This window comes from Clarias gariepinus, chromosome 23 (assembly GCF_024256425.1).
Source record: "Clarias gariepinus isolate MV-2021 ecotype Netherlands chromosome 23, CGAR_prim_01v2, whole genome shotgun sequence".
Taxonomy (NCBI): domain Eukaryota; kingdom Metazoa; phylum Chordata; class Actinopteri; order Siluriformes; family Clariidae; genus Clarias; species Clarias gariepinus.
The window spans coordinates 23,269,375-23,413,553 of NC_071122.1; the positions used below are offsets into that span (position 1 = coordinate 23,269,375).

The 144,179-nt window shown below is 40.9% G+C and overlaps 7 protein-coding genes across 18 annotated transcripts in view; 5 read left to right on the forward strand and 2 right to left on the reverse strand.

Moving 5' to 3' along the window:
* Positions 1–621, forward strand: part of rrp9 (ribosomal RNA processing 9, U3 small nucleolar RNA binding protein) — an 8,214-nt gene extending 7,593 nt beyond the window's left edge. For both annotated transcript variants that reach the window (XM_053483821.1, XM_053483822.1), the window contains exon 15: positions 383–621. In XM_053483821.1, the coding sequence (XP_053339796.1) occupies positions 383–476 (94 nt within the window). In that variant the 3' untranslated portion in view covers positions 477–621. The remainder of the gene's footprint in view (positions 1–382) is intronic.
* A 2,882-nt stretch (positions 622–3,503) lies between these two features.
* On the reverse strand, positions 3,504–34,205 carry grm2b (glutamate receptor, metabotropic 2b). The gene is made up of 6 exons (XM_053483820.1): positions 33,823–34,205; positions 27,041–27,652; positions 13,153–13,990; positions 10,111–11,174; positions 4,838–5,018; positions 3,504–4,425 (listed from the first exon to the last, which is right to left on the reverse strand). Exons 2-6 carry the CDS (start codon positions 27,539–27,541, stop codon positions 4,352–4,354), a joined length of 2,658 nt encoding a protein of 885 aa, XP_053339795.1. The 5' UTR covers positions 27,542–27,652; positions 33,823–34,205; the 3' UTR covers positions 3,504–4,351.
* An 11,740-nt stretch (positions 34,206–45,945) lies between these two features.
* LOC128511144 (testis-expressed protein 264) lies at positions 45,946–105,547 on the reverse strand. 2 transcript variants are annotated; one of them, XM_053483825.1, is made up of 5 exons: positions 105,489–105,547; positions 104,984–105,250; positions 97,818–98,039; positions 51,704–51,875; positions 45,946–47,298 (listed from the first exon to the last, which is right to left on the reverse strand). In XM_053483825.1, the coding sequence occupies exons 2-5, from the start codon at positions 105,242–105,244 to the stop codon at positions 47,150–47,152; spliced, it is 804 nt and encodes a 267-aa protein (XP_053339800.1). In that variant the 5' UTR covers positions 105,245–105,250; positions 105,489–105,547; the 3' UTR covers positions 45,946–47,149. The 2 variants fall into 2 exon arrangements, with proteins under 2 accessions (XP_053339800.1, XP_053339798.1); XM_053483823.1 differs by lacking the exon at positions 105,489–105,547 and adding an exon at positions 105,360–105,481.
* A 1,960-nt stretch (positions 105,548–107,507) lies between these two features.
* gpx1a (glutathione peroxidase 1a) lies at positions 107,508–108,822 on the forward strand. The gene is made up of 2 exons (XM_053484615.1): positions 107,508–107,760; positions 108,162–108,822. Exons 1-2 carry the CDS (start codon positions 107,545–107,547, stop codon positions 108,510–108,512), a joined length of 567 nt encoding a protein of 188 aa, XP_053340590.1. The 5' UTR covers positions 107,508–107,544; the 3' UTR covers positions 108,513–108,822.
* Positions 108,823–111,770: 2,948 nt separating this feature from the next.
* Positions 111,771–115,188, forward strand: brk1 (BRICK1 subunit of SCAR/WAVE actin nucleating complex). Its single transcript, XM_053483560.1, has 3 exons — positions 111,771–111,943; positions 113,947–114,029; positions 114,257–115,188. The coding sequence occupies exons 1-3, from the start codon at positions 111,826–111,828 to the stop codon at positions 114,281–114,283; spliced, it is 228 nt and encodes a 75-aa protein (XP_053339535.1). The 5' UTR covers positions 111,771–111,825; the 3' UTR covers positions 114,284–115,188.
* A 1,631-nt stretch (positions 115,189–116,819) lies between these two features.
* On the forward strand, positions 116,820–119,220 carry setmar (SET domain and mariner transposase fusion gene). The gene is made up of 2 exons (XM_053484397.1): positions 116,820–117,062; positions 118,317–119,220. Exons 1-2 carry the CDS (start codon positions 116,976–116,978, stop codon positions 119,070–119,072), a joined length of 843 nt encoding a protein of 280 aa, XP_053340372.1. The 5' UTR covers positions 116,820–116,975; the 3' UTR covers positions 119,073–119,220.
* An 18,419-nt stretch (positions 119,221–137,639) lies between these two features.
* Positions 137,640–144,179, forward strand: part of itpr1b (inositol 1,4,5-trisphosphate receptor, type 1b) — a 125,215-nt gene continuing 118,675 nt past the window's right edge. For all 10 annotated transcript variants that reach the window (XM_053483584.1, XM_053483587.1, XM_053483586.1 and 7 more), the window contains exons 1-3: positions 137,640–137,820; positions 140,199–140,310; positions 142,507–142,577. In XM_053483584.1, coding sequence (XP_053339559.1) covers positions 140,219–140,310; positions 142,507–142,577 — 163 coding nt within the window. In that variant the 5' untranslated portion in view covers positions 137,640–137,820; positions 140,199–140,218. The remainder of the gene's footprint in view (positions 137,821–140,198; positions 140,311–142,506; positions 142,578–144,179) is intronic.

Genomic DNA, 144,179 nt, shown 5'->3' on the forward strand with positions numbered 1-144,179 from the left:
GGAGAAGTGGGAACTAGGAAGAGTTTTTAAATACATGAATTCTAACAGAACGCCAACTCGTAAATCCCACTCGGATATTCTAAATAAAAGAGCGCTGGTTTCCTGTGAGCGATGTTTCGAGGTCTTGCTAAATACAGGACAAGTTGTATGATTTATTTTTACTACACATTTTTTTAAATTTATATTTCTAATAATCACACAGACACCTATAATATCTTGAGCTTAATACAAGCCTCCAGTTATTACAAAACCTTCCCAGTTATTGTGGTGACATTTAATGTCTTGGTCTTAAATTGTTGTGATTAATGCAGTCTCAGAGCACTGAAGGTGTTTTCACCAGATGGTGTGTGTGTGTGTGTGTGTGTGTGTGTGTGTTCTTTAGGCTGGGCCGATGGTGGAGGATAAAGGAGGCTAAGAACGGACTTTACATCATTCCTCTCAAAAGACAGAACAAAGAGACGACGATTGAGCAATAACGTGATCTCTCACACACACACTGAGGACTGGACTAGAGTTTTGTTGACTTGAGTTTTGTTCTGGATTAATTTTTTGTTCTCTTCTTTATTATTCATCATGTTATATTTCGCAGAAACCTTAAAATAAATTTCCGTTTAAGTTTGACTCGTTGTTATTATGGACCTGTTGGATTCTGGATGGTGATTGGTCAGAAGATGGTCTGATATATCTGTGCTTGTATAAAGTTAACGTAGGTTTGTATCGATGTTCTTCGTCCAATACATTATGGTTTCTATAGCAACTGCTCATTCCATGACTTCTAGGGAAACTGATCATAAAATTGTTCTGCAAGAAGGAGGAATAGGTCATTTCAAGTTGTCCAGCTCAGTTGAAGAGTGATGAAGTCCGGGTTAGGGAACTTCTGACTTCCGCGCTCACACAGGAGCTCCAGGGGTTCGACTCTCTGACCCGTCCTGGTTTATTCACCTACAGTTTAGCAGCAATTATTGAAAATGTCATGAAGCCATTTAACTTCCAATAAAAAAAAAGGTTTTTGTTTATATTCATTTAACCCTGAACACATTCAGCTTTAAGAGAACATTTGGAATCGTCCACAAGTCGTGTGTTAATCAAGAAGCTGCATGGTTCAGTTCCCCTGAAGATTATTACCAAGAAGGAAAGTAAATTCTTTCATTTTTCTTTCCCATTATTAATACAATTAACATTATTGAGTGACTTACCTACAGCAGTGTTACTCAAACTATATAATTATATAGGATATAAGTATGTAATTAAAAAGATGTATTTTAAGCAATTACTTTGAATATCCTTAAACTCCTCATGACATTAGCATGGATGCTAATGTTCTTAAAAAAAACCCCTATATTTTAACGTTAATTCAGAGTAAAATCAGCATTTCACATCAGCAAAGTCTTTAATATGAGATATTAAGCAGCCTCATGCACCAATTATCATTTTCATGGTTTAATTGGGTTTTATTTATCAACTGTTTAATTTTTTTATATTAAATTTTTTTGACAAGAATTAAGCCAAAATCTTTAGTTTGTGCTCAAGAAAACATCACTTAAGTGCCTTGTGAAAGAAATTAGTTTAATATGATGCAATGCAGAATTTAATTGACTTTTAGTTTTTTGTTAACTCCATTTATATAAGACGGCTGCGTTTCACATGAGAACTTGTTCCTAACTGAAATACTTACACTTTCTAGTCTTGACAGGTTAATTCCTATAGAAAAGTTCACTCGACACCATCCCTTGAAGTTTACACACGAGTTACAGGCATTTCTCACATTTCACAAATTATGATCCCAGGCTGATAGATCATAGGAAATCCCTAGGTGATTGTCCAAGGATTCACCAGTTCGGCCCCCCAGTTGGGACGTGACCCAACACTAAGATGTAACATAGATTACACTGGTGGTGTGCTCTCGATTCCTTAAAGCTGCGACAAAACAGACAACTTTGTCATTACAAAAAAAAGTTTATTTACATATATTACAAGAATCGCAACAACAGGTTCACCAAAGTTCACATTTAAACACAATTTTTTTGTATCGTTATAGCTACTTTCAAATACTTTTATTCAAATCTCATACACTAAAGATTTAGTCAAGTTCAAAAGGAAATACTGACTCTAGGGATTTGTTCTTGCATCGCCACTAAGCTAGTGCATGGAAAGAAAACATGGGACGGTTCATTAACGGCACGTGAAAAGAACAACGCAAAGTCTAAGAGCTAAAGAGCTGCTGAAGTAAAACATGGCGGAAACTCTGGCGCTCGTCCTCCCAGAGCTCGGCTTCAAGTCAGGTTCACAAATGCAGTCCTTTTCTGGAAAAGAGATCTAACACCTACCTGCATGTTCGAACCACGGACGGTGGTGTGAAAAAGTAAATACACCCCCTGAAAAGTTGTTTATTTACTTTATCGTTGCACATACAGTACAACCCCTGAACCTCAGTGCTATCGATGAAATACACTGAACTAATCTAACAGCAAACACTGAGAATAATTATATATATATTTATATATTTATGAGAATAATTCTATTTATATGATTTAAATTTTATATATATATATATATATATATATATATATATATGTCTATATAGTTTTGCAATAATTTGGCTAAGTTCCGTAGATCTATGAACATTATACAATCCTAAGAACAACTTTTCAGGGTTGTACCTACAGCAGTACGCTGGAACGCGTGTCTCGTTGCTATCGCTGACGAATAATACTGTTAATACCTGATAATCTTCGTTCAGTGAAGTTCAGATTTTATAAATAGGTAAAGTTAAATATCTACTGTTAACATTCCATAAACTCCAAAGTGCACTGTAAAGCATTCATTTCTCTAACACGCTTCATACAACTTTATTTCTAAATGCAAATCTTAACACCTTGCCCTTGCTGACTTCCCCTCACCGGTTCAAATGTATCATTATCTTAAGTCGAATCACCTTTTAGGAGGACTGAAGGTTCATATGTATTTCGAGCAAACAACAAGAGTTGAGGTTATTTTTTTTTACAAATCTTGTACTGATGACGTGAGAGTCAAACCGTTCTGTAAATTTTTCTCCAGCACATCGCGAAGACTCTTAATAAAGGTTGAGGTCAGGATTCTGATGTCCAGTTCATGTGTGAAAAAGATTCCTCACGCTCCCAGAACCACTCTTTCCCAACCTGAGTGCTATGAGATGATGTGATAACCTGGTGATTCACTACATTCAGGTGGTCAGCTGACTTCATTTTATTGCCCCATAACAATAAAATGTTATTGCAGGTCTAGACTCAGCAATATCGTTACTGAGTCTAGACCTGAGCGACTGATCAACCCCAGATCATAACACTGTCTCCAGACGCTTGTACAGTGAACACTATGCATGATGGGAGCATCTCTTCATGCGCTTCCCTTCTTACCCCCTGACACGCCCATCACCATCAGTTTCTCTGGATAAGGGGGTCTGCTAAGTGCCAAAATGTAAATGCTTAGTCCCAATCCTATGAGTTCTCATCTCACCATACCTTCACCATTAAATATTGGTCAGATTTCTACTGGACATTTTTTTTTTACAGTGTAACTACACCTAGCGTTTACGTGATGTCTGATCGCACTCATTCATGATTTTTTTTTTCTGATCACATTTCTACATTTCTTTCTTGAATTTAAAATAATATATTGGACAGTTTTCAACTCAGCTCCGGTCATTTCAACTTAATCTCCTTAGTTGTTTTCTTTGCTTGATGTAGGTCTGCATCACGGGACATGGGACATGGCTGTTTAAGAACGGAGACACTTCATCAGTTAGAGTTTTTGCAGCTGAAGTGCCGTAATTATACAACTGAATTAAAAAAATGGCTATTTAAATGCCAGCGGAGATATTTTCGGGCCAGGCGGAGGTGTTATTTAATGTAACTGGAAGTTAAAACTGAAAATATACACATAAGAAATTGGAATAATTTTGCAGCTACTGACCGGTGAGGGCATGTCGACAAAGTCGTGTTAAACACACTTCCCAACTTTCTGTTTTATAATTTTTACAGTTCATGTCCATACTAAATCAATTCCCAGCTTCAAACGTTCACAGGTTAGTTGCCACTGAAGCTTTGTACCTTACAAATATAACATCATCTGGCAACAAAACTACTCACTAGTTCATACTGGCACGTCGTTTCCAGTCACATTTACAGGATTTGTATTATAATTATTGAACTCTTGTATAGTCAAGTATTTGTGTAATAGAATGTCAGTGCTTGAAATGGATGACTGAAGCACCCTTGGTGGAAGAGGCATCGATAAAAGATTTATTCATGACATCACTGGAGATGGTGTAGTCGTACGTAGTCGTGCGCGGCCGCGAGCTTCGCCCGTTCCTTCACAACGACGACGTCGTAGAGTCGACTACCTCTCGCCCGTTGCACACGGTGGGAACTACCGTCGCGGCTGAGGCTGTGGACGAAACGTCGAATGTTTCATGGTCAGTTCTAGTGAGACACATTTCAACTTTTAACCTTTCGCGCACAGAAACATGATGCAATCTCGGTGTAACCGTGTTGATCGCTCAAGCATGTAAAGGTCTTTGGCATGGGTTTTTTTTTTTTTCCCAAAAGCCTGAATTCCACTCGGACATGATCCGCAGAAAGGCATTTGACTTACTATACAGGGGGAATGTAGTATCCGTGCTGTTACACTATGGGGTTATTCTTAAGCATGCAGTTCTATGATGTAGCTTGTTTTTTTTTTCTAACCGTAAAGGAATACACCAGCATCTTTAAACTTCATCGATGGCAAGATATTTGTCGTTAAAACGTGCCAGAGTATTCCTTTAACCCTGTTAAGCACGAAGCAGGTGTTTGACTACCGTGTGAGTAGGTGGAGCTGGGTGCCGTAGCGGCCACGGCGAACCGGTTGTCCTTGGCCCTCAGCGTCGTCACGTTCTTCTGCGGCTGAAACAGTATGATGTGTATCTTGGGGGCGAAGAGGCAGCCGAGGACCACCGAGCCGCTCAGGCTCACTGAGATGCACATGGTGGTGGTCTGGACCTGCAGAGAGATACGGCCTCGTAAAACATTCATACATGCTGAAGATAGTGGTGGCAGTCTTCTAGCACCTTGCTATAATTTAAAAGAATTATTTATTTCTGTTCCAGCTAAACGCCTCTCATCACTTTTTGATATTTCGATCACTTTTTATTCATTTCTTACCAGCGCATTTCACATAATTATCAGCTGCACAGGACGCCCATGTCTCTGCACGAACCTCTAGGGTGCTCGCTTCTTATCCACCTTTGCCTGAAACTCTTTATTTTAAAATCCGTTATTTAAAAAAAAAAACATTAGTTCTAATTAACATCAGAAAATGCAAATAATTGTTCATTTGAATCTTCATTTTTATTCATCAGTGCCTCGTTGTACTGTAGAATAAATATTTGCCTCCAGATGTTTAGATGACGCCTCTCATTTTTTAAATCAGCCTTTTTAATACATCTCTAACTCCCACGTGGTGTGTTTAAACACCTTATTAGCTCTATAATGAAAGTTTGTTCAATGACTCCTTGCAGCGATAAGAGTAAACACGCCTTTAGACACCAGGAGCGGAATTTCTCCTGTTCCATCTCACCACCACGTCTCTAGTCTCTCCTGAAATCAGAGCTTCTTAGCTCAAACGATTGTGCCTCCGGGTGAACTTTTTAGCATGCACGCTCTCTCTGTAAGCTGATAAAACCTTGAAGGAAGCCCTAATGTTCTCCAAAAGCTTAGCATATCACTCAGAAGTCAAATTTACACACTGCTGTGCTTTCGTAGCATCGTCTAACATCCGCCGTGTCAGATTGTACAGTGATAATTATACAGTAAGATCCTTTAAAGATGGAAACAGGAAACAGCAACGTTCAGAAAACAGGTTCGCATGGACACAAATGTGCTGCAAAGTCATCTCGAGGTAATAAGGCCTTTTGTTTTCTGTTCATTAGCGCTATGTTTCACGCTATTCATTCATTAGGCATTGGCCTACTTATCAAGTAGGTTCAAACCTGAGCACCACCAGGTTGCTGCTGCTGTTGGGCCCTTGTGCGAGGCCCTCAACTGCTCCGATGCTAACGTCTGGGAAATCCTGTAAATGTTTCAGCATCACCGCCAGAGTATTTGTAGCTAAGCCTTTAATTCCATGCCATCCTACAGGTTGCTTTCAGACGAGCAATCTCACGACTTCTAAAAGCTTAACTCACAAGCGAAGAATTATTTTATGATGTTTTTTTTTCTTCTTTTTTTTTAAAAAGTTGTAAAGATGTACGTGTTTTATCGCAGCAAATGTTAGGGAAAATGTTAGGCATTGGGGTTGTCAGTCCTGCAGTAACACTTTCAGGTTGAATTCTCATCGATTTAAAACGTCTCCCAGAGCACCAGCTCAGAATTTCATTCGTGTGTTTTTTTTATTTTTATCTTTTTAAATCTTTGTCTGAAAACTTTTGTTGTTACCGCAGCCTCCACTGACACCAGCGTGCGACAGAGGAGAGCTCGTTTGGGATCGAATTGCACTACTCCGCGGTAAGCCGGAAAAAGCTGGACAAAATACCAAAGTGAGCCTTGACAGAGGCCACGCCGCTGTGGGAAGGAGAAGCGAGAGTGAGGAAAATACGAATCTCTTTGTTGCGCCGCACTTTGCTCCCGCCTGCGAGGCCGAGGGTGCCGTGCTGAATCCCATCGCCCCGAGCCTCTCTTTTATGCCAGAATACATTAAAACTAATTCTTCGCTAAACTGTTTTCATACTGAGATGAAGCTTCTCATTAGTTATGATTCTACATTTTAAACATGGCCAAAGGCTTTATGAATACATTTTTAGACTGTTGTAAACATCTGCGTCGTCTTGATACCATAGATCGGGTCTGAAACCTGACACCATCTAAAGTTTAAAACTTTGCATTAGTGGATTTTTTGTTGCTTAAAACCTATTAAGTTAAAAGTCACAGTCAGTACAAAAGCCGAAAGCAATGTTTTCTACTAATATTCACATCTAGGAATAAAAAGAAAGCAGGCTGTTTGTGAAATGCCAAGTGAACCCTGAAAACTTTTACTGATTAGCTAGAATTATTAGTACAAGAAGGCGCTGCATGATAACCCGTGTAACACTGGATGCTAACGTAAACCCCCTTCACGTTGGAAAAAAAAACAAAAGTTTTCGCATCACGACTAGCTTTTATATGAAATAAATAAACATTTAACCTTACTTAACCTTAATTAATGATTCCCCTGTACACCGGCTTCCTTAAAGCACAAACTAAGAGTGGTTCCTTTTTTTTCTTGCTACCGTCCTTGATAACATTCTTGGGACATTTTTATGTCTTCACAAAATCTTGCACAAAACACAAAAAAATCTATGTAAAAAATATGTAAACTTGCTTTGTCTGGCTTTCCACTGATGCAAACAATTTTAGAACGAGGGTTCGCGAATGTACGCACAACTTAGCTGGTGTTCGGTTCGAGCTCAGTTTGCTCGTTTTCTTGCAAAATGTCAGTTCCTAAGATGGAAATCCGTATGCCAAGGTACCCCTGTATTTATTTGCTTTTTATTCTAACTTCCCGTCACGTGTAGTGTAGCTCGAACAGAATGCTAGTAAGGTTGTAGGTTAGCTAGATTAAAAAACACATTTCTGAAACCTTCTGCAGATTGGCAGGTAACGTAACTTTTCCAAGACAGCCAGCTGCTTCCTTTCCTAACAGTTAAAAACAACCAATACTTGTGCTGGAGCCAATATTTTTGAAATGCTTCTTTTTTTTTTTACTTTTATTCTGAAATGATGGCCTTCAGCGAGGTAGCATATATCATCCGTCACGTCAAATCAGGGATGAAGAGTTTTACTGAGCACCCTGTAAAACCCCACGCAGTTCTTCTGAGGACTTTGACTGTCGCACCTGTTGCTTTTTGCCGTTAAAAACCCGGCAGCTTTCTTTTTGTTTCTTTCTAAAAAAGTGGTCACTTATAAAACGTGCTGCTTTCTTTCCTGGTCTACAAATATTTTTCTGTAACTTTTAATTATGTGGTGGAATACTGATGTTTAAAAATCATAAATGTTTTTGTGCTAACTTAAAAAATTAAAAAAATTTTACTCTATGAGAATGTTTGTGGAAGCACAGTCTTAGTGGTTAGCGCTATCACCTTGTACCAAATGTTTGTGTAAATGTTGACCGGAGATCCTACTTCGGGTGGAAAAATGGGAATAATTACAACTGTCACCACAGGCTAAACACTCCCTAGTTGGGCTACAGAGGTTCTTAGATGCATGGATGGAAAATTCACACACTATGGTCAATTCGGGAACATCAATTAGCCTAATCTGCATGCGGGAGGTAAACCCATGTAGTACGGGGAAAACGTGCAAACTCCATGCATGGGAATCGAACCTGGAACAAGGCCACAGTGCCAACCACTATACCACCGTGCCGCAGAATGTATACACCTAACTATTAATTAACACACATAGTATATATATATGTATATATATATATATATATATATATATATATATATTGTGGTAAAGAGTCAGAAGGATATGTATTCATGCATAAATGACACATTTCACGTACTATTGGCCAGAGTGCAAAACTAACCTATGTGTCTAAGCATGGGTCACATATACAGTAGGAAGGGTGAGGTTGGTTGTGTATAGTGAGCACATGGTTGACTAATAAATAAAAATTGTTTGCATGAACAAGATGGATGTTTACCCACTTAGTTAGCTGTTATTTTCCAGAAAACGTGACATCAGTCATTATTTTTGCTATGAAGCTTTTAGGAAATTTTGACTCATAATTATTTGTTTAATTGTTTGCACGTTTTTGTACATTAACAATTTATTAAGACATTCCATCTACCTTGCAATCTTTCTCAATATCTAACACATCATTCCTTCCTTTTATTGTCATCACCTCAACTGGATCTGCTATATGTACACTTTGCAATTCTTCTCTTGATCTTTACACCGATGAGGAAACGTTGGCTTTCTTGCTGGCACGGTGATCTTTTATGACAGCCGTTTCCATCGGCAGGCCCGGCACTGCGGCTCAGACAGCCTTCGGCCATTCTCGATGGCTGTGTTTACCGCGGAGCTAACTGACTTCTGACATCTCGCACCACACAGCAAAACGAGTCCGCTAATAAAGTGCGACGGGCCGCCCACTGTCTCCCGGGGGGGAATCGTAATACACCCGAATGTTACGTGCTCACGCCTCTATGAGACGTGTATTTGTGTTGGTTGATTATAATAATAAATAAACAAATCTGTCACTTAATGCCCTGTTCATTGTGGCATTTCTGAGCAGTTTGTATAATAACCACGATATCTTAAATGGCTAATGGCTAGTGCATAAAAAAATTTAAAAGGCATCAGTGTTTCGCCCATCCTTTAGAAGATGTGCTTTTTTAATACTTGAACACACAGTTTGTGGTTTTATGGAAAAACTTTAACAGGACAATAAATTACTGGCCAGGTAGTTAATGGTGGAGTAAATGATTTGTGAACTAGTACAGGGTCCAGCGTTACCACTGACTCCCAGCTCCAGGGTCCTGGGTTCGAGTAGAAACTCAGGTTGCTGTCTGTATGTTTTTCCCTGTGACTGTTTGAGTTTTCCTCAGGTTCTCTGGCTTCCTGACAATAATATGGCATTTGGTGGATTGGCTATGATTTATGAATTATTTGCTCCTTGGTGTAATTGAGTGTGTGAGGGTGACCGTGTATGTGTGTGTATATGGTGCTCCGTGATGGACTACAAGCTCCCATTCAATGTGACTCTGACTAGGATAAAATTTTCTAAGATGAATGAATATGAATCTGAAAAGCTTCCGACCATTACCTAAAGCCATTTTCATTTCATCAGCTCTAAGAAAAACTTTCTCGAAAGACTCACTCAGCGAGACTCCAAGCTGTCGCTGGTTCCGCTGTTAAACCTGTAAAACTGAGAATATTACCAAGAGCTCTAAAGCTCTCTGAAATTAAATGATTGTTCTGGAGTGATAAATATCTTGTCTAATATATTCTGTCTCTCTGTGAGAACATCAGTTTGAAAGAGTAAAAGTAAAAAGTGCAAAACAGTAAAAAAAAAAAAGTAATTTATTGATAAGACAAAATTCTCACTTACCCTGTAGTCACTTGCGGTGACATAGAAGATGGGCTGAAAGGCCAGCCAGATGATGCATGTGGTGTACATGGTGAACCCGATGAACTTGGCCTCGTTGAAGTTCTCAGGGCACTTCCTGGTCTTGAAGGCATAAAACGTGCACAGGACGATGAGGATGCAGTTGTAGGTCAGTGAAACCAGCATGCTGGAATCTGGACTGTTGCACTTCAGAGTCACCATGTCACGCCTCTCGGGACTCCATTCCTTCCTGACACCCGGTGCCTCCACCAGGAGCCACACCAATGCCACCAAGAGCTGGGCAGAGATTAGCACACCACAGATGGCCACTTGTGAGGCGGGGCTGATGAATCGAGGCCTCTGGGCGCCGTCTCGTACTCCACCAAAGATCCTCGCAATCCGATTGGTCTTGGTAAGCAAGGCAGAGTAGCAAACGGCAAACGAGGTGCCGAGGCCAAGACGTCGCAGGGCACAGACAACTGTGGACGGCTTGGCAATGTAGATGAAGGTCATGGCATAGCACAAGAGAACCCCCAAGAGGAGGATGTAGGACAGCTCACGGCCGCTAGCCTTCACCACTGGAGTGTCGTTGTTTCGTAGAAAAACTCCAGCCACAGCCAGGGTACACATCATCCCCAGACAGGCGATGGTCACGGGTCCTACAGCCCAGGCATCTGACCAGTGGATGTATTCTTCTGGAAGCTCGTAGCAGCCAGTCAGGTTGGCCAAAGGCCACTCCCCGAAGCCGCAGTCCTCACAGGTGAACTCATCTAGAAGATACTGATGGGCTTGGCAGGGGATGCAGATCCAGCAGCAAACATCCCCGGGTTGCATGCTCTTGGCCTCGTTCGGGTGGCATGGATCACTGCACTGGGAAGTGGGGACCGCTCCTCCAGTCCAGTGTAAAATACTGGTGTTAAGTACCAAACTTTGGGCCCAGTACCCCACCTTCCTGTAGGCATACCTTCCGTTTTCTTGCTGAAAATGGAAAATGTTGTAGCGGCCCAAGCTGTCGCCCAAAGAGGTGAAGCGCACCACATTCTCTGTGTCAGCGGGTCTAAACGGAGCTAGTTAAAAATGGTGGAGAGAAAGCAAAATAAATATGGGTGAAGTTTGGTGAAAAGATAATATTAAAAATAAAACAGTTTGACTTAGAGACCACCTCCTTCATTAGTACACATACTAAACACAAAATGGTCTTTAGCAAAGATTTGAAAAATGCTAAGGTTTTAAGCAAAGGTGGCAGAATTAACAAATTCAATATGCTGAATTAAAGTCTAGTAGCGATTAATAATGACAAGATTTTACATCAGTCAAACGAACGGTGGATAGCATTGTTAGTCTCATTTCTTCCATAGCTTAGCTAGCTAGTCTACCATTAGCTGCTTAGCTGCTACCATTGCTACGATAGTATACTGCAATTAGTCTATGCAATTAAACATGACCATATTGCAAGCATACAGAATAGAATATGGTTAAAGGATGTGCAAAACATTGTAAATATAGGCTTATTTTAAAACAACAACAACATTATTGGTGTGAACCACAAAAAAAAAAAAAAAAACGTGCAAAAGTTCACAACCCTTAGTATGTTAGACCGCTTCTAATCTTACCTTAACAAGTGTGCCCGTTTAAAGAATGCACAGGCCAGAGATAGTGTGGGCAGGATCCGTTGCTCAGATTACCCTCAATCACTTTCATGTGCTAACAAACCTGCATTGCATAATGACCTGCCAATCACTTTCTCTAAACTTGGACTGGTGGAATTTTGTTTTGTCCTTCCCCATGGGGTGTGGATCAGCCGTAATTTCGTGTGAGTATCAGCATAAACGCTTATGTTTAGATTGGAAAACCAATGCACTTATGTGTGATCGTGAGCGGAAAAGTACATAGTCTTCGATTTTAATGTGGTGAGTAAAAGAACTATTTTTCCAGCAAAAAAGTTGCAAGTAGAAGTAAAAGGATTTTAAATAAAGTATAGTCTCACAATAAAAATACTTAAGTACTTTATTACTTGCAACCTTTGCCCATGGGCTTCACTGCTGACAATGAGTAGACCACCTCTGATGTTTAATGTAATTTACATTTGTAATGTAATACTGAGGAAAAATGTAAATACTCAAGTAAAGTACAGATCCCTCCATCCATTCATCTAGGAACATATTTAGTCCAGCATAGGGAGGCCAATGGTGACCATTGTATTTATTCCCATTTTCTGACTGTGGTAGGACCTCCGGTCAATATTCACATGCACGTTCACACAACTACAGGCAATTTGGGAACGCGAATGAGCCTAAACTGCATGTCTTTGGACTGTGGGAGGAAACCGGAGTACCAGGAGGAAACCCACCAAGCACGGGGAGAAGATGCAAACTCCATGCACACAGCCCCAAGGCGGGAATCAACCCCGTACCCTGGAGGTGCAAGGCGACAGTGCTAACCAGTAAGTCACAAAAAACTACTTAAGTACAGAAACAGACAAGTAGTTGGACTTTATTACTTGCCACTTCTCCCCATGTGCTTTAGTGCCGACTGCCTCTGATGTTTTGCCTTCTGTTCCTTAAGTGTGTTTTTTAGTGATTAAAAACGATAAAATATTGAAACACTAACTGTGGCTGAATGAACATTTTCTTCTTTTAAGCTCTACACAGATTTAAAGTCCTGTCTATGTCCTGTCTCTTTTTTAATCCTCGTTTCTCTCTGTGCCGCTCGGCTGACTAGAGCTGCGGTAACCTAATCATTGCCGCTTTTAATTACATAGTTCAGTAACATCCTTTTCATCAGCAATAAAAACACCATTCAACACAGAGCATTCATCTGAGTGATGCCTGAACATTCATTGAAGTAGCGCTCCTCTGTTTATAAAGGGAATACTTCACCGGTAAACACTGCCGATAATAAATGAAAGACAGTAGGTGCCAATTAGCATTATGCAAAGCCAATCATGCTAATTGCCCCCCCTAGCTTTCAGCAATCACTTTTCATTTTCAAGTATTCTTTTCTGGAGCTTCTGTAAACATTGCCATTGTCAGTGGTGTAACTCACCATCAAACTTGGTCTTGAGGATGAACTCACGGTAGAACCTTTTGCCGTTGCCAGGCTTCATGGCATCGCACACTCGTGTGGTGTTGGGGCAGACAGCCTGCCGCATGTTATGCAGTGCGTGTGCCATTGCGTAGACGGCGTTCACGACGAACATGATCTTTGACTCCTGCTTGAATGAGCCATCCCTCAGGCTGTGTCTGGCGCAGCCTGGTTCATGCAGCCGACACCCAAACTTGTGCTCCCAGAATTCCCTGAACCAGGGGTTGCGTGTGTTGAGCTCTGGCGTGAGTTTGGTAAAGTAGTCCTCAAACTCGCGGATGGCGTAGGAGGAGAGCTCGATGGTGAAGGCGCCGTTCGCCGCTTTCTCACTGCCTTGCACCACACTCTCCTGTGCCCCCCAGCCATCACTTGCCACCCAGATAAAGGTAACGTTCATGCGTGCTGCTGCAACCAGAAGCTCTCTGGCGTCCTCGCTGCGCGTGAACAGGATCACCACTTTGGCATTGGCCTTCTGCTGCAGTGAGCGAATCACGGTCTCGTAGTTGCCCCGGTTCATGGACCGGCTGACTTTCACTGAAGTGGCGATGCAGATCTGGCGCACGCGCGCTTCCTGCTGGAAAGCATCAATACCTGTCTCACCATAGTCACCCTCTGAGGCCACTGTTGATACGTAGGTCCAGTTAAAGTAGCGCAGGATCTCAGCTATGGCTTTTGCCTGGTAGAAGTCTGGTGGGACAGTTCGAGCAAAGTAGTCATAGCGGGATTTGTCGCTCAGCTTCGCACTAGTGGAGGCATAGCTGATCTGAGGGATCTGGAAGAGGCGCAGCAGGTTGGCCACCTGGAGACATTTGGGGAAAAATAAAGACCTACTTAAAACTGTATTAACACATTATTCATGTTAGTGTTTGGTGCAACTAACCAGTAAGAGAAGCTCACATTATTGAGCAGAGGAGAGATCTTTTATACAGACAATACAAGCTGGCAGAAATGATCCTATGACTTGAGGCTACCTGAAGATTAATGTTGCGTATGGAGTATACCGTGTAATCCGACACACTTAGACCTTTTAGCTTTTTACAGTTTTTGTGTCATAAAAAGACACGTGTCAACCAACAACAAAGAGTGTGGACATCAGCAGGTCCCTGGACGACTCAGCAGATTTACAGACCTAGTGATAGACTCCTCCCAATGTACAGCGCCTCCACACAAATCAATTTAGATAGCCATGGGCTCTCTGCAAAGCTTGTTGACATGCAATCAGCCACAATCCATGCCTGTCCATGTCCTCACACTCCATGAAAAGATTGCCTCTGGCTAAATATCTACTCGGCATGGAGAGGGATTTGGATCCTACATTGCCTCCATCATTATCTAACTCATTCGGGTCAATCATTTCTGCTTGTCTAACCATGGGCAGAACTCGGCCAGGTTTCATTCTGAAGGATCGAGATAACGGATGCAACCAAAAACTACTGATAAGAAATATTGTTATATTTATCCCAAGGCATGATCGGGTTAAATTTTGATGATGGAATCTAACTCATAACTTATATGGTTCTCTATAATGGTTGCCTGCAGGCGTAGAGGGAGAATAAAGCTAAAGATAAAAAAAAAAAAAATCATATGGATATTTCTAAGGACAGAAAGAAAAAGTTATTAATTTTGCATCCGGTTGTTGCATTTCTTTCTCAACTTTTTTAAAGCCGAAGTTTGCTCATGAACTTTGAGGCGAACATTCAGGTGGATATTACATCTACATTCTTATTTCCCAGAGCATCAGAGCAATCATTGGAGGAACCCGGGGAAGCCGCTCACTCTGCAAATTGAAGTGACAATTAGGCCCGTGGGGAGCGCTGGCTAATCACAGAAAGCCAGCGTCCAGGAGGATTCACATATAGCGTAAGGCTGCTCACATTAAAAGACCATTAGTCAGAGGCTTCTTGGGCCAATTGTTCTGCTTTAGGAATTTTTTTTTCCTGTCGTATTTTAATGACTTACAATTACATGGACATCACGATGTGACCCCAGGTCACACCTCCCTCCGAGACACTCCGTACGTTGGGTTCACGAGCTCATGACGCTGGCAGTGCTCAGCAGACGAAATCTGATAACAATTCTCTTAAGGGGCTGCAGGCAATTTTCTCTCTCCTGACTTAAATTCCAATTTTGAGACCCACCTAGGGCAAATCTATTCCAATTCAGTCCCCAGACACATACAGCTGTTGTTATTGTATCTGTCTCTGCATGCATGTGGCTAAGGGATATGCATCGTAATGCTACTGCCTGGTTGGGCTCATGTTAAACAATGAGAACGATTTTATCCTTTCGGATTGTTTAAAAAGGTTTACTCAAGCGTTCTTTGCCAAGAAGACAAATTTCCTGGTTTTTAGTTTAATAAAAAAAATCTTGCAGCGTTCTATAAAAATCTGTTAAGAATAAATTTTGGGTTCGTCGATTATCGAATGTAAGAAAAATAATCACTTTGATCTAAAAAACTTTTTGCCAGATAATGCTACTGTACAGTACAAACAGAAATTATATAACTGATATAAACTGCCTGGCCAATAAAATAAATAAATAAAAATAAAGTCACCATTTCAGAAGGGTCCAAATTACTGGGCTAAAGAAAAACAACTAATGAAATTTGAAATGACTGGAACTGGGTTAAGAACGCTTAACATATCAAACCCTGGACAAATACCGACCCTGAACCGTCAACTTTGTGGAAGAAATGCGGCCAAAATAAAACATCATGAATCGTGGACATCACTTAAATGTTTGGTGAAGTTGCTTCATCAAAGCCTAAGATGGCTGAATTAAATCTTAGTAAGTATAAGTAATAAGGAAGCTGACAGATGAGTCTTCAAAAGCAATCAGTATATTTCTGGGATGGTCACTGTGGCACTTCTTGATTTTATGCTGTATATTTTATGTCTCTAATTGTGTGAGTGTCTTATGCCTGCTAAAGCAGCTCTTCAAATTTCGTTGCCATCTTCACAACACAATGACAATAAAGGCTAATCATTATTATTCATATTCTAGTCATTATTATCTCACTAGATGGATTTCTGTCATTGTCAGGGATTCATATTAGTCAGAAAAGTAAAGGGTTCCCAAGTTTCTACACTTTTTAGACTTGGAAATCTTTTTGTATCTGTTATATCTACAGTCTGTATTTCATTCCAAAGTAGTTATCCTCCATTCCATTAAAAATGATCCCATTGATGTGTTTTATTTTCCCCATGGCATTGTTCTACACAACTTCGTTTGGCACTTTACACAAAGTGTGGATATGTGTATAGTAATGTATACAGATGAAATCGTGCAGAAGCCAAAGTTTCCATGTAGAACGGTACAATAAAGCCTTTTCTTTTAAGAAATGGGTCCACACATACTGTAGGCACGGCTGCACAGCAGGAAACAGACATGGAAGCCTCACAGCTTCACAGCTTTGATCCCGAGCTCGGCTTACTCTCTATGTGAAGTTTTACAAGTTCTCGGCACTGTCTATAAACATGACGGTGGACTGGAATGTATAAGACCTGCAACTGTGCCTTGTTCTCTCTGTGTCCCTGCGAGAGTTTCATATCCGTCATGACCCTAAGGAGGATAAAGGACCATAAAGGGGTACACTTTTATTTAACGGTGCAGCCATATTCTCGAAAATCTGTAGCCTTCAACGGAGAACATGACATGGGAAAGATATTCAAGGTGAGAGACATTGGATGTGATGTGTTTGGTGTTTTCACTGCACGACAGACATGTTTAAGGAGGCTGGTGGGTTCAGGGTGACTGGATAGGAGATGAATCACTGACCTAAGGCGGAGAAACCGGAGGAAATGTAATTCGTTTGGACAAGAGCAAGTCTGGTCAGGACGAAAACACTGGCTCAATGTCAGTACTCCCTATCGAGGGAGACTTGTCTTGTTCTTTCACACATTAAGATTTTATTTGTGTCACTGCATTTGTTTCTTTCCCTTTCATTTGGCATTCCTCGATCTCAAGCGGAGTGTATGAGAGCGGCACCGGAGCGTTTGACAGAGACCAGCTCAGCTGTTGTTAACAGTCCATCACCCAGCACCATTTTCTCTCTGTCTCTGTCCCAGATATTCGATCTTTACACTCGGCCAGTATTAAAGCTGATTTTATTTATTTTTATGTTATACATGTAATATAGAAAATGTGTGTGGCCAAAGAAGCTACTTCTGAAGTTTATGCAACATGAAAGTGACCAATCTTGCTTCCCTAAAAATCAGCCACTTTAGCCACTTTGGAAAAATGTCACTTTATACGTGCCCCACAAATGGTCATTTTTTAGCGTTATACTGTCTCGCTTCAAACTAAAATCATTTAAAATGCAAATTCTTCTGATTTCTTTATAAGTATTGATACTAAAATTGGTGTGAAACATATGACCTGTAAACACAGCATTCTGTGCAAAAATCAGGATTTTCCCCCCCCAAAAAATCTGTAGTGTCTGTAACCGTGTCAATTTAGCATTTTAGAATGAAACACTTTTTCAGGTTTATAACTTTTAATGTGAAATCTAAATCAGCTAAGTTTCATCTGAACAACAATTAACATCATTGAAGTGATTAATGGGTACGAAATTATATTTAGTGCATATGTTTTTTTTTATCTGATAAAAATATAAATGTGTATTGTAAATTTACAAAAAACTAAGCATGAATCGTATATAAGTATTATGAGAAATGGTGTTATATATCTAAAAATTAACTTTTTCACCTAGGTAAGACACTTATCAAATACGGTACCATGTTTTGCCCGTAAGGCAAATAAATTCTAACTGACCTTCAACCAGAGAGGGTCACCATTCTGCACCATTGTTTGTGGCCAAATTTAAGGATGACTTTTCAAGTGTAGGTGATCCTGTTCATTGTGGTCACATGATCCACAATCAAATCATTCACCATTTTGTCTGCCCTGGATTTCACATAAGGATTGTTAGTCATCGGAAGTTACTGATTTTTATCCAGATCCAGATGTTCTCCTGGGAGATTTACAATGTGGTGATATTTCTCCAGCTCTCTCATCAGGTAAGCTTTAATGTTAAATTCGTCATTTAGTAAAACTGAAACATTGTGTAAGCAGTATATCAGCGCGGTTCACATTCTGTTATTAAACACATCAGTGTTTCTTCCTACCTTACCATCCACCTGTCACTCTGCCATCTGTGCTGTCTGACAAGTGACTGAGCTTGCGGTGTGTGTGTGTGTGTGTGTGTGTGCTCACTCCAGTGTATTCACACTGTTTAGCGTGTAGGAAAAATAACCCTGACTCGTGATAATGCTCCCCGAGATAAAATCTTCACTATGCCTGTCTTAGCCCAGGATCAGATGAGCGTGTCTCCTCTCTTTTCTTCTCGTCAGTGGGATGCTGATAAAACCCTACTATCAGGGATAAGTTGCAGCACTGACATGCACAGCATTGTAACAGGCAAAGCGGTGACTGGCTTAGTTGTACAGTATATCAGGTCAGACTTCACACACAGGCGCTCTACAGAGATGTGCAGGTGACATTATGACTGACGTCACTTGGTTAATGCCGCCATGTTGCCAGTCTAGTGTGAGTCAAATAGTATGCGGTCGCCAGAGACGTGTTGTGTGGTGAGCTGCGAAATACTACGAGGTGGAAAATTGGTGTGCGCTTCTAGAAGCATATGACCTGTAAAACTTATGACCTTTTCAAGAGTTTAGTTAGCAGGAAGTGAAGCAGCATTATGTTTCAACGCAGTGACTTAGGGACGCAGAGGCATGCGCAAGGGGTTTATCTGGTTTAAGTGCAGGTTTAATCTGCCAAATGTTTATAAAACAAGTCTTTTTAAAACAGATTACAGAACATATTACAGGAGAGAACTATTTTCTCAAGTATGGGTATAATATATATAATAAAATTAAACCAGCCATTGGCTACGAAGTTCCTTATAAAGGCGTGAAAGCCACAAGGCGTGAAAGCCACAAGGTCATACTTTAAAGTTTGAAGTAGGATAAATGTACTATTTAGATAAAAGGCAGATATTTACAGTAAATCTATATATAACACACTCTGTCCGTCACTCGGCACAGACTACAATTATATTCACTTTATATTGGAGTCATACAATTTTGATAGAGAACAAGACAGTAACTCACACAGTAACATATTCACACGTGTTTAATTGCAATTCAATTCCTTAACGTGACATGGCCAAGATGCCCTTAAAACCCAGAGCATCTTTGCCATCTTTTGCTTTACTATTTTACTACTATTTTAAAAATATGGTTGCAATATAAAATGACTTATTTTCAGCTTAATCTAGGCAATATAATGAACTGAGTTAAAAAACAAAACAAAATTAGGCATAGGCAAAGAAATAGCACAGATTCATGAGATCATGTTTTTTTATGGTTGTTTTTTTTGTTGTTGTGTTTTTATAATAATAATCAGCCAAAACTTGGTATTGGTGCAAAAAAGTGTCTCACCTATGGGTGAAAAAGTGAATTTTCAGATAGAATTATATAACACCATTTTTCATAATACTTACTGCTTTACAGTATCTCCTGATCCATGTTTCAGTTTTTTTTGTAAATATTCATACACATTAATATTTTCATCAGATAAAAAGAAACACATTTGCTGAATACAATTTCATGTCCTTTTATGCCCATAACTTTTTTTTTAACTAAAATCTTTCAATGATCTTAACTGTCTTAACTTAGATTTCACATGAAAAGACATAAACCTGAAGAAGTGTATTATTATATCCCATCTTAAGATATTGCAACTTGAATATGACAGGGTTACAGACACTACAGATGTTTTGCTTTTTAAGCTTTTACTAAAACCAAAAAACTATTTTAGCCAAAGATTTTACACATCAGATGCTTCTAGAAGCTTACACCACTTTTAGAATTAAAACTCATGAAGAAAGATGAATCATTTGCATTTAAGATTTTTTAATAGTTTGAAGCGAGACAGTATAAGAGCCATTTTTGGGGCACATAATAAAATCATCTCTCCTAAACAAAAGATTTTTAGGAAAACAAGATTGGTCATTCCGTGTACTTTAGTATTAGCTTATTTGGCAAACACATTTTCTGTATTATATGTATAACTTAAAATAAAAAAAAAATCAGCACCAATACTGGAATTGGCCATAATATTCATGATAATTATTAGTATTATTGAGGCTTCACAATAATAATAATTAGTGAGTCATTCCTATATTCCTGTTGTGGCAAATTTACACATTTTAAAAGTAATAACAACTTGGGTTCTACCTGACATATCCGGAAAAAAAACAAATCCACAGTTTGAAGTCTGATGGCTACAAAAATAACATGATAATGTGAGGCAGCTGCACGAGATCTGTAGGCAGTTGCTATTAAATTTAGACCATCATGTTGCTCTTATGGAGGGTGAGGATAGAAAGCTTTTTTTTTTTTTTTTTTACCAGATAAGAGGTGGATTGTAATGCTAATGTAATGCTGTACAGGGCTAGTTAGCTAGCTATGAACAGTATTCTCGCTGTGTGTGGTTGAATTGAAAAAATGTCTGAGATAGCGTTAAACTTATAGTTAGCCAGCTATACTACTTCGAAATGCCTTATTGCTGAATATCTGTCATAAACCTACAACTTGCATAACTAGCGTGGTAGTCATCGCGGCTTGCTAGTCATTAGCTAGTTAGCAGGCTATGTTATTCAGCTGAAAGTAGTTTAGTATTCATCAACAAAACTAGAGCTGGATCAGAACAGAACTCGATCCTCATATTCGCAAGTTGAAGGTAAATTTGACGCTGTTTGATGAGGCTGAAGTATTTCTAAAAAAGGGTCTGTTTAAGTCCTGAATGAGAAAGGGACCTTCAGCTAGTGAATGGAATAACAGCTTCTGGCAGGGACAAAGACACGAAAGAAGGGGAAGACATGAAGTGTTTGAGAGATGAGACAGATAAAAATAGTAAGCGTGCGAGCTGGAGCGAGAGATCGCGGGGATAAAACGGAGAAAGCGTCGGGAGGCGGAGATTGAAAAGGTGAAGCGGCGTGGTGTTTTGACCCCGCGTGCGAGTGAATCGAAAGCGGAGTGTCTCGTGACGCAGTTCTGCCGCTTTTTACCGTCCTGCTTTCAACATGAAAGGCCCATCTGTTTTATCAGCTCCCGCGCCAGGCGTGTGGGCATCACGCTGCGGCTTCAGCCAGAGAAGTTATAAAGAGACACAAACACTCAGAGATGAAACAAACAGACTGAAAATGGAATTTCATCCTTCGCATTTCAAAGGAATGAAGTCGATTGGAAGCGTGCAGTCGTTTAATTTCCCCGAATATTACCTGTAAATCAGCATAATGGGATCTGATGTGTTTTAAATGATGTGCGGGTTTTCAGTGAGAGGTGGCTTACAGCGTATTGCTCATTAGCATTCAGTGAAACCCGACGCACAGGTGAGGCCTCTGTGTGAGTGACCTTGTGCAGCTCGGAGACGATGGATGACTGTTCGGAGCAGCAGTAACAGTATTAATACTCCTTATCCACTCCTCATTGGTGTCTCTGTCTCTTCCTGTTTGGTTTGGAGCTGTTTGAGCTCCATGGCTCGTGAACCAAAGTGTAAACCCATATATTGAACAATATAATTTTTGATAACGTAATGATGCCGAAGGTCACTGTTACACCGCAGCGCTGATAATGTCTCGAAAGCTGTTTTGATTGAATTTCTCGAACTACTTGTTGTAACACGTTATCGTGTCTTCGTCTGTAGTGACTCCCAGCAAGGACGCTCCACATAAACATGAACGTCATATGGTGATGTTTTCTCCAGTGTCAGTACAGACGAGTTTCCATCTAGAGCTTTCTCGGTGACACGACAGGCTTCGTTTTTTTTTGTCTTATAGTAGGATAAGTATTTTTTTTAATGTTGGAAAGCAGCCTTAAATAAATAAGGCAATATGTTAGTATACTTGCATAACAGTTGATAAATAAATAATTGAATTATAAATAGGAATAAAAGAAAGCTCTTGTCTTTAAATGACATTTTTAGGTTTCATACACTGAAGGACGCGAAAACTCGTTTTGTTTGTCTGTCCAGGAAGATTCTGTCACAGCATCATGCAAAACTGTCTGGACAGAATTTAATGCAACGTTTGCATCCGCCTGATGTTTAACCTGCACTATAAGTAAAATCAAAATGTTGATTAAAAGTGATGTTATAGCCAGTCAGATTTAATAATCTACTTTAAAATAATCTACTAATGCTCTACTGTCTCAATGTAAACAAACACCTGCACCAATAGATATTAATTAGAAAAGATAAAGTGAATATTTTTCCTGGGATTAGTTCATATTTTCACTTCCGCTGAAATAACAGCGCTGAAGTGAGTCATTTTAAGACAAAAATGTATTTCTTTGTTTTAATATGTTTGACAGAGAGTTCTGCTGTACAGGACAGACAGACAGACATGTACGTAGGCATCAACATGTAATAATAATAATATCACTGCCTATGTTAAAGCTCATCAGATTATTTTTTAGCTTTAACCTTATAACTATTTCTACAAAACTCTTTTCCGTCAGCGGCGGGTACTTACATTCGATAATAATTCCGTACCGCAATCATAAACGGATATTTTTTTTGCACAAGAAAAAAAGGTCCTTGTGTTGTGAAATCTTTGAGAACCCTTCAAGGACAATTTCACCGTGCATGTTACATTGCGCATGCAATTATTATTATTCCTGATTCTCTGCATGCACAAGGTCGGTTTCATGTAATATATATATATATATAGTAATTTATTCTTTCACTTGCTGTATGAAGCTGCGAGCGCAGGAAGGATGAAAGAAGACTAGCAATCGGGTTGCGTTATGAGTGCCGGTGTGAACTCTGGAAAATCTGCCAAACGTTCATATAGACTCACACACAGTAACCTAGGCGATGTGCTGCCGCTTTAATTAGAGCACAGGAAGCCTCTCGGTGAAAGAGTGACAGATCCAGACTGAAATGTTGCAGCCAGAATGAAAGCTCGGGAGCGCCTCGGGCTTTGTGCATGAAACAAATTCCTTGTAATGCCGTGATATTAAGATTTTGTATCCATATTAATTCACTGTTTATCGAAACAGCGTGTGGGTTTTTTATTATCATTATATTGTTTCCTGCTCTAAGGAGGGAGGCGTTTCGTTCTCAAGACAACCACACAAGTGGTCTGCCAATCTCACCCACACACATACTCAAATATAGATCTTTAGCTCACACACACATACACCAAAGATAGTGCCCGGTATCAGAAACACCCACACTTAACCCCAAAAAAAGACAAAAATACTATAATGACACCTGGAAATACACTTACACACCGATACCAGGCTACGTTTATGTTAGGTGGTAGAGACCCAAATCTGATCTATTTAAATCACACTCTTTTTTCATATGTAGTCCTAAACAGGACACATATCTGACCACTGTGCCATGAATGATAAGGCCGGGATCAAATTCCTGCGACTTAATCCTCATAGTGATCGTCCAGTGCAGCAAAACAACTTCATATAAATATATACTGTATATATAAACCATTAAGAGGCACAGATCTGATCAGTAAAGTTTGCATGTAAACATGCACTCATTATATTAGACTTCTTAACATCATTTACTGACTCATAATGCTTCCTTTCTTCATTCTACCTCACAATCCAGATGGCGTGCAAAAAAAAATAAAAATATTGTGTGAAAAAAAAAAAAAAAGCTCCTAAAATGGTTGGGATGTCTGCTGCCATGTGCTGCTTGTTTTATATGCGTGTTCATCCGCATCGTGTTTGCTCAGGGCTCGTGCCAAGCGGCATCTTTCTCATGCCAGCAGGCTGATTGAGCTCCAGACAGCCCGAAGGCTCCTCTTAGCTCCTTCTACTAAGAGGAGGACAGGTGGCTCGGGTTCTGCCAAAGCAGCGTCTCCAGGGCTGTTCTAGTCCCGCCACAGACGGAGGAAACGGCTCGAGAAAGCCACCCTGATACCACATGCTGTGAGCTATGATGAGATCTAGAGCAAGGAGAATTTGGTCAGTGCTATTTTGGGTTACGGAATGTAGTCTGTAACTTGTATCTGCTTTGTACATAAAAGCAGGTAAAAAGTTAAGATCTATTACAGACTCTGTAATACTGATAGGTTGAGTTTTTGTGTTCAGTTCTTTACAGTTCCTATAAAAGAAAACGGTGCTAACAAATACCAGCACAAGAATAGAGCTTTGTTATTTCCTTGCCACTCTCAAGTACTTTTTCAGAAAAGTATTCGCTAAAACCTGTTATTTATTGAATTCAGTTGTTTCAATCAATCAGACCCTTTATCCCAGTGAAGGACTATCTTATTGTTTCAGCATACAGCGATATCCTGGACAATACTATGCCTCTGTTGAATTTTGTAGCAACAGTTTGTTGAAAGCCCTTTTCTATTCCAACATGACTAATCCCCAGTGAAGAACTCAACTGGACCGAACACAGAGCCCTGACCTCAACCCCATCAAGCACCTTTGGGATGAACTGGAACGGAGATTGTGAGCCAGGCCTTCTCGTCCAACTGGTTTTGGTGGAAAAGCTAGCTGGACACACTCTAGCTCACATCCTATCAGTCCCATAGCTCAAGAAGTCACATCTACAGTATAAGTATGTTTTCACCCCCGAGGTTGGGAATGACGCCGTTCATACTGTATGGGACAACTCAGTGAGCACATTTACGTCATACCCCATCCAATTAATAGTCACATTCGTTTGTGTGAATAACCACAATGAACTTTGATTAAGGGTGTGCCACGAGACCACAAATAGCATGTCCAATCACAGTCTGGTGCTTTGTTTCATTTATTTCTGAGACAATTACGAATGTAAATAAGACCACTCCAAGAATAGAACTTAGAAACAACAATTAGATATCTTTGGGGCCATAATTACATCTCTAGTAATGAAGGTTGGCATGTGTGAGGTTTTTTTTTTTTTTTTTTAGATATTTTGAGATTAAAATCAAGCAGCCACAAAGTTCACTAGCTAAAGATTTTTCGACTTTTACCCCACTAAAGAAGCGCACTGCTTGCATAAAAGAAAACGCTACAAATCCCTCAGGTGGTCGAGTTTTTGCCGGCAAAACTCGGAACCAAACATAATTATGCAACGGGAACATAATTAGAGCTCGGCCCTCTCCCTGGCAGTGACAGCCGAAAGGAAGGAGCCGGTAATTAACCAAGCTTACACTCACAGCTCGCAGCTTTTCTGCAGCGAAGCACAGGAACAAGAAGACACTTCAGTGTCGACAGACCTGTCGGGGTTCAGGAAGGCTGAAAGCCCAGAGCAGGAAACTCCCAAAGTGGCAAGAGAATTTATACCACAATGGAGCTGTGACACTGTCCCTGGACGCGTCAGCTATTAATACGCCAAGAGTAGAGTCGTAGAGGTGTTATCACTGTTTTGGTCATTTCATGTTATCTAATTACACTGTCATTTCCTTCGCTTTAAAATAATTATCTTAAAGGAGAGTGCTAATTACTGAAATGAGAAAGAAAAAAAAACAAGATTGTAGCATTATAAAGCCTGCAAAACAGCCGTGATGATTTAAAATGCCGTGAAAACTATAAAAACCGATAACGCTCACGGTACTCTGAAGCGTAACATGATGTTATATCTTAGAAAATAAAGTATGACCCGATCATCTTAACTGGTGAAACTGAAACAGTAGGTTAACAAGAGGCTACAGTTGAAAGGATGACATTCGTTTTTTTTCGCATCCTACTTCGCTTTTGCTCACTAAATCCCTCCGATGTTAAAAAGTAATGGCTTTTATCTCACCAATAGTACACTGTATATGCACTTTATGGCCAAAGGTTTGTGGACACCTGACCAACACATCCATAAGTGAGCAGTGGAAGCACACAAATAGAGCACTTCCTTCACTGAAAACGTTTTCCAGCATGACACTTCCCTTGGCTTAGGGTAAGGGTAGCTCAGTGGTTAAGATGTTGGACTGGCGATCAGAAGGTCCCAGGTTCAAACCTCACCACCATCAAGTTGACACTGTTGGGTCCTTCACCCTTAGCTGCTCAGATATAAAGAGATTTAAAAAATGTAAGCCGCTCTGGATATAGCATCTGCCAAAGGTGGAAAATTTAAATGTTCCTGCCCAGGATCCCCTGAACATCCTTCACCCCGTTTCCATCAAGGTGGTTACGGAGCTAGTTCAAGGCTAGTATCCAACTTCAAACCAGTTCTTTGCTTTCAAACAGCCAAAGCACAGACAGTCTCAGACAGAAAAAACGGTTCCATGGTGGCACCAACACTTTGCTGGGCTAGAACAAGGAACTGCTTACCTCAAGGGCTAAGAGGTGGGATTATTGCAAAAAAACTAAAGGTTTGTGACCGCCATCTTAAAAAAATTGACTCAATGTGCAGCTCAAATGCTCCCTAGTAATGATAAAGCCAGGAGAACTGCTCACAAATTTATGTTGAAGTTCATTGAAGTTGTTGTTGTGCTTGCCACTAGCATTTTTCCTACTAGAATTCCTGGGACAGTATAGATATACATGGACATTTTTAATGACATAACGAGGTGACTCTCTAGCCCTTGGATTAACAAAGCCAGTTCTGTGGAGATTCACTATTGAGTCAGCCCTGAAATGGCACCAGACATGAACCAGCACCCAGTTCACTTTGGTGAAAAAGGGGGTAATTTAAATGCAATGAGGACTAAACCCCAGGCCTCCTTGATGATCTCAATAATGCTCTTGCTCAACAAGCACATATAAGTGTGATGCTCAGGTCTACAGAAACTTTTGGCTATAAAATATAGTATTCACTAAAAGGCGACGTTTAAAAGGAAACTCACAAGACTTGGGACTAGAACTTAATTTCATGTGGACGCCATATCTACCTGTATGGAGACATCACTATATGATCCCCCGATCACTCCGGATATAGCCAGTGGCGCCTCGTCTGGCACGGGGTTGGATCCGTCAGGGCAGATGAACCCAGGTTGGTGCACTTTGGTGAGCGACGTGCGGACGAACTCCAGCGACTGCTCGAGCGCATAAGTGTCCTTGGAGCAGGTGTCTAGGATGTGTGCGCCCAGTTTGAGGCCTGGTAGGATGCGGTTATCTTGGTTGATCTCATCAAGAGCCAGGAGCATTGCCTCCAGGCGCTGAATCCCACGCTGCTCGTTGATCTTACCGCAGTCCTGTGTGCCCTCGCCTTTCTCGTGGACGGGGAACAGGCCACCGATCACCAGGTCACCATCCAGGATGATCTCACGTTTGGCGCCGGGGAGCGCGGGGACGTATCTCGGGCTGGCCTGGACGAGCAGGAGGACGGCCATCACGGGGAGAACGAGGGGAACCATGACAGACGAATGGATCCTTACTGGAAGTACAGCCATGTTTAGGTGTAGTGAGTGTGCTGTTTGTTTAGATGTTTAGGTTTTTTATTTTATAGGCTGTTAAGGCTTCCAGTGAATGTTCTCGCATCTTCTTTTGGGATCTTTCAGGACCTGGAAAATGAACGAAGAAGAAGGAAATTACAAGGTTTATAATTCTATTAGAGTTTATTTCGATCAGAGCATCAGTATCTGTCCGTATCTCTCAAGTGTGATCGTTTAATCTGGCCATTTAACATTGCCTAATGTTTCCCCACCAGTTAAACATCTCTGATTAAAACCAGACACTGTGATAATCATTAGACATCGCATTAGGCAGGGAAAAATATACAGAGCCGTCTAGCCGTTTAATTGAATTGACCTCCGTGTCGTGGAGGCTGGGCTGCTTCTGTTGACTCATTAATTTGATTAAATTATTTCATTATTTTATTTGAAACATCACAGCCTGTCAAACTCTGGCGAAGCACCAAAAGCAGTGATTACAGCTCGTCGCTTGTGGAAAGCAGATTTCAGATCTGTTAAGGAAAAAAACACATTTCTGCCCTTTTTTACTCAAACATGTCAAGTGAAATCAGAAGCGTATCATTAACAGTCCTAAAATAAAGAATTGAAAAAAAAACTTACATAAAATGCTTGAAAGTTTAAACTATTCGAAATCCTAGAGATCTGCTAAATGTTACACCCTGAGACAAAACACCCAGGCAAGAAAATAAGACGCTTTTCCTTTTAGCAACTTTTACCAGAGGTCACCCTCGCGTTATTGTCATGCTCATTTAGTATTTCTCTTCCACGGATCCGTCTGTCTCTACGGCAAAACTCTCGCTCGTTCGTTTAATGAAGCGACATCCTCGTATTTATTAGTGTTCTTCCTCGACCTCCGTTACCATGGAAACTGCAGACCGTGGGCATGTTAAGGGAGGAACAAGGTGCCGTGATAAAGGTAAGCAGCATATAGCAATTAATTTGAGATCTTTTATCGTGCTGTAACAAACAGCATGCTTAGGAAAAAAGAGTTGTTTTTTAAATCATCTGAATATGTTAATTTTTTTTTTTTTTTTTTTTTTTGTAGAAGCAGTAAGATGAAGTTTGGCAAGAAGAGTTGAGTAAAGCGTTAACTTGTGAAAGAAATAAAAGATAACAAGTAATGGCTCAGCCTACAATCGAAAAAACAAAAAACAAAAAGTAAAATGAAATATGAAATATTAACGATGCTGTTCTGCTGGAGTGTGCTGACCTGACAGGTGCCAATCACATACGTGTATGGGTTTCATTTCCCAGGGAGTCGTAGTAATAATACCATATTGACATCTGGAGTCAAATAAACAGCACGCTGACCCGAGGCACTTACACAAGACAAACACGTGAAGTGTATTATAAGAATAAGTGAAGATAAACGCCGTCCTGATTCGAACCCTGACCATGGATCACAGATCGCTTCAGGTCCAGAGATTATTATCAAATCTTTTTATTTAACACATACTGTGTGGATAAGAATAAATCTGCAACTTTTTATTTGGAGCAAAAAAAAAAATATGGCGACTTTGCTTCATTTTTTTCCCAATCCTATGTTCACTCACTCATTGTCGTTACCGCTTTATCCTGTGTACAGAGTCATAGGGGGTCTGGAGCCAATACCAGGAGACTTAGGGCACACCCTGGACAGGGTGCCAATCTATAGCAGGGCACACACATACACACACTCACACACTACAGGGAATTTGGGAACAGCAGTTAACCTAATCTGCCTTTATATTATGGGGAGGAAACCAGAGTACACGGAGGAAATCCACCAAACGGGGAGAACACACAAACTCCATGCACACACACCCATGATGGGAATCGAACCCGGAACCTGAAGGTGCGAGGGGACAGTGCTAACCACTAAGCCACCCCAATCCTATGCATCTGGGGAAAAAAAGCTGACTTTGAGAACGTTTTCATTCATAATTTATTTATAATTCCTCCTTTAGTTGTTTCCTTCAAGCCAACGTTATTGTTCCAGGACAGTATGACGAGGCATAGACTGCAGTCCTGGTGTCTACAGGATGTGTTCCCGCCTCACACACACCCTGCGTTCCCAGGATAGAATGCGGCTCGACCCTGTCTAGCATAAAGCGCGAGTATTGGTTGAACAGAGTTCTACAGAGACGTGTGGAGAAGATGTTAATATGAAGTCAAATTGCAAACCAGAAGTAAACCTGTGCATTTCTTAGATTTAAAAAGTACACAGCTTGATTTGAGAAAGTCAAATATGCTTTCTGTGCGCAGACTTTTTCATGGCAGCTATCCCTGACATCTGTCTTCCCCTCGTCATGGCCAACGCTTTGGCTCGCGATGGTGCAGGCGACCAGCAGGGTCCCGTGACTGCGGCCATGCAAAATATCTAATTGGCATTAAAAGCGAATATCTCCTTGGCTTGCGTGGAGCAGATGGAAGCAGCTGGGCTCTCTGTGTCATCAACGAGGTTGAGGCCTGGAGTTAATGGGACACTCCATGCCAAGGTAATGTTGCATGATCAGGCCAGAGAAATGATGATTAGGAACGAGTAAAAAAAAAAAAAAAAAACTCGGTATGCTGATTAAAAAATAATGAGTAACACACTATATACTAGTACGGATGTTTCAGGGCTCAGTGTAATGAAAAGAGCGCTGAAATTAAATCGTTTTTAGCCTTGCAGCAGTCTGTAGTGTTTCGGAGTGTCATGTCACGTCGCTTGTGCAACATGATGCAAACAGAAGCGCATCTCTGGAAAGCACACGGCATCCAGAACAGCTGCGGATAATTGACAGGAAGATGTTTGCAGTCTGCACATCTCATCATCTCTCCGCCCTGGCTCAGTTTTCTGAAGCCTTCACTTGTTAGCGATCTTCAAAGCATCGACTTATGTTAACTTTTCCGCAGGGAGTCTAATTATGCGTAACAGATCGAGTCAAACGACGTATTAGAATGGGCGGAGCTTTGATTTTATTCATAGCTCGTGAAAAGGGCAGTGTGCCAAAACAGACATGGAAATGCTAGTGTGAAGTCCTTCGTGGAGGAGTACTTGACTTCTTAAAGCCAGCAGCACTCGAGGAAGCCAGGACACGGAAAAAAAAAACATTCCTGCTATTACTGGAGGAAAAAGGCTTTTTGTCCTCGTATTGAGCTCCTGTTTGTTTTAGCCGATTTAACCCTGTGTAAAAGAGAACCTTGGGATAGATGTCTGTTTTGATTTTCTGGTTTAGTTGAACCATTTAGGTTTTTCTTTCATACAGGGTTCCAAGGAGAAGAACTCTACTATCTATAGAAGCCATTAAAGAAAGTCAGACTTTTGGAGCTGGCATTAGGTTTCAGCATTTGATTAACAGGATACTCCCGAATCTCCTCGAGCCAAATTAAACATACACGCATTTATGTTAATGCACCGCATGAATGATTAGGATCCCCGGCGTAAGATTGATAGCAAGGCCCTCGAATCAAGCACTTCTACTCGCTCATTTTTGTCACCTTTTCAACCTAGCTATATAATTAGGATTAATGCCTTTGTTCGCGGAGCGTTTCCTTCATCCTGGCATAATCAGATTGTTGGCGAGTGCCACGCTGGCTTCATCTACGTGTTAGACCTCCAGCAGCGCCGGACAGAGAATTCAACCCTCAAATGTGAGATGTTTCTAAGTAACCACGGGGAAGCCGGATAATGGCGTACATGAAGGAGTCGTGGGAAAAAAAATGAACCAAAACAACATACTGCTTGATCTTAGCAGGATCTTTTTCTTGGCTTTGAGTGCGAATATCAAAATCGCAGGCGTACGCAGCGCAGCTCTTTCGCTAGAAGTATACCAAAACTCTTTCCTGTTAGGGGGAAAAATTGTTTGTTATGAATCATTTGTCGGAGGATAATGGTTCTAGAGTTGCTTGCAAATAAAAAACAAGCCTTCAGTCAAGGAAACACAATTTGAATGAGTCCTTTGAATGATTTCCCAGACATACGACAGTAAAGGTGTAGCTTTAAATTCTTGCATTACTTTCGGTAAGAGGGGACACTGGATGCTCATGGGTAGGTTTCTCTCCTATCCTGCAGAAGACCCAGGATCAATTCGCAACCAGTGCCCAAAAATCCAGCCACTGGATGCAGTGTCCGAATCCCAAGCCTGGGTAAAATGGGAGGGTTGCAGCAGGAAGGGCATCCAGCGTAAAAAAAAACCTGTGCCAAAACCTATTTAAATAACTTCCTGAGAACAGTGAGAACTTCCTGAGAACAGACTCATGATCCCCTATAGGGGGACGTCTGACGTGGGCTCGATTGTGTAAAAGTGTCTAGCGAAAACGCTGCTCTTCTATTCACTCGCGGGGGTAAAAGTCTGATCCGGGTGGATGAATAGTATCATTCAAAGTATTGTTTTTTTTTTTTTTTTTCCCAAGCTTTTTTATTATTCAGAACTTAACAAAAATGAATCAGTCCTCGCCAGACTGTCATGTTCAAGCGTGTTTATGTAATGAATAGCTTTCTCTCTCTCTCTCTTTCTTTTTTTATATATATATAGGACATGAATGAATGGAGCTCCTGACACCACGACACACTGCATCTATTTGGCAAGAACACTAAAGGAGCATGAAACCTTCTCTTTTAGAATAGTGACAACCGTGAAAGCATCTTGAAGAGCACCACAGAGATTGGTACTGTAGATAACTACAGTATACGATATATAAGCTCAGCTTACAGGAAATTCTTGAAAAGACTTTCGTCCAAGGTAGTCATTTCCGCTGCTTGGTTTCCTATTGGTGCTTCCTGTTCAAATGGGTAAGGTGGTTTTAGGTTTACTTCAAATAAATAGAACGACCATAGATAAGGGATGATTCATTTACTGGTCATTTACGCCAAATCACATCACAATCCCCAGTGTTTAATTAACACCAAGTGCGTCGGTTTAACACCCACAGTGATGTTATATAACAGAGTTAAATCAACATTCTTACAGTCGATCTCAATTTATATCAAGCAATGGCAACGTGATTGGAATATTTTTTACATTTTTATTATGATGAGTAGGGTCAAGTATGCAAGACAAGCCCCTGATAGCTGACCTTTAAAGTTGGGATCTTGTTTACACAGGTTATGGTAATACGTTTTTGACGAGTGTTTTATACATTCTCAGAAATATGTAGTGTACTGTAATTTTCCCAATAGCTGGGTGCATATATATATATATATATATATATATATATATATATATATATATATATATATATATAGAGAGAGAGAGAGAGAGAGAGAGAGAAAGTCAGCCAAAAAAATGTATACACACTTCAAAAAAAAAAAGAAAAATAGTATGATGTATATTATTTTAATATCATATTAATAATATTGGCAAATTATTATCAAAATATTATCATACATATCAATATATAACATATATTAATAAATTTAGAATAAAAATATTTATACAACTTTTTTTCCTATATATATATATATATATACACACACTTGTATTCCAGCTAGGGACTGTGGCAGCCAATGGTGATAACCACTATATTTATTCCTATTTTATGATTGTGGTAGGACCTCAATTTGGGAACAACAATAAGTCTAATCTGCATGTCTTTGTACTGTGGGGGAAACAGAGTACCCCGAGGAAACCCACCAAACACAGGGAGAACATGCAAACTCCATGCACAGGCTCCCAGGCGGGAATCGAACCTTCTACCCTGGAGGTGCGAGGCGACAGCGTAAAGAGCTGTGCCACACCGTGCTGTAAACTATCACCTATTCACATTTCTGGGTAAGAGCAGCACACTTCAGAAGTAATGAAAGTGTTTTACATTTAACATATCTCAGATACGTTTTCATTGAAACTCATTAGACCCTTCCATCGATAACAGCACGACCCTCAGCAGCCACCTCCTGATGTTCTGATGAACAGGAGGCTGTTTAATAAAACTGGAGCTGTCTGGATGGACACACACACACACACACACACACCTGAATCTGTGTCTGGATGTTACCTGGGTATCATCTAGATATCTTAAAACCTTGAATGTTCACTTATAATTTACACAGAGAATTTACGCACAAATCGGTGTGTGTGTGTGTGTGTGTGTTAGGATCATTTCACAGATAAAAAAACAGAAAACCCTTAAGTTTAAATATGTGTGATGCATGGTGATGCAGTGTGTGTGTGTGTGTGTGTGTGTGTGTGAGAATGAGGTTAGAAATAAATGTTGTGTTGAACGCGCACCCAACTACTTCGCATGCAGGTGTGTGTGTGTGTGTGTGTGTATAAGAGAGAGAGAGGGAAGATTCTTACCTGTAAAGAATGAAAGTTTGTCTCAAAGCATTAAAAAATAAAAACACCGAATAAGTGAGAAAGTTTCTCTTCTGTAGGTTGTGTGTAAAGCAGGTGATCCGGCTCCAGGTGACCCAGCTCCACCGTGCAGAACAGAGAGTAAACAAAAACAAAAACAAACACACAACAACAGAAAGTCTAAACACGCGCGCTGCGTAAAAGCATCATTTCACTCCGCGCGCCTCCTAATTCCAGAGCGCGCGCGCGCCGCGGGCACGTCTGGTCCGGTCCGTTTGTGTGATCCGAATGCACACACTCTCGCACGCGCACACACATACACACGCACGCGCGCTGTCCAAGGTATAGTCGCTCATCCGGTCGCCTAAAGGAAAGTTTGCGGAGGATCAGGATGGCGGGAGAAATGAAATAGGCGGATAATAATAATAATAATAATAATAATAATAATAAAATGGAAACACCTGGAACTGATGTAGGTGTGTGTGTGTGTGTGTGTGTGTGTGTGTGTGTTTGCTTGTATGTTGTGATGTGATGTGATGGTAGGAGTGTGACCCCGAGTCTGCTCACTCTCTGCTCATCACTGGAGAAAGGTGGAGCCTGAACAACACACACACACACAGGAGCGCGCGCACACACACACACACATCCATTCAGTGAGGGAGTGCAGAAATATGAGCAACAGCCTGCTCTACCTGCTAAATAGAGAAGGTAGCATTTATAGTGTGATATTTATGTGCACGCACACACACACACACACACATCAACTCGTACAGTGTTGTTTAACCTTCAACCTGCGATATCACAAGAGAGGGTGTGTAGCACTTAAGACATCGTAGCAGTGCCGATATCCAGCACAACAGCACAACCTCGAGTTCGATATTGCTTTTATGCAACAGTTCCACAAACACCATTTATTATCAACAGATTATTAATTGTTTTTATTTATCCAGTTATAACCCAGCTGCTCCTCCAACACACATCCTTCCACAACTGGCGGAACTAAAGCTAGCAGACTGACAGAGCTGGCGACTGACACTTAGTGTAATTAATGTGGGCGAACAGTGATACATCTGCATAAGAACGCCACGCCACATAAATTCTCACTTTAAGAAATGAAAATTTGCAAGAAATTTGCCTCGGCATACGAAGCGTTTTCAGCATGCGAGCGACAGAGCTGAACCAAACGCCGGCTAAGTCGTGTGTACGCCCGGGAGCTGTTCAAAACTTGTGGAGAAGTGGAAAGCCAAGGGGAGCGAGTTTACATATTATTTGAGTGTTTTTTTTGTGTGTGTAAGATTTAATAGAGACAAACAGTAGCACCATGGGTCCCGATAATGTCATCAAGGAGGGTATCAAGAAGAAAACGGAGTTTAGTTTTTAAAGCAGCCGATGCCAAGAGGAATCATAAATTAAGATTAAGTGAAGTTTAATGTCTATTTATTTTATATTTAACTTAATTTGCTTAATGTCTTTTCCTTATGTTTTGATTGTTTTTATATGCAAAAAATATGATTATTGTGTTGGAGATTGGTAATATTGGTAATATTTCTGGGATTATCCTCTATACATTATTAACTATGGGAAAATGCGTTTCACAATACAATATTTCGCCTTAATTTTTCGGATTTAAATTTATATGCCGAGGACGTTTTAAATTCCAACCTGCACTATGTAGACAAAAAGGTGGGGAGAATAAACCATGGAGATGGAGGTGGTGGACAGTCCTGGAAACCTCATAATTTTCTCTTCCACTTATTCTGCTTTTGACTAGCAGCTCCATTCATTTACAGGTTCAATCCCAAATAGCATTAAATAGAAAGCTAGTGTACTATGTAGCATTATTGTCTCAAACACACAACAAGTAGTGTCCTTAATCAGCAGTTAGAAAGCAATTTGAAATTCAGCCATGTGTTAGGAGCTAGTTATCTTTGTATTGATTGTTCTGAACGAAACTATTCAGAACGACCTATAAGCGATTACTGCAGAGACGGCGTGTTGTTTAAAACGACATAACGTTATCAGATGTGTGTTCTTACTGAAAGTGTTTCTGTGACTGGGTGTGAATGTGGGTTTTGTCAGACAGCTGCTCTCTCCTCAGTACTGCGGACCGTACAGACCTACTCTCACCCACGCAGAGACACGCAATTGATGTGTTATTAACGATAACACATACTTAAACGTCCCAGTGCTGTTACCGTCTAATATCAGCACTTGTGCAATGTCTCTCATCCAATCAGATTGCTCACATTATTATTGTATAATATTTATTATATACTAAGTTTTCCGACATACTAAAGTAATAGTTTGCATTTACTTGGGTTAAAACAACACTGACACTGGAGACTCCTTCCATAAATGTTAAATCTCCTCACAGAAAGAGTTACCGCATAATTAATGGATGTTTATGGTAAAAATCTGAATATTCACAGAGACTGTGAGTAACCAGGGTGGTAGATTTTGTTGGTGGGAAATGTTTGGCGAATTATTTAAGAGGAAACTGTGTACAAGGCAATTATGGTGGGGTGAATATTTTCTATCAGCTCATGCCTGGTCAAGTATTTTCAGATCAGGGAAAAACAAACCTTGCAAAGAACCAAACTCTAGCTAATTCCACCATGCTAAACCTGCAACTCACAGCCAGCGAGCACAGCGGTGATCTGGTATGTCCAGCATCCAACACAGTTAAATCGTTTTTCTGCTCGATCACGTGGACTAAACCTACGCGTGGGTACAAATGAACCGATCAAGTAAATCAGGTGTGTCAGAGCAGCAAGATCATACAAACTGAAAAACTACAGGAGTCCAGTTTATCAATAACAATTTTCTGCCAATATAATCAGTCATCCATGACAGTGCTGGCTTCTTGGTGTTATCTAACACTGTGACACACTGTGGTCTGTCAAAAATGTACAGAACTGCACCAGCTAAAAAACAAGACCTGCTGAGAACGGACTGATGCCAGAGCGCCAGCCGATATTGTGTTTTATAAACACACCATAAAAAGCTTAGCTGTTCCAAAGTGAAACCCGGGCATGATCAAAGTGACGATCAGGCGGGACAAAATCTAGTTAGGGTGATGTAAATTCTTATGAACGCCAAGCACACGGTGTTGTTTTTTAAGCTAGCGTGAATGCTACATTGCTGAGAAGAAGACTAAATTATTTGGATTTAGAAATTATTTACACTGTAATAACCCTTAGCCGCAACCGCTAGCCGAACTTCCATAGATTCTACAGTATTAGATGTTATGTAATGGCAGTACAGCGTACTGTACTGAGAACTTGTGAACTCACAAGACACAAGGCTATTTTAACTTTAAATATTTAACTTTTTTGTTCGTTTCATTTATTCAGACACATTTGGTTTCATCCACGATGTTCCATTATATTAATATTGTACTGTATATTGTATTTGTCTAATATATTTTTATTCGTACAGTTTGTACTGCATCAGCTTCAGCTATCAGCATCAGCTTTTATATGCAGTATACAATTAACCAGCTGTGATAGGATTAAAAGCACTAAAGACATGTTACACGTCTTTACACAGTTTAACCTTTGCCCTCTGTAGCGTGGACACCTGTAATCTTTCGGACACCTGGAACAGAGACATTTTATCGTTTTTTGTTGAAGCAGTCTGACCTCTGACACATTTGTCCAATCAGAACCTGTGAGAGCGCGTGGTTAGTACTATCGCCTTACAGCTCCAGGCTCGATTCGTGACCAGATTAGACTCTCCCCTCTGTGTCCATGGAGTTTGCATGTTTTCTCTGGTACCCTGTTTTTTCCCACAGTCCGAAGACATGCAGCAGGCCTAGTGGCGTTCCCAAAATTGCCCGTAGTGTGTGAATGAATATGTGAGTGTGTGCGTGTGCCCTGCGATGGATTGCCACCCTGTCCAGAATGTACCCTGCCTCGTGCTCTAACCCTCCTGGGATAGGCTCCCTGTATACAGGATCAAGCTGTATAGACGATGAGTGAGTGAGAGTGAGAGTGGGACCTTTACTCTTTCTTTTTTTTTTTGTTCCTCTGGCTGAACCCATAAAGTGGAATCCTAAAAGAAGTGTCCTTTTGCCCTGAGTTCCCTGGGAAACGCTCCAGCCCCCCCGTGACCCTGCACAGAATAAGCAGTACAGAAAAAGTGAACGGATAATGTCACCCTAGGTATTTGCCAACCGAAGAACCCCTTTTCTCTAAAAGCTTATAGATAATAGCATTTATGATTAGATCATTCATTTTTAACCAAGTGCATTAAATAAATCATTCACCTGCATTACAATTCTGTTTCCGGACATTGTTTTGCTTGCATTCGACATCTGAGACACTTTCGCTTTGGTGCAGAGACGGGGTGGGGGGGTGTCAGTGTAAACTAGATTGGCCCTGGTGTAGAGTTCAAACAAAAGAAGTCCTCTTTCAGCGACCAGACCGTCTATCCTGCTTAACCCCAGAGGTGACCAAAGATCGTGAGACCTGCAAACCTCTGGGCATTGAAAGAGGCCCCCCTGAGCTGAGTTCAATACATTCGGAACAGCCTTTGTGTGTGTGTGCTATGCAAGACCCCTGTTTGTTTCCAGCTGATGTGTGAGATGACCCATCACCATCTTCGTCTAAGAGGAGGTCATAACTTTTTTGAATGTCTACAAGTAGGAAAGAGACGCCCTCAGTAAAGAAACATAAAAACCCCATCTCTGATATTGCATTTTTATTATGCATGTTTAAATCTACAGTTTTAATGCCTGTATGTCATAAGTATGTGAGGAGGAATAAATGTACTAGAGATGTCATGTCCAGTCATGCTATAAAATTAGGATGACAAAAATATGTAATCACAGTCAGGGTTAAATATTCATAAAGAATTTTATTACTTAAATTGTCTTTACATGACAGTCGGCTGCGGTCATTATTTTTAACCCTCAAACTCCAAAATCTCATTCGTCAGCAGATCTGTTAAATATTTAATAGAGCAAATAAGAACAAATGTCTTTCGTGAAAGAATGACGTTTTAGAGTTTATTCATCGAGTTGCAGATTGTAGCTCAGCTTCAGACATCCTCCACGAAGGAACGGTAATCATTTTATCCGGCCCCTTTTTCTTTTTTAGATGTTTAAGACGACCACTGAGATGACTTTCTTCTGTTCTACAAACTCTTGACTATATTGCTTATCAAATTGGACGAACCAAATAATTACATGGTTAAGGAATCGCCCAGAATAGTCCATGAGCTATGCTAATTTCCCCTGCAGCATGAAGACATGATGTGTTGAGGGTGATGTGAAGTGAACTCGAGTGTTGAGAGCCCTGACACATTAACCCCAATAAACACCATTGAGATGCACTAATGCTCTTGTGTGTGAATGAACAAGAATACACATAGCTACACATAAAAAGATCAATGGAAAAAAAAATCAATGGAAAGCTGTCCTGGGAGAATGGAGCTTATTATAACAGTAAACTGGGAATAAATCAGGAATGAGATGTCAAACAAGCACATATAAGCCATATGGTATATACTGGATAGTAAGAAAAGGTCAGGTTTGTTTGTTTGTTATACATGGCTTGTTGAAAGCTAAATCATTTACATGAGCAGAGCCTGTGACACAGATAGTTTCCCATATGTTGACCTGCCAGGCTTTAAGTCTCTACAGATCTCACAGTCGAAGGATGAGCAGAACCACACACTAGGCTTAGGCATATACACCTTACTGTAGGTCCACCTTAGATGTTAAATACTGTAACATCATCCTAGATGTTTTTTTTTTTTGAGATTTGAAACTCGTTCATGTTTGCTCTGACCAGCGATGCAACCCATCTAACAGGTGTTTGACCTGTTCATCCAGAGACACTGCAACTACTGTATAAAGATTTCAGACACCCTAACAGTATCTGTACTAAAGGGTACCTTTTGTATCTGTTGGCTCATGTACCTGATGGTAAACCAGTACGGGTGTCTATAATGGAAGTAAGCCTGTGCAAAAACTACTGCGCTGATGGGAAGTTATTTATAAAGGCAGATGTGTTTTCACAGCCACACATTAAAGCAGGGTGCAAGGAAAAAAAAGAAAAAGCATCAGCAGTGAGTCACCATTCAGTAATTTAGTCCAGAATTTATGCGCATTTACACCTGACAACCAAAAAACACCTTCACGCCGTGCTCCATGCTGACAGGAAGTGACACATGTTCCAGCAGCAAACAACCAAGCATGCAAAAAAGGCATCCGAATCATAAACGCTGCTTTATTAGACATTATAGTGCCTTATGTAAGCTTCTTTTCATGCAATATACAGTACACTATATATAGAGCACACATAATATATACAGTATAGAGAGAGCGCTGTTACATGAAACTTATACTAATATGAAAGTATGCAGGTCTAATTATAATTATTAGCGTTTAAGTGTGCAGGTACAGTATGGTAGTATGCAAACCTGCCTAGAAGATCCTGGAAAATTACTGGAAAAATATCCCACTATAACAGTTAAACTTTTAAGACAGGTGATTACTGTAATACAGTATGTTAGTATTGAAAAAGGCACTGATCTTTACTTTAAATAGTGCTCCCTACCCCCTGCTCCCTACCCCCTGCTCCCTGTGCAGTTAAGGGAACTTCCTTCGACAAAATTCCACCCTGCACCATGACCAGCGCAGACTTCACTTCCTCCGTTACCCTGGTAACGTAAACAGCTCGTATACCTGTTGCTGCTGCTGTGGAAATTTCACACTATGAAAACTAAAATATTGAATATTTATTGAAACCCAAATTGATGTCATTATAAAACGTATACTATTAAAATGTGTTTAACTTGTCAATAAATGATTTGATTAATTTACAAGATGTATAGAGAATTTAGCATTGTGCTGTTTTTTTGTTTAACATATAACTAGTGTATATGATACTATAAAGGGTTTATTAATTAAATTAAATGTAAAAGGATTGTGTCCTATTAATTTGATGTTGTCTATAATAATGATAATAGATATATAAATCTAGTTTTTAAGCTTCAATAGTTAGGTTTAAGCACGTTTTCAGTATTAGCTAATCTGTTGCCATGACAACCAAGCTAAACCACACCCCTTTCACTCACACCTGCTCAGAGACACAGGCTGTCTGCATTGTGAAGTCTCAGGAACACTACGTCTTAGAAACGTGTCTTTTACATCATGGATATACGGATGCATTGCTTTTCCTAGACATCATCATCATCCGTGTGCTCCTATTTCACAATTATTATCATTTTATTACTCCCTTATTATTATTATTATTATTATTATTATTATTATTATTTAAAGAGAGAGAGAGAGACTGAAAAATGAAACAGGTAAAATGAAACTGTTTCTAAAGTGTGTTTTTTAAAACTCGGAGTCTGCATATGTTTGTGTGTTTGTTTGTGTGTGTGTGTGTGTGTGTGTGTGTGTTGAATATTTTCGGCTATGGTATAGATTTTTAGCACCTTGTGCACTCTGATGAGAATCTGCTGACAGTGAAGGTGATAGGCTAAAGTTTGTGCACTGATTTAACAGAATGTATTGTGCTGTACATAAAGAAAGTTTTAAAGGATTACTTTTTTTAATGATGAATTCCACAGAACAAACTAGAGGGGAAGAAAAAAAAATTCTGACGGGTTTTCGATACTTGCAGTAGGTATCAGGGAGGAAAACTGTCTAATGTGCAATATTTTAGACCAGGGAGTCTGTCAAGGAGAGCCGGGGGTGGTTTACTGGTTTACATGCGGTGGAAAATAACACAGCTTTATGAGTAATTATAGTCATTTGCTTGTTTGACTGGACACTTGAATAAACTTAAATTAAGGTTCAATAAAAAAACTAACAAGTAGATTTGAGAATTCAAGTTTAAACATTGATCATTCAAGAATAAAAAACCCCAATGGAACATTTAAGTAACTGGATATTAACTGGATATTTTGTGCTGAGGGGGAACAGTGGTACAGAGGAAAGATGTATGGTTTGGTCCTGAGCTTGAGTCCTGAGTCTGCGTGGGATTTGCATGTTCTCTCCGTGTCCATGCATGTTTCCACCAGGTTCTCAAGTCTACCTCCTAGGATCATGCGAGGTGACCTGCTTTTCAGGGTGCATTTGCACTTCCTGTCCAGTGTTTCTAACCCCAGGATAATCTTAAGATTGGACACACTCTGACCTCAGTGCCCAGTGACCACGCTTTAACACGCCTGGCAGCGTCTCAGTTCCACCTTCAAGTCATCTTGTGTGTGTCTTTAAAACCGTAGGCTGGGAAACACAAGGGCACATTATCCTGAAAACAAGCCTATAGTTGAACAATTTAAGCATTTTTCCTTAAGTAATGCTTTTTTTTTTTTTTTTTTTCAAATCCATATGGGGCATGTAACACAATTTCCGCTGGAGAAAATAAACACGCTCACGTGCCGCTGGGGGGGAAAAACGTACTTACCTGACAATTTAGGCATGTATTGTAGGGGTTTTTTTTCTTTCTTTCTTTCTTTCTTTCCTTGAGTGTAATAAAAAAGCAAGCTTTTAAGTTGAGAAAGTGGAAAGAGGCTGCGAGCTGTCAGACGGCACAATTGTGGAGCTGCTTAAACACGACTGATGGAGAAGTGCACGCTGTTAACCTGACACCTGAGACACTCCTGCAGCGAGCGAGAGCGAGGCGAGACAACTAACAAGAAGAGGATATAAAGGAATACAAATGAAAGTAAAGGAAGCTCTGTTGAGGGTTTTAAAAAATATAAAACAGCATTCCAGGCAGCATTATCAATATTTTAAAACTATTCAAAAACAAAAAAATGTATTAAAACTTAACTTGTCAGAATATTTTAGGTACCTTGTTTTAGATTTTTTTTTTTTTTACACCACCAAATAAGGAGCTGATTGGATATGAAAATATTCTACAGAAACTTAAAAACCTTTATTATAACAATGTCATACAATTATTAACATTTTAAATGATCACTTCATCCTCTCCATTTGAAACGAATTTCTTTCCATCACTGCTGCTTGGCAGAGAGTCTCTGTCTGCAAACTTCTTTAACAAGGAACCTCTCTAATGACACTTGCTTTTGCTTCCTTTTGAGGATTTGGCGGTAATGTGACGTTTTTAACCTTTTTCTTTACGAGGGCCGTTATTCCAGTGCGGTTACTAAAGAACAGTCACTACAGTTGGACACAAAATGTTCTAATAAACCGTACACGCGCGCATGGATATTAACTATACGAGAGACTGAACATTGGAGATGATTACCCAAAATCCCACTGCGCGAGACAGAAGAACCATTGGCTTAGTTGTGATCATGTGACGCTCGGAAGACAAAGCGCATGCGTACTATTTATATTGCAAAACCATGCTCGTTTATCAAATTAAAATTGATTTCAAATTTTTTTGGTCTTCTTGCAAAATGCTCACAGACCAAGTTACTCGCAATCCAAGGTTCCTCTGTATATAATATGCCACAGTGGTGCAGTGGTTAGCACTGACACCTTGACCTTCAGGGCCCGGGTTTGACCGTCTTGGGGTCTGTGTGTGTGTATGTGTGTGTGTGTGTGTGTGTATGGAGTTTGCATGTTTATCCCATTTTCCTCTCCGGTGTCCATCCATAGTCCAAAAACATGCAGATTATGCTAATCGGCGTTCCTAAACTGTTCATAGAGTGTGAATGGTGACCAGAGGTCCTACAGAGGTCACCACTGGCCTTCTGTCCCTAGTTGGACTACTGGAGTTTCTAGATGGATATTTAGTTACTATTTAAGTATTTTTACAACATCTCCCACCCACATACCTTATGGCTTCCATCTGGAGTCAAGTTTTTCTCAGGGTTTCTTTTTCATGTCTTTCTGAGTATTTCTGCCACCATTGCATCATTCAGTACCTTTAACATTAATGATATTCAAAACACCATATTTTTGTATCTTCAAACTGAATTGTTGATAAAGCAGATAAAAGGAGCGTTAATAGAGAAAGACTCATGGATGTTAATAAAGTAGAGCATACTAAGGAACAAGCTCATAGATCTGAACCTCCAGTAAGAAGGGTTCTATACATGGAAATTTGAGAATGTCTCACAGTAAATGATAACGAATCAGAGTGGCGGCTCACAGCATCAGCTGGAAACAAGTTTTTATTTAAGAGTAAAACTGTAAGATAAGATATACCTTTATTCATCCCACAGCGGGGAAATTTCTGTACATATCAGTGTTAACTTTAGATCAATCAATATAGACATTATGTACGAGAATCACCAGGGACCAGCTGATACGATATTATAACGATCGCTAGATGCTGATTCAATTCGTGTTGCAATTCTGTTAGTATCATGATTTATAAATATCCTGATTTCAGATTTCATTTTAATTCTAAACAAACTTATATTTATATCTGCTAATGCACAGAAGTAAAGAAGTTCCAAGTTTCTGCTTATGAGTCAAGTCGAATGCATAACGCTCTCTAGCTGACCTCGTCCTATACAGTTATTGCAGACGTGAAATGTCACATCACAAATATACAGTACATCACCTTCGAAATAACACTAATGACCTTTTAGGAAATAAAAAAACATTTTCTTTTCTTTTTGAACAGGTCACTGAACCCTTGCAGTGCCTCTGCTGCAGTGTTATAGACGGACAAAACATAACATTTTTTTTATGTTAAACATATAATTCAGATAATGTGTGTGCCAGAGAAGCTGCTTCTTTGGCCAGGTTTTACCTGAACAACAGTTAAGATCATTTAAAGATTTAAATTTTGAAGTTACAGACTCTAAAACATAAAAGAGCATAAAACTGTATTTAGCAAATGTGTTTCTTTTTATCTGCTAAAAATATAAATGTGTATGGAGCGAAATGGAGCATGGATCAGGAGATAAGGAGCATTAAGTATTATAAAAAATGGTGTCATATGACCCAATTTAAAAATTCACTTTGTCACCTACTGTAGGTTAAACACTTTTTAGCACCAATACCGCGTTTTGGCCGAGAGCACTGCACTGAAATGATGTGATAAAAATTCTCAGTGTAATGCATGTGTAGTGTGTTTAAATCAGAGTCTTAGAATCCAATAATTCAATCTTGATTCGGGATTTATTTCTGCGCTGATCAGGTAGATTTATAACCAGTTAGAATGTCATAGAAAACTTTTCATTATTGTGTCACACAAAACTGAGGAAGGTATCAAAAACTCTCACGACACACAAGAACCTCAATTTGGTTTGACTCTGTTATAAATAAAACACAATAGATAAAGGAGAAACCAGGAAAGAAGCTGCTTCTTTTTAATCCTGCTTCCCTAAAAGTTCAAGTTGCTAACTTCAGGACATTTTTCAGTTATATATAATGTCGTACTTCAAACAGTAATTATTTCAAATAAAAATTATTCATTTTCCTAAATGAATGTATTGTTACTATGTACAATGTATTGATTGACTACTATTAACAATTTTGCATAGAATAATACACTTTTTCAGGTTTATGTCTTTTCATGTGAAATCAAAATCAGGCAAGTTTTATCTGAAATTTCATTAAGATCATTAAAAGAGTTGAAGTCTAAAGTGTTATGGACACTACAGAGAAGGGCATGAAATTGTATTTAGCAAATGTTTTTCTTTTTATCTCATAAAAAATATAAATGTGTATGCATATTTACCAAAAAAACACGAAGCATGGATCAGTAAATAAAAAGCATTAAGTATTATGAAAAATAGAATGGTGCTATATGATCTTATCTGAAAAGTCACTTTTTCGCCTGGGTGAGACACTTTAGCTCCGATACCATGTTTTAACCGAGAGCATCTAATAATTTGAAAAGTTGTCCTTAAATGATGTGCAAAAATTCTCACAGTGTAATGCATGTAATATTTTGGTATTATGTTTAAATCAGAGTCTTAGAATCCAATAAATCAATTGACTTGAGATTTATTTCTGATTTGATAAGGTGAATGATGTCAACATTTATAACCATTAAAACATTTTATTATTGTAACACACAAAACTGAGTAACCAGAAACTCACACAAAACACATTAACATCAATTTGGTTTGACTCTGTTACGAATAAAACACGAGTGAGAAATGAGAAACCAGGAGACATCAGGAAAGAAAACCAATTTCATAAAACAGTCATATAAAAAAGATACAAAAAACAGAGAAATACTGTTTGTCTGATTCAAGTCAGATCCTCACTCAGGGGAAATCATCTTTTTAGTACATCGTAATATATAAAAATATAAGGCTTTAATAATCAAATGTCAAGCCTAAAAAATACACAAGAAATTTTACATATTGAAGATTTTCATTAGAGAGAAATTAATCCAACCGTAACAGTTATCTGATGCAGTACTGTACATTGATGTTATTTTTCTTTTAAAGCAGCAGTGACTAACAGGAACAGGATAAAAAATACAACAGTTGAAATGGTGTTCAAATTAGGACCTTTTTATATTAAATATTAAATTATTAAGATTTTTAAATCAGCACCTTGCTCAAGATACAAAACTTTTTTTTTTTAAATAGGAAATATTTAAACACTTTCATAAAAATGAGGGAAGATGCCGCAATTAATCAAAGTTCAAGAAATCCAGGTTAGCTGGTTTAATAAAAAAAAATTTCCAAGTGCAATTTTCAAGTCTTACAGGTGAGAGCACTGGAACACAGAAACGTCTCGGATAAGGTTACGTCTAATCTGACCTCATGCTGCGCTGGTCTGAAACCACATTCAGGTTTTAATCAGCTCTAAATCTTCCCCAAACACTTAAGGAGTAAAAGGCCACAGTGTGTGTGTGTGTGTGTGTGTGTGTGTGTGTGTGTGTGTGTGTGTGTGTGTGTGTGTGTGTGTATAGTTACAGCATAATTAATCCAGGACAGGGTGCTACAACCCAGGGGTGCTGAAGTTGATTCGTTTTTTTTGCCCTAACAGCACAGCAGATTGGCAACAGTTACAATTGTAATCATTACATTTATTAATAAACAATATTTCATACATTTTTAACCGTTTGTAGTTGAAATGTGATGCTGCAGAACATTTCTTTCTCAAAGTAAAGTGATACAGGTGGAGGACGAAGAGGAAAGCGTTTTTATCCGCCCTGAAGTCTTTCCTCATAGGAAACGTATTCTCACGGGACACTCCTTTTTCTACAAAATCTTACCAGATCAGTGATTATACATTTATCTTTCTTAAACACAGCACTGTTATTTTCTTTTTCTCATCTATGCTTTATCGGTTGTTCATTATGTGAACGTTCCTTATGTTTGAGTCAGGATAGAAAAGTTGGAAAGAAGACTCTGCAGCAGCGTTCTCTTCACCACTGAAACATCTTAAAAGCCCGGACACACAAGGAAGCGCTCTCGTCTCGCATCACTCCTCTCCTTCCTCCAGGCCTCCAGACTGAGACATGATTTTAGCGTCCTCCAGACCATCGAGTGTTACGTCTGTCTCCATCTCTAGCTGCAGATCCTCGAAGGACGACATGCTGACTGAGCTGGACTCACTCATAGAGTCTGCACCTACACACACACACACACACACACACACACACACACACACACACACACACACAGGTGAGAAATGAGAGCCTCCAATGTCTTGAAGGAGGATCTGAAGGTAGCACTACTGTGTGTGTGTGTGTGTGTGTGTCTGTGTGTGTTGAATGTAAGTCCTTTGTGGATAACTATGCATATGCAGTGCAAGTGTGTGTGTGTGTCTGAGAGTGAGGCTGCATAGCCTCAAAGGAAGCATCGCCACACTGTTTTAATTGGAGAAACGGCTGACCGACTCCTGACTCAGAACGTGACCTGACTCGCGACATACTGTAGCAACGAAGCTAATGAGCGCCGACAAACCAGGGTTCAAACTAGTGGTGTAAGGCATCCGAGTCGACCAGCACAGGTGTGGACCAACGATCAACTGCAAAGTAGTACCGCATAGAGTGAAAATTTGCCTGCCACTGTATCGTGTTATATTTGGGCAATATTTTCAAAACAAGAAAAAAGTTTTTTTTTGCACAAGTGCAAATTATATTTCCACTCAAACTCTCCTTCACAAGCACAAACTTTATACCGTGTGTTTTTGAGATCGGTGCACTCCTAGATCAAACCCTTGGAAATGCCCTTATTGAGTAAAGCTTACTACAGACACCAACATCCTGCAGTTTTTAAACCAGCTCTCCTTAAGAACAAGAATTCTACAATGATCACCCATTTGTACGATTTCAGAGAAAGGATTCACTCCCCCCCCCCCCCCCCCCCCCCCAAAAAAAGGATAAAAGTACATATAACTGGCGCAATATTTCATCACAGTACGGAATCAGCTCAGGATTAAGTCCAGTGTAACCTGCTGCGTGCTTTTGGATTACTGGCGCGAGAGCACATTACCCCGGTTTTATTGTCATTACATTGGCTACCAACTCGATATAGAATTGATTTTAAAGTTCTGTTGCTGGTTTTTAAAACCTTGAATGGATTAGCACTTTTATATTTATTAGAATTAATATCTGTGTATAACTCCGGACGGTCTTCCAATCAGAGACTATTAAACGTTCCTCGATCTAAATTAAAATCAAGAGGTGACCGAGCTTTCGCAGTTGCTGCTCCAAAACTCTGGAACAGTTTACCGATTCCTATTAGATCGGTTTCCACATTGCATAAGTTTACAGCAAAACTCAAAACCCATCTCTTTTCACTTGCTTACAACTGTAGCTAACTGGAATTTGACAGCATTGGTCTGTGCTGTATTTCATGATGTTTTAATATTTATATGTTGTTGATATTTGACTGCCTGTACAGCACTTTTGGTCAACAATTGTTGTTTTTATTGGTGCTATATAAATGAAGCTGAGTTGAGTTGAGTTATCGCGCAGCTCGACTCGAGTGCAGGCTTTGACGGCGCTGATGGACAGGCTGAAAAGCGCGCTCGGATTAGACAGACGAGGTCTGGCTGTGTGTAGATCTCGACTTGACAGGCCGTTCCCAGTTGATGCACAGTCAGAGAAAGTGTTCCTCAAGGTTCTCTTTCAGCCTTTCCTAAAAATGTTTCCTATGTCCACAAACATAATTTAAAAAGACATTGTGGGTGTTCAGGGCAGGACTTAATATTGTACAGAATAACAGAACACAGTTATGAAAGTAAAACCTCCCTTTATTTCTCTACAGTATATAATTCCCTGTCACACTATTGCACTTATCCCAGTGCTTCACTAGTGCCATGATCAGACTGCGTGCTTCACTTCTAATCCTAAAAACCCGGCCTCCCAGGAATTCCTTCAATGAGATCAGGACTGTACGGGAGATGCGACAATAACTCCCAGCTGAGTTCCTGTGAACGTGAGCGACTGCAGGCCGATCCACCTCGGCCTGGGATCGTCATTCACGGACGTACGGCCTTCTTTAATACGTTTGCACCTTTCAAATGTTTTACTGCGGCTAAGAGTCTCATCACCGCACTGTGAAGTCTCGAAGTCTTCTGTCCATGTCAATCAGTTTTACGAGAAACGTCCTCGCCAGGCTTTGTCTCTTCAAGCAGCTAACAATGAGCACTAGACTTTGTGTGGATTTCAGGGTTACGCCGAAATTCATTTATTATTTCCCGGCAGAGTGTTACAGTCTTGGTTTCGAAGCGATCTGCATAATTCTTAGCCCTGACAGGCTTCCACTAATAACAGGAAAGTCAATTTAACAGCTTGTGAGAAGCAGAAACCTGTCTGCACGTCTGTCGCGGCCTGGCTGAGCGCTGAAATGTTTAAATGTGTCTGACTGATTCATTCAGAACGTAGGTGTCTGCACTTGAGCGAGGAGGAGACATGTTAATGTAATCATGCCTCCTGAAAACATCCTCTGTCTGCTCGCTTGCATTAAACTGCTGATTCAACGAGGCGGCTCAAAGGGAACCCGAAGACATGCAAGACTAGCGTTTCCTCATCACGCTTCTTTGGTCTGTCAGAGAATCGCCTTTTTCCTGGCACCTTAGGTAGTTTAAACCCTGGTGCCGCTGGAAATCTGTTCTCGGCATCGGGTGCATCCGGTGGTGATGAAATGTACAGCAACATGAGTGTGAACAAATGACAGGAAGCACAAAGGGGTTAGATTGTCAGAGTGACTTCTTTAATAGAATGTTTGTTTTTCTGGGATGAAACATTTGCATCGGGGGACACGAGTGCGTTCCAGTAGACCCAATGCCAATTGTCAAAGAACTGAATTCACTTTATTAGCTAATTCGATCGTTTTTAGCTAATTAGTGGAGTGATAATTCGATGTATATGAATAAAAGGTGGTGCTTGATTCCCATGCCTTCTACCAGACCGCGTGAAGCTGGAGACGTTCGTGGTCGTAGGCTGTGATTTACTGCTGGCTGGAAAGACCTAATGGCCTCCTGTGATATACAGTATGCTGTAATCTCTAATCTCAGGCCATCTGCTAGGAAACAGGAAGGCGCTGATATATAGGATTTATGGTCATCTAGATAGAACGGCCGAGCACGAGCTAGAACAATTCGATTATTCCGTATCTGTAACCAAATCAAGACGGAGTGAACTTTGGCAAAGCATTTAAACCATTAACTCCTGACGCTAAAACGCTTAATTGACATAAATAATAATAATAATAATAATAAATTAAAAAAAACAGTTTCTATTTTTGTTTTTGGGTAAAATCACAGAGATTTCATGTTTAATGATCAGTCTGTTGTTGAAATTATACGATCAAAATAGATCGAAAAGTAAAAGTCCAGTTTAAAATTATATCCCAGTAAAAACAACACATGACAGATAAAGCAGTTTTACACAATCAAACATGAATCTGCATCAGTTCATAAAGAGTGAGAGTCAATGACATCACCGTGTGCATAAACAGAAGCTTCCGTACCAATACTGATGCTCTTTAGTTGATATATAAAGGAAAAATTCCAGTTTCCATTTTTGTTTTTCCGGGAAGAATCACAGAGATTTCCCGTATCAGTCTGCATTCGCATTTACATGATCTAAATGAACAAAGAATAAATATTAGGTTTAAAACTACATTCCGGTACAAATGCCACATTTCTGACAGATAAATCAGTTTTTACCAGCATTTCAATATTAGTGTTCTGTACAGAATGATGGCTCGGAGTGAACTGTGTTATTAGATCAACAGATTTGGCTCCCGAGGGAGACACATAATAGTCAGACGCTGTCGGAATGGCCAGCAGGGGGCATTATGAGGGAAACATAGTGTGTACAAATCGCACAAACAATGTGTCCAACCTAGACGCTGCGGCAAAAGTAATTACAACACCTCTGTGATCCCTAATGCTCAGTTATATTAGTTAATACCGAGCCTGCCATAGATTTCACAGAGTGACAGACTGACAGGTGTGGGTAGCACACACAGGGGGGAGAGTGCATACACACACACACACACACACACACTCAGTGGCCAGCTGGTGTGTACAACACGTCCTTTACTCATGCTGAGGGGATCCATCGAACCTCTCGCTCTCCGTGATGCAAACTGAGTAGCCATGTTTGATCCCAGCACACAGCACCCCTGAGTTGCACACTCACACACACTCACTCACACACACACACAGGCTGACATGTTGTTTACAAACATAATTACATGCACACACTCATTCTTCTTCTCACATACACCTGTCTCATTATTCAGAGCGGAGATAATGACGTGTTACATTATTTACCCGAGCGCCATATGCCTGGTTGGTAAAGTTCAAGCTCAAATCATTAATTAATCTCGAAATATGAATACGGCAATATTAAGGCTGTGCACCAACACAGCATTTTTGTGCATTCTTTGTTTAATTACAACCTGTTTCACCATGTCAGGTAATAATGAGAAGGAACACATAACCCTTCGAAACATTCTAACCCTCCAAAGAACTCGTTTTATATATAATATTAACGGATGGCGTCATGGCGTCTACCTGTGATGTCACTCCCCTTGTCCTCCTCAGAGTCTTCACCTTCCGATTGTCTTTTGGGTGCTTTTTGGACCTCCGGCACGTAGAAGTCTCCCTGTCTGGACAGAGGACTCAGGTAGTGGATTAAGTGATTCCTGTAGATCTCGAGGAAGGGGTGAGCACACAGCTTCCTGTCCTGAGAGAAGGTCAGAGATTCGTTTATTAATATTTTTCTCTATACAAATATAATATAGAGCTCCTCTTTTAATAGAAACAGGTATTATAGAGAGTAAACACATTGAGCCGAGATGATTGAAAGTAAGAAAAAATAAAGAAATTCTCAGATCTGTTACACGTAAAAAGGGAAATATTTCTTTTTAATAATTATAGCTTACTGCTCATAAAAATGAAATATCCTTGAATATTTATACCGTACGAATAAATACTATTCATATAGTATAAATGCTGTGTATGTCTCAGTCTAGCTCAGTACACACAACCACAATCATGGGGAAGATCTCTGACTTGACAGTGGTACAGAATCAGATCATCATCAACACCCTACACAAGAGGGGTAAGGTGTTCTGTTGAAGCATATTCATGGAAAGTTGACTGGAAGGAAAGAGGAGCGGTCAGAAAAGGTGCACAAACAACAGGGATGGCTGCAGTCTTAAAGAGATTGACAACCAAAGCTTATTTGTGAACTTCAAAAGGAGTGTGTGAGGCTGGAGCCAGTGTGTCAAGAGACACCATGCACAGGTGTCTTCAGGAAAGGGGCTAAAACTGTTGCATTCCTAGTATTAAACCACTCCAGAACCAGAGGCAACGTCAGAGGTGTCTTACCTGGGCCAAGGAGAGATGGAGCTGGACCGTTTATCAGTGCTCCAAAGTGCTCGCCAGGAAATTTAGCATTTTATTTGGAAATTAAGTTTTCCAGTGTGATGATTTGGGGTGACCTGTTGATGTTGGTCCACCTGCTGGTGTTGGTCTAAAGTCAACACAGCCATCTACCAAGAGAGATTTATCACCTCATGCTTTATGGAGATGCGGATTTCCTTTTCCAGCAGCACCTTCCTACAGTGTGACCAAAACGGCCACTAACTGGTTTGCTCACCATGATATTACTGGGCTTGACTGGCCAGCCAACTCGTCTGATCTGAATCTCATAGAGAATCTATTGGGTATTGTCAAGGGAAAGATAAGAAACACCCAGACTCAAAAATACTGACGAGTTGAGCCAAAGGCTGCTATCAAAGCAACCTGGCCTTAAATACTGCCTCAGCAGTGCCACAGGCTGATCGCCCCTCCATGCCATGCTGCATTGATGCAGTTATCCATTCTAAAGGAGCTCATGAATTAACATATTTTTCGGAAGTCTGACATTTCTATATTGTAAATCCTTTTTGTTTAATATTTTTGAGGCATAATCATTAAAATGCAAACCAAAAAAGGGTTGAACTATTTCACTTTACATGTAATGAAACTCTGACTGTTTCTCCATTACTTTGTCCTTTTTAAGAGAGAAAAAAAAAGAAATTTTAGTGACGTGATCAAATGCAATGAGGAAGCGACGGTTCAATGTGTACAAAATCCTGCAAACGGCATTAGAAAGACAGAGGGATAGAGAGAGACATGAGAAAGACAGAGGGATAGAGAGAGACATGAGAAAGACAGAGGGATGGAGAGAAAGTGAAAGGGGCCAATACTAACAGAGACTTGGGATGTGAGCACGTCTGCTTTCCCATGGCTGAATAATCTCTAATAGGCGTGAATATTGTGCTGATTTATTTATTCGGTGTGAGGAGGCTTCACAGCGGCAGCAGGTGTCAGAGGAGCTGCCAGGCTGGAATAACTTAATCTCCAATCAAATACAGTATATGCATATTCATGTCTGAGATAATTATGTGTGTAGGCAGCCCACAGAGGGCATGTAGAGTACTTTAGTGTACGACAGAGAAGTGACGTATGGGCTAGTATACTGTAGTATACCACAGGAAGCTGTAGTATACTTTAAGTGTAGTGTACTACAGTATAGCATAGTATAGTGTAGTGTAATACAATGTAGTCCACTTATCGCATAGCAAAGTCTACTGTAGTGTAGTGCATTGGAGTATAGTATAGTATACTGGAACGTAGTGAAGTGCACTGCATTATAGTGCAGTATACTGTAATGTAAGGAAGTGCACTATAGTATAGCAAAGTATACTGTAGCGTACTGCACGGTAGTATAGTGTAGCATACTATAATGTAGTGAAGTGCATTGTAGTATAATATAGTATACTTCAGTGTAGTGATGTGCACTACAATATAGAGTATTTTAGTGTAGTTTGGTGTAGTGTTCTATTGTGTAGTGCACTATAGTATAGTGTAGTACAGTAAACCATAGGGTAGTACAGTGTAGTGCACTATGGTATATCAAAGTATACTGTAGTGTAGTGCGTTGGAGTATAGTATAGTATACTGGAATGTAGTGTAGTGCACTGGAGTATAGTGTAGTATAGTGTGGTGAAATGTTGTCCTACTATAGTCAGACGTGAAAAGTAACAAAATACATTTACTCATGTTATTGTAAATGAGTATTTTTGTGTACTTTTACTATCTAAAGTAGTTTTTAAAATCTGTAATTTTACTTTGACTTACGTATGTTTAGTTAGAAGTATTGTACTTCGCTACATTTTGAATCATATTCGCTACTGAGTATACTGTTCAATCCTCCGTTTTACTCTGAGTAAAGTTTAATGAGCTACTTTTTACTTTTACTTGAGTAGATTAACTTGAGTATAATTGTACTAATAGTGTAGTGTCGTGTACAACACTATACTACAATACACTGTACTACTCTATAGCATACTACAATGCATACTACAGTATTATTCTTTTTTACAGTGCACTACCTAGGGCGCTATGTAGGGTAAAATTCACTTGCATTTGATCCACACCCTAAGTAGTGCCCTTGTTCAGGGGTTAAAGTAGGATTGGGGATTCATGTTTGTGTTAGAAGCTAGTTAGCATTGTAGCTGGTGTTAACCATGAACAAAAAGCAGGGATAGTTCGAGGGCATTTCGGAAGGATTGTTAAGGAGCCAGCGTGTTGTTTAAGATGACATAACATTATCAGGTGCGGTTGTGACTGGTTTAAATGTGGGTTTTCTCTCCTCTTTCCTGTACTGTGGACCGTACAGACCTACTGTCACTCATGCTGGTGACTGACATTTCCTAAATTTAGATCATTCTTGGTACATATTGTTTAACATCCCAGCGCTGTTACTGTCTATTATCAGCACTTGTGGAAAGCCTCTGCTACAATCAGATTACTCCATCGGAAAAAGTATTGTATAAAAGTGCATTATAGCAGCGTGAGGCATTGTGTGGTGAAGTTTAGAGTGGGGTACATGGAGTATAGTCAGGTATAGTGTAGGAGTGTGGTAGTGTAGTCTTTGTGTTTTTTAGTGCCAGTGCAATTTTTGTGTTGCATAGTGGGGTATAGTGGAGTATGGTGGCAGATAAGCTTGGTGAGGTCTTTCAATGCGAACAGAAAAGGAACAACTCACTGATAGAAGTGTAAATGACGGGGCTCCTCCCTTCCTCAACACCATCCTCTCTCTCTCTCTCTCTCTCTCTCTCTCGCTCTCTCCCTCCTCAGCATTTTCTCTTATCCTTATTCCCTGCGCTCTCTGACTCTGATCTCTAGTGGGTAATCATCTCTCTTGGCCACCTCTCCAGGCCCTATCTCTCTCTCTCTCTCTTACACACACACACACACACACACACACACACACACACACAAGTCTGGTCCTGAGGAGACCATTATTCTGCTCTTTACATGCTCATTTTCCATGCTTCTGCATTCTCTTTTCACACACACACACACACACACACACACACACACACACACACACACACACACACACACACACACACTCAGAGATCGGTCCTTTTTATTCTCTTTTACAAAACTCTTCTTCACTCTACCCGGTCCATCATCGGCTCTTTAATCATCGCTGTGCTTCCTGAGGCTTCCTCACATCTCACACCTCGGCTTTTCTGCTAAATCTTTATGGTATTTCCTGGATTTCCACACCTGTCACTGATCTAAGAACAGAATCAGCACTTTAAAAAAAAATTGATTTGCTAACAACAACAATAATAATAATAATAATAACAATACCAATAACATAATAATCTAATTATTATATAATCTGATCTGAGAACAGAGTAATAATCAGTACCATACCACTGATCAAGGAACAATAGGGTTAGTAAAAGAGTAGTGATATAAGTAATAATAAGAGTAAGAGGAGACAACGGCGACATACTCATTAAATGTTCAAATTAAAAATAAATCAGGACGTGTGCAAACTTTTGCATTCAACTCTAACACCACTCTAAAGTATTTCCATTTATAATTAAATAATGAATTTGCTTCCTTCATCCTGATCTTCAGCACTACTATGATATAATAGGATCATTAATATTCATTGTAATTGCATTGTAAGTACTTAATAACATAACTCATTATAATCTGAAAGAATTAATTAATTAAATAAAAGGATGACCATTACACCCTAACACGTGTCCTGTTCCAGCCAAAGCGTCATGCTCATGCACTAGTATGGCGTTATCCGTACTGTTATCGGCATACAGAAACAGAAAACATTGCAACATGAGGCTCTATTCAGAAATATAAGCTGAAAACATTGCAGTATAATCTCACTATGTTGCAGTTTCCATGGGGAAACTTATGCAATGTGATCTGCCAAACACACACACACACACACACACGACATTATTTGAACATCTGATTCATAAATACGTTCACCAGCCACCTCTTTAGGTACACCTCCACATTAACACATGGCAATGTATTTAGTTGAACCTGAGCATCAGAATGTGTTAGAAAGGTGATTTAAGTGACTCTGAACATGGCCACGTTGTTGTATTTCTTAAACTGCTGATCTACTGGGATTTTCACGGGCAGCCATCCCTAGGTTTTACAGAGAATGGTCTGAAAAAAGTGAAAATAATTAGTGAAGAGAGTTCTCGAGGTGAAAACGCCTTGTTGATGCCAGAGGTCAGAGGAGAACGGCCAGACTGGTTCGAACTGAAAGAAAAGCAATTCAAATAAGATTTTGCTTCAACCGAGGCATTCTGAAGAGCATCTCTGAATGCACAAGTCGTCAAACTTAAAGAAGATGTTCTACAGCAGCAGAAGACCACACCGGTTCCGAACAGGAAACTGATGCTGCAGTTCTCACGGGCTCACCAGCATCAGAAGAAGATGGAAGATTGGAAAAACATCGCCTGGTCTGATGAGCCTCGATGAATCATCTCAAACTGGAACATGACACTGAGTCCACTGTACTCCCACAGCCTCCACAGTCCCCCATACTCAATCCAATAGACCTCAAACCTTCGGGATGTGGTGAAACGGGAGATTCGCATCGTGCATGTGCAGCCGACAAATCTGTAGCGACTGCGTGATCCTGTCATGTCAATATGGAGCAAAATCTCTAAGGAATGCTTCCAGCACCTTGTTAAATCTATTCCAAGAAGAATTAAAACTGGTACCGAAGTGCAACCTTAGTCTCGAATACTAGCGCGGTGTACCTAATAAAGTGGCCAGTGATGGTATTTATTAAGTGTAAAATATTTAGAGATTCAAACAGGCCTGAGGAGTGCCACTGTGTCCTCGGGAACTCTGAGGTTATTAACACACAGCAGGACAAAAACAATCAAAAAGAAAATGAAATAAAAAAAAAAGACTGGATTGCAGCTTGAAAGTGGACAGCCGTTCACTAGAGCAGTTCTGGTTTTAATTGTGTCTCTGGAGGACGGATCTATCGAACAGGGCACTTTTAGTTGCTTGGCTGAATTCCAGAGTAATCCGTTCATCTATAAACACTCTGAGCTGAAAGACGCAGTGCGTTGACGTGGAACATAAGATATTTGACAGGCTTTTGGCTTTGTGGCTTCAGCCGCACATCAACAGTTTATAAGATCTCGGTGATCCGGCGGACTTTATTAAAATAAAATGTTTTATTGAAATGTATTATTAATTCCCAGGCAGATATACATTTTCATCACTGATAAACCGTCCAGACCAGGGAGGATCCGCTGGTACTGTACATCCTTTTTTAATGCTTTGTCTCTCTATTCTCAAAGGACATCCCATAAGACTTATGATCAGGGGGACGAGGAGGAAAAGAGCACCGCCTATTGATTTATTGAGTCCTGCATTGTGTTACCCTGAAACCATTTATCTTTATTAGTAAAAAGAGACGTTTTGTTTTGTTTTATAGGCGGAAAATTCAAACAGCACAAAACATCCATGTACGTTAAAAACGTTCTTCTCATATTAACATGAACAAAATAGAGGTCGTCTTTAATCCTAAATAGAAGAAAAACCCAAGAATTTGGAGCATTTTTTTTTTTTTAAATCTAAACAGGGACAAAAGTATACATACGGCATAATATTTAGTCCCTTAGCAAGTTTCACCTTTGGCAGATGCTTTTGGTCGCCCAGAATTCTGGTTGGATATTGGACCACTCTTCCTGGCAGCATCAGTAGTATTCAGTTAAATTCCTTGGTTTCCTGGGACAGACCTGATTTTATGCACTATATATACATTTACATTAGCATTGAGGCTCCAAAAGCTTAAAGTTAAACCTGCTTTATCCATTCCACATGCAGCTTTGTTGTCCTGTTGCAACACTCAGATTTGTCCACATTTTAACTGTCTAGCTGATGAGTGAAAGGTTCTGCTGAGGGCATCCTCCATCGTTTTTCATGATTCCATCCCCTTTGCACCAGTGCTTTTACTGGAAAGAAAAAACCGACCCAGAGCATGTCACCACCAACACCACGGTTAAACACCTCACTTTTACTCCTCCGAAGTCAGAGACTCTGGTTAAAACTGTCCTTCAGAAGGCTTTTTCTTTCTCCATGTACTCAGCTGCAAACTTTTATCAAGCTTGAAGGTGTTTGGAGGATTTTCTTGGACGCCAGCCTTTCAATTGATTGTGATATAAAACTGGTACGACTGTAGACAGTGACACTGGTGTCAGTTCCAGCTGATTCCGGTTCATGGCAGGCCTGTGCCTTGGGGCTTCCTGGATTGTTTCTGACCATCAGAACTGATTTCCTCCCAGCTGATGACCGTTTGGGCAAAATGGCTCCATCTCGCAATAACTTGGACTAATGTACAGCTGTTCAGGGTGCACAGGGAATTACAAGGCAGCTGCCTCGGTCAAATTATGTGCCGCCCCCCCCACAAGATTTGCACTCTGTAGATTTCTGATTTACTGCTGGTGTGGCATTACAGCAGTGTGGTGGCGCTGTACCGTAATCAGCACGCCTGGTAATACAGCTGCTGCTTACACTGCCAACGAGAAGAAGAGCACTGGAGTCTTCCTCCAAATACCAAATAATGTGAAGCTAAAATAAGTGGAATGGTGAAGCTGAAGTCATTCGTTGCCACGTCACCATCTCACAATCATCATCTTTTAATACGGTAGAAAATTGTTCGGCTGATATTTTGCAGCTGTTCAAACAGGATGTAGTCAGAATGTTCTTTTGCATCTAGTTTTTTAAACCAGTTAAATAAATGCTACTGTACTGTATGTCCCACCAGTGATTTCTTTTCAAAGCGAGTTTGTGCAGAAGAGGATGGTGAGGGTGAGTGGAACAAATCAGATACAGTATCACCTGATAGACTGTTAAAAAGTTATAATTCTTGGTAATGATGGGATGCTGTGAATTTTGTCGGGTCTGAAAGTAGATCAGTGCGTCCGCTATACTGGTGCAGGCAAGACTGGCCAGTAAACTAACAGCGAATGAGGGAGCCGTGGATTTACTGAGCAAAAAAACACCATAAGGTTCGGATTTCCCAACTGCTTTAATGAGGCTTTTTATATTCAAGGGTTTGTGCTCTACGTGTAGTACAAAAAAAGATTTGATACACAGTTATTTTGTCAGATATTTAATTGGGTCAGAGGTTGTGTTCTTCTCAGGAAGCACGTTCTAAACCTGTGTTCTGCACTCACTATCTGAAATCACATTTACTGAAATAACCTAGGTTACAGTGAAGTTTAGAATTTATTATGCATTCACCTTAACCTGTACGACAAAAGGTAGTAAAGTAGCCATGATTTTCTGAACACGTTAGGAATGCACATGAAGACACATACAGTACTGTACCTGTCATGATTTAAAAACACAAACGGAAACACATCCGTCGGCATTTATTTGTACTTTTTTTTAAAGGTAAGGTTTATTTTTTTTATTTTTACTTTATATTTTCTGTTAATTATTTTTATGTATTTATTTTTGGGGGGCTATGAAACAAATAATTAGATTTTCCATTATTTCTTATAGAAAAATTTTATCTGGTTTACAAGCGTACTAATTATGCTTGCGATCCAAGGTTTCACTGTACATACATCTAGCTATCTACATGTATCTACATCTACACCAAATTAGGGAAGAACAGTAACAGCACCGCAGGAAATTTATAACAAATATCACATTTATAGCAAATAATGCAAACTATGATTCTTTGAAATAATGGACTTTTAAGGATTTTTTTAATCATGCACGACCTATAAAAATAAAATAAAAGTTTTGTCTATACATTTGTTAGAACCCGCTCTTTCAATGATATCTTTACGTTTTATTCATTAGAGGACCCGAAACCAAATTCTGTCTGTCTCTATGTCTGTCTATATGTCTGTCCAATCAGATTTTGTCACAGCATCACACAAAACTGTCTGGACAGAATTTAATGAACCGTTGCCAGTCCTTAGGTATTTGCCTGATGTTAAACCTGCACCATAAATGAAATGAAAATGTTGAGTAGAATGACATCCTGGGGAGTTACGTGCTGGATTACATCACTGCGTCTAGCGAGGTGGGCATGGCACTCAACAGACCCAATCAACTCAATAGTTTACAGTGGTATATGCAGAGTATGACACAAAAACGACCATAATGCACCTACATGCCGCCACAATCCTCAGAGATATAACATGGGTTGTTAGAGCAAACATATCCACGGCAGTCCGAGGTAAGGGCGTGTATATATACCCGAACTAAGAGCCCAGTGTTATGCAATTAAATCTATAGATACAACCAGTAGATATTGTAGATATAGTAGCACCAATATATATTAAATAGAAAAGCTAAACTGAATATTTTTACTGGGATGAGTTCATATTTTCGATGCTGAAATAACAGCGCTGACGTTGTATGAGTGAATTTTTACCTACTAAAGCATCTTTATCTGATCTACTTTTTGATTTCACTTTCTGAACAGGAAGTGTATTTGGTTGATGATGAAAGAAGTATAACTTATGGCAGTAAATCCATCAGCATTGGATAAAACTAGCTTTTATTCACTGGAATCACAACGCACATCAAACCAAACCTCCTACCACACGGTACGAATTGAAATACTATTACTCTTTCACCCACTTAATAATAATAATAATAATAATAATAATAATAATAATCATTATTATTACATTTGGACTGTTAAATTTTTTCAACCTCCAAAATTGCCCTCTGTCTCTTGGAGCTGTTCTTCCTCCTCTACATCTTCCCACTCCTCCTCAGCACCATCATTATCTCCATGCAGGACTACAGCGAAATTTTTGCCTGAAAATGGCCGGAGCTGACAAACCGGCTAGTTTTCAAAAATAAATATGACGTAATTATGACAATAGGACCGTTTCCTAATTATTTCAGCCGTAATAAGGATGAAAACAGAGACAGGAGATGAAAAAAAAGAACAGTTGCAGATTTGTATCCAAAACTTAAAAGAAAAGACATCGTAGCTGTTCTGTGCTGCACATCCCTTTAACTACTACCTGCTCGTGGCACTCTGAGGGAAAAGGGCTGAGATGCAGAGAGAGAGACACAGAGAGAGAGACACAGAGAGAGAGAGAGACAGAGAGAGAGACAGAGAGAGACAGAAAGAGAGAGACAGAGAGCATTTTGGGACAAATTTTGGGTCTACATTTTGGCAAATTCCCTTATTCATACAATAGAAGAACAGAAGGATAAATGACAAATACCACTGCTCAGTCATATGATAATGTGATGTCACACAATGTCCACTAACATGTCGCGTCTGCTCAGAAGGCGTCTCGTCCCGGGGGTTGGGGGGGGGGGGTGTTAGGGGGGGATTCATGGGAAATCTAACAAACACTCTGGCATTGAGTCAAGCAAACAGGAAAGTTGTGCCATGTGGAGGCGCAGAGGAAGTGGAACTAACGAGGAGACGTTTCTCAGCAGGAGGCGTGGAGGGCGTGTCCTCACAAAGGTTACGGAGAATAACACAAACTAAAGCTGAGAGGTTCGTTAAAGCAATTACAGAGAGACTTTCTGCTGAGGAATGAAGACATCATCTTTATTCTGTTATCAAACACATTAGTGGAGTGCTGAAGCGCACTGGTGTGTGTGTGTGCGTGTGTGTGTGTGTGTGTGTGTGTGTGTGTGTTCAATGAGGTCGAAATTAAACTGCAATAAAACAAATGGAAATTACTGGCAAATTTCCGCTGATGAGTTTTTACACATTACTTTTGTCTCAACTAGTCAGTGGTGTGGTTTCATTGACACCTCATTGAACACGCACACATACGCACACATACACACACACACACACACATACACACACACACACACACACACACATACACACACACACACACACACACACACACATACACACACACACACATACACACATACACACACACACACACACACATACACACACACACACACACACACACATACACACGCACACACACACACACATACACACACACTTTAAAGCTCTGAAGATCCTAAAACACTGTTATTTTACAGAGGGATTAAAGTAAAACTAATCCTCATGGTTAGCAGTAACGCTGGATTATAACCCGAAGCTTTCAGACGGTGCCGGCCTGTGACTCTAACATTTCCACTCCATCATATTTTGGTTTCTTTGTGTTTAACTCCATGATACACCCTCCTCACCCATCCTCCACTCACCCACCCTCTGCTTATACACCCTCCTCACCCATCCTCCACTCACCCACCCTCCGCTTATACACCCTCCTCACCCTCCTCACACCCTATCACCCTCACCCATCCTCCACTCACCCACCCTCTGCTTATACACCCTCCTCACCCACCCTTCACTCACCCACCATTTCACCCACTCACCCACCCTTCTCTCATCCATCTCCTCACCCAAACTGCTCTTACCCACACTCCATTCACTCACCCTCCTTTTACCCACCCCCCTTCCACCCTCTCACCCACACTCCACTCACTCATCCTCCACTCACCCACCCTCCTCTCATCCATTCACCCACACTTCTCTCACTCCTTCTTTCTCACCCTCCTCTCACCCATTCACCCACTCACCCACCCTCCTCTCACCCACTCTACTCGTACCTTCACCCACCCACCTCAAACCCCCTCATCCACCCTCGTCAAGCCCCCTCACCTACCCTCCTCACACCCTTCTCTCACCTATCTTCTCTTCATTTTCCTTTTATTTTCTTTTTTCCCTTTTTTCTTTTAGATTTAATATAAGTCTCTTTAATGCCACAGTTTTCAGGCTCCCAGGCTCGGGGGAAACATGCATGATAATAATGTAATTACATTATGTATATATGTGTGTGTGTGTAAATGATGTGTGAAATGTTTATTATCCAGCCGGTAGATGAACAACAGCACCGAATGTTGGTGTATTTATGAAGATTATTATGACGAGTGAGCGGTAAATGTGAGCTCTGATGCGTGGGGGTGTGTGGGTTCTGGGGATTACAGTTGTAGTCATTTTCACAAAAGCAGAGTGTATGCTCATAAATTTCATGTACAATTGTGCACCAGGACCTATAAAAGCACATACTGACACACACACACACACACAATCCACTGAATCACACTACATCTTTCCTAACAGGGTGTGAAACAAGAAGACCAATCAGCCCTGAAAGCCCACATTAGCCTCGCCATCCTGATTGCCTGCTCTCTAATTCCCACTTGCCGAAGCCTTTCTCACTTCCTCTCTCGTTAAAAGACTGTAATCCACAGGACTGCGGGGTTGATGACTGTCAAACGTCCGTGAAAAACACAGGGGACGAGTGTGTTCTCAGCTGCGTCTGACAGTCCTCTCCATTAAGGGCCACTAAAACTCCAAAAATACACAGGGCTCGAGTGAGCCGGAGTTTATCTCATGTCTGTCTCCGCTCCTGTAGGATTCATCAGAGCAAAGCCTGTAGTCACACAGAGAAGACTTTATAGTGTCCTTCTATAGTACTTTTAGCTATCGGTGACTAGTGCGTGGAAAGATTTAATATTTGAGATCAAACAGTAAAGACGATCGCTCTATAAACTGGTGAAGAAACAACGTGCAAAGTGCTTCTTTTTTAGAGGGTATATACTGTATACTGTATATATTTTACTGGCAAATAAACCCCACAAACGTCACCGTCTGGATTTAACTGAGGAAATAGTTAAAAGCGCATCCATTGGATGATTACTGTCCGTACAGCTGAGACTTTGACTATCTTTAAATGACGACTTAAGACGCATCTGTTTCTCCAGTACTTAAACTAACCCTAAAAAAAACCTCTACCCAGTTGTGTTGGACTAATGGCACTTAGTTATTAACCTAGTTAACCCAGTGTAAGTATGTATCCAATGATGTAAACATTAAAGCACTTTTTGTAAGTCGCTCTGGATAAGAGCGTCTTCCAAATGCCTAAATGTTAATTACTGCAGTGATTAATATGGTTCAGCAGTAACATGTTATTTAATCAGATCAGAAGACGTACCCTGGGGTCGTGGCGCAGATGTTCCTCTATTTCAGGAGGGTCAAATTATTGTTTAGCATCAAGCAAAAAAAAAAAAAAACTAGGGAGATTGCTGAAAGTATTACAATTGGGTAAAGAACCGACAAAAACGCATTATTAAAACCTGGGATAGTGGTGACCCATCATCTAAGAGGAGGAAATGATCATGATCTGAGATTTCCACACTCACAATGCAAGGAGAACTCCAGGGATTGGGACTAAACAGCTGTGTAGGCTTAAGAACCCCACTTATCAGTGAGACGCATCAGAGCGATGGGCGTGTCAGGGTTAGAAGGGAAGGACATAAAGCGGTGCGGCCATTATGGAGACAGTGTTATGATCTGGGCTTGCTTCAGTTTCTCAGGTCTAGACTCAGCAAGGTTACTGTATGTGGCAATAAAATCAAGTCAGCTGACGACCTGAATGTACCGAGTGGATTTTTTTCTTTACTGATGTCACGGCGATGTCAGGATTCATCAGGCTCGAATCAACAAAGAGTGGTTCAGGGAGCATGAGACGTCATTTTCACACATGGATCGGCCACCACAGAGTCTAGACCTAAACCCCTTTGAGAATCTTTGTGATGGAACGCCAATTAGCCTAACCTGCATATCTTTGGACCGTGGGAGAAAACCGGATCACTCGGAGGAAACCCACCAAGCACGGGGAAAACATGCACACTCCATGCATACAGAAACGGGAATCGAGCCTGGCTGGGAATCGAACCCGGACCCTGGAGGTGCACGGCGACAACGCTAACCACTACACCACCGAATCACGAACAAATTGTATAAAAAAATGCAATAACTCAATTTTTTTTTTGTTTAACTTACGATGGTGTGCGTATTTAAGCTTATATTTTTTTGCGGTAATCTTCAGTAGTAAATAATGATCCTAATATAAAGATCCTACTATTAATTTTGGACACCTTGCAGTAAGCATCAGGAGTGTGATTGCATAATGTTGTAATATAATAGGTGGCATATCTTCAGCGTAAATCACGAAAAACATGTCAGTGGATCGAGTTCAAAAATGTCACTTTGATTCTAATCAAGGACCACATGGCAAGGAAAAAGAAGAGAGGAAAATGAGACGGAGATGATGTGATAACTGGTGTCGGCGCAGCGAGTCGCGGTATTCTTTCCTGCTGTATCATTTTATTTAATTTCCTTTCCTTAGCCTGGATTTTTCTTGACTTTGAGTGCAGAAGCCGCACAAAAGACTAACTCTGACACATCTCGCATTAAAATCCACCACCGGCGTCTCAGTCTCGCTCTTGTTTACTTCTCATAAAGTTTGTCAAAGATTTCCTCCGCCCTGTTTTGCCCCCCTCGCTAACTGTTTAAGAATGGTTCTCCTTAGGAAAAAAAAACCCGCCACAGCGCCAGTCTCTGGGCTTCTTTTATCTCTGAGCTTTTTTTTTTCTTCTTAAGTTAAATAGTCCTGGTGCTTCTCCAAGCCCCTGCTGCACTCCGGCCCCCATCCGGCTCTCATACTCTGCTGCCCACAAATTGCATTCTGAATCGCTTCGGTGTGAAAATCCCTCATCAGGAAGGAGGGGACGGGGAAAAGGGGCAGCGGAATCCTTTTCATTTGCATGTATATCTCGGAGACGAAGTTCTTCACCATGCTGAGACATTTTAGATCTTTTTCAGGCCACATCTGCAAGAAATAATTACATTTATCAGGAAATGTGTTAGGTCAGATGTCAAATCAGGATTAAAGTGATCTAACAGGAGGAGGAAATGTTGAGGGGACGTTTATGAAGGTCGACCGTTAGAGCGGCTTTCTCCGAGAGCTTCCACTTCAGACGAGGACGAGCTCTCGGACAGATTCTCACCGTCTCTGTGTCCGTCTCCGTCTCTCCGGCTACCGGGGCTTTAGTGATATCACTTACCAAAACCTTGACACACACACACACGCACAATGAAATTCTGAATAGAGAAAATCAGAGACACTTGAAGCAAGGGCTGTTGCCAAGGCAACGGCCAGGATGGATTTCCATGGAGATTAGATCCTCTGATATTCCTCAGACGGTGGAAGAGAGGGAGAGAAAAGAAAGAAAAAAGATAGATAGGTAACAAGAATCCTTCGTTATTAAAGTGTGGGAGTGCCGGGCTTGAAGGGATTCCGCACAAATGATCACACTCGGTGTATCACGACACTCACTCGCACTCACACGCAACACTCACTCGCAACTCTTTCACACCTGTGGCAGACGTTTCCTGTTTTCTCTGCCATGTTGTAGTTTTCTGCCACCCTCGAGGGTAATAACTAGAATCACAGATGCCATAAGTGATATACAGCTGTGCTCAAAAGTTTGCATACCTTGGGAGGATTTGCAAGATGTGTACCATTTTTTTAAAGAAAAAAGTGAGAAGGCAAAACAAATGTATTATATTTTTTATTGGACTCAAGTTGGGTCTACGGTGGTGTAGTGGTTAACACTGTTGCCTTGCAGCTCCAGGGTTCCGGTTCAATTCCCATCCAGGTTCAATTCCTGCTTCTGTGTGCATGGAGTTTGTATCTTCTGTAGAAATAATATTGGAAAATGAAGGTCCTTAATACTCTTAGCTGCCAATTCTTTTTTGGCAAAATGCCTCCAGTTCGTGACAATTCTTTCGTTATCATTCATTAACTGCACGTTTATGATCTTCTCAAAGTGGGCCAATGATATTGAGGTCAGGAGACTGTAATGGGCGCTCCAGAACCTTCACCCCTTTCTGCTGTAGCCATTCAAGGGTCAACTTGGCCGTTCGAGAGTGTCCCATGAACAGCCTTCGTACTGTAGAATGCAGATTCTTTGCCAGTACTTTCTGATAACATTCTGCATTCGTTTTGCCATCGGTTGCATGCCACTGGAGCTCATACAGCACCAAAATATGAGAGATCCACCACCATGCGTTACAGTGGGGATGGTGTACTTTTCACCATGTGGTTGTGACTATAAATTTAAATTTTGGTCTCATCATCCAGAAGCTGCGAGACTTGTCCAGGTGCTGTCTGGCGTCCTGCAAGCGGGCCTTATTGTGGCATGGGCGCAGTAACTGCCTTACTGAAACACCAACACCAACACTTTTTCCCCAGATCAACCTGTACTCTGTGGGTTTTTCATTAATATCAATTTAAACCTGTGTGTGACAACCTGTGTGTTTATCATGTGGCCAAACTTTTATGGGTGTGTAAACTTTTGATCAGGGTTGTTTGGCTGATTTCCACTTTATCATTAGGTTTTAAATAATTATGTGATAATTAATGACTTAATGTGACCACTAAGCCGAAATAAGAAAAAAAAATCGTTTGCATTATCGGTCAACAATTTCTTTCAGGGTATGCAAACTTTTGAGCACAGCTGTATTTCTATTTTTGTAGGAATGCAGAAAATCCTCACAGCTCATAATCAAAGGTAGAAAAGGGGCATTTTTTCGTATCTTAAACAATTAGGAGAAGCACTGACAGGAAGCCCGTCTCTCCAAGAGCAATGGCTGTACATACTGCAGTTTACACACGGTCTAGTTAAACCTTGGCGAGTAGAGTCGTGTTGCAGTACAAGTGGAGCAAATTGAGCGTGTAACAGCGTAATTAAGTGCGTAACAGCAGTGTTCAGCGCGTGGGGTCGCGACCTTATAGAGACACCAGACTCCCGACTCATGAGCAACGACAGATGGAGAGAGAGAGAGAGAGAGAGAGAGAGAGAGAACGCTACTGAGCTCCGAATAATCGTCTGATCTGGTTCGTTTGTAAAACGGGCATCCTCGGAGACGCACGTAGGCTTTTCAAAGGGGTTAGTCATGTTGTGCCGTCATGGACGACATCGCCAACTGTTCTGTGTAAGTGAGCAAACACTCGGGGCTGGAGTCACACTAATGGAAAAATCTGATCCTAACTTCAGACGCTCTTAAATACTAGAAATCTGTAGCAGGAATGTACTGAACTGTATTTTACTGAACAACAATCTCACGATTGTAATCCTATGATTTAGACTCTTGAACTATAACAAGCTTCGAAACATTTCCCAGTAATGCTCCTACAGCCTCAAGAGATTTTAACACTACCCTGTGCTCACTACTCTTCTCGTCTCAAATAACTGCCCTTACAGTTCCACGCCGCTCCGAACCCAAAAAAAGCAAAACCTCCTTTTATTTCTTTATATAATCCCCTGATACACTGATGCACTTATCCCAGTGTTTCACTACTGCTTGGACACCATCACTATCTGAGCCATGATCGGACTGCCTGCTGAGCATCTGAAACACTGGCCTTCCAGGAACCCCCCCTTACTCCCAGCTGGGTTCCTGTAATGTGCGAGTGGTGTTGGTGAATGATTGTGTGTATCGTTCCCACAGACAGACGCGTCTCAGTTGTTGACAAGCTGTCTGTCGGTTTCCATGGATCAGGTATTCCACTCGCTGAATGTTCACAGGAACGACTGCAGTGGGCTCCGATCTACCTCGGCCGGGATCGTAATTCATTTGCACCGTTCAAATGTTTTACTGCGGCTAAGAGTCGTACTGTGCAGAAAGTCTTCTGTAAATGTCAACCGCATTTGCGGGTTTATTCACCAGAAATTCCATCACAAGTCCCAGTTTCTCTTGAACACCCCTTATGGTTACTTTTTAAATGGATAAGATTTAAACAATTAGGTATAAATTGATCTTACAATTTAGCTAAAAATAGTCATATTTAATAACATGAACACAAATTCTATTTGTAATCTAAAATAATAAGAGAATTAACGCTGTAACGATTCCACATAAATAAGTAAGTAAATACACATTTATTATCTGAATTTTTTAAAATAACATTTGCACTTTATATTTATGTGAACATGTAAACAGCTTACAGCAAGTTTCGAGGTTCGCCTCACTTTCACTACAACAGAAAGGTTCGGCTCTGATTCAGCAGGCATGAGTGCATCTAATGGGAGCGCATTAATTGCTTTCGCAATTAACGAACAGCCGATTAGCGACATGCACGGGCCAAAGTCACCGTAACGATTAATAATAGATTAATTATGCAGCCCTAACGAGCAGCGCCGTTGTTATGGAGATAGAGGCTGTATTGGGGAGCCTTTATTTCGGTGCTCAAGGTGCGCAGAGACCAGCCTCTCATTTATAAGCGTGTCCTGAGAGGCAGGGATGAGATGACAGGAGCTGGATGGAGTTAAGTGGCTCTGCTCGAGGGCACAACAGCAGAAGTGGTCCACAGGCGGGGAGTTTAGACAGCGCAGCTCCGTGACCATTTTTCCTTTTCCGTGGGATGCGTCACGGTGGTGCTGAAGTCTCGGGTTTGTGCATCCCAAGGTGCATGTGCCAGTAACGAGCTGGAACTTTTTTTAAGTAATGGTGCACATGGTACATTTAAACGGTGGAAGCAATGTTTTATATATAGATATACACATTTCGAAAACTCAATGGTGTCGTAAAAAATATGTCCTCGATATGATTATTTTTTCTCTCTGCAGTCGGAGAAAAAAACTACTCTGTCAGAGGAAGTGGCCCTGTTGTTACTGTCAGTTTTACATTTGTTTTGATTTTTTTTCACTTAATAAAGGCAATTTATTTGACATTTTTTTCATTTCCGTGTTTTGCAGACAGATATGTTTCAAACAGAGAATGAAACCCTGTCTTTGCATTTTGTTCTGATCACAGTTTGCTTTAAGAAAAAAAGCGTTTTATCACATCTCACATATCAAGCTGGGACTTAAAACTAAAAAAACTTACCCCGCTTTTTAGAAAATATTACGTTACTGTATATACCGTGTATCACCATTTAGCTTAAAAATAACGAGATATCTATTATGGTCCATAACGCTCAGCCCTAAGTTGATGACGGTGAGACGAGGGTGAGACGCTGCTGAAATGAGGGTGAGTTGAGGCTGCAGTCACTGTGAGATGTGCGTATATGAGGAGACAGTTACATTGAGATGAGGGTAAGAAGACAACGAGATGAGGGTGCAGTGACGGTGAGATAAGACGGGCGGTGCCAAAGGCAGAAAAAAAATCTTTAGGTGCGAATCGGTCTTGAGAGAAAATAATACTCGTGTGATGACCTTCGGACTGCTGCTCATTTCAGGACATGAATGCACTCAGTGACACACATTACACACCATCGGTGTCTCCTAGATACCTGTAGAACCATGAAAAGACAAAAAAGAGTGACAGAAGGAGACAGATGAAGAGAGAGAGAGAGAGTGATATAGGACAGATCACAAACACAGAGCCGGATTCTGCCCCTAAAACTACAGAGACGGCTGCGTCTGATAGATATTCTATAAAACTGTGTCATTTTTTTATTAACATTTAAAAACATATGTGTTATAACTTTATTAATTGAACACAATGTCCTGAAGAAAATGGGTATGGGAATAGAGCAGAACTGGATCTGTTAATCAGTACAACCGGAAACTTCCTCGAGGCTCGACAAATCACTAGTAAAGTGGGTTACACTATTAAACCCACGAATTCCAAATCTCATCTATAGGGTGAGTAAAGCCAGTCCATCTATACAGCAGCACACAATCACTCTGGGAGACAAACCCCATAGTGAACTTCCATCATGAGTCCTCCAGTAAAGTGTCCTTTAGAGTGCACTAAAGCCGGTGGTCCAAGCAGGGCTCAGTGAATTCCCTCTGTCTCTCCCAGTGCTGAAAACCGCTAGCAAATTTCACTCGCACTGATCCCCCTCCCTTCCCAAATATTACCACCACCTGCCTTCATCAACAGCTGCTCACAACGGGCACTCGACCTCCTCAGCCACACAAGCAAAACATCATCAACATAGCATTTCCAAAACACACTCCTTTATAATCTGCAGAAAAAACAACTCCAGCTAACGCTGAGTACTTCCTAACAAAAAACAGACTCATCACCATTATACAAGATTAAGACTCAACCCCTCTGCACAGACTCAGACTCATCACCATTATACAAGACTTAGACTCAACATCAATACAGACTCAGACTCATCACGACTACACAGACTCGGACTCATCACCACTACACAGTTTTAGACTTATCACTATTACACAGACTTAGACACATCACTATTACACAGACTCACTTATCACCATGACACAGACTCAGACTCATCGCTATTACACAAACTCATTTATCACCACTACACAGACTCAGACTCATCACCACTACACAGACTCAGACACATCACCACTACACAGACTCAGACTCATCACCGTTACACAGACTCAGACTCATCACTATTACACAGACTTAGAGTCATCACACTCATCAACATTAATACGAATTCAGACTCATGACCACTACACAGACTTAGACTCATCACTATTACACAAACTCACTTATTACCACTACAGACTCAGACTCATCACTATTACACAGACTCAGACTTATCACCACTACACATACTTAGACTCATCACCATTACACAGACTCAGACACATCCCTATTACACAGACTCAGACTCATCACCATTACACAAACTTAGACTTATCAACACTACACACACTCAGACTCATCACCATTACACAGACACGGACTCATAACCACTACACAGACTCAGACTCATCACCACTACACAGACTCAGACTCATCACCACTACACAGACTCAGACTTATCACCATTACACAGACACAGACTCAACATCAATACGAACTCAGACTCATCACCACTACACAGACTTAGACGCATCATTATTACAGACTCACTTATTACCACTACACAGACTCAGACTCATCACCACTACACAGACTTAGACTCATCACCACTACACAGACTCAGAATCATCACAACTACACAGACTCAGACTCCTCACTATTACACAGACTCAGACTCATCACTATTACACAGACTCAGACTCATCACCACTACACAGACTTAGACTCATTACCACTACACAGACTCAGACACATTTCTATTACAAAGACTCAGACTCATCACCATTACACAAACTTAGACTCAACATCAATACGAACTCAGACTCATCACCACTATACAGACTTAGACTCATCACTATTACACAGACTCACTTATTACCACTACACACACTCAGACTCCTCACTATTACACAGAATCAGACTTATCACTATTACACAGACTCAGACTCATCACCACTACACAGACTTAGACTCATCACCACTACACAGCCTCAGACACATCCCTATTACACAGACTCCTTACCATTACACAAACTTAGACTTATCAACACTACACAGACTTAGACTCATCACCACTACACAGACTCAGACACATCACCACTACACAGACTCAGACTCATCACCGTTACACAGACTCAGACTCATCACCATTACACAGACTTAAAGTCATCACACTCATCAACATTAATACGAATTCAGACTCATGACCACTACACAGACTTAGACTCATCACTATTACACAAACTCACTTATTACCACTACAGACTCAGACTCCTCACTATTACACAGACTCAGACTCATCACTATTACACAGACTCAGACTTATCACCACTACACATACTTAGACTCATCACCATTACACAGACTCAGACACATCCCTATTACACAGACTCAGACTCATCACCATTACACAAACTTAGACTTATCAACACTACACAGACTCAGACTCATCACCATTACACAGACACGGACTCATAACCACTACACAGACTTAGACTCATCACCACTACACAGACTCAGACTTATCACCATTACACAGACACAGACTCAACATCAATACGAACTCAGACTCATCACCACTACACAGACTTAGGCGCATCATTATTACAGACTCACTTATTACCACTACACAGACTTAGACTCATCGCCACTACACAGACTTAGACTCATCACCACTACACAGAATCAGAATAATCACAACTACACAGACTCAGACTCCTCACTATTACACAGACTCAGACTCATCACTATTACACAGACTCAGACTCATCACCATTACACAGACTCAGACTCATCACCACTACACAGACTCAGACTCATCACCATTACACAGACACAGACTCAACATCAATACGAACTCACACTCATCACCACTACACAGACTTAGGCTCATCACTATTACACAGACTCACTTATTACCACTACACAGACTTAGATTCATCACTATTACACAGACTCAGACTCATCACTATTACACAGACTCAGAATCATTACCACTACACAAACTCACTCATCACCACGACACAGACTCAGAATCATCACCACTACACAGACTTAGACTCCTCACTATTACACAGACTCAGACTCATCACACCTACACAGACTTAGACTCATTACCACTACACAGACTCAGACACATCCCTATTACACAGACTCAGACTCATCACCATTACACAAACTTAGACTCAACATTAATACAAACTCAGACTCATCACCACTACACAGACTTAGACTCATCACTATTACACAGACTCACTTTTTATTACTACAGACTCAGACTCATCACCACTACACAGACTCAGACACATCACCACTACACAGACTCAGACTCATCACCGTTACACAGACTCAGACTCATCACCATTACACAGACTTAAAGTCATCACACTCATCAACATTAATACGAATTCAGACTCATGACCACTACACAGACTTAGACTCATCACTATTACACAAACTCACTTATTACCACTACAGACTCAGAGTCCTCACTATTACACAGACTCAGACTCATCACTATTACACAGACTCAGACTTATCACCACTACACATACTTAGACTCATCACCATTACACAGACTCAGACACATCCCTATTACACAGACTCAGACTCATCACCATTACACAAACTTAGACTTATCAACACTACACAGACTCAGACTCATCACTATTACACAGACACGGACTCATCACCACTACACAGACTCAGACTCATCACCACTACACAGACTCAGACTCATCACTATTACACAGACTCAGACACGTCCCTATTACACAGACTCAGACTCATCACCATTACACAGACACGGACTCATAACCACTACACAGACTCAGACTCATCACCACTACACAGACTCAGACTCATCACCACTACACAGACTTAGACTCATCACCACTACACAGACTCAGACTCCTCACTATTACACAGACTCAGACTCATCACTATTACACAGACTCAGACTCATCACCACTACACAGACTTAGACTCATTACCACTACACAGACTCAGACACATTTCTATTACAAAGACTCAGACTCATCACCATTACACAAACTTAGACTCAACATCAATACGAACTCAGACTCATCACCACTACACAGACTTAGACTCATCACTATTACACAGACTCACTTATTACCAATACACACACTCAGACTCCTCACTATTACACAGAATCAGACTTATCACTATTACACAGACTCAGACTCATCACCACTACACAGACTTAGACTCATCACCACTACACAGCCTCAGACACATCCCTATTACACAGACTCCTTACCATTACACAAACTTAGACTTATCAACACTACACAGACTTAGACTCATCACCACTACACAGACTCAGACACATCACCACTACACAGACTCAGACTCATCACCGTTACACAGACTCAGACTCATCACCATTACACAGACTTAAAGTCATCACACTCATCAACATTAATACGAATTCAGACTCATGACCACTACACAGACTTAGACTCATCACTATTACACAAACTCACTTATTACCACTACAGACTCAGACTCCTCACTATTACACAGACTCAGACTCATCACTATTACACAGACTCAGACTTATCACCACTACACATACTTAGACTCATCACCATTACACAGACTCAGACACATCCCTATTACACAGACTCAGACTCATCACCATTACACAAACTTAGACTTATCAACACTACACAGACTCAGACTCATCACCATTACACAGACACGGACTCATAACCACTACACAGACTTAGACTCATCACCACTACACAGACTCAGACTTATCACCATTACACAGACACAGACTCAACATCAATACGAACTCAGACTCATCGCCACTACACAGACTTAGACTCATCACCACTACACAGAATCAGAATAATCACAACTACACAGACTCAGACTCCTCACTATTACACAGACTCAGACTCATCACTATTACACAGACTCAGACTCATCACCACTACACAGACTTAGACTCATTACCACTACACAGACTCAGACACATTTCTATTACACAGACTCAGACTCATCACCATTACACAAACTTAGACTCATCACTATTACACAGACTCACTTATTACCACTACACACACTCAGACACCTCACTATTACACAGAATCAGACTTATCACTATTACACAGACTCAGACTCATCACCACTACACAGACTTAGACTCATCACCACTACACAGCCTCAGACACATCCCTATTACACAGACTCCTTACCATTACACAAACTTAGACTTATCAACACTACACAGACTCAGACTCATCACCACTACACAGACTCAGACTCATCACCATTACACAGACTCAGACTCATCACCACTACACAGACTCAGACTCATCACCATTACACAGACACAGACTCAACATCAATACGAACTCACACTCATCACCACTACACAGACTTTGGCTCATCACTATTACACAGACTCACTTATTACCACTACACAGACTTAGATTCATTACTATTACACAGACTCAGACTCATCACTATTACACAGACTCAGAATCATTACCACTACACAAACTCACTCATCACCACGACACAGACTCAGAATCATCACCACTACACAGACTTAGACTCCTCACTATTACACAGACTCAGACTCATCACACCTACACAGACTTAGACTCATTACCACTACACAGACTCAGACACATCCCTATTACACAGACTCAGACTCATCACCATTACACAAACTTAGACTCAACATTAATACAAACTCAGACTCATCACCACTACACAGACTTAGACTCATCACTATTACACAGACTCACTTTTTATTACTACAGACTCAGACTCATCACCACTACACAGACTCAGACACATCACCACTACACAGACTCAGACACATCACCACTACACAGACTCAGACTCATCACCGTTACACAGACTCAGACTCATCACTATTACACAGATCTAGAGTCATCACACTCATCAACATTAATACGAATTCAGACTCATGACCACTACACAGACTTAGACTCATCACTATTACACAAACTCACTTATTACCACTACAGACTCAGACTCCTCACTATTACACAGACTCAGACTCATCACTATTACACAGACTCAGACTTATCACCACTACACATACTTAGACTCATCACCATTACACAGACTCAGACACATCCCTATTACACAGACTCAGACTCATCACCATTACACAAACTTAGACTTATCAACACTACACAGACTCAGACTCATCACTATTACACAGACACGGACTCATCACCACTACACAGACTCAGACTCATCACCACTACACAGACTCAGACTCATCACTATTACACAGACTCAGACACGTCCCTATTACACAGACTCAGACTCATCACCATTACACAGACACGGACTCATAACCACTACACAGACTCAGACTTATCACCACTACACAGACTCAGACTCATCACCACTACACAGACTTAGACTCATCACCACTACACAGACTCAGAATCATCACAACTACACAGACTCAGACTCCTCACTATTACACAGACTCAGACTCATCACTATTACACAGACTCAGACTCATCACCACTACACAGACTTAGACTCATTACCACTACACAGACTCAGACACATTTCTATTACACAGACTCAGACTCATCACCATTACACAAACTTAGACTCAACATCAATACGAACTCAGACTCATCACCACTACACAGACTTAGACTCATCACTATTACACAGACTTACTTATTACCACTACACACACTCAGACTCCTCACTATTACACAGAATCAGACTTATCACTATTACACAGACTCAGACTTATCACCACTACACAGCCTCAGACACATCCCTATTACACAGACTCCTTACCATTACACAAATGTAGACTTATCAACACTACACAGACTTAGACTCATCACCACTACACAGACTCAGACACATCACCACTACACAGACTCAGACTCATCACCGTTACACAGACTCAGACTCATCACTATTACACAGACTTAGAGTCATCACACTCATCAACATTAATACGAATTCAGACTCATGACCACTACACAGACTTAGACTCATCACTATTACACAAACTCACTTATTACCACTACAGACTCAGAATCATCACCATTACACAGACTCAGACTCATCACTATTACACAGACTCAGACTTATCACCACTACACATACTTAGACTCATCACCATTACACAGACTCAGACACATCCCTATTACACAGACTCAGACTCATCACCATTACACAAACTTAGACTTATCAACACTACACAGACTCAGACTCATCACCATTACACAGACACGGACTCATAACCACTACACAGACTTAGACTCATCACCACTACACAGACTCAGACTCATCACCACTACACAGACTCAGACTTATCACCATTACACAGACATAGACTTAACATCAATACGAACTCAGACTCATCACCACTACACAGACTTAGGCGCATCATTATTACAGACTCACTTATTACCACTACACAGACTTAGACTCATCGCCACTACACAGACTTAGACTCATCACCACTACACAGACTCAGAATCATCACAACTACACAGACTCAGAATCATCACAACTACACAGACTCAGACTCCTCACTATTACACAGACTCAGACTTATCACTATTACACAGACTCATCACCACTACACAGACTTAGACTCATTACCACTACACAGACTCAGACACATTTCTATTACACAGACTCAGACTCATCACCATTACACAAACTTAGACTCAACATCAATACGAACTCAGACTCATCACCACTACACAGACTTAGACTCATCACTATTACACAGACTCACTTATTACCACTACACACACTCAGACACATCCCTATTACACAGACTCAGACTCATCACCATTACACAAACTTAGACTCAACATTAATACAAACTCAGACTCATCACCACTACACAGACTTAGACTCATCACTATTACACAGACTCACTTATTATTACTACAGACTCAGACTCCTCACTATTACACAGACTCAGACTCATCACCACTACACAGACTTAGACTCATCACCACTACACAGACTTAGACTCATCACTATTACACAGACTCACTTATTATTACTACAGACTCAGACTCCTCACTATTACACAGACTCAGACTCATCACCACTACACAGACTTAGACTCATCACCACTACACAGACTCAGACACATCCCTATTACACAGACTCAGACTCCTTACCATTACACAAACTCAGACTCATCAACACTACACAGACTAAGACTCATCACCACTACACAGACTCAGACTCATCACCATTACACAGACTCAGACTCATAACCACTACACAGACTCAGACTCATCACCACTACACAGACTCAGACTCATCACCACTACACAGACCCAGACTCATCACCATTACACAGACACAGACTCAAAATTAATATGAACTCAGACTCATTACCACTACACAGACTTAGGCTCATCATTATTACACAGACTCACTTATTACCACTACACAGACTCAGACTCCTCACTATTACACAGACTCGGACTCATCACTACTACACAGACTCAGACTCATCAGCACTACACAGACTTAGACTCATTACCACTACACAGACTCAGACACATTCCTATTACACAGACTCAGACTCATCACTATTACACAAACTTAGACTTAACATCAATACGAACTCAGACTCATTACCACTACACAGACTTAGGCTCATCATTATTACACAGACTCACTTATTACCACTACACAGACTCAGACTCCTCACTATTACACAGACTCGGACTCATCACTATTACACAGACTCAGACTCATCAGCACTACACAGACTTAGACTCATTACCACTACACAGACTCAGACACATTCCTATTACACAGACTCAGACTCATCACCATTACACAAACTTAGACTCAACATCAATACGAACTCAGACTCATTACCACTACACAGACTTAGGCTCATCACTATTACACAGACTCACTTATTACCACTACACAGACTCAGACTCCTCACTATTACACAGACTCAGACTCCTCACTATTACACAGACTCAGACTCATCACCACTACACAGACTTAGACTCATCACCACTACACAGACTCAGACTCATCACCACTACACGGACTCAGACTCATCACCACTACACAGACTCAGACTCATCACCACTACACAGACTCAGACTCATCACCACTACACAGACTCAGACTCATAACCACTACACAGACTCAGACTCATCCCCTCTTCAGAGACTAATTCCCACTGACCCAGACTCTCCACTATAGACTTATCCCGACTGTAGAGACTTATTCGTCACAGCAAAGAGATTAGATCATATCAGACAGAGTGGAAACCCTAAGAGCAGAGACTCTGTAATCACTGCAGCACCAGACTGATTAAAACATAAATACACTTTATTTTAGCTTACAAGATTTCCACAACATACAAAACACTTACACACAATGCTAAGCAAACACACACACACACACACACACACACACTAAATTATCGACAATGTGATATACTAATTCAACAAAATATCAGCAAATTATGTAAAAACAAAATCTGTTGCAATCTGCCAGAGAGGAATAAACTGAACCCTCACTCTTTATGAATGTAAATATGTTACAGAACAATAAGATACAGTATTTGTAAACAGTATAGTGTATATTAATTTATCATAATTATTATTATTATTATTATTATTATTATTATTATTATAAAACAGGGGGCATAAAATGCAGACAGATGGATAGCGACACACACACACACACACACAGAAAGAAAGAAAAATAACAAATACACAGAGAGAGAGGGGTGATGAATTGAAATGCTGATGAGCTGAAGTCACTTCAAGTTCATTTTCACCTCAAGAGGTCAGAGTGCTGTTTCATTTACACCTCCGTGAACACACACACACACACACAGTCCTATGTAGCTGATCTTGTTACAGCTTGACCCAGCAAGCTACCTATACACTCATCATGAGGCTCCTTCTACTCTTATAGCACACACACACACACACACACACACACGGGGCAGGTGGAGAACGTTACTCTCCCAGCTAAAGCTCTCTCATTCTCGCCTCATCGCGTTATGTTCCACTTTAGCTAATCGATAACAAACCTGCTGAAATTAAAAACCTGTGTGTGTGTGTGTGTGTGTGTGTGTGTGTGTGTGGGAACAGAAGCTCCTCGTGTCCTCCCCTGCCGTTCTTCTTTATTCTGGCCGTGATCGGATCGATCCTATTGTAATGTGGCATTTACCCCGTGCAAATGTTCCACAAGTCCCTTAGGCTGAGGGATAAAAGTCATGTTTGAGGAGCCGAGAGGGGCGAGATGATCGTAGGGCCGGGCCCGATCCCACGCGGCCTGACCACACACACACACACACACACACACACAGAAAGTTATAAACATGGTATAAGGACTAACCGAATGTCCACTGATCTGGAACCTCAGGAGAGAGAGAGAGAAAGACTGAGAGACAAAAAGAGAGAGAGAGAGACAGACAGAAAGAGAGAGAAAAAAACAGAGCGCGAGAGAGACACGGAGAGACATGCAGAGAGAGAGACAGTGTGTGTGAGAGAGACAGAGAGACAGAGAGAGAGACTGAATGTGATCATGCGGCAAACAAAGTTATGATTCACAGCACAGGTGACGAGCGCGTTGTCATCTGCATCGGGTAATAACATACCAGAAAATCCTGCCATCCCTTTTTCATTTTCAGCTCTGTGTGTGTGTGTGTGTGTGTGTGTGTGTGTGTGTGTGCGTGTGAAGCCACAGGTCTGGCTGCTTGTCAGGAAAGCCATATGGTTGAGTGGGCAAGATGCTGTCTGGGGAGACGAGTGCAGGAAGCGTGAGGTCTGCTTGGCAACAGCAAAGGCCACACACACACACACACACACACACACACACATACTTTTTGGATGCGTATGACTTTTAAGCCTGCGTATTAGCACACACACACACTGACACAGTAAAGCTAAAACCTCTTAGCCAGGAATCTTTCAGGTTACTCGTGTGACCTTTTGTGCCCTTTACCCATAATTCTCCTGGGCGCAGCCACCCTGAACCCCGTAGCTGCCCTCAGGCTCTGCAGCTGTCCTGATTGTCCCAGGCGTGATCCATGCCCATCACACCAACCCTAATTTACTCGACTGGTTTGGACCTGAGAGTAATCGTCATCGTCTTCGTCATCCTCATCGTCGCACCTGACGTCGCTGAAATTTGGGTCTTCTTTTCGGATATAAACATGACTGCTAGCGTAGGGGTTACTCCATGAGTTGGTGTTTTTTTTACATTTACGTTTACATCTACACAATCAAATTCACCCCCCCCCCCCAGTGACCGAGGATTAGCTTTGCTGAATTTATCTTACAATTAGCCGTTAAATTGTTTCTAATCTTAGAATTAGCACTTCATCTGGTTTAGATGCTAATTTGTGTCGTGATTTGCTTTTAGTTATTTCCATACGTTGCTCTGGTCTGCATCTAAATGTTTTTAAGTGCTTGCCTTGACCCAGTGAAATATTTCTCAGGCTCTGTATGTGGACCACAGGCCACCAACTGGCCACCGCTTCTAGCTGAAAAATAAAACGTCAGTTTCAGAACACTAAAAATATCTTGATCGTGTTTGGCTCAGCTCAGGGACATGAGTGTCTGACCCAAACACTGATCCGAAAGGAAAAGCGATGGGGACGAATCAATCATCACTGTCATCGTTTTACTTCCTCTCAAACCTGCTGTTGTCTGAATCCATCAATATCCCACAAAGTCTGGCAGCTCCATGTTTGTGAAATGGCTAACTCCACCATCGCAAAGTGTATGACTCGTCTCGTCTTTTCCGACTGCGTGGGAACGATTCCTTAACAATCATGATGTCTAAAACTGTATTCAAGATGAGGAATTTGCCCAGGCTCTAATTTAATTAGTTGAGATAGTGTTTACTAGACGTCTGATGACCCCCATGTTGGACAGCGCTGAAGTGAATAATGCATCAGATCCCTTTTTTGGATGCAGTGAAAGCCGTGAGAGAGAGAGAGAGAGAGTACGAGCTGCTCAGAAATTCAGCCTGCGCGCCACTGTGCTCGGATGGCACCTGTTCATTCCAGCGTAATGACAAACCACAAATTATCCAAGAAAGCAAGTGAAAGCTTCGGGGAAGACGAAGAGAAAAAAACAACAAAACTTGACAGCAGGCTGTCAATAGACACGACGCCGCAGGGGGTTCACTATCTGACATTCTGACAGCTACAGGAGAGAGAGAGAGTCGCACGTAACGATCCAAAGTGCACGCCGATGCGAATAACTGTGCTTAAGTTTACCGCATCTCGTCGACAATCGTTTATTGGGCTTAACGTTAGTAAAGATGTTTCGACGCATTAATTTTAACCAACAACTTGTTCAAACTGTTTGATCGGCATTTGAGATTTGATTGGCACATTTATCTTTTATCGGTTAAATATTTTAAAAGTTTCCGCAGCAGTGTAACTAATTGAAGTGCTGCTTATCACACCCTGAGAAAAGCACTATCCGCCTGCTTTTGCATAGAATGAATGAATGCCCCGCCCACCTGGAGAGCGCACCAATTTCAGCTCATGTACATAAACACCTGTGGTGCTGCTGGGATTTAAACTTTCACACACGATACACTTTCACTCTTCACCCCAAAGTTGGACGAACTTTGTAATTTAGCCTGGAACATTTATTAAGGTAAAAGGGCATTGATATAACGTTGAATAAATGACCCAAACACAACAGACCCTCAAAACAACAAAGCTGTCACGCTCTCAGCGCGCCGCGCTGATCAAAGACCGCTCTCGTCTGCTGACATTTCCCTTCTCACGCTGTCATGCTCTCCACCACGCTGGTTTGTTTTCCCACACTGTCATCTCTCCTTACACACCCCCGGACCGCAACGCCGGCACACCGGCTTCTCATCTGGCGCTGATTTCTTCCGGCTTATAAGGAGGTGCAGGTGGTTCTGTGAGGCGTTGGGCGCTGGATTATTGTGTGTTTTTGCCGCAGTTTTCTCGCGTTCAAGTTCTCGGATTAAACGGCTTTGAACTTTTCGCCTTCGTTTTTCGACTACGGCTCTGCTTAGTGTTTGTTTTGGCTGGTTGCCCCCGCTGACAGATTACATGGCTTTGAACTTCTGCTCTCGCCCCTTGACTACGACCCAGATTCGCCCTTCTACTGCGACACTGCTCCTTATCTCTTCTCACTGCACTGCTCGCCCAACGCCTCACAGAACCACCTGCCTCTCTGCACCTGGATGCATCTCTCCGCCTGCTCGTTCGCACCCCGTGACAGAATATTCCAGCCAGTTATGGATCCAGCAGCGTACGACAGGATGAGAGTGGCTCTGGAGAACCAGGGCACTCTTCTCGGGAGGCAGCAGCAAGAGCTCCTCACCACCAGGCAGACTCTCGCCAACATCACCACGGAGATGCAACATCTCTGATTAGACTCAGCACGGTCCACAAGCACTGAAGCCCAGCGCGAACCACGCTTGTCAGCCCCACCTACCTACGCAGGGGAGCCAGGTACATGCAGATATTTTCTCTCTCAGTGCTCACTGATTTTCGAGCTACAAACCTCCACCTTCCCCTCAGAACGGTCGCGGGTGGCTTACGTCATCACCCTCCTTACAGGCAGAGCCCGAGAGTGGGGCACGGCCCTCTGGGTAGTTCGCGATCCATGTTGCTATGACTTTGGTGCCTTCTCCAAGGAGATGAAGATGGTTTTTGACCGTTCTCATATTGGCAGGGAAGCTGGGAGCAGGCTGTTAAGGCTCCGCCAGGGAGCCCGCTCCACTTATGGTTACGCCATTGAATTTCGGACCCTCGCTGTCACCAGTGGGTGGAACAACAGGGCCCTATCTGACACCTTCCTCGAAGGTTTGTCAGATGCAGTCAAGGACCAGCTGGTCTCTTAGGAGCTTCCCGCCGACCTCAATGAACTCATGGACCTCGCCGGCCGGGTCGACGCGCGCCTTCGTTCAAGGCAGGCCTCCAGAGGACTACTCTCTGCTCGGAGACCCTACTTTTCCAGAACATCTCAAGAACCTCCTTCTCCAAGAGAGCCCAAGCAGGAAGGGCCTATGCGGCTAGATAGGACCCATATCTCCGAGGAGGAGAGATGGCGCCGCCGCCAGGAGGGAGCCTGCTTCTATTGCGGGTCCTCAGGAAATGCACTCAAGATCTGCCCATTAAAGAAGAGACGTCCTCTAGTCAGACTGGAAGCACTAGGGGCGCTCCTCCAGATAGACTCCCAGAACCTCGTCCCCTACTCCCCGCTACGCTAATCGTCGGCGGCAAAGCTCACGGGATTCAGGCGCTCATTGACTCCGGTTCTGACCGTAACCTTATCAGCACCGCTACAGTAAGGAAGCTAGAGGTTCCCTGCGCTCCTGTTGAACCTCCACTCTTGGTTTAGGCCCTAGATGGCACTCCCCTACCCACCATCACACGACGCACCCTCCCACTTACCCTAAGGATCTCAGGTAACCATTTTGAGGAGATCAGTCTGCTGGTCATTGATAGATCCCATGCTGCTGTGGTTCTTGGTTTGCCCTGGCTTGCCCTTCACTGTCCCCAGATTGACTGGACTAAGCAGACCATCACGGGCTGGGGCTCCTCATGTTCCAAGTCTTGTCTTCTCTCTGCTCTTCCTTCTGCTCCAGCTAAGCCGGAGGACCCTCCGGACATCTCTAATGTTCCCGCTGGATAACAAGCTGCACCCCTGTTCCTGAGAGGAACTACGACGTGGGCGATCGAGAGCTACTAGCCATCAAACTAGCGCTAGAGGAGTGGAGGCACTGGCTGGAAGGAACCGAGCTCCCATTTCTAGTATGGACTGATCACAGGAACCTCGAATATCTACATAAGGCCAAGAGGCTTAATGCCCGACAGGCTCGCTGGTCCCTTTTCTTCTCCCGGTTCAACTTTGTCCTGTCCTACCGACCAGGCTCCAAGAACACCAAGCCTGATGCTCTATCACGCCAGTTCTCATTCCCCCATGACCCTATGCCGCCCGACACTATCCTACCCTCGCGTTGTCTGATAGCAGCCATAGAACTGGACATAGAGGCTACGGTTAAGCAGGCATTGACTCAGGAGCCTGGCCCAAGCAACATCCCTCCAGATCGTCTCTTCGTTCCCCTTCGCCCACACTCCCAGGTCCTGGAATGGGGCCATGGCTCCAAGCTGTCCTGTCACCCAGGCTCTGCTCGGACACTCTTTATCCTTCAACAGCGCTTCTGGTGGCCCACGATGGGGAGGGACGTTTCCAGCTTTGTGGCAGCCTGCGACATCTGCACCCACTGCAAACCCAACAACCGCCCACCGGCCGGCCTTCTCAGACCCTTACCCATACCTCACCGGCCCTGGTCGCACGTCTCACTGGATTTCGTAACCAGCCAACCCTCATCCGATGGGAACACCTGTATCATGACCATCGTTGACCGTTTCTCCAAATCCGTCCACCTGGTTCCACTCCCCAAGCTTCCCTCCGCCAAGGAGACTGCTGAGCAGCTAATCCTTCATGTTTTCCGTCTCCACGGTCTCCCCTCTGACATAGTATCAGATCGTGGCCCTCAGTTCACCTCACGCTTTTGGAGAGCCTTTGGTAAACTCATCGGGGCCACCCCTAGCCTGTATTCCGGCTTTCATCCCCAGTCCAATGGCCAGACAAAACGCAAGAACCAAGCTATGGAAATCGCCCTCCGGGGTATGACCACCCAGGATGCTACTACCTGGAGCAAGTTCCTCCCATGGATCGAGTACGCTCACAACTCTCTGCCGTCTGCCGCCACAGGGCTCTCCCCATTCCAGTGCTGTTTAGGCTATCAACCACCGCTGTTTCCCTCTCAGGAGAAGAAGGTAGAGGTCCCCTTGGCGCAACATTTTGTCCGCCGCTGCAAGCGGACGTGGTTACGAGCCAGGCGATCCCTACTGCAAGAGTCCAGATCGTACAAGAGACAGGCTGACCGCCACCGCTCCAAGACTCCCAGATATCATGTGGGAGACATAGTCATGCTCGCCACCAGGGACATCCCCCTAAGGACACTTTCACGCAAGCTCTCTCCACATTTCATTGGCCCATTCACAGTAACCAAGCTAATCAATCCATGCACTGTCCGACTTTTACTCCCTTCATCCATGCAACGCATTTATCCCACCTTCCACATGTCCCAGCTACGATGCATCGCAAACTGTCCTCTAAATCCTATACTGATCACAGACTTCTACAGACGCTGCCCAGACGCACCCCGCGTAACGTCTGGAGGCGTTCATTAGAGGGGGGGTACTGTCACGCTCTCAGCGCGCCGCGCTGATCAAAGACCGCTCTCGTCTGCTGACATTTCCCTTCTCACGCTGTCATGCTCTCCACCACGCTGGTTTGTTTTTCCACGCTGTCATCTCTCCTCACACACCCCCGGACCGCCCCGCCAGCACACCGGCTTCTCATCTGGCGCTGATTTCTTCCAGCTTATAAGGATTAAGCATTTACATTATATCAATTAACATACATTTGCACAACGTCCGACCACATCCATGGGCTTTAAAAATATATATATATTTCTGTTGTCCGGTATTTTCTGTAGTGCCCGCTGTCACATTGTGCACTTACTAGCATCACTAGCACGCCCCCTAGTGTTTAGCTTGCAGCTCTCTCACCACAGTGACCGGAGTTTGATTCCTGCTCGGGCATCGGTTTGGTGTTCAAACATTGTTTTCAAGTTGTTTTTTGCGACATTGTGTTAATTCGTTCAACATTGTCTTATCATCATGTAGTCAAAGTTCTAACTTTCAAAAACAACCTCATATAACTTGACCATTCCCATAGCAAAGAAACCCCAAGATGAGATCTCATGTTAATCTTTTCTTTGTCTCCCAGACAGAAATGAGCCATCTTTGAGACTTGAATGAGATTTTCTGCATCTTCTCAAATGTGTCTCAAATATGGCTCATTACCTCTAAATCTCAGAGATAGTTCATATTTGTCTTGTGTGCGACTCACATATGCAGAGATGAGCTGTCTTTGAGACTTGAGTGAGATTTTAGCGGTTCTATCAATTCTCTCAAATGTGTCTCAAATATGGCTCATTACCTCTAAATCTCAGAGATAGTTCATATTTGTCTTGTGTGTGTGACTTACATATTTTTGGTTTTGGTTTTTTGGAAACTATGGTGACTTTCTTTCACTGATGGTAATGTTATCAGTTTGGACAAATTAGGAAAGCTAATATAAAACACATTTAGCCTTATCTGTATCTGTTATTTCTGTTAGGCCTATGATGAAAAAACCTAAAGATACCGTAGCTATGGTTGACGTGTTACCTTTGTTATCCAGGGAAAATGGTTACAGGGAAACGTTAGCTAGCTTAAGCTGTGATCAATCTGTGAAATTCATGCTAGCTATAAATGTGACATTAGCATAGCCCATGAAGTAAAGAGCAGATTTTTTTGCTTGCTGTTTAATACATTAATTAGCAGTAAAGTCGAAAAGAGGTCTGATTTTCTTTTAAATGTTTATATTGTTTTGCCTGGAAACTCTTTCCATGAAAAGTTTTGAATCGTCAAAAATGAAATGACGTGTGCTAAACAAACAGCAACAATTTCACATCCGTCCTAAATGTATTCTTAGCACAATACAGCACATATTCTTCTGAGATATATTTCTTTTACGAAGCCAAAAACAAACAGGTCTGTCACAGCGTACACTACAGCGTAACGTCCCTAGGCAGCACAGACACTCCATCACATACTGAGCAACTATTGCATTTTGCTTATTTTGGGCTAAAAAATGGGAGCAGACGCTCCACGGCCCACGCGTGTCTCTCCCGCCGCGTGGCATTAACAGTCTATTAGCATCAGGAGGCTTTTGATAGGCAGCCAGCAGGAAGGTTAGTTTCATGTTGTTGTCATCTTTTGCCGATAATCTACAGCCGAGATCCAGCGATCGCGCCGAAATGTCACCGTGGCATTTGGGAAAAAGATATTCCTCCCTCGTCCAAAACAAAGTCCGGGCCCACCAACGCCTATCATGCACAGCGCTCGCTGAGACGAAGAGAGCGCGAGAAAGAGAGAGAGAGAGGGGAGTAGAAAGTGTCAGGGAGAAAGTGAGGCGGAGAGAACGGAGGTAAGATGCAGGGAGCGAGAGTGTGTGAGAGATGATGGACGCATCTGGACTGCAGAAGAATACTGAGAGAAGCACAACACTGTTTTTATTCTTCTTCTCTCTGACACCAGTGATAAGTCATTTTTTCAGAGTCAGGTCGACGTTACTGCTAAACAAAACAAACATCTGAATGTGCTCAAAATGCCTAGAAGTACAGGAGCGCTGCAGTACTGACAGATTTGCCGTCGAGCAAAAAACTCCCATAATGCCCTTATGAGGACAAAATAATACATGTCGTTTATAGCAACGAGGCATGCAGTGGGTTTATTCAGCATCATGACCAACAGTGATCCAATAATTTATGCTAGGAATAAAGTAGGAAGAAAAACAATATGATGTAAGTGCAAAAGTTTGCACCCCCGCTTCTCTGAGAATTACTTGCGTTTATAATCGCCTGCATCCTGTTACTGTTGGAATGTGTTGAGCAGCTTTGTAATACTGTATACACCCTATACACATAACTTCGTGAAAATTATTCTACACTCAGACTGTACATGATCGTGGGGTTCAGCCCAACATTGACACTAATACATCAATTCAACAGTTTATTTGGGTTTGGTGTCTTTAGCACTTCAAACAGCCCTATATATAAAAAATAAGTAATAATAATAAATACAGTAGAAATACAGTGTACGGGTGTGTAGACTTGAATGATTAAAAATAAAAGTTTATGGAATGAGAAAAGATGTTATGGATGAAACACCAGCGACACCAGAAGAGTGTGCACCATCACCCGAGAGCTTGAGCATTTTATCACACACATAACAGCGTTTCTGTGGTCACACACGTTACAGATGATCCTTCTGGTTCAGGATCTCTAGTATGGAATTAGAATCCTAAGGCAGTAATCTGTAGCCATGGCAACAGAGGGGAGGAGAAGCTCCCAGGGGAAGGATTGTCCGCTTCATACCACAAATCCATACCACACAGCTCTCTCAGCTCGATTATGGACTCATACACACACACACACACACACCCGCGTAGGGAGAAAATTATTTATTTATTTAATGTGGAGAAATTTTAATTTGTAATTTTTACTTATAATACACTACACTTTACACTATGTTTCTATATTTGTTTATCTTTTTCCACTTATTTCATACTTTATATTCTTTATTTGAAAACTGTAGGAAATATTTAATTCTTAGTGTGTTTCATGATATTCTGTGTTCGTGAGAACAGATTGTTTTTCTTTTACCACGACACAAGCTGCACTTTCAATAAACAGATTCTATAGTAGTTTATGTTAAAGGTCGTAAAACTGTTGAACGCTCGTAAATGCAGAGCTACTCCTAAATTTATGTTCTTCCTTACCTTATCTTTTAAAAGCATTCCAGACTGGATGTAAACATTCCCACATCCACCTTTTCTTTGGTTCTTTGTGTGTGTGCGTATATATACTCCTGTCTCCCACAATAAACTTTGAACGTCTCACTGAACACTGACTTGTGTGTATCATTGAGGGGTTCCCTGAGCTCAGGCGGGACAGCAGAATACAGGCGGAGCACTGAGTAGACCAAAGGGGGTCTACCAAAATTCAAGAAATCCTTACAATTTGGGGGCTCTGTCCGGGATACCTCTAATCAGGTGAGTGCTGCTTTAAATTTTTTTCTCTATAAGCATAGAGCAAGCACACTCCCTGGGTTTTTGGTATCTGGACCATATACAGTACGGGGGAGGATTGTCTTGGGGCTTTTACGCCTGTTTAGCGCGCGCTCGCTTCTGAAAGGTTCCTTGAACTGAAGCATAAGTGTGGAAGCTGTATTCTGTTGCCTGCTACTTGTCTTTGTGTGTTGTTTGTTGAAGATATTGGTTATTTCTGTCGCGGGTTAATTCACATTTATAAAATGGGTAATAAGACCACAACTATTTATCTGAAATACTTTTGTGAGTTGCTCATCTGTGCCTGTCTCCCCTGTACCCACAAAACCGTGCTCACCTTCGTCGGAAGTGTGTGCCTCAGGAAAGGGAAAGACTCCCAAGAAGGTGTCAGGACGAACTTCTGACAGCCCTCTATCGGATGATCCCGAGGATACTGATGGTGAGGATGATGATAATTCGGACGATGAAGGTCCGGATGAGAGGTCTCGCCCCAAACCTCGACAAGAAGGCACTGCGTTTGTTTTCTCTATGGGACCAAAGGGTCCAAAAATCCTTCCACCATCCGTAAGCACGCTGAAGGACATTATTAAGATGCTCCCTTCTCCCAACAAACCTTTGAATTTTGTTGATATGCTGATAAAGGCTTCTAGGCACTGTCAGCCCGTGGGTGCGGATTATCGCTTTATTTTGCAATCGGTTTTGGGAGATGGGTACGATGAGGCTGATTTGATAAAAACGGTAAAATGCTTAGACTCTAAAATAGACAAATTGGCTGTAGTGGAAAAAGGAGAAATATGACTTTCTTTGAGGTAATTCTAATGAGGCTATGAAACTCTTAAAAGATGAGCTAACTACTTATCTTCTTGCATGTCAGCAAGCTAGTCAAGATCTGTCACAGGTAACTAATTGTAGACAAGAAAAGAAAAAGTTTCTTGAGAGGTATTGAGAGACCTGGACGCTTTTGGATGGTATGCCCCTGCCTGAAGCAAACTCTAACTCACTTTTTCCTTACCACCTTCTTGAATAATTGTCGACCAGAAATCATGAAAATTTTAAAGTTTCAATTGTCAGATGGTTCTACAATGTATATTAAAAAATTAGGTGAGCGTGTGAAAACAAAGAAAGGAGATGGTATTTTAGAAAATAAACATGTTTGTCTGTGGAGAGTGGAGGATACAGAGGTAGAGGAGGTCTGCAGGGTCAGAGTACACCCCGTAGGTCTGGTCATTTTTATTACTGTCATAAATAAGGTCATTGGGCTTGTGAATGTCGCACGAAGGCCTGAGATAAGGAACGTAGTGGACAAAATATGTATAATCGATTGAATGATGGTCAGTGGCATGATGCTAATGAGGTGTTTTCTCCTAATCCTTCCCAGCAGCCGCCGTAGAGAGTGCAAAAACAACAGCAATATAGACCCATTTCCCTTCTCAGGGATGCAGGTAGGAGCATATGATGCATAGGGATGCCCTCAGAGTTCCAGCCCCGCGATGTTACTTCGTACTTTCGAGTCACCTCAGGAATAGATACAATTTTAAGCTCACTGCTCAAGCAGGGTGTTGTTAAACCATGTGTAAGTTCTTATAACACACCTGTTAATATAGTACTGAAACCTGATGGTATGTGGAGATTTACAAAAGATCTGAGAAAAATAAATGGCATAATTATCCTTGTTGCACCTGTTGTGCCTGATGTGCTGTCCATTGTTTTCTCTAGACCTTGTCATCATTTGCATTTTTCTGTTATTAACCTTTGTTCTGCCTTCTTCAGTGTTCCTGTGGAAGGGCAGACACAGCCATTGTTCGCCTTCACCCACAGGGGGCGTCAGTTCACCTGGTCTCGTCTTCTGCAGGGTTAATTGACTACCCAAATGTTTTTTCGGCTGTAGTAAGAGATGCACTTGGTGATCTAACTCTCCCCACTGATTCTGTTGTCCTATTGCACGCAGATGTTTTACTGTCCGCCGCTGCGAAGAAGCCACCACTTGTCTCCTGAAACACCTGGCAAAGAAGGGTTTCAAGGTATCTAAGACTAAATTACAGTTTTGCAGAGACATTGTAAAATACCTGGGCTTTGAACTCTCCCAAGGTCAAAGAAGGCTCTTAAAGGAACGAATTCAGCTTATCATCGACACTAAACGTCCGAGCACTAAACATGCTTTCATGGCTTTCCGGGACTGGTCAACTACTGTCGTCAGTGGATTCCTGACTGCTCATTCTACGATAAATGCATCAGGAGAGTCATCTCACACAACGATCCGCTCCAACAGCCTCTGACATTGACTGCTGAACTGGAAAAGGCCCTATGTTCTACTCCAGCGCTGGGCCTGCCTAACTATCAAAAACCGTTCCATCTAAAGGTCTGTGAGCACAGGGCACCGCTATTGCTGTATTGGCACAGGAACATGGGGGGGAGTGAGACCATGTGCTTTCTTATCCAAAACTTTAGATGCTGTGGCACAAGATTTGCCTGCCTGTCTCAGGGCTGTGGCCACCTGTGGGGTGATGGTACAAGATGCTGAGAAGATTGATCTCTCTCATCCTTTAATTTTGTATTCTCTATATCAGGTTAAACAAGTGCTACAGAACCTTCAAACACAACATATGAAGGCTTGGATCTGGGTATGAGATTATCCTTTGTCCTACAAGTAACTTAGAGATAAAATCCACCTCTTCTTTTGACACCCTCAGATATCCTCTGGCACGCTTGATCAATGCACAGGATGACAGGCTAGTAGAAAGAGATCATAACTGCTGCTTAGAGATTGTTCACTCCACTAGTATACGTCCTGATATGTCTTCTACATCAACAACTGGTGAATCTATGGACGTCCAAGGTAATACGCTAGCTCATAGTGTTGCTAAAGAAGCAGCCTGAAAAGAGATTTTCTTTCCTGACTCTGGTTCTGATTTGATCAATACATCCTTTCTTGCTAGCTCTTTGATTCCAGATGTAGATTTATTGTCTTTACAAGCTTCAGAATGATTCCTCTTTTTGGCAAGCTCAAGGTGCCTACGTTGTTTCTGATAGTTTATGGTATTGTGCTGATGGTTATTTGTGCCTGCCGTCTCATTGTCTTCCGTTTCTCGTGCGTGAGTTCTATGGTGTTACACATCGCGCGCGAAGGGGGGTTAAGGAAGATATGAAAGAACTCTTTTACATAGCTAACATGCTTGGAACAATTGATTCATTAATATCTAGATGCTTGGTGTGTGCTCAGAATACGTTAAAATATCTTCTGGTTTTGGTAGACAAGTTTTCTAGGTTGGTGGAAGCTTTTCCGTGTGCTCGAGAGAATGCAAATGTGGAGTCCTAGTGAAAGAAATAATATCTCGTTATGGCGTGCCTTATGCTATTGACTCAGATAAAGGAACACCTTTTACATCACAGGTAACACAGAATTTGTGTAAATATCTTTCACTGTCCTGGCATTCTCACATTCCTTATCATCCACAGTGATCAGGTATAGTAGAAAGAACAAATAGGACACTGAAAGAAAAATTTACTAAAGCAATGCAAACTGTGGGGAGTAAAAACTGGGTTGATCTGTTACCTGCTGTTCTACAGTAGCTGAAATGAGAATGACACCATCAAAAGACGTGCACATGTCACCATATGAAATTATATTTGGCAGACCCTTTCCCGGGCCATGGAGGAAAGGTAAACCCGCGATAGGAACAACTGATCTTGATGTACATATTGCTGAATATTCTGCTGCTCTAATAGATACTCTAACTAAACATTATGAACAAATTGCTGATGTGACTTTAATACCCTCAACAAAACCCACACATCCTTTTAATGTGGGAGATACTGTTCTGGTAAAATCTTTGACCCCCAGAAAACTGGGAGATTGTAAATATGACGGACCAGCAGAAATAATCGCAATTGCTCGTATTGCTATCCTAACTGATCTTTTTCCACAGTGGATTCATGCTACTAGGCTGAAGAGATGTCCTGTCGGCGTGAGACCAAAAGATAAATAAATGCATGTGTATTATTATCTTTCTGTTTCTGTGATTTTTGTTTCCTAGACTGAAGACGTGCTGCAGTGATGTCCAACCCATGACGTGACCTTGATGGAGTGACGTGACACAGAGGGATCGCCTTGGATTGCCACGGGTCGACTCTTTACTTTTGCTATTAGTGTACCATTCCTGGTGGTGTCTTAGTGCCTCGTGAGGTGGGACGAGTGCAGATTGGGCGTGCCCGCACTCTGAGCACTGTAGCGTCAAGAAAGGCAATAGTTCACCACTAGTAGTTATTTATGAGTTTGACATTGTGAACAAGGTTTTTGACACACACGAGTTTGCACTCAACCTGTCATGTTTCTGTGTATTTTTCGCTGTGTGCAAAATTCTTTGTATGAGTATGTTTCAGGGAATGTTCCTGCGCCGCGTCCGATGGCCTATTGTCGCCGGCGACTTCTTAAAAGCTCTGAGTTTTATTCAACGATGTTTCTTATGAATAAAAGGGGGGAATTGTAGGAAATATTTAATTCTTAGTGTGTTTCATGATATTCTGTGTTCGTGAGAACAGATTGTCTTTCTTTTACCACGACACAAGCTGCACTTTCAATAAACAGATTCTATAGTAGTTTATGTTAAAGGTCGTAAAACTGTTGAACGCTCGTAAATGCAGAGCTACTCCTAAATTTATGTTCTTCCTTACCTTATCTTTTAAAAGCATTCCAGACTGGATGTAAACATTCCCACATCCACCTTTTCTTTGGTTCTTTGTGTGTGTGCGTATATATACTCCTGTCTCCCACAATAAACTTTGAACGTCTCACTGAACACTGACTTGTGTGCTTCATTGAGGGGTTCCCTGAGCTCAGGTGGGACAGCAGAATACAGGCGGAGCACTGAGTAGACCAAAGGGGGTCTACCAAAATTCAAGAAATCCTTACAAAAACTATCTTTTTAATTTTAGGGGTAGCTCAGTGGTTAAGGCATTGAACTACGGTTTGGAAGATCTCAGGTTCAAACCCCACAACCACCAAGTTGCCACTGTTGGGCCCTTGAGCAAGGCCCTTAACCCTTAACTGCTCAAATGTAAAACAAAACAAAAAATATATAAAATATATAAAACATATAAAATTTAAATTTGAAAAATTTGCCTCTGGAATACTCTGGTATACTGATATACTTGTACTGCAACTTATACAGGGGATTTCATGATCGAATCAATGAGTAGCCGAATTGAATTAAGAATTAATGTGTCTTGTAGCTCCAAAACAAGCCGTAATCATCACCCGTCTACCGAAGTGCCTGACCATGAGGATTTCTGCAGAAATGCTGTTTGGTGATCGCCAAACATGGCGCTGGACATTAGGACCAACACCTCCACTTTGGTCTCATCTGTCCATAGGACTGTGTTCCCTTCGAAACAAACTGTACCAGTTCAGTCTTCTTCTAATTGTGCTGTCATGGACTTCAACATTTAACATGCTCAATGAGGTCTGAGATGTAACTCTTGTTTTTTTTTCGGTATCTCTCTGAGCATTGTCTGATCTCGGGGTGAATGTGCTGGGACGTCCACTACTGGGAAGATTGGCGAGTGTCTTGAGTGCCTTTTACTTGGAAATATTCTTTCTCGCTGTATAACTTTAAACTCCAAATTGTTTTTCTAACACACACACCTGAATGCTCCAGACCAGCAAACTGCCAAAACGTCTGCTTTCATAGAGGTCATAGAGGTCTGCACACCAGCTGATTATTAGCAGCACGTGGCTCCAACTTACAATCTTAAATTCTGTGGAAGAGGTACTTCGTATTGCCTGCATGTTTTTTTCTTTCTTTTTGGCTTTATTGCTGTTAAATAAATAATGGCACAGTGTAATAAAAAAATTATATGTTGTTGTTGGTCTGAGATTGTATTAGCCTAATACTGAGACCCACTGTGATGAGATTATTTTTATTATGTTTTTACTCAAAAACAAACACCACCACACAGGCACTACCATTTACACATGACTGTACTGTATATAGTGCTTACTGTGAAAGTAGCTTGAATTCCCCAGCGGTGGGTTCAAGTGTCTGGTTCTGTGATATTATGTTGACTGAAATTAGAGGCTATGCACGACCATACCCTTTTGCTTATTTTACGGGTGAAAGGTTTGAAGAGAGAGCAAAATGAAATCTGTTCTTCTAAAGTAAACTGCCACTCAAGGATGGCTGTGAAAAGGTCGTCCCTGGGACAGCACCAGATCGGGGGAAAAAATATCGCCATTATAATTCCTTGCATGTCTTTGCATGTCAGGATGTCGGCCTTTTTAAAGGATTAATCCGCCTTCAAACTAACAAGTTGACTTTCACAAAAATAAAGCACTCAATTAACATTTGCAGGCTAATTGAAGGGCGACTTGCTTTCACGTCCAATTAGACAGACTCGGAGTTTGGTTCGACTTCAAGTGCGCCGTTCAGAACAGTTGCTGGCTAAGGAGGATCTATACAGCGCGGAAAAGAGAAAAACTTGGGGACAGTTTAGGGCACTATATCATGCCTACAAAGCGTAGGAAGCTCTAAATGGATTTTTAGATTTAAATACAGATTTGAACCGTTTCAGCATGGCGCTTGGGCAGGAAGCAGTTTCAAACTGTTTTTCACATGGAGTGGAATCTGATGTGGACCCGTCCAACCCAAACGGCAGGGCAGCGGCGAGTAACAGCAGCCCACGTCTAAGCATCATATCTCTTGTCTGCACACATACAAACCTCCATGCTTCCAGCATAACATTTCCATCAGTGGTAATCCCGTTTGAAATTCAATATCCATCTCCAGCTGCGATGTTTTAATTAAAGGAAGCGTTCAAAAAGGATTCCTGGTGGACAGCGTTAAGTGTGTTAACATTACTGATAATCTAAGGGGCAACATCTATATACAGTACATACATCCATAAACCACAGGAGTACAGTATAAGACGCGAGTCAGTATTGATTGGGTGCAAGCACCATTTATCTATTATGAACAGAAATTACATAGTAAAGCTTAAAAAAAGGCAGCGGAATAAAATATGAATTAGGATGTAACCTTGAATAAAGATAGAAGATGGGAAAAATATTGCTAGCATTATATACAGCAGATATTCTTATGATTCTTAGATCAGCCGTCTCGTCAAATGTCAAAGTAATTATAAAAAATGATAAACATGTCCAGAGAACTCCCGCCCTGGTAGATACTGAAACTTACCAAAATCCAGCTTATCAGTGAAGGTAACACTGGTGAAAGTGTCTCCGTCACATGACATTTTAACATTTTCAGAGGCTTATCCTACATTAAATATCTGAGTCTGAATTGGTTCTGTGTACACTCAGTGCTTTTACTCTGACACAGCTGAAGTAGGATCTGTACACTACTATCTCAAGTGGGTGACAGCAGGTGAAAATTTTTAATATAGCTGCACTTACCTTAATATAGCCGCCGAGCCGTGGGTAAACCCTGAGAACTCCCAGCATGACGGAGAGTCGGGTTCTGAAGGGGAAACAAGATGAGACCACGTGGGTGACCTCAGGGAAAGTGAAAATACGAAAGCCAGACTTCTCATAACGCTCCTGGAGTTCAGCGCTGGGTCTCTGATCTCCCTCACTCAGGATACTGCCCACGGCAGAGCGACACTTCGGACCCGGCACCTGGGAAATACGTATATGAAGATATTGAGAAAAGCACTGGTTAAAGTGGTAAACAAAAAAGCACTGGTTAAAGTGGTGTCTGATCATGGTTTCCTTGCTTCTGTTGCTTGATCTGTGTGCAGCCTTTGATAGTATGGACCAGAAAGTATTGTTGGAGTTAAGGGATCAAATATTTCCTCACGCAGGTCTTATCTGATTGACAGTTTGTAAGTCAGTATGATTACATTACGGTGTGTTCTTCTGACTGATTATGTTAGTCTGACTCCGGTACGTAATAACTAAATCAGACGCCGAAATTGGCGCTCTGTGCTTGGTCCACAGTTCCTGCCCCAGGCTTTGACTCGGATGCCGAACAAGGTGCGTAACAACAAGCTGGTGTCAGCTGCTTTCAGGGAACACCTCAAACATAATGGTTACCATGCATCTTATTTGTACAAAAAGTAAAGCATACTTTTTGAAATGTACAGCTCTGTGAGGTTCTTCACATCTTAATTAGTTTTAGTAGACCAAATAAATGACCTGAAATTGACTTTTCATTTAAATGTGCTAAGTATTAATAATGGTGACGGTAATGTCTGGTGATCCACAAGGCTCTGTTCTAGGCTTACTGTTTTTCCCCCCCTATATATATATATACTGCATTTAGGTTTAACACAGAATTCTCTTCCACAGTGATGTTAATGACACACAGATGTATGTTCCACTCTGATCTTCCAGTCTGCACTCATACCTGTTTTATATTCAGACACTCTTACTTCCTTACTTTCCCTGCTTTCATAACTAGACCTGCCACTTGCACTCTAATCACACCGCACCATGTTTCCTATCATACCTAACCACCTGTTCTCTGCTAATGCTTGAGGAGATGCTGGTTGTTGTGATTCTCGAATATGGCTCCTTCTTCTCTCAGGACTGGACTGATTGATCCTGATTGCTGTACTCCTACTTCCTGCTGTTCCTCCTACTTTCCTCTCCGCACTATCTACTCTAATGATTATCCTTCTTACCGCTGCAGATAATCTCACCTGGAAACCGGACTCGCACTATCTAACAGCTGCTTTATGCCTGTGGCTTAATTTCCTGCTGAGGCAATACAGTACGGGTTAAACCGTTACATTTCTGTATATGACTGAATCATGAAATCATCATTCCCAGAAAACGTCAGGTTCCATTTTAAGGATTCTTCCTCACGTTGTTTCAGAAACACTGTCGCCTCTAGCAAGATCATTAGGGAGCTGAATCTACATCCAGGGTTGTTTTTTTGTTTTTTGTTTTTTTGTAAAAGCTGTTTGGTGACAACGTGTATTGTTAGACATGCTATACAAAATTTATGAAATATTAAATGAATATGAATGTGTACATTAGTAAGGAAACCCTCTGAGATGAGTATGTTGTAGACACGACTTACTGAGATGTGTGTGTGAGATACCATGCCACGACATAAGAACATGTAGGTATGAGCTCATTCATGCTCCTGGTATGACAGGATGATTGTTGTTTTTGATGTTTGCTTCAGTGAGTAAATAACGTTAATTATATATCTATCTATAACAATTATAAACAAACTTAATGTAATTTTGTCCATAGTTTGAAAAAGGCTAAATACAACATAATATCTTGTGGCCAAAAAAAAAAAGTTGTTTAAGAAAAAAAAAGTTGCACCACGACAACAAGAAGTCATCCTTTCTATTTCCCTCCATTTTCCTGTCATTTGGTATTAGCTGTAAAGTAACAGACTGGCCACGACCTCTCATCCAAAGCTTCAACGAAACTTCCAAATCGTTGCTGTCTCTTTACCCGAACTTCGAAAAAGTCTCAGTAAAGGCCGGGCGAAAAAGCTCTCCACCTCAAGGCAGCAATTAGAGAAGCCCTTTCCTACAATCACGAAGAAACCCTTACTGAATCCTTGTCAGGTATAAACACACTCTCCTCCTCACCTACCTCCTCTCAGCACCCAGCTGGGGACTAAAACAAACAGCCTTCATGTCCATGCATACACACACACACACACGACACACATACGAGATGAGTCACCAAGAGAAAAGCATCCTAATGAGGACCAGCCGCTCCATCGGAAAGCAGCATGGAGAGGGAAATGAAATAAATTAAAACACAAGCAGGATTTAATAAAGAAATGTAGCAGGCACAGGTGGCACCGTGTGTATGTGTGTGTGTGTGTGTATGTATGTGTGTGGGGGGGGGGACAAACTGATGATATTTCACATCTCTAATTGCTGAGAGTGTGCTGGCTGTGGACAGATGTCCAGCTGCTATCTTCAGAGAGGGAGAGAGAGAGACTACGTGCTGAAGGACAACACACACACACACACACACACACACACACACACACACACTCGTAAAGGATGCCCAGGGGAGTGAGTGTAGTGTGTAACCACTTTTGCAGAAAGTAGGTGGAGGAAAAAAGGAGGAGTGCAGGATACTAATTTGGTTCATTCCGCTCTAAGTGATGAATGTGAGGTGAATAAAATCAGGGAACAATGTCACGGTTTAAACCGAACGCATCCTGCACGGTCACCGAGCAGCCATTTGTCTCACTTCGCCCCATGCCGACTCCAACATGATGTCCCACTGCTTATACGACCAGAGTGGGTGTGGCCTAAACATTCTATAGTTCACCTTGTCAACTACAGCCATTTATTTAATCCAGCGTTTGGTTGAAATTAGAAGTGAGCATACATCATCATCCATCAGTGACGAGCAGGATTAGTATTGGGCCTATACAAAAAAAAATAAATGATGGATTGTATATTGGAAATTGGATCTTTTAATGAATGAATTTGGAAAAGAAATTTCCAATTAAATATTTTTGGAACTGCGACAATGAGGGGTGTTCAAGGGGTGAGTGAGGGGTGTTCAAGTCAAACCGACCTTTTGATTGTGCAGAATATCAGAATACAGTTCTGAGAGTTATACGAGAGTTCTCTATATAATCCCCTGCTACGCTAATGCACTTATCCCAAAGTTTCACTTATTGCTTGGACACCAGACAGATGCGTCTCTTCCACAAGTCAGCGACGTCAATTTTTAAGGATCAGCTGGGATCAGTCATTCACAGCCTTCTTTAATGTTTTACTGCGGCTAAGAGTCTCGTCACTGCACTGTGCTTCTGTAAACATCAATCGCTTCACCCACCAACGATTTCATCACAAGTCCCGGTTTGACTTGAACGCCGTTCGTGCATATACCATAACACGACTTGGGTTTTTTTTATTTTGGTATTTTTTTAACTGATTTTATTATATTGATACTTATACTTGGTACATGTTAAACCTTACAGAAAAAGGGTGAAAGAGTTTTAGTGTGAAAGAGTTTAACTGTGGGCGGCACAGTGGCGTAGTGGTTAGCACTGTGCCCTTGCACTGCCAGGGTCGAGGGTTTGATTCTCGCCTCAGGAGTTTGCATGTTCTCGCCGTGCTTGGTGGGTTGCCTGGAGTGATCCTGTTTCCTCCCACAGTCCAAAGACTTGCAGGTTAGGCTAACTGCCGTTTCCAAATTGACTGCACTGTAGTCCCCTCGGAGAGGCTCCAGGCCTCCTGTGACCCGGTACAGGATAAGCAGTATAGAGGTATAGAATGAGTGAGTGATGAGTGGGTGTATTAAATGTTAAGTGCTCTGGTTAAAAAAACAACAACAACAAAAAAAAAACACTGAATGCTTAGTAGATTGTAAAGAAAAACAATATGGATGGGTGTAGATCCCACAAAATCATATAAAAGTCATATAAATAACCAAGTGTGCAGTAATACAGGGTGCACCCTATTAGATTTGGCACCGTTGAAAAGACTTTTAGGGGTAACAGAATAACCCACCACATGTAAAGGTGGGCCTGCGTTACTTTTCCTTGAGTCTGATTGTGGCTTTAAAGAAAAAGTCACATAGTTATAATGAATTCATGAGTATGTGGGACATGGGTTGCCAGATCTATACAAATTATTCCAGGTTAACTATTTACAACCTTGCTTGGGCAGTGCGGTCTTACGGGGGTTAAAGGGCAGGACATGAGGTTCGACTATGCTGTGGTGTGTAATATGAATCTTCCAATGCACTGAATCAATTAAATCCACCTTCATGGAATACTACGCTGAAGCCGGAGCATCTGCAGCAACTCCAGATGGCTAGGGTCGAGACTGCGCTCGTACCGGCAGCATCTGCACCTGTACCGCTTTCCTTTTTTTTCTTTTTTTTTTTTGAGTCAGACAGCAGGCCACACTGTCGGAGCCTCCTGCTGCGCTTGTCCTCCTCGTGCTTTGATTGACAGAGTGTAGCAATTAGCAGACACGGTACTAGAGCGAGCGTGCCACTCACTCAAGTAGGAGGAGGAGGAGAGATAGAGTCAACCTTATAATACACTACAAACCCTTCATTTTCAGCCCACATGAGTTAAGCATCCGGGCTTTTATGTGTCAGACGAGACACGATGAGAGAATGCTGTTCGGCCGCACACTTTCGCTCTCTCACCAAATGAGAAAGTTGACCTGATTTTTTTTCTTTTTCACCCATGAGAACCAGCTCGAGGTCTGTGATTCTCATCCTTCTCTCCGCTGTATTATTTAGCCTAATGACGAGAAGTGCCTAAAGGCAGCCAGGCAGGCAGGCAGGCAGGAGCTCCCATCCCTGAAGAGTTCATTGTTTTCTTCCTTCCGTCCTACTCTCTCCATCTCTCTCTCTTTCCCTCTCTCTCTCTGTCTCTGTCTCCTTCAGGCCCTTAAAAGCAGCTCTTTTGAGGCTTTTGACCTTGACCTTGGCACCGGTGCTCCAGGCCCCTCTGCTAACGAGCTGGGATCATTAGCCCAATTAGCTGAGCCGGATTAACACTTAGCTGTAGCTGTGCAAAGAATTGGTTTGGGCCATTCACTAATTGGAGGCCTGGGGAAGGAAAAAACATAAAAAATAGGATTCGAGTGACAAAAAGCCTTTCAGCAAAGGAGCACAGGAGCTGTCAGTCCAACTCGTGCTACATTCCAGCGGGGATTTTTGACACATCGGTGCCATGGCAACAAGCACCGGCCAATAGACGTGGACATGGATACGGGAAGGACAGGAAGTGGAAAGGTTAAAATAAGAAAAAACTATGAGACGATAAATCTCCACATGGCCCGTAGATCATGCATGCAGGCATGCATCTTGTAAATGAAAAAACAATGATCTAACCTGATTTATTATGTTTAAAGATAGAAATTTTGATTGACTGATTGATGTATTTCTTTAAATTATGGCAAGTGTCTTTATGATAAAGTTGGCCTTGCCCCATGCACAGGCACAGCTCATCACCGTACTGTACGTTTGCCGAGCTGGTACGAAGGTTCATCAGAAATCAGACACTGTTGATATGGACATGAAGCACAAACGACAGTACTTTCCATGTTCACATCACGTTCAGCATGGTATTAGGATGTCTATGATGGCATTTATGTATTTATTCACCCTCCTAAATTCTGGGACAGACACCAGACATGTCTATTATTCTACACAACCTAATATAACCTTTCATCACAGCTCCGCCCCATACTACTGTATATCACATCTCATTTCACCTCCGTGTGTTATTACGCATCCTGTCTGTCTGTGTGAGTGTGTGTATGTGTGTATAATGAGTATATTCGGGCACGAGCGCAAATATCACATCATTTATCCCAGTTAGAAAGAGCAAATGATGTGTAAATGCAGCCAAACTCCATCAGATACACTAATTTCCTCCCTATATCTGAATAATCACACACGGCCATAACCCTCCCACGTACATGATCCCGAGGAGAGCGGTGCTCTGCTATTACTGTATCAACAGCTCCACATAGTGGTCTCACACAAACACACACACTTTTTTTTTTAAGTATCCCTATTGTCTCACCTTAACCTTAAACAAACTCATTTATTTGTTTGTTTGTTATTAATAGAAGTTACAATGATAACTTGCTTACCAAGATTAAAAGCAAAAAACCTCAAGGGTCTGGGTTCGATTTCCACCTTGGGTCTCTGTGCGTGGAGTTTGCATGTTCTCCCTGCGCTTGGTGTTCTCCCAAGTTGCCCGAAGTGTCTGAAAGACAATCGGTTATGTAACAGCCCCCAAACATCGGATATATATCTCCAGTGTGGGGAGTATCTGTCACCCAGTGTGCCAGAAGAAACAGGAACGGAACCAATACCCCACCTTTACAAGCTCATCCTCCAATCTTACTGCTGAACCATGGCGCGTTTATTATATAATGCTGAATATAATAATAAGATAATAACAATGAAATAGATTATATGGTTATTAAAATGATAAATATGTCCAGCTTTATTTCAAGCTTCCAGACAGCAAATGAGATTAAGCTAAAGCTCATGGCTTAGTGGTTAGCACTGTCTAACCTCCAGGGTCTGGGTTCGATTCCCGCCTCTGGGTTCGTGGGTCTGCCTCGTGGGTCGTCAGAATCGACTAACTGGCGTTCCTAAATTGCCTGTAATGTGTGAATGAGCATGTGAGTGTGTGTGCCCTGCGTTGGATTGACATAGATAACCCGCCCCCCCCCCCCCCCCCCAATGCCCTAAGTCTCCTGGGATGGGCTCCAGGACCCTGACAAACCTGTACACAGGATAAAGTGGTGTAGACGATGAGCGAGTAAGAGACACACACACACACCACATCAAGCACATCTATACGTTAAGGGACATTTATTCGTCCGTCATGGACATACACCTTGGATGAGATACCAGTCCACTCTAGGGGCAATCTAGCTTAGCCATGGTGTAAGAAAACTTGCACACTTGCTGAAAGACACTTACATGGACACTGGCGGGAACATCCTGGATTTTTATGATGGACCATAATGACCCCCCTCCAACCCCACCACCCCCACCCCCACCCCCACCTCCAATCAGAGTGTCAGAACATGCAATAAAGCAGGAAACACAGGATTTAAGGACACACTGGTGTCCCCTCTCACCTTCTTTGGATCATCATAGAAGACGCCTACACTGGGCAGCTCTGGGGCAATTCTGCAGCTCTCCGCGAACAGCAGGCCGGACTCTCTATAAGGCCCTTCTCTGTATTTATAGGCTACAGTCATGCTTTTAACAGGAGAGGAGCCGGTGCTGATGTGGATCTGAGTCAGGAGCCCGGAATACACTGCATACACAGAGATGATCAGGAACAGGAAAGCCAGCATCGAGCACACCAACACACTCCAAACCGGGAAATCCGACATGACCACCTGAGATCGTAGTCAGAAAAAAAGAAATAACAAGATTAAAGAATTAATATTGTTGTGGATCAGCTTAGAAACCTCCACAACGACTGATTTACACTTAAAGCATACACACTTCCGGGTTCTATAATCGGTTGCCTAGCAACGCGCGCAGTGCTTCTGAAATCACCGCTGTTTTGTCATTTTTGTGTCCTAATAGTCCTGTTTTTCACCGTTATAGTGCACTAAATAGTGACGTCACTACCTTGAGGCGCAAATGTAATAGAGTATAGTCACGTGACACAGGTGTCGAGTTGAGCGGTGTGAGATTTGGAACGCGACCGGTGTAACGGTATTCCGGAATGTACCATTTATTATAAAACAGGGTTAAGTGAGAAAGTGTAATGACGGATGCCTGAGCTGTATTATCGACATGTATTACAGGATTTCTATTCAATTGTGTATTATTACAGCGATATGAAAATGTACATGAAAGTATTTTAGTGATTCTGTGCAAAACAAAACAAAAATTGCTTGACGGATTGAAAAACTTTTGGACGCGTCCGATTTTAAAACGAGGTATTTATTTTGATCAATGCTGCGTACGGGAAACGCATACAACTGGTCCGTGGTTATACAGTTTTAACATGAAATACCATTACACCTTAAGCATCCCTCTTATAGCTTTAATTAATCCTTTTTTTTTCGCTATACTATATAACACAAATTATTGTTGTCAATAAGTATACTTTATGGCCAAGCAAATAGTATGTGGACACGTGACTAAATAGTGTTCAGTCTAAGGTTTAAAAAACAAGAGCATCTGAATAGAGTCATGGTGGCGTAGTGATTAGTACTGTTCCCTTGCACCTCCAGGGTCCGGGTTAGATTCCTGCCTCGGGTCTGTGTGTATGGAGTTCGCATGTTCTCTCCGTGCTTGGTGGGTTTCCTCCGGATACTCCAGTTTCCTCCCACAGTCCAAAGACATCCAGATTAAGCTAATTGCCATTCACAAATTGCCTGGTGTGTGTGTGTGTGTGTGTGTGTGTGTGCCCTGCGATGGATTGGCATGGATTACCCCAACTTGTGCCCTAAGTACGCAGGATGTTTAAAGATCTCTGTTATATTCTGTTAAAATATTCAAGGATTTGTCCATGTCCCCTATATCACATACGTCCCAAACATCAGAAGTACCAGTCATTAACCCATAATTCATGGAAAGACCCTGAGACAGACAGAAAATAGGAAATAAGTTGTCTGCATTTTCTGGTTAAATAAATGGGTTCTAGTGAACACGACCTGTTTGGATTTATATTTGTCTGTATATGAGCTATAGGAAGTAAGGAAGTGCAATGAGGGTGTTGTTTTATAGGCATAGGAACTCTCTCATCATATTATAAAACCTTACGATTGCCTGTTCTAAAATCATGTTTTGTTTTCTAGGGATAGTTCGGGTTTTTTCCCAATTTTTTTTTCCAAATCTGTCTTAAATCAGAATTGAGGTGAATACAAGTTCATTACCATAGGTCATATTTTGGGTAGTCTGTGGGCAGAGCAGTTAAATTTATAACAACCAAGACTTACAGTAATTACACCTCAATTCTGATTTTCAGAGCTGTCCCTTTATTATCTTAATTTCTCCAGGAAGGCTTTCAACTAGAGCTGTTCCACAATCAGCCTCAAGCGCATTAGTGAGGTTAGTCACTGAGGTTAGACGAGAAGGCCTGGGGTGCACTCTGTGTTCCAGTTCATCCTAAAGATGTTCACAGACGTTGTGCAGGACACTCGAGTTCTTGCATTCCAACTTTAACACGACGTGTCTCCATGCAGCCGGCTTTGTGAAAGGAGATTGTATTGTTACGGAACACAAAGACATTCCATACAACTGTATTGTACTTTGACAGCCAGGTGTTCACATACTTTTGCCCATTCCGTGTAGAATGTGTAGTACGTATAATACTGTACACAGTAGTATCATGTTATAGATTTAAATATTTTCAAGTATATGTATTTCGCAAATTTCAGGGCAAAGTACACTGTATGTCACCGGAGTGGTACCCTGAAGTGAATTTTCTTTTGTAAATTCATATGTTAGTGTTAAGAGTAGTACACTTATCACTGTAGCTATTAGAAAACTGTATAATTAGTGACTAATCCAGTAAAAACTGAAACAGCTTGGACATGGAGATTGGCAGGACAAACAATCCACAAGGTCTGATGCACTCCTCTTTACGCACGGCCTCAGCCCCGCCCAAACGATCTTTAAACTAAAGCAGGGTGCGCAAACCTCTCAGTGCACGCATATCTTTATTCCTGTCAACATGGCTAAGAACTACTATGATCTTTCAGCTAAGCTGCTGTCAGGTGAGACTCTCAGTTTCTCCTCGCTGAAGGGGAAAGTGGTGCTGATCGAGAATGTGGCGTCTCTCTGAGGCACGACGGTCAGGGACTACACTCAGATGAACGAGCTTCACTCCAAATACTCGGAGATGGGGCTTGTCGTGCTGGGAGCTCCCTGCAACCAGTTCGGCCATCAGGTAAGGCCCATGTCTAGGTGTATGTGTGTGTGTGTGCGTGTGTTTTCTATAACACAATATGCAAAGTCCAGTCACAGCATTAGCTACAGTAGGATTTGTCTAATTCAAGACTGCTCAAGGTTGTGGTTCATCTCAATGTGTCTTCTACATTCCTTTTCCTCATCACTGCCGCCTCTGACTTGTTCATTAGGAATATAATTAGGAATCAGCACCTGGATTTCTGCAATGTCTGTACTGATCAAATTTAAATTGAGCCAGGTGATCAAACTCTATGCTGAAAATTAGTTTTGTCAGCATAAATGTGTTTTAGTTCACAAATAGAATCGTTTAGGGTTTTGTAATTACAGCCTAGTTGATTGCTGCTTTTTGGTTTTCTTTAATTTCTTTTTCTTTAAAATAAGGAAAACGGCAAGAATGAAGAAATCCTGAACAGCCTGAGGTATGTGCGTCCTGGAAAGGGCTTCGAGCCTCGATTCCAGCTGCTGGAAAAGATTGATGTGAACGGCAAGGACGCGCACCCCCTGTTCGTTTTTCTCAAAGAGAAGCTTCCCTTCCCTAGTGACAATCCTAGCGCCCTCATGACCGACCCCAAGTTCATCATCTGGAGTCCTGTGTGCAGGAACGACATCTCGTGGAACTTCGAGAAGTTCCTCGTCGGCCCCGATGGGACACCGTTCAAGCGCTACAGCAGGTTCTTCCTGACCAGTGACATCGAGGCTGACATTAAAGAGCTCCTCAAGAAAGTGAAGTAAACCGTCCTGGCATCAGAGGCGGGTGTGAGCAGATAGAGAGGTGGCACGGCCACGCCCGTCTTATCAGACTGCTGCCTGCGGAGAAAGATGGCGGTGTGAATTCAGCTGGCTGTGCTGACCCGATTAGAGTGCGACTGTTTTGTAGGACGTTTACTGTATGAAGGCACCGCTTGAAATCTGTACTGAGGGTGGTGACGGATGTGAACGTAAACGCTTATTATTAACAGACGTAATTTAGCCGTGTACAGCAGAGCTCAGCTTCTCCATACAGCTGTCTGAAACCAAATAAAGCTTATGAAAATGAAAGAAATGATTTTTTGTTATGTCTTTAAAAGGTGTCGAAGAGTAATTTAGTGTGTGTGTGTGTGAGAGAGAGAGAGAGAGAGAGAGAGAGAAAGTAAGAGAGAGGGAGAGAGAGGAAGAGAAACTGCATGTATGCACTATGGTTTCCATGCTGACTAGGAAAATTTCAAAACCAGGAAAAAACTGAGAATAATCTTAATAAGTGACTGTAAAGGTTAAAGATTAAGTTCTCACTGTAGTCAGGACAAGGTTGTAACACTTTCATGTCTAATCTCAAGACAATAAAACTTTTATGAGCAGGAATAAAATCAAAACAAGTTGCAAAATCAGATTTTTCCAGTCAGCTAACTTATTGATGGAGTAGTTAAAGAAAATACTCAATCACTTACTCAGATCACTTATATTTTTATTCATAGTCAAATAAATTTTATTATGAGGCGGCACGGTGGTGTAGAGGTTAGCACTGTCGCCTTGCACCTCCAGGGATTTATGTTAAAGTAAAACGCATGTCTTAAACTCAGGACACTTCTTCTGTGGTGTACTGAAACGGTACCACACCCACTGTTTAAACCTGCACAGCATCCTCTGGTGTTTTTAACCACTTGATTGAGGAGCTCCGTGTCTCTGAGCCATGACCAGGGTTTAGTCCATTATCACTGTACTGTCTATTAGACAAAAAAAGTCTCACGGGTTCTGCTCTATGTCCAAAACCAAGCCACGTTCCTCCTCCTCCTCCTCCTCCACACCTCTGTCTTCACTCCTGTCTGCCTGCACTCGTTCTCAAACTCCGAATTCATCTTCAAGTCATCTAAAATCTTCATGCTGGAGCTCTCTTCAGAAATGAAACAGGAGGAAGAACGGAACGTCAATGCAGCTGGACGACAGTCAGAACACATGACCATAAATATTGGCTTTATTTAATTATTTAAACCTAATACACTTGGCAAAAAAAAAAAACACTGGGTAATAAGAGACACCAGTTAAAAGATGCCAGTCTCCTGATTCAAACATTTCACGTACAGTACTTACTTTTCAAGTCAGTTCTTTCTTCTTTCATTAGATTCTTCCGTACTTTCTCACTTACTTACTGCAGCCATTTAACTTTGTCCATAGTGGGTGTGAAGAATATTTAGAGATGTTATGAACCATGTGCATGAAGCACATCATTAAAGTTAATCACCAAACCCACAGCACACACACACACACACACACACACACATCTGCAGTCAGCTTTGCGCTGTGTAACGCTGTGATTACTGTATGAAGCGTCTCAGGATGGCGAGTAGGGAGAGGACATGAGACATAAAGGACAGATCCAGGTCCTGAGATGGAGGTGGAGCTTTAGTGCCCCTCATGATGGTTTGTTACTTGACCTACAGTGAGGCCTTTGCAAGTTCTTGTCTGCAGTTTCTCAGCCGTGATCTAAAAGTAAAAAAAAAATATATTGTCTGTTTTATTTATATATATTCAATAATCCTATATATTATTGAAAAATAACAATATTAGTTAATTAACATAAGTTTATCTTCAAAACAATTAATATAAAAAGTTACGTAATTACGCTAACATAAAGAAAGAGTTTCTAGCCCTATTTACATGCTCTAGTCGTCATCATTAAGTTGTTTAACGGCACAATTAAGTCTCACTTAAGACAAAGTTAAAAGAAATTTTTAAGCTAGGAAAGTGTATCGAGGCCTATTACAAGTTGACATTTGCACCATGTTTACAGTCAGTTCATCATTCGGGCCGTTTCGTGTATGAGTATTATGATGTATTATATGTTTTATAATACATGATGTAGTATATTATATTACTAATACAGTAACTCACTAAGATGGCTAACAAGGATAGGAAAACTTTTCAACTCACTTAAATATAGTGTATATTCAAAACAAAAGATTTGGGCAATAATTTATCTTTAATAACTCCAGCTATAAAGAAGGGATTTTAAATTATTGTAAAGTTTTTAATAATGAATCAAAATACTATATAAACATTAGAATCATTAAACTTTCTCATATACAGGATTACTGCTGGATAATTACAAAAACAATAAGCTGTAATAATCCTAATTATAGAACATAATGTTTGTCTATTAATAATATTGATAATTAATAATCAGACTCGAGCAGACTATTGGAAAATAAATATAATTATTACTTTATAATATAATATATAATAATACTTTACCCTGTAGTTGTTTTTACTTGCTGATTAATGGTTTGCAAGTTGCCATAGAGAGAAAAATTCTTTAATATTATTATTATAGGCGGTATGGTGGTGTAGGTGTTAGCACTGTCGCCTTGCACCTCAAATGTCCAGGTTTGATTCCCATCTCCCGGTGCTTGGTCACAGGGGGCCTGGACCTCATCTCAGTAGACTAAGAGCACGAAAAGGGTTACACTCTGGACAGGGTGCCAATTAATAGCAGGGCACAGACACACACACACACACACACACACACTCACACGCTCATTCACACAATAACCATTTGGGCCAAAAAGGCCATTTGGGAAAACCAATTTGTCTAATCTGCATGACTTTGGACTGTGGGGGACTTCATGCATACAGACCCTGAAGTGGGAATTGAACCTGGACCCAGAAAGAAATTGATTCATTGCATGGCATAAAAAATTAAAGAGATAAAAAAAATAAAATTCTGTATGTATGGTGTCTGACATTAAAATAAAAGAGTCAAAGCATTATGGGACACGCGCGCGCACACACACACACACACACACACACACACATACAAGTGAAACTCGGAAGAAAATATTCAGCCAAACCAGTAACTTTGCATTAAAACCTGCTATTTCAGACATTTACATGCTTATACACTAACGGAATCGCAGTACTGTATCTTCATTTGCTCACCCGCGCCCCCTAGTGTCAACTAACGTGAATGTGGGAAAATTATTATTATTATTATTTTTTACTTTGTACGCCAGGCGGCGCGATTGAGCGCGGAAAAAATAAAGTGCGACGCCCAAGCCGAGCAGCTGGAGTGAAAATGGCCGGGCAGGAAGATCCAGTGCAGAGAGAAATCCACCAGGACTGGGCGAACCGCGAGTACATCGAAGTGATTACGAGCAGCATTAAGAAAATAGCCGACTTCCTCAACTCGTTCGGTGGGTTTGGTGTTGGAAAGACAAGCGTTTGGTTGTAAACAGCCGCTTGTTGTTGGGTGTTGCTAATGCTAACTGCGCTAGTCCGGCTAGTCAGCTTCCTGTGCCGCTCCATAAAGCTCTCTGGGGCTCTTAAAAGCTTTATTACTCATTTATAAATATGTAATATTCACTTTAAAGACGTTCCACACGCCAATGTAGTAGAAATTATCGTCACAGAGACGAATTTGCACGCCTTCCTGCTTGTTAGTGAAGCTAGCTAGCATACAGAGAGCACTGCTAGTCAGATACAGTGTTTGTGTGGAGTTAGCATTAGTGCTAATAGAGGAGAGAAATTATTAAATAAGTTAATATATAAATCATTATAGAGTTATTATAGCTGGGTAATTTAGTGTGAAGTGATAAAATACAGGTTTTATTTAGTTTAACTACACTTATGTCAAGTTACTAACCAGATAGTGTTAAAAAATATATATATATATATATATATATATATATACACATTTGTATATTTCTTAGTTTATGTTTTTGTTTTGGGGCTGTGGCTATCGAATATTTTGATAATCGAGTAATTGGATAAAATGTATTTTGCTTAATTAAACAGCTATGTAAAATATATGAGAGAAAGATTAATTGGTTTTCTGTTTTAGAAAACAACTTTTTTAAAGCATACAGCGTTTTAATAAATATAAACATTCTCATTATTCACAATAAAAGGAATAGTTTAATGTTGACTGAAATTAAGTGCATTACAGTGCTATACATTCTTATTTTGAAGCCTTTTCTCAGATGCAAAAAAAAAAAAAGGTATTTTAAAATAACTAAGTATCGAAAAAACTAAGGTGCACATTAAATTAATTTTATTTTATTGCTCCCTTCCATTTTGCAGCCCGCAACACAGCTAACTGTTTGCGTCTCCTTTCACTTTGTGGGGAACGTAAGCGCTTCTTCTTCGTCTGTGTTTACTGGCGGCATAACACAAGCTTTTAACATTCATTAAAAGAAGCTTTGAGGCGGAAGATTTTGCCTCAATCATTTTTTGTAATCAAATTACTCAGGTTACTCAAGGAACCGTTTCAGCCCTAGTTTGCTAGGTTAAATAACCAGTGGATCAAAAATGATCCTCACTCTGGTTAACCTTCTGTTTAATACACTCGTGGTGATGACGCACAGATTCATCACTACTAGTCTGAGCGTAAACGGCTAACAGAGTATTGAACATAAAACATCCTTAATCGCATACCGAGAAAAAGTGCAAAAGTCGACTATCAGCTGGAAAATTCATCACCGCCTACAGTTTTCTGGGATTCTCACAGCCCAGAAATATTGGAACATTATCAGGAAAAAGGTTTAACAATCAAGTGCTCGTTACAGTGAGACACTTATTGAAGAGCTGAGAACTAAACTTTGATTTTAACGTAGAGGACTGTTATCCCAGGGTATTGTGATTTTGCGTTGACACTTACTAAAACTTTGTTTTGATGTGTTAAAAGCATCTTCTCCCTAAAGTCCTGATCTCGCTCCATTAGACCTGTTTTGTCCCCTGAAACGTAGACGAAGATTTACTTCTGATGAATATGTAATGACAGTGGTGCATTCATGGCTTACAGCTCAGAGTAAAGCTTTTTTTAATGAGGGAATACGAAATCATGTTGACTGACAGTGTATTGAAAAGCAGGGGAAAATTGTGTATCTGTTTTTTTCCATACATTAATGGAAAAACAATCATCTTCCAAAGTGCGGATCATTTTTTACATGAAATAATAAGACGATAGAATAGGTTGTGTGTGTTGTTCCCAATAAATACAAGTTTATAAGACATAAGACTTTCTCAGATCTTGTATAATCTTGTGCACTATTGTTTAGAATAGTTATTTTTGCTCTTATAAATAAAGAACACAACACAGAAACCCTGATCGGAACTGTAATTAAATACAAACTGTATTTAACTGATGAACTGTAATTAAATACAAAAAAAGATTTTTTTAACAATTTCCTTTTTTCAGATATGTCCTGCAGGTCTCGTTTAGCCACACTGAACGAGAAGCTGACCGCCCTGGAGAGAAGGATCGAGTATATCGAGGCCAGGGTGAGTTATTATATGTGATTATAGTGATTATAAGGCCAGGAGAAGACCGATCGAGCTTAAGTAAGAGTGTTTCTCAGACAGGTCGAGGTCAGCGATGTCGTTTATTACAGCTTTAAATAAATTATTGTCTTGGGAAAATACAGCTGACTTTACAAATGAGGTTATGATTTACTTTCAATAAACAGTTGACGTTAAGCTGAAACTTACTGTTGCTCTCTCTGTTTAAGGTTACAAAGGGGGAAACGCTGACCTAACCTTTCTGACGCAGAAGACGAGACAAAATGGCCACACACCGTTTAATATTACCATTATTTTGTTCCTTTCACGTTTTTATTCACCTTAAATTACCAAGCGACTGTTTTCCGACCAGCCTCTTAAAGCCCCCGTGAGGAACTGCTCGCCCCGATTTTAGGTTTTAGAAAAGGAACTTTTGAACAGATTGAATGGTAAAAAAAGGGGTTAAACCCAGCTGTATAGCAGTTCCTCACTGCGGCTTTATCATTTGGGACCATGATGATTCACGTGTGACCATTTGAATTACATTTTCTGCCTCAGTATGAACAGATGTACTTTTTTTTCCTTTTTTCTCTTTTCTCTATCCTTACTTGGCTTGTTACTGTCTATGTGGTGCTTGCACATACGTCTGGTCCTTTATCGTGTCCTCATTCCATTTGAGCAGATATTAATAACTGGGGAAATTCAGACACTAAATATGATGTACTGGATGCAATGAGTGTGATGTGATGTTATGGGGGAGGACCCGTGCAGTAATGGTTAATTTTTTAAAAAACGAAAATGTAATTAGTTTACTCTCTGCCCTGTGTGTATGTATGTGTGTGTGTGTGTGTGTGTGTGTGTGTGTGTGTGTGTGTGTGTGTGTGCGTGCGAGAGAGACCAGTTTTCTGTATATATTTTGTAACTGTTGGAATGCAAACGCCAGCGTTGGCAGAAACTCACATGCCCTGTGAGTTTCTCATGCAATAGCACATCTTTCACACGGCGGGGGCGAGTGTCTGGGGAGAGACGTCTGACCATTTTGACCCACGTGACAATCTAGCCTGCGCGGGAGTGATGACGCCTCTCTACAGCCCATTTTGTGTTTTAACGCTCATACTTTGATGTATTGTGGTTACAAAAAAAAATAAATTAAATAACATGACTTTTTGTGTCTTGTGGTAATTTTTGAGTGTTTTTAACTACCGTGCTGCTTTCTTGCTTCTGTTTGGTTGATTACTTTATCGTTAATTATCTCTGACAGTCGTAGTATTCGTTTTTATTGGAACAAGGCATTCACAGGGACATGTATGGTGGAAGCGCTGTGTAAAAGTGAAAAGTTTTATTAGAGCGAAGAAATGTTACTGATATGGTAAAGCTTACCTTAATTGTTTATAATGTTTATAGAAGGAGTCTCCAGTGTCGGTACTTTTCTGATACTTTCGGGATAATAGAATTTACATGTTGTGGTTCCTCCGAGACATGACAAGGTTGGCTTTTGTTGCTGTTTGCTTTATTTAGTGAAGTGAGAGGGGTAAAAAAAGAAGCCGGTGAAGCAGTGACTGTATATAGTGAGTGTAAGAACACGACCTTAACTTAACATCAACTAGTTTCACATCTTTAAGTGTAGCTACTGTAGAAACAGATGAAAATCAATGACCTGTAGAGGATAAGGACACGGACAGGGAAAGGGAAAGGAAAATAAAAATCGAGACATGTGTCACTACTGGACTGTAGATTACGAAGGTAGGTCAAAAATTATTTGCACTCTGGTTCTTTAAGTTGACATTTAGAAAAGACAAATACATATTGTTTCGACATAATCTTGCTTTTCAATAGAATTTGTCCATCTGTCACCACGCTTTCTTATTCCCTCATTAAACAGTGTTGCATAATGAGCCACAAATGCACCGCTGTCTTCACTTCTTCATCAGGAGTCAATCTTCATCTTCGTAGGGCTGCTTTCAGGAAACGAAAGTCAGATGGAGCGAGATTGGGACTATAGGTAGGATGCTTTAACACCTCACCATCTAATTTTTGCAATGTCGACAGTGTGTGCAGAAGTGTGCGAACGTGGATCGTCATGCGAGATCACGACACATAGCAGTGGATATCGGTCCTCTGTGCTCAATCCAAAGTGTCAATAAGCGTCTCACTGTAACGAGCACTGTGGATTGTTGGACCTTTTTTCCTGACAATGTTCCAATACTTCTGGTATTCCTTGAGAATCCCAGAAAACTGTAAGCGTTGATGAATTTTCCAGCTGATTGTTGATTTTTTTTTATTTTTTCTCGGTCGGTGATTGAGGACACACACACACAGTCGTCATACACTTGGCCAATCAATGTGTACAGGACATGTCTTTAGACTGCGGAAGGAAACTGGGCAATCACAGGGAGAAACTCACACACACGCACAGACTGGAGGTGAGATACGAACCTGCAACCCTGAAGGGTGTGAGGTGACGGTACTAAACAGTAAGCAGTCATGTCTGAAAACTCTGTCCATATGTGCAAGTTTGGTGTTTGTTTTTGGACAGACTGTGGGTTTGTTAGTGCTCTTGTTGGTCCTCTATTTAGGACGCAGTCGTTGTGTGTGTACTATACATTTACTGATTTAAATGCCAAAGAAAGTAAAAAAAAAAAATAATAACATAACATAACATTAAATAAATGATAAAATAATAGTTTAGTGTTTAATGACAAGCATTTAAATGTTAACTGCTAGTAGACTTTAGGGACTTTACATTTGAAGTGGATCTGTTTCAGTGCAGTGACTCAGCTACTTCCTGTTTCCGGTTGTCTGGTGTTTGGTGCTTTTAGGAGTGATAGGCTTATTTTATTTTTATTTTTTAAATAAATATTATAACTTTAGGTTGTGTAATGGTTTATGATTCTGGTGTGTTTATGTGATAAGTGTTATTCGCATGTAGTGTTTAATGTATAAATAATAATGAGTGGTGACATCAGCCATGGTCTGGAAAATGTCCCTGTTTGCATCGATATAGATGAGAATCAAGAAACCGTGCCCAGATTCCAGGTAGATTCCTGTTTTTTTGTTTTTTGTTTTTGTTTGTTTTTAAATGGCCGACCTCTAAAAATAAAATACAATCTCTCTGATCTCGCGCTAAGCTGCAGTTCATCTTTACGACCACAAGATGGCAGCATAATCTCACTCTCAGACCTACAGTAGAGCATTTCCTGCATATCTACGATTTATAGTTTAAAACTTAACTTGTTTAATCACTTGTTTCTAAGAAGCTATTATTTTTATCTTAAATCAGACAAATTATAATCAACTAAAAGAAAACAGTCAGCACTGAACGTTTTAATATGGTGTGCGTTTTCATTTTTCTTATCGAGGATATTATTATAGTTATTTATTCAGGAAAAGAGTTTGTATAAATAGTAAAAAGTAAATCTATAAATAATCTGCTGATCTTTAATGTAATCAGTGATATTATTATTATTTGAGGTTGAAGCCCTCGTACATGTCTGTGTGTCTCTCTGTACAGCAGAACTCTCTGTCTAACTTATTAATACAAAGAAATCCCATTCTGTAAGGTTGAGTATCTTACGCCTTGTTTACACTAAGTTGTCTTTCTTTGGTGGTCAGACAAATACACTCCCTGTTCGGTAATCGGAGAGTGAATCACAGATGAGAAATGGAAAAAGTAGATAAAAGGATAAAGATGAAGTTTTGTCTTAAAACCACTCCAGCGTGTTAAAATTCACTTATACCACTTCAGCGCTGTTATTTCAGCCAAAGTGAAAATATGAACTAATCCCAGTCAAAATATTCACTTTATCTTTTCTAATTAATATCTATTGGTGCAGGTGTTTGTTTACATTGAGACAGTAGCGCATTAGTAGATTATTTTAAGGTAGATTATTAAATCCGACACATAACTGTTCATAACATCACTTTTATTCCACATTTAGATTTCACTTATGGTGCAGGTTAAACATCAGGCAGATACTGAACAACTGGCAACTTTTCATTAAATTCTGAAATTTTTCGGAGACTGGTTTCAGGTCCTTAAATGTATGAAACGTAAAGATATCGTTACAAGAACAAGTTCTGACCCAATGTACAGACAAAACATCACTTTTATTTGTATAGATTCAGACAAATTAAAATGAACCTCTTGTTGTAGTGAAGACTGTAAACAGTTGGTGTATATGGTCTTTAGATGATGTATGTTTTCAGCTTTCTTCTCAAGGATACTGTTCATTAGGTTATATATATTTTGAAAACAGTGTGTGTGTGTGTGTGTGTGTGTGTGTGCTTCAGTACACTCCAGAGAACGTTCGGGGTGCGGGCTGTGACGTTGACCCGAGTGAAGTGACCCTGCCAGGCTGCTCATGTCGTTTGACATCTTGTGTGCCGCCCAGCTGCCCGTGCCTGCGTTTCGGCCTGATGTACACCGAGGAAGGTTTACTGGAGCAGCATAAGGAGTCGGCCGCGTCTTACAGCCAGCCTGTGTTTGAATGTAACGCCCTGTGTGTGTGTAGTGAATCCTGCCAGTCTCGTGTGGTCCAGAACGGCCTGCAGACCCGCCTCTGTGTTATTCGAACTGAGAACCGTGGCTGGGGGGTCGTGACCCTGGAAGCCATGAAACGTGGCAGTTTTGTGTGCGAGTACGCCGGGGAAGTGATCGGGTTCGAGGAGGCGCGGCGGAGACAGCTGTCCCAGACGTCTGAGGATAAAAATTACATTATTTCCGTGCAGGAGCACGGCGGCTCACAGAGGATGGGCGTGACGTTTGTGGATCCTGTCGCCGTGGGCAACGTGGGCCGCTTCCTCAACCACTCGTGCCAGCCTAACCTGACCATGGTGCCCGTGCGTGTCCACTCCGTGGTGCCCAGGCTGGCTCTGTTCTCCAGCCGTGACATAGAGCCAGGCGAGGAACTTACCTTTGATTACTCGGGAGGACACACACAGAGAAGTGATGCTCCTGGTGCAGGAGACCTCCAGAGGAAAGAATGTGTGTGTGGTGCACAGAGCTGCACTGGCTTCCTCCCTTTAGACATTTCAGTCTTGCACTGATTAGACAGTAGAGAAGTGACTCTGACGTGTTAGTCACAGTTTGTAATGCATCGTTACCACCGGTTACGTCATTACTGTTTACATTTAAAGCTCAGATACATCTGCATTATTGTCTCACAGCACGTCTTAATAAAACAGTCATAATTAAATGCGGATTCAGAAACTTAGTTGTCACTTCTTTGTAAAAACCCACACAGTTTTTCTTTGCTAACGGTGGTACAGTGGGTAGCGCCGCTGTTACTGTTTACATGGTCTCATGTTCTTCACGTGTCTGTGTGGGTTTCATCCAGATTGCTGATAGAAAATGTTTCATTTAAATATGATTAAATCCTGACATTACACTCATTGATGTTTGGCATAAAAAAAAAAAAAAAAAGATGGCAATTTCAGAAAATTCCAGATTCCCAACTCAGACTATCAGTTTACCGTTGAGACGATTTATAAATTCCCAACTGGTTCTCACTCTATTAATTTAGCATCAAATTCAAATTAAATTTGTCAGTATGATAAGAAGTGAAATGCTTATACGACCGCTGATGAAAATGAAAATAAGAAAATAGAGTTATCAGTAAGAATATAAAGTATGAAATAAGAGAACTTTTACAAATTAGAAATATATAAACATATCGGAAAAAAAACCTTTAGCTGTAAAAATGAAATTTTATTTTATATTATGTACAAATATTAAATAACAGTATAATAAAATAAAAAGAATTGAAGTGGATTGTAGAAACCATGTCGTCATGGGGCAGAATAAAGTGTAAAGTCACAGCTTTTGTAAAGTTCCAACTGGTTCTTAAACTGGTTTAAACATTTACGAAAATCGCTCAGTGCCATCCTGTTCTCGAATTGTTAGTACAGAGTTCAAAAAATTCTTGTTTTCCTGAATTGATAACTAAACATTCTGAAAAAAAAAAAAAACAACGTACAATTCCCAAACTGGTAATTTAGATTTCAGAGATTTCAGAATTCTCAGCTGGCCTCTGATTTCTTAATATATTTCACAACATTCATTACTCTTATACAAATATACAGTATACAAATACATTAATATTCTCTCAACACTCTGCAGTGCAAATTCTCCTTCCACATAAATCTGTCTTTAACTGGAATGTATGTTGAACTTGCTGGTCTACAATCCTGAGCCACTTATGTTCCTCGTTGTAAACACCAGTCCAGGTTTCTCATACTCTATCTCTTAGTCGAGATTAAAAAAACGCCACTTTCCCCTTTAACAGTTCTTTCCACTGGAGATAAAGCTCAGGGGTAACAAGCAATTAAGAAGAGCCTCCGGGTGTTTGGATATAGTAACAGCGTCGCTCCCCAGCGCCACACGGAGGAGGGGCCCGGAGCGACCCACTTCACAGAGTCGTCATTCTTAAATCCGCTCTCTCTCTCCTCCATGTACGTCTCTGTCCCACTTTGAGCCCGGACCCTCCATCTCAACGGCGATATTAATATCCTCATCTGGGTTAATTAGCCCAGAGATCCGAGATGCAGAGCAGGGCTCCAGAAACCAGACCAGAACACGACACGACACGCATCGGCGTGAGAGCACAGAGTAAATAACTCCAAGTAACGTCCAGTGTCTTAATCACGACTCTGCAACTTTTATCCCGCAGGTGATCCGCTCCAACCCACTCTCAGCTCATTATTCACTCATTTAGTCTAGTCTGGATACGCCGGTAACTCTACATCGGTAAATCCTAGGATAAAATGCATGTAAGTCAGCTAAAACTTAGTTTTTCACTCATGGTATGAGTTTACAGTAACAAAAGGTTTGAACTTTCCTGCTTAAATCTTCCTCTTTCAAAACAAAACAAGATTTTTAAAATCTCATCATCTCAGTTTTAGATGAACAGTTTTGTACAATAACAGTGATGGCTCAGATCGAATCTGAAGAAAATTTAGGGTTGGGAGATTTATGTTCCAGATGTTCAGTTCGAGTCTGAGTCCGCTGCTGAAATCCAGATGTACCTTAGAGAGTTTAGATCTTTAACGTGCGAGCCAGAGGCCAGAGTGAAAACTGAAAACTTCTTAACATGACAGAAGGAAGGACCAGACTCACAGACGGAGCCCAATCCTCTGCCTTTTTTCAGAATCGTCCAACATGACTGCTGCTTGCTTATGATCTTACAATATTAATCCACAGCAACGTTTTGTTCATTGCAGCTGAGTTTATTTTCCCCCAACTGGACCATTCCTTCATCAGGTCAGTTTGACAACATGAGACTTCACTATGGGATCATTTGCATTTAGGCATTTGGTAGACGCCCTTATCCAGAGCGACTTACATTTGTTTTTTCAATACACATTTTTACAGTTGGGACAACTTGTAGGTCGTGGGATTTGAACGTGGGACCTTCCAAACCGTATTCCAATGCCTTAACCCTGACCCTTATACTATCCATTTTAATTATTTTAATTTTTAAATATTTACAAAAACTTCTTCAAGCAATTTGGCAGTGATGGGGCTCGAACCCACGACCTTCTGATCAGTAACCCACAGCATTAACCGACTAAGCCACCTCCACTAAAGAGCAAGATTATTTGATTTGTAATAATTTTGTTTTATTCTGCACATATTCACTCTTGGGTGCATGCATTAGGCCTGTCTGTCTGTCTGTCTGTCTGTCTGTTTGTTTGTTTGTTTGTTTATTTATTTATTTATTAAAGCTGTGCAATTACAGGCTGTCACTAAGAGGTCTTCTCTTCATTTGTGGTTGATGTTAATGGGGTTTTATTAAGGTTTGTTCCCCTCCAGCTGCTTTCTTCAATGCCATTATGAGATTGATATGAGAGTGTTTATTAACCGTGCTTCTCTTCCTCTCTGCTGTCTGTTAAATTTCTTCCTTAGAACATGAGCGCATGGGCTTAGCCCGGCCTGCGAGGGCCTTTCAGTCTCCCCAAAGTCATTTTCCCGTAAATGATTCAATCAAGTGTGCAAGTGCAAGAAACTGGGACTTGAGCTGCAGCTGTGAATGATTTGTGAAAATACTTCTTGTTTCACTGCTGCTCTGTTACTTCCTGACGCTTTATGGCGCACCCGGAAAAAGCCGGTTTTGGCGAAGTGTATCGTTGGTGTTTCCTCTCAAGTGCACGAGGAACCTCGTCTCCTCTGACGGCGCCCGAGGAGAAACGATACTAACTGGTCTGTGATAGACTCTCTGGAAATTTGACTTCTGTTTCATGACTCATTGCATCGAGTGAGTAAGCAAGTCTCCTAAGTCTCTATGGCAACGGAATGTGCGATATCGATTGGATGGCGAGTGTGGGCAGTGTTTCACTGCCATTGTTGGCCACTGAAAGCAGAAATCTTGCACTGCTGATGGAGCGACCTTCAGTTTAACTGTCACGTCGCCCTCGGAGCTGGCAGCGGCATGATCGATTTCAGTGGCTCGGGAATCTGTGAGACATCACTGTGTGTTCTGTCCATCTGGGAGCACGCTAGACATAAGGGTCACGACCTGAGGCCGCGATAGCAAACTGAATATCCAAGTTCAGAACATATCATCCCATCCACCGTCGTGGTAGAGGACACGTAAAGGTAAATGTAAAGCAAAGTGACTGTTACTGCAACAGCACATCCTGAGGTTTTATTATTCCGCTTGGATCAAAAATACATCATACATTTTATCCATTTATTTAACATCAAACATGTTAGTTCTTGTTCTCACATACATTATAGCAGCTGTATAGTAATTCCCACACCGGACTGTCTTTTTAAACACATGCTTTTTTTTTTATATACAGCTTTTCATGTCAACTGAGATACCCCAAATGTAACTGGGGTACCATCCTGAAGATTTCTTTAAACTTTAAACTTACATTTTGAACGTATCTATTACTTTTAGGTGTGTTCAAGTCAAAGCAGAAATTTCTGGTGAATTAAGGCATAAAAGTGATGGACGTTTACAGAAGATTTCCAGCACACTAAACGTTTTATAGAAGGCTGGACGCCCGTGAACGATGATCCTGGCTGAGGTGGCTCAGAGCCCGCTGCAGTCGTTCCCATGAACATTGACCTGATCTGTCTGTGGGAACTGTACACACAATCATTCACCAACACCACTTGCACGTAACAGGAACCGGGCTGGGAGTTATTGCCACAACCGCCGTACAGTCCTGACCTCGCTCCAAGCCATTTCCATATGTTTGGCTCATTAAAGGAGTTCCTGGGAGGCCAGCGTTTCAGTCTGATCATGGCTCCAGCGTACTGAGAAAACTTTGGACCTTGATGGTGTCCAAAAACTAGTGAAACACTGGGAAAAGTGCATTAGTGTAGAGAGAGAGAGAGAGATAAAGAGAGTTTTTACTCTTATAACTGTGTTCTGTTATTCTGCACAATCAAAAGTCCTGGTTTGACTTGAACACTCTTTGTAATAGCCAAATAAATTATTTTTGTATATTTAAAAATGCCACCGTAACAAATACCAGATGTCTCACAGATAGTCGAGGGGATTAAGATGCTAAACTGTTGGCACTGAGCTTCTGTTACTTGTTTACAATGTTATCCTTGTAGTTAGAATTAAAAACGCTGTCCTGGCTGACTGACTGCATTTTGCCTGAAGGGGGAACCGTGTCAAATTTATTTCCATTAAACTGTAATTTATGTAACCAGAACATCAGAGTCCATTTCCAGACTTTTCTCCTGAAGTTTTCTGCCGCTTTATAAACGGGTCATTAACTCCCGCTGTTTCAAAACAAACATCCCAAATGATGTCTGTTGGGGTTACTGTTTTTTAACTTCAGCCCCATTGAAAACTGGGCCAGTGGTTTATTTAGGCAGAGTGGCTCATAAGCCTCGTGCACTTGTACACTCCATGCTGGGAATTTAATTTAAAGCAGAAATGGCTGTGGGTCTATATGGGACAATGTGTCAAGAGCGCTGTGGCATTGGGGTGGCCCACATTACACGTTACAGTGGTGGGAATGTTTATAAAAGGAGCGCCACTTTTTTCTCAAGGTAATATTTAAGTCAGAATATAATAGAGTTTAGGTTTAAAGTTTTATTGAATTTGGAGTTGGTTTCAGAAGTTAAAGGTTCAATCTATTTAATCTATACTTTCTGAAAGCGATCCTAGACCTAAATTACTGTAAAATATTCAGAAGAACCCTTTATAAATATTGTATATTACGTTATTGCCATATAATCGATATCATTGTTATTTTTTAGGCTTCATTTGAGTGAGCATCTTATGAATCATTCATTTCAACCAAAGAAACTTTTTTTCATAGAAGCAGTCAAAAAACTAATATTATCGTATGGTAATATATTTGCCAAAATTATGTCTATAAAAATAAGTTGGTTTCGCACGATGCCGCTAGAGGGTCAAAACCAAAATGGTAGACCTGGTTTAAAAAATTTAAATGCCTGCCTTATTGTTGGATTTTTTTTGCATTTGAAGGGAAACAATGCGAAGGAAAATCACGACGAGTTGGTTGACTTGGGGTATGAAATTCCTCCTCATCCCCCTACGCCTCCAACCATGCACCCAGTGACTTTTTCCTCTCTTCCATCACTTAAAGAAACCACACTGTGGCAAGATGACAATGAGGTGATTACGGTAGAACTTTTTCTCAATCCAGAGCGACTTACATTTTCATAATACTCATTATCCATCTAAACAGTTGAGGGTTAAGGGCCTTGCTCAAGGGCCCAACAGGGACAACTTTGTGGAGACCTTTTAAACCACAGTCCAGTGTCTTAACCTCTGAGCTACCCATGACCCCTGACAAAAAGAAGGCTTCTTCAAAAGAAGGTCTCCAATGGCTCATTCATCGTTCGAAGAAGTGTCGCTTTTAGGTGGAGGAGATGTCGAAAAGTTCTAAGTTCATGACCGACGTTTTCGCTAAACATTTTTTTTAGCAATAATAATAATTTGATGACCGGCCCTCGTACTGTAATTAGCCTCACAGGCACCAGAGGGCAAATTTTTAGGGATATTTTTAAATCTCACACACTGCCCCTTTAAACTGACCATTTTCACCAATTTGTGCTGTTGTACTGCAATATAGTGTCCTTGTGATATGTTTATTTATTAACCTTAATTTTTATCTATTTTAACCTTGTGAATAACCCGTTCATACTTTCTGATTGCGGTGCTCGACGCCTCCTTACATCCTTCCTGCTGTCGGAAACTCCACAGAGAGTCTGCCGCCTCCTAATCAAAGCCTCACACAATCAAATCAAGTCTAATCAAGAGGCTCTCGGCGTGAAGAGCGTCTTCAAAGCCATCAGACGGATCAGACTGCTAGAAAGTACGAAGGGAGCAGCGAGCAGAACGGCAAGAGCGACAGCGGCAGGAATAGAAACGGGCAGCCTGTCATGTCGGAAACGGGTTACGTCTCTGATGAGAAACCAGATGTCGGCGTGTCCGCGCCAGATCTCGTCCACTGGGCCTTTATTAGCTTGTCACCACAACTGGCTGCTGTTATTTTAAGTTTATCCTTATTTTATTTCTGCTTTCCTTTCATTTAATCCTCATGATGTCTAATCCTAATCAGGGTGTGTCAGTATATTACTGTATTTCAGTTTTATTGCTACAGAATTACTCTATTTATTTGTATTTTTTATACCATTTACTTTTCAAATTCTGTGCCAGTTATAGATACATCAATTACAAACCTGCTGTACGTCTGAGTGGAAATGCTTCCGGTGTCTGTGCATGAGATCATTTTAGCATTTCTCCAGTAGTCTTCTCCGTTTTAGCATTTTTGCTGACAAGCTTTTTTTTTACAGTCACCTTAGACTTAATAACTTTAAAAAGTGCTTGTCAAAGGAAATTAATTTGAGTGCACAGACGGGTCAAACTGTAAAAACTGTCTCAGTCTCTGGAAAAATCTTTCTGCAGGTTTTTGAAGCTGTTTCAGGGGAATCAATCGATATATATATTATAATGTAAATTGCTCTATTAAATATAAATTATTATTTGCATAATCACCATGTCAAGCAAGTCATTTTTCAGATATATCTGTTCAAAGCAAATTTTAAGATAAGGACTAGAATTATTCTTAAAATAATCCCTGTTAAACCAGTTCCCCTATGCTAGTTAGCTATCTGGTTAGCTATCGTTTAGTTCACTTTTAAACAGACCATCACTAGTTTGTTAGATATGATGGTGTTTAATGCGAGATGGTCAGGTCTATTTTTACTGCTGCCGGGTTCGTCAGTGAGATTAGCCGTTTTAGTTTTCTTGGAGAGATTGCTGCTTTAGCGCTGAAGAAGTGCAAAGATCAACTGTGAAGCATCATGAACTATCTATGAATTTTGAGCTACAAATTTAGCCTTGAGAACCAGATAAGTGTTAAGTTGTCATCATGGCCAGCCTTTTAGTTGACTCCGAATATTGCTAAACAGGAACAAGAGGTATTCAAAACCAGTGTGCTATATCAGTGTCAAATGCAAGCTAATTTCTAGCGTTTTACCGCTTTTAACATTTTAACATTTTGCTGTCTGTACACCTGTCTCGCTCTGTTTACTTTCTTCCCGTCTCTCGCGACTGATGATAATTGTGATGAGATTACACAGCACATTGTGGAGAACTAATGAAGGCCGCCTGGCTGACAGGAACAGCACCTGCAGCCGCACCAGGGGTGCTGAATCCTCAGCTGGATCTGGTTTCGTTGTCCGCTGTCCTCTGACATTTGGTATTCATTCAATGACATTCATTCATTTTTTTAGGTAAAAAAAGAAAAAAATCCGATAATAAGTAAAATAGTTTCCCTGTGTGTGTGCAAGTTAAGTGTCACATGACCCGGATACAGACGCACCTGTTTCTATAGGAGCACAGAGTGGGAACTAAACAGGTTACAAATTTCCAGTTAGAAAGATCATCTGGGATGGTTCTCAAATTTGTTGTAGTTCCTACCCGGAAACGCGGACCTTTTTGAGATTTGGTGGCACTTCGTCATGATGGCACTCATAATGAAAGTAAGAGCAAGAGATGAGAGAGTGATTTAAGGTTTTCAGGCAGTCTTTTGAGGTTTTTTTTTATATTTGAAATCAATTAATACAGAATTATACTTTAGTTTTTAAATGTTCATTCATTTTCTGCAAGATTTTTTAGTCAAACTGTATTTTTTAGCTTTTCCATGTCATTCCCAGTTCTATTATTAGTGAAAGATTACATCCACTTTTATAATGAATGAAACTCTACCCAAAAACCCCCTGGGGCATCCTAATATTATAACTCTTTTAGTGCAAAAACTGTGGACGAAAGTGCAGGTCATACCGGTGGAGCGCTCTTACTCATTTTCAACATCTAACCCCTTTCCTCCTGTAACCCATAACTTGCTTGCTTTTGGTCAAATAGCAGTGTTCCCTTTTTTTTTTTTTTTTTAAAGTAATTACTTACGTTACAAAATTACTGTCATTAAAAAGTAATCTGTTATATTACAGCGTTACTTTCTGATAAAAGTAATTAGTTTGAAACCTTTTCCATTACAGAAAATGAAAACTCCTTTGTGATTCCTCATGCATGTTGTTTTAGTCAAGACCTTTATAATTATTCTACCATCATCACTCAGTGAAGTTTGGCCCATAATCTGTTAACTACTAATACCCCTATCTCACCTGCATGGTTTCGTGAGTTGGCCGTAAGTTCGGTTTATCATGATTTACCGCGAGTTTTGGCACTTCAGTTTAGGTTTCCATCTTTCCACGCGTCTGTCCTCGCAGAGTCAAACCGCGTAGTTAAGATAGGGGTATAACAGCAGGAATAACAGAGGGGACGACTTTCACACAAATGCACACGCACACACAATAACGGATTGTGAATGACTACTTCCTGGCTTACGGATTGCATAAATTGTCTGAATAATGGATTACATTTTTGAAAAAGTAATTAAACTGAGTACTTAATGTAACGTGTTAGATTACTCGTTACATCAAAAAAGTAACTTTACTTTACTTTGTAACGCGTTACACCCAACACTGTCAAATAGGCTCATAGAACGCCTTGAAAGTCTCTACAATTAATGTCAATTCAAAATTGGCTTAAGACTTACTCCAAATTATTTCATTTGAAAATAAACTGCCATCTGGAATGTAAAGGGAGTGAATCAAAGAAATACTGTATTTACATTTCCCTCTTTCTCTGATTCTCCGTCAATTTTGCACAAATCTTATATCAAAATGTTCAGCCAGGTCTCCTGAGAACTACAGAATGGAGAAGACTGGAGAAGGTTTTGTGGAGTTATGAGGGTTTGTTTGGGACCTGACATAAAATGGATGTCTCTCATAGAAAACAATTCATTTCTCACTCAAAAAAATGAACAGTCTACCACTGTGTGAGTGTGTGTATGTGAGTGTGGCTTGCGATGGATTGGCACCCTGTTCAGAGTGTACCCTGCCTTGTGCCCTAGGTTTTCTGGGGACCCCTCGACCCTGTATACAGGAAACAGCGCTACAGACGATGAGTGAGTGAGTAAAGATGTGTGTTATACAATCATTCTGTCCCAGAAAAAAAGACCAAAGAAAACCCAACATATTAAAATGATGTGTTCACATTCATGATGAGTGTATGGCAACATCTGAGTGTGTATTTATCACAATGCTTTGTTGTGCTTTTCCTCGTACAAGCCTCGTATCTACTTGGATAAATGTATTAATGTATGTATTTAAATGTATATAAGATTTTTTTTGTATTTTAATGCATATCTGACCATATAGTAGATGTGTATATATTTGTACCTGTTTAGAATTCATGATATTTACATCATATTTTAATTATATATACTCTTCAAGTGGAATAATATATGAGTATTTAATCGCATCCCTAATTAGCTCTGTAGTTAGTCTTCAATAATGTGTGTGTGTGTGTGTGTGTGTGTGTGTATTTGTGTAACTATGAATATTTATGAGATGTTCTATATCAGCTCAGTTTTATATGATTTGTCCTCCATGTTTATTTGCCTTTCCATCTCTCTATCTCTTATCTGAGCTCTGAACCCTCCTCAGAACTTAGGAGAACACCACAGTAACATGTTTCCATAGTTACCACATCAGCGAGTGGGAGATACTGTATAGATTACCACACCAAGGTTTCAAGAGCTGTTTTAGTAAAAGATCAGCCCAAGTGGGCCTCTATAGCTAAAACCAAACACTGATATAGAGGTTTAACTCCTACATGGATACACAAGCTTGCTTTTGCAGCATGCACAAGCTTCTCCAGGGCTTCATTTTAGGCACATTTCTGTCCATTTAAGGAGAAATATGTTTCAAATACGTCAGTGATTTCCTCCCTGAGACATGACGAAGATCATGGCTCAAATGCTCTCACACACACACACACACACACACACATACTGTATATATACACAGAATCTTTACATGTCATTCTCTTGAATGACTTTGTTCATTCTGTGTACACCACAATGTTTTTCATCATTTTAACACTAAACCTTACTTGTCTCACCTCCACTCCGTGACGTTTATGGTTTTTAGGCGTTTGTGCATTTTTCTTTTTCAGATCCATTTCCCTGAAAAGGAATCTAATCGAAGGCTTATCAGTCATCAAGGCGTGGATCTGAAGTGCAGTCCGAGTACTGTGCCACAGTGGATAATTAGAGCAAAGCGACTAATGCTGCTGTAATAAGAACGTTTCCCCAGGGACAACCAAAGCCATTATCGCTGTATAATTGTCTTTTATTTTTAGTGAAGTACAACTTTGTGGTGTAGGGCAGAACACACTCACCTCCACACTAAGCCTCACGGATGAACAATCAGCATGTTGTAGACACTCCATTGTAACACAGGCAGCACAGATCCAGCCTCAGTCTGTTGAAACCTTGCGGGACGACTATATTCATGACATTAAAATGGGCACAAAGATTCAACTCCTTTATGATCTTATACATGATCATTGACATCCAAATTCCCTGAATCACCGAACTGCCTGGCCAAAAAAACTTTGCCTTTTCAGAAAGGTCAAATTATTGGGCTGCATCAAGCAAAGAAAACATCAAAGGAGATTTGAAATAAATGGAACTGGGTTCCACAACACACTATCAAACCCTGTAAGGAAAGTGTTAAACCGGCAACTTTGTGGAAGAAATGTGGTTGAAAAAAAAATCATGAACAGAGATCACTTAAACACTTGGTGAATTTGCAAGGGGAAAAAAAATCAACAGTAAAACCATACCTATGTATGATAGTGAAAGTAAGAGCATTTCTATACATCTGTAGTGTCTTTTGCTAAAAAGCATAATTATTTGACCATGGAACAGAGGAAATAGTCATGTGACCTGATGTGTCCAGATTGAGCCTAATACAGAGCGATGGAATCATCAGGGTAATAAGGGAAGTGCATGAAGCGATGCACCCATCATGTACAAGCCTCTGGAGACAGGGTTATGTATATATCTGGGGTTGCTTCAGCTGCTTAGGTCTAGACACAGCAACGTTATGTGGCAATAAAATGAAGCCAGCTGATGATCTGAATGTACTGAATGACCGGGTTATCACATCTATGGAGTTTTTTCTTTCCTGATTTCACGACCATATTCCAGGACTCAGAGTGTGAAAAAGTGGTTCTTTGGGCATGAGGATGAAATGAATAAAATCTTGAAGATTGCATGGCTTTTTTTTTTTTTTTTTTGCAAAGTCGTGTATTTACAGGACATTAGTTTAAAATAGGGTTGGTTTTGGAATTGAAGGTTCATTATGCATATCACTGAGGGTTTGAATCTCACCTCTGGTCCTGAGTGCATGGAGTCCACATGTTGCCTCTGTGCTTTGTGGGTTTCCTTTGGATACTCCGGTTTCCTCGTCCCTTATAAAACATGTTTTTTTTATTTTTATGATTTAATTGACTTTGCATTTTTTAAGGCAATATGAAGTTAAAAAATCTTGAAGCATGCTATTTCACATATAACAGACAGGTGTTATTGCATCATAAAATATCCACACATTATGATGGTTCAGTATGCAAAAGGGCCATGCAATAAAACGAGGTAGGATGAAAATTAAGTTTGTATAAAATGATGATAGTTTAATGTTACTTTACCTTTTTTTTTTTTGTGGATCATTGCATGGTTAATGAGGGTGTTGTCCCCTATCACACAAAGTTTCCTCAACTATTGCTTCCTGCTAACTGCAGCATGCAAATGAATCGCTCGGTAAAAAATTAATAGTGTAAAGGATCAGTCTTTATGCATGTAATATTCTAATGAATACAAATACATAAACATGTGTAGCTGATTTTAGGTCACTGTTCCTGCTCAGACATATTTGAATAGTGGACGCTCTGAGCTGAGCTGGTGTTTTATTATCACCTCGCACCACTGGAACAATAACAAGGGCAGTGAGATGGACTAGGGATCAAAGCAAGACTGTCCTTGGAAATGAAACCTAACCCAGCTGAGGTCGTCAATACCCCTCACCCCTTCAGCCCTCCCCTACAGAACACCATCAACAACGGATATACAGTTACTGTCTTCATTCTCCTTCCAAAAGCACCATTCACCCTGCTGTGACAGGTGGGATTGTTCCTCTTTTCCATGTTCCACATAAACAGGAGTTTTAGGGAGAAACCCAAAGAGCTCATGTTCTCTTTCTTTTTACAAATCATCAGAGAATTGCCTTTCTATCAGAGAGTGTCCAGCAAAGAGATTTTAGCAGTTTCTTCCTTACTGCGATTAGCTAATTTAATTTCACTTGAGTATTACCAGATATTGTACACAAAGCAGATTACCCCAGACAACCAATTAGACATTTTCACAGAATAAAGTACAGAATAAAACGTCGACTACATCTTTATTTCATTTGCAAATGCTTCCGATGGCTGCAGGTTTCCAGGGAAAACACACATCTATTCATATCACTTGGTTTTATATCCTGTATCTTATACTGTATACTCTATCTTATAAATACACAGAAGGAATATTCTTAAATAACAAGACTGCACTATATTTCAGAAAGCTATTGCCAAATTAACGGTGAGCCAGTCCATTTAGTCAGTGTAGTGTAGACCAACTTCTCCAATAAGATGTGTGTTAGTTCAGGGTTATTACCCACAAAACAAGCTCGTTCAGATAGATGAACCGGGCTAACTGATTACAGGTCATTATTCTTCGCCTGACGCTCTTGAATTAAGCAACAGCTGCATCAGTGCCACAAATGGTGACTAATTTAAATCCTGTCTCTCTTATGGGTGTTCCAAATTACATACAGAATTTGATACTGTTGTGCCATACAAACGAAAGCAGTGTGTAGTAGTAGTAATGGTAGTAGGAGTGGCGTTCAAGTCAAATTGGGACTTTTGATTATACAGAATACCATAACATGGTAATGAGGATAAAAACAATTTTTTTTTTCTCTCCATATAATCCCATGCTACACTAATACACTTAGTTTGGATACCATCAAGTTATTTTCGCAGTACACCGGAACCATGATCATACGGCCTGCTTCACGTCTGAAACCCTAGCTTTCCAGGAACTCCTTTAATGTCTCAAACTTGTGGAAATGGCTTTGAGCGCAGTTAGAACTGTATGGGCGATGTGGAAATAACTCGCAGAAGTGGTGGTAAAGTTAATTCAGAGTACACTCGCTTCACGGGAGCGACTGCAGTGGGCTCCAAGCCACCTCAGGCCCGATTCGTCATTCGCTGTCATAAGTTCTAATTTCATTACAAGTCCTGGTTTCACTTGAGCCCCCCATGGATTTTTTCCTACTCTTTAGTAAGTTTATCACCTTATCGCATATTAGATCTAGTATATTTTAAAAAAAAAACTGTCCTGACTCCGCCCCATTATCTGTACTCAGTTATCTATACTATTATCTATACAAAGATTGTATAGAAAATTTGTTTATTTGTCATATGCATGTCAACACTAACATGCCAACACTACAATGAAAAGCTTAATGTTGTTATGAGTCATTTCTCTCCAGATATTTAATCACTGCCAATTCCCATCTATACGCTAGTTCCCTCTCTGTCACATGGCAGCTACTGAATGGAGGGGACACTGAGAAAAGCGCTACCTGCCCTCTTACACATACATGAGCACAAAATTAGAGAAATTTATGATTGGCCTCTGACAAAGGAGAAAGTGTCACTGTCCCTCCCACTTATACAGTAATGCTGACCCAGTTTGGCAGGCTTTGACGCCTGGCCATGAAAGCTTATGGCTTTTGGGATTCAAACTCTGAATATGATCTTTTGGCTGCATGCTTTATTGCGTGAAAGCACCTCATGATCATCTGAAACAGGAAAAAAGACAGTAAAAAAATTGTATAACTGACTAGCTAATCCAAACTTCTACTGCGTCTCTGAGTGTATTTTCATATGACCTCACAGGATGATCAACACACTCTTTTCTCATAACATATTTTTTTTCACCATAGCAGACCTGTATGCGTGTAACGAATTCTTTTCGCAGTTAGAGTACCTTTCCTTCGCGTCTAATAAGGAGAAGAGGAGTGTGTGTGTGTTTACATGTGTACACACTGAGTACCTGATCAAAGTGCTTTACCATGTGCATCCATTTTAGTGGAAATCAGCTGCAGTGCAGCAGCTGTGTCAGTGAGAGTCAAACCATCTGTGAATATTTGCATCTGAAAGACCTCATCCATATTACGTCACATCACAAACACTCGATAATACACAACCCAAGACAGCATGAAACACATGCACATACACTTATACACACTATACAATATATAGGTTAAGAACATGGATTTAATGTGTGTCTGTGTGTATGTATGTGTGTATGCGTGATACCATGTGATGAAGCAAGAACCCATCCAGGGTGTGATGAACCCAGTTTCCCCACGGTAGGCTCTGGATCCACCATGACCATGTCCTAGATAAAGTGCTTACTAAAGATGCCAAAACCCTGGCCATTTAACCCTGTTAAAATTAAAGTGAGAATTGGGGAACAGTATTTACTCAAGGACTTATTCCTTATTTTGCAAATTACAAGTTCAGTTCAAAGATTGATATTGCTTGGAATGTTCCTTTTCCATGATGTCATGGGGCACACCTTTTTATTGCATGCACCCTATTCTGGGATCTTCTTTATGTAGGAGTTTAATGTGAGGTTATGAAAGCATTGAACTATTTTTGTAATCTAAAGAACTGTATATTTTTACATTTAGGCATTTAGCAGACGCCCTTATCCAGAGTCACTTACATTTTATCTCATTATACATCTGAGCAGTTGAGAGTTAAGGGGCTTGCTCAAGTTGTGGTTGTGAAATTTGAACTTGTGACCTTCTCAAGCACAGTCCAATGCCTTAACCACTCAGCACCCCTGACCAATTTTTACTTCTACATGGTGGGTCTAAAATGATCTGTGCTATCTGGATGTAGAGCCACGAATGCACTGCTATCTTCACTTCTTCATCAGAATTTAATTTTCATCCTTATAGGGCTGCTTTCAGGAGAACAAACAGGTAAAGGTCTGATGAAGAAAGATCAAGACTCAAAATAATATTAACACTTCAAAACCAAGTTTAGCAGAGTGTCGACAGTCTGGACAGAAGCGCAAGATCACGACACCCTTGGATAGCAGTCCTCTGTGTTTAATCCAAAGTTTAGTCTTCAGCTCTTCAATAAGCGTCTCACTGTAACAAGCACTGTTGATTGTTGAAACTTTTTCCTGATAATGTTCCAATACTTCTGGCCCTTGAGAATCCTAGAGAACTGTAAGCATTGATGAATTTTCCAGCTGATGGCTGACCTTTGAACTTTTCCTCAGTCGGGGATTGAGGATGTTTCCGTTCCATACTTTGCCGTTTAGTCTCAGGTTCGTAGTGATGAATCAATGTCTTACACCGGAAACGATTCTTATTAAGAAACTTCCATAGGTAGGTCCTTAGAGTATCGGTCCAAATATTGTTTGCAGATATCATTTTACACCTGCAGAGCAGTAAGGGGGACAGGTGAGACAGGAGCCTTAAATGGAAAGCGCTGATAAGACGCCAACAGAAATTTTAATATAACCAGAGTGGGAATAATTTTTTAGCATTTTAAGCTACTACATGCTTAATTATGAATTATTACCTTATAACAGCCCCATTTTTTTTTTACCGTTTATTGACTTATTCTTTCAGAACACACAGACAATTACTTGAAAAAAATGTCTTTAAGTCTGCAGCAAAACTCACCACAAAAACTGAGTCAAACATGTAATGAATGATTAAAAAAAAATTGTGTTTCTTTTTTAGGCCAGGTGGAAAAAAAAAAGTAGATCACCAACTTGGTTTGTGGGTCAGACTGTTATAAGCTTGACATGAAAAGTTGAATTGACAGGCAGAAAAAGGAGCCTCTGGGTTTGAGCAGCGTCTTGCAGGACAAAATGAAATGAAGTAAAGATGATTGCGTTGAATCCACTTTGCCTATTTAACAAAAATAAATAAAATTAATCTTTTTTAATAAATTGACAAAAAATTAGGAAGAGCGAAAAGCCTATGGGAATATATGGTTCAGCAAGAACATGTTACAGCATGGATGTGAACATGTACAGTGTGTTAGAAATAATAACTGCACAATGAAGTATATGCAGTTTTGCTCGAAGTACTTTTACGTTCATTGCACATTATCACTACTTTTCCTGTATCGGGTCACAGGAGATCTGGAACCTATCCCAGGGCACTCAAGGCAGGGTACACCCAGCATGTGGTGCCAACCATCACACATCACAGGACACACTTACTCACACACCCACTTATTTACTACAAACAATGTGGACTGTGGAAGGAAACCAGAGCACGGGGAGATAAAGCAAAAAACCAAGTTTTTCCTAAAAAGTGCTAAATTTTGTTTAATATATGGAGGCTTAGGAGACCCACGGCGCTGCCAATTAGTTAGATAGTCACGACTTTATTTGTTTTATATACATTACTTTTCAGAATTACCCAAATTCTCTCTTCATGTATCTGGAGCAGATACTCAGATAACACAGTGCAATTAGCAGCTAGTGCAGTTATATCTGAGAGATCACGAGCTGCAATTAGCAGCACATTTGAACATCATGCAACTCCAGGGTGTCTGGTTCTTTCCTTGCTAGTTTTCTTGTGTCTGTATGGGTTTCTTTCTGGTTCTCTGGTTTCAACCTACCTTTCAGTTATTGAACTGGCTATGTTAGGTGTGTGTGTTTATGTGTGTGTACGATGTGGTTAATTAAAAATACTAGTGTAAGTACCCGACGTGGACGGTTAAAGACTTTGTAGGAACAGTTAATAGGTTAAAGCTAAGAATAATCCGATGAGCTTTAATGTAATCAGTGATATTATTATTTTAGGTTAAAGCCTGATGAAGCCCGTCTTTTTGTACGGCAGAACTTCTTCTTTTGTTTAACTTATTAATACAAAGAAATCCCATTCTGTAAGGTTGAGTATCTTACGCCTTGTTTACACTAAGTTGTCCTTCTTTCGTGGTCAGGCAAATACACTCCCTGTTCGGTAACCAAATAAGAAATGGAAAAACTAGATCGGAAAAAAAGAAAGTTTTGTCTTAAAACTACTCAAGCGTGGTAAAATTTTCTTATTATTACCACTTTAGCGCTGTTATTTCAGCAAAAGGACAACAGTTTAGGGAGGATGCTTTAACACCTCAAAACCAGGTTTTGCCGAGTGTCGACAGTCTGGAAAGAAGTGTCATGCAAGATCACGACACCAGTGGATAGCAGTCTTTTGTGTTTACTCCAAAGTTTAGTCTTCAGCTCTTCAATAAGCGTCGCACTGTAACAAGCACTTGACTGTTGAACCTTTTTCCTGAAAGTGTTTCAATACTTCTGGCCCTTGAGAATCTCAGAAAACTGTAAGCAAAAAAAAAGAACTAATCCAAGTAAAAATATTCAGTTTAGATTTTCTAATTAATATCTATTGGTGCAGGTGTTTGTTTACATTGAACAAGTAGTGCATTAGTAGCTTATTTTAAAGTAGATGGTTAAATCAGGCTCATAACTGTTTATAACTCAGTTTTTCCTCAACATTTTGGGTTCACTTATGGTGCATGTCAAACTTCAGGCAGATCCAAATACTGCAAAAGTTGAATTAAATTCCGTCCAGCAGTCGAATTAAGACGTGCCTACAGTTTGACGCATGCGCAGTACGCTGTCAAAACTCCGTTTGTTCACAAGTTTACTTCAACTCAACATTTTGATTTCATTTATGGTGCAGTTTTGTGTGACGCTGTGACAAATCCGCCTGGACAGACATACAGACAGACAAACAGACAGACATGCAGACAGAATTTTTTCTGAATCTGGTTTCTGGTCCTCCAGTGTATGAAATGTAAAGATATCACTAGAAGAGTGAGGTCTGACCCAATGTACAGACAAACCCTTCTTTTATTGATATAGATATAGATATACAGTATTCCCAAATCATAACCAGTTTTTCAGGATGGAAAGGACCCACTGGAGTGCAAATTGCGAAAACTCTAAACACGTGTATACGACTGAAACATTCAAAGTGTAATATTGCGTTACACCTGCGCACTGAACTACATTTCCCATCGACAGGCGCACAGAGAGAGAGAGAGAGAGAGAGAGAGCGCGCAAGAGCGAGTGGGCGGAGCTTTCCCCTGCTCGTGGAGGTTGGAGAGTGAGCGGCGGAGCGCGCGCGGACAGAAACTCAGCCGTCTAACGACACGCCGTGTTTTTTTTTTAGAATTAAATTTACGGTTTTTGTCACCGACCATGGACTTACCGAGCGGCGGAACCCCTCCGGACTGGGTCTCTCCCTGACTGAAGTGTGCTCCGTCTTTTGTTCTGACACCCTCTCCATCCGCAGGAGGTAAAAGTTCAGCGCTCAGCTGATGGACTCGTTTTAAAGATCGAGTTCGCGCACACGATTTAAGTCATTTTCAGCAAGATGCATATGTGTTTATGTATTTATGTATGCTTACACATGTCGTAGGGAAGCCAGCTGAGCGCTTTGTACCTCTTTCTCGGTTATTTTAGATTTTATTTTGGTGATTTGAGGTGTTTTAATGCGTTAAGTGGCTCTCCTCAGGGGTGACGGTTGGAAAAAAGTTCGTTGACCCAAAAGATTTAAATGCATTTAAACGCCAGTGCCCGAGCCTGATCGAGCGCGTGCGCACACGTTACCTTTTCAGACAGGTATGAAGCACGTGTATGTGTCTATCTATCTATCTATCTATCTATCTATCTATCTATCACTCTTGGGTTTAGTAGTCATAAAGATCCTGGAGTAACGGCCCACGGGTGGATGTAAATCACGCCTCAGGCTCGAATCCAGGTCTCCATCCCTCTCTGTAAGTAGGTGTCACTACAGCAATGGGTCTCAACTCCAGTCCGGAAGAACCATCTGTCCTGGCATTTTAATGTTTCCCCTTCCCTGCTCTATGGTACCCAAATCATTTAAAGAAAGGCTGTTAAGTAGCTGATTAGTAAAATGAGGTGTCTTGGGAGCTCTGCACACCGCTGCACTACACTAAGTTCTGCAGGGATGCATGTGCCTCTGGTTCGAGCTTGTCTCAGGAGCATCTCATTGTACTCATGCTGTGTGATGAATGTAAGCTGTGCTGAAACGGAAGTGTTGGCATGGAGATTTCGAGCGCGTGCCATTGATCAAACAGCTGCTTTAAAAAAAGAAGAAAAAAAAATTCAAGGAGCTCTGTGTGAATGTTTTTGTTTGTGAGGGTGTGTTTGGTTCCCCCGATTATTTTTCCGTTCAACACTATTTTAACATTCAGGTTTAACACGTGCTCCATCTTAAACCCACTCATTTCTTTGTCTGATTTATCTTCTTATGTGTATGTGAGGTGATTGCACTCTGTTCTTCTTTTGACTGAGAGATCACCTGTCGCAGATCACTTGTTGAGATCTGATGTTTACAAGGCAGCATGCACGCTCGTTACAAATGCTTTGGGAAAAACATAATACCATAATTTGTTAAATGATATTAGTAATATTGATATGTTATAAACCCTCAAGGGTGTTCTCATCCTTGTATCTCGGTGGTTCAGGGATGTCCTCCAGATCCAATGTGACCCTGATCTGACCAGGATCAAACGCTGATTGAAGATGATGATTTTATTAAGACTTCTAAAGCTTTGAATAATCTGTGTTTGCATGTGTTAAGATGTTTAAAATTCATCTTTTATTCTTACTTCAAGTAAGTTCTGTATCCTCATCATGATTGCAGTAAACCCAGAGGCTATCCTGGGAGCACTGGGTGTGGGGTAGGGATATGCCCTGGATAGAACTCACTGGCACCTAGCACAACCATTCCACAACTCCATAGCCAGTGCATGCTTTTGGGAGGTAGGAGCAAAGCAGGGATGAAACTGTGTAAGACACATGAATAACATGCGTTAACCTGAGCATTAATCATTACCTGGGTACTCTAGATTTGCAATGCTACACACAGTGGCTCTCTTACCACTTTGTAAGAGACTTAAATATTGTGATTTACAAAAGCATGTCATTTTAACCATGGTTTATGACCGTTGCTCTAGCTCTCTGTGGGCCGCACGTCTGTGGCTGAGGGCAACGGCTGAACTTGCATCTAGTGTCCTCCCATTTCCTTCTGTGCTCAAAAAAAGTTTAACAAACAAACACTTCACAAAAGTTGGACTGCTTACAGTTGTGCAATCTTAAACTGAATCTGTTTATCTTTGTTTTCTTGAATTTTGAATTTCTGGCCTAGCAAAAGAGCTCCAAAAAAAAAAAAACTTCCCCACCTTGTCATGTCTTGCAAGTTTGCTTAGAATAAAAGCTTTTAGAATCTCTAACCAGCTAATCAGGTTGTCTCTGTATTCCGATTTGTTATTTTTTTTCGGCTGCTTGTGTAGGTCGGGTGAGGCCGGGTTTTCCGCAACAGCCCCCCGACTTTGACAGTGAACAGACCTTGAGTTCTGTGCAAGTTTTCTTTAAAACTAGGCCACCTCAAAATGGAAAGTAGCAATGTTCTAGATTTTATCCCTGCAGTTTTGTGTGCTCTCGCCGGAAAAGCCATGGATCGTCATAACCTACTTATGACCACCTCATTTGCATGATCATACACTCACTCCTTACCTTAGTGATCATAAATCCATATATACATTATAAGATTATTAAACTGGCACACTGGGGAAGGTAATTTGCATGCCCTGTTTGATTGTAACATTTGTAAGAATAAAATCTTGCCCTCTCTGTTTTATCCAATAGGCGGACCTAAAAGCTGAAAAATGTCAGACAAGATGTCTAGCTTTCTCCATATTGGGGACATCTGCTCCCTGTACGCGGAGGGCTCCACCAATGGCTTCATCAGCACCCTGGGGTATGTTCTGCCTCTGCCTTTGTTCTTTAGTGCTGTCCTGTGCTGCCCTGCTTTTCTTTCTTTGAAATCAACTCAAACGGTGGCAGTGGCTCAGTAGATTAGGCCTGTACACCAGGATTTTATTTTTAGCCGGAGAGGTGCTGGCTTACATCCCAATTAGTTTTATACCTGATTCAGAGAAACACAGATAATTAGCTGTCTCAGGCATGTTTTTGACTGCTTTAAAATAAATATCAGACATAATCAGCTGTGATGTTTGGGAGCTCAGCTTAATGCAGGTAATTAGGTATCTTTATATATTGTCTTTAGTTTGTGTTTTTCCTTTAAAAAAATTTCTCTAGTGTATTGAATCATAAGCTGACCTATCTTGGCACATTCTGAGGCACCTCTTTTAGAGGTGAGAAAACAATTGCAAGATATAAAGTATTAACTGATTACATTATTTAAAATAATAAGAAAAAAAGTAAGGGTAGAAGAAGACTCAGAAATGTGAATGATATTTTTAGGATTATAAGGACTGTTACATGGGGGTGTAAATAAATAAAGATATATGTGTGTCCGTACACTTATCATCGTTTACACTGAGATAGTTTGTGCTTTCTTTATCATCATCTGCATTTAGGGAATACATGGCTCACCTTAGATGAGAGATCATGATGGTTAATTGTCTAAAAGGTCTCCTAATTGAGTTTTACTGTTTGTTTGCTCCTTAATATGACTCAAACTCAAATCTTAGCTTTAGTGCCTTTTTACTTTCAAGCTAAAGACACCTTCCCATTGGGCTTAATCACACCCTGTCACAATGTGTTGTTCAAATTTACCCCTTTACAAGTCTAAAGCATTTCTCAATGACCCCCTCTGGCAATGGCGCGCACACACACACTCTCACACATTCTCATTGACACAGCACTGCCTCATGTCACTCCTCCTCAGTGCTAACAAAACTACATGTGTGAAGACGAAGAATTTTAGCTTAACAGCACTCATTTGTCAGAAAGGCACGCCTGGTGATTTTGCCCAGTAATCAGTTCTCTCCCTCTTGTGTGTGTGTATGTATTTATATATGAGGGAGGGAGAAAGATAGAAAAAGACAGAAAGAAGCTGGAGCTATATTTAGAGCTGTGTGGCTTTTTCTCTGTGCCATTGACTGACCTCACACAAGACAGGCTGTAATGAGCCACCTGGCCTGCGATGCTCTGCCAATGGAATGAAGTGTGGGTGTGTGTGTAGGTGTACATGTCTGTCCGTGCCTATGTGTTGGTCATCCGTTTGTGAAATCTGTGGGATGAGAGAGAGACGTCAGCAACTTCTGTTTGTGATTTGCACTATGGGTGGTATGGAAGGCACCCAACAGCCAGCGTGAAGAGCTTAAGAAACCGTTGCTGCCTTCACTAGATGATAGTGACCAGAGATGATGCAGGATAATTGTGTGTATTAGTTCACTGTTTGTATCACTGACCCCTCAGAGTCATGTTAACACCATGAAGCATGCATGATGATTAGAAGCCTAGGTCTTGGCTTTCACTATACTAGGTGTGGTGTCATGTGCCTCTGTATTGTTATACCGTCATATAAACGCAGCACACAGACACACCATTAGCCCGGGCAGATGGCTAAATAACATGATGATTCCCTGGAGACATAGTTTTTCACTTATGGATCAGAGTAAGACTCTCTTAACACAAAACTTGTTCTTACACCTCCTTCCCAAAGACCTGGTGATGTAAACATGTCAGCTGTGTACATTGAGTGTATCTGTAATTTCTAACAGGGGTTATTATTTTCAACATACATTATAATGACTGAGTATGCTTTTTTAACATTTCAAAAGTCCTCATGAAAAATAACAATGTCTAAAAAATGTTAGATGTCGGTAAATCATGACAAAATTTATTTGTGATACTGATATTATGTCAGCACATCGCCCAGCCCTACTCGTCTCTGCCTGTTAAATCACGTAAGAGGTGGAATAAGCGGTATTACTGGTTTGATATAATTAGCCAGAAATGAAAAGCATTATTTGATAACTGCAGGCTTTTTTCACTCTGCCATTAATATGATGTATTACATTTTCCAAAGAAATTAGTTCTAGATCTCTGCTTTATTTATCCACATATCTGTCTGAAGGCTGCTGCTGCTGAATGATTTCTCTACAACGTTTGTAACGTGTCTGTTTTTTTTGTCCTCTGGCCTCAGCCTTGTGGATGACCGCTGTGTTGTTCAGCCAGAATCTGGAGATCTTAACAGCCCTCCTAAGAAGTTCAGAGGTAAGACTGAACATACTTCCGTCCGTCTCACTCTCACTTTCTCCCTTCTTACACACATGCTTCGCTTTCGTTTCCAGTTTCATTTTCATTGTACACCTGCTGTAACTGTTTTGGGGATTTTTTTCCCCCTCCTGTCTCTTTCTCTCTCTTTCTCTCTCTCATTGTTTCATTCGCACTCAATAGAAAAAGCATTGTGCTTTGTGTTGCTCCATAGTGTCTATTAACAAAAGGTTTTTAAGTGTTGGAGCTGCTGATACAAAGCTACAGCTTGCTCATCCTTATCTCCTGCTGCTACCTCATCAGTCTAATAGCGTCTGCAGGATACATTTGCTCCTGGGTGTATAGTGCACATTTCTGATTTAACGCTTCATGCAGGTTTTCATGCTTTTGTCGGTAAGGGTGTAACTCAGACGCCTTTTAATATATTCCTGTATATTTGCCTGATACTTTCCTCCACATTGAACGTTGTGAGAATAATAAGAGAGGCTCTGAATATTTTCACAGAACACAGATAACAGCTAAAGTTATTTTTGTGGCCTTTTGTTCACATTTTCTTTGCTTCATTGACAAGCTGTATGACTCCTTGCCATATATTGGAGAATTCTGGCACATTATAGTTTTTTTTCTCTAATCATCTGTGTGATGATTCTGTGTGATGATCTGTGATCATCGGCTATAGCATGAACAACAGGTTTATATTAATGCATTTATTTTGATACCTTGTTGTTTCTATAGTAACAGCTCATACTCAGGGACAGCAGACACTCTACATCATCTTAGACTAATAATAAAAAATGGCTCTGAAAAGGGTGATGTGGTGACATTTTTTCTTATTTGTTTAACATTTATGGAAGGAGCTTTGAGTTTTTGTGCTGCGTGACGTTTTTCAGCACATGAAGGTCTTCAGGACAGAGGCGTTTATGCTTATAGTTTTCCCTGTAAAATGACAGGCTGCATTTCCAGAGCAGAAGAGAGAGAGATGACGAGAGAGAGCGAGAGAGAAAATTTGAAGGTGTTTAAAGAGTAACGGCTATAACGGCTATAACATAAATGAGAAGAGGAAGTAACTTGTCTCTTGGACGTTCCACAGCATTAAATCTGACTGTACACCGTTCAGATCAACAGCGCTTGTGAGTTTAATAATTTAAGCCTTGCAATCACTGTAGGATCTGCAGAATAACACATATGAAAATCTTCCAGACGTACATAATTTTGGTAACAACAGCCCGGCCCTGTAGTGTGTTATTCCTGACACGCTAAGTATTTCATACATTTGAAGTTAGGTTTGAGTTATGGTGTGTGTGTGTGTGTGTAGAGCCAAGATGTGATCTAATGTGCTGAGTAGAAAAACGAGGCTAGCTAGCGGCTCATTAACCTTCCTCTCACCTAGGCCCCCTGTAGGCTACTGAATATGAGTAGGCCATACCGCTCCTCTGTCTAGTTACCCTGCAGCCCCTGTACTGTCTCTCTGCTAATGCTGTAGATTAGTCATGATTAGTTCTTTCTTCTGTGTGTTTAGTGCTGATGGTTGGTTAAAAGGCTGATACTAACTCTGAGAAGTGTGTTTTTCTTCTTCTTCTTTTATATAGACACTGGCCTCTT

Bases quoted from the DNA above. Each gene is read 5' to 3' on its own strand.
- grm2b (XM_053483820.1), bottom strand. From the start codon at position 27,541: ATGGCTGTACTTCCAGTAAGGATCCATTCGTCTGTCATGGTTCCCCTC. The intron at 11,175-13,152 runs GTGAGTTACACC...ATTTTTAACTAG, and splicing joins CCTCAAGACCAAGTTTGATG to CTCCGTTTAGACCCGCTGAC. The intron at 5,019-10,110 runs GTAAGTGAGAAT...ATCTCTCTGCAG, and splicing joins TCACCGCAAGTGACTACAGG to GTCCAGACCACCACCATGTG.
- brk1 (XM_053483560.1), top strand. From the start codon at position 111,826: ATGGCCGGGCAGGAAGATCCAGTGCAGAGAGAAATCCACCAGGACTGG. The intron at 111,944-113,946 runs GTGGGTTTGGTG...TCCTTTTTTCAG, and splicing joins CGACTTCCTCAACTCGTTCG to ATATGTCCTGCAGGTCTCGT. The intron at 114,030-114,256 runs GTGAGTTATTAT...TCTCTGTTTAAG, and splicing joins TCGAGTATATCGAGGCCAGG to GTTACAAAGGGGGAAACGCT.
- setmar (XM_053484397.1), top strand. From the start codon at position 116,976: ATGAGTGGTGACATCAGCCATGGTCTGGAAAATGTCCCTGTTTGCATC. The intron at 117,063-118,316 runs GTAGATTCCTGT...TGTGTGCTTCAG, and splicing joins AAACCGTGCCCAGATTCCAG to TACACTCCAGAGAACGTTCG.
- LOC128511144 (XM_053483825.1), bottom strand. From the start codon at position 105,244: ATGTCGGATTTCCCGGTTTGGAGTGTGTTGGTGTGCTCGATGCTGGCT. The intron at 98,040-104,983 runs GTGAGAGGGGAC...CGTATTTCCCAG, and splicing joins TCTATGATGATCCAAAGAAG to GTGCCGGGTCCGAAGTGTCG. The intron at 47,299-51,703 runs GTAGACGCCATG...GTGTGTGTGTAG, and splicing joins CAAGGGGAGTGACATCACAG to GTGCAGACTCTATGAGTGAG.